Source organism: Musa acuminata, chromosome BXJ3-8 (genome assembly GCF_036884655.1).
Source record: "Musa acuminata AAA Group cultivar baxijiao chromosome BXJ3-8, Cavendish_Baxijiao_AAA, whole genome shotgun sequence".
NCBI classification, from domain to species: Eukaryota; Viridiplantae; Streptophyta; class Magnoliopsida; order Zingiberales; family Musaceae; genus Musa; species Musa acuminata.
The window spans coordinates 6,604,601-6,726,933 of NC_088356.1; the positions used below are offsets into that span (position 1 = coordinate 6,604,601).

At 37.8% G+C, this 122,333-nt stretch overlaps 16 protein-coding genes across 23 annotated transcripts; 8 read left to right on the forward strand and 8 right to left on the reverse strand.

The window, feature by feature from the left end:
* The first annotated feature begins 3,216 nt into the window (after positions 1-3,216).
* On the forward strand, positions 3,217-5,398 carry LOC135645346 (polyphenol oxidase, chloroplastic-like). The gene is made up of 2 exons (XM_065163644.1): positions 3,217-4,505; positions 4,591-5,398. Exons 1-2 carry the CDS (start codon positions 3,315-3,317, stop codon positions 5,176-5,178), a joined length of 1,779 nt encoding a protein of 592 aa, XP_065019716.1. The 5' UTR covers positions 3,217-3,314; the 3' UTR covers positions 5,179-5,398.
* Positions 5,399-6,581: 1,183 nt separating this feature from the next.
* Positions 6,582-8,756, forward strand: LOC135646114 (polyphenol oxidase, chloroplastic-like). Its single transcript, XM_065165287.1, has 2 exons — positions 6,582-7,845; positions 7,948-8,756. The coding sequence occupies exons 1-2, from the start codon at positions 6,667-6,669 to the stop codon at positions 8,533-8,535; spliced, it is 1,767 nt and encodes a 588-aa protein (XP_065021359.1). The 5' UTR covers positions 6,582-6,666; the 3' UTR covers positions 8,536-8,756.
* Positions 8,757-10,897: 2,141 nt separating this feature from the next.
* On the reverse strand, positions 10,898-16,509 carry LOC135646115 (protein HEAT STRESS TOLERANT DWD 1-like). The gene is made up of 13 exons (XM_065165288.1): positions 16,357-16,509; positions 16,231-16,278; positions 15,977-16,083; positions 15,796-15,874; positions 14,211-14,387; positions 14,035-14,133; positions 13,308-13,476; positions 13,114-13,217; positions 12,871-13,010; positions 12,716-12,788; positions 11,775-11,887; positions 11,496-11,613; positions 10,898-11,236 (listed from the first exon to the last, which is right to left on the reverse strand). Exons 1-13 carry the CDS (start codon positions 16,402-16,404, stop codon positions 11,105-11,107), a joined length of 1,407 nt encoding a protein of 468 aa, XP_065021360.1. The 5' UTR covers positions 16,405-16,509; the 3' UTR covers positions 10,898-11,104.
* Positions 16,510-17,781: 1,272 nt separating this feature from the next.
* On the forward strand, positions 17,782-21,493 carry LOC103993428 (uncharacterized). 3 transcript variants are annotated; one of them, XM_009413497.3, is made up of 5 exons: positions 17,782-18,033; positions 19,184-19,316; positions 19,630-19,871; positions 20,439-20,610; positions 21,137-21,493. In XM_009413497.3, the coding sequence occupies exons 1-5, from the start codon at positions 17,918-17,920 to the stop codon at positions 21,254-21,256; spliced, it is 783 nt and encodes a 260-aa protein (XP_009411772.2). In that variant the 5' UTR covers positions 17,782-17,917; the 3' UTR covers positions 21,257-21,493. The 3 variants fall into 3 exon arrangements, with proteins under 3 accessions (XP_009411772.2, XP_009411773.3, XP_065019032.1); XM_009413498.3 differs by having other exon boundaries at positions 17,795-18,033; positions 19,180-19,316; XM_065162960.1 differs by adding an exon at positions 19,442-19,485 and having other exon boundaries at positions 17,886-19,316.
* A 569-nt stretch (positions 21,494-22,062) lies between these two features.
* On the reverse strand, positions 22,063-25,542 carry LOC103993427 (probable auxin efflux carrier component 1b). Its single transcript, XM_009413495.3, has 6 exons — positions 24,002-25,542; positions 23,270-23,552; positions 23,093-23,178; positions 22,819-22,976; positions 22,448-22,524; positions 22,063-22,345 (listed from the first exon to the last, which is right to left on the reverse strand). Exons 1-6 carry the CDS (start codon positions 25,119-25,121, stop codon positions 22,279-22,281), a joined length of 1,791 nt encoding a protein of 596 aa, XP_009411770.2. The 5' UTR covers positions 25,122-25,542; the 3' UTR covers positions 22,063-22,278.
* Positions 25,543-32,354: 6,812 nt separating this feature from the next.
* Positions 32,355-33,916, forward strand: LOC103993426 (probable sugar phosphate/phosphate translocator At5g25400). Its single transcript, XM_009413494.3, has one exon. The coding sequence runs from the start codon at positions 32,742-32,744 to the stop codon at positions 33,807-33,809; it is 1,068 nt and encodes a 355-aa protein (XP_009411769.2). The 5' UTR covers positions 32,355-32,741; the 3' UTR covers positions 33,810-33,916.
* Positions 33,917-34,281: 365 nt separating this feature from the next.
* LOC135644571 (protein MAIN-LIKE 2-like) lies at positions 34,282-46,611 on the reverse strand. Of its 3 annotated transcripts, none has more exons than XR_010498513.1 (3): positions 44,297-46,611; positions 36,711-39,154; positions 34,282-34,705 (listed from the first exon to the last, which is right to left on the reverse strand). XR_010498513.1 is itself a non-coding variant. In XM_065162260.1 (2 exons), exons 1-2 carry the CDS (start codon positions 46,325-46,327, stop codon positions 39,149-39,151), a joined length of 2,037 nt encoding a protein of 678 aa, XP_065018332.1. In that variant the 5' UTR covers positions 46,328-46,611; the 3' UTR covers positions 36,640-39,148. The 3 variants fall into 3 exon arrangements, 1 of the variants encoding a protein (XP_065018332.1); XR_010498512.1 differs by having other exon boundaries at positions 34,282-34,708; XM_065162260.1 differs by lacking the exon at positions 34,282-34,705 and having other exon boundaries at positions 36,640-39,154.
* A 1,232-nt stretch (positions 46,612-47,843) lies between these two features.
* On the reverse strand, positions 47,844-48,212 carry LOC103993424 (uncharacterized). The gene has a single exon (XM_018829997.2). The coding sequence runs from the start codon at positions 48,210-48,212 to the stop codon at positions 47,844-47,846; it is 369 nt and encodes a 122-aa protein (XP_018685542.2).
* Positions 48,213-48,575: 363 nt separating this feature from the next.
* On the reverse strand, positions 48,576-61,458 carry LOC135645798 (2-isopropylmalate synthase A-like). Its single transcript, XM_065164546.1, has 12 exons — positions 60,684-61,458; positions 60,393-60,606; positions 60,225-60,305; positions 58,811-58,900; positions 58,631-58,717; positions 56,380-56,480; positions 54,369-54,402; positions 54,209-54,283; positions 52,972-53,055; positions 52,767-52,901; positions 49,256-49,401; positions 48,576-49,118 (listed from the first exon to the last, which is right to left on the reverse strand). The coding sequence occupies exons 1-12, from the start codon at positions 61,388-61,390 to the stop codon at positions 48,983-48,985; spliced, it is 1,890 nt and encodes a 629-aa protein (XP_065020618.1). The 5' UTR covers positions 61,391-61,458; the 3' UTR covers positions 48,576-48,982.
* A 1,153-nt stretch (positions 61,459-62,611) lies between these two features.
* LOC103994275 (uncharacterized) lies at positions 62,612-64,663 on the reverse strand. The gene is made up of 2 exons (XM_009414603.3): positions 64,282-64,663; positions 62,612-63,526 (listed from the first exon to the last, which is right to left on the reverse strand). The coding sequence occupies exons 1-2, from the start codon at positions 64,571-64,573 to the stop codon at positions 62,748-62,750; spliced, it is 1,071 nt and encodes a 356-aa protein (XP_009412878.3). The 5' UTR covers positions 64,574-64,663; the 3' UTR covers positions 62,612-62,747.
* Positions 64,664-72,793: 8,130 nt separating this feature from the next.
* Positions 72,794-79,572, forward strand: LOC103993422 (uncharacterized). 3 transcript variants are annotated; one of them, XM_009413488.3, is made up of 7 exons: positions 72,794-72,969; positions 73,256-73,326; positions 74,808-74,916; positions 75,884-75,966; positions 77,632-77,790; positions 78,697-78,795; positions 79,147-79,572. In XM_009413488.3, exons 1-7 carry the CDS (start codon positions 72,915-72,917, stop codon positions 79,396-79,398), a joined length of 828 nt encoding a protein of 275 aa, XP_009411763.2. In that variant the 5' UTR covers positions 72,794-72,914; the 3' UTR covers positions 79,399-79,572. The 3 variants fall into 3 exon arrangements, with proteins under 3 accessions (XP_009411763.2, XP_009411765.2, XP_065018703.1); XM_009413490.3 differs by having other exon boundaries at positions 72,797-72,969; positions 79,246-79,572; XM_065162631.1 differs by lacking the exon at positions 72,794-72,969 and adding an exon at positions 73,040-73,183.
* A 4,093-nt stretch (positions 79,573-83,665) lies between these two features.
* Positions 83,666-85,247, forward strand: LOC135644014 (probable aspartic proteinase GIP2). The gene has a single exon (XM_065161366.1). It carries the CDS (start codon positions 83,681-83,683, stop codon positions 85,157-85,159), a length of 1,479 nt encoding a protein of 492 aa, XP_065017438.1. The 5' UTR covers positions 83,666-83,680; the 3' UTR covers positions 85,160-85,247.
* Positions 85,248-86,877: 1,630 nt separating this feature from the next.
* LOC135644015 (peroxiredoxin-2F, mitochondrial-like) lies at positions 86,878-92,715 on the forward strand. The gene is made up of 5 exons (XM_065161367.1): positions 86,878-87,158; positions 87,288-87,317; positions 89,134-89,292; positions 90,471-90,565; positions 92,485-92,715. Exons 1-5 carry the CDS (start codon positions 86,955-86,957, stop codon positions 92,588-92,590), a joined length of 594 nt encoding a protein of 197 aa, XP_065017439.1. The 5' UTR covers positions 86,878-86,954; the 3' UTR covers positions 92,591-92,715.
* A 1,065-nt stretch (positions 92,716-93,780) lies between these two features.
* Positions 93,781-96,687, forward strand: LOC135644013 (uncharacterized). The gene is made up of 5 exons (XM_065161365.1): positions 93,781-94,080; positions 94,215-94,487; positions 94,581-95,492; positions 95,587-95,820; positions 95,901-96,687. Exons 1-5 carry the CDS (start codon positions 94,063-94,065, stop codon positions 96,078-96,080), a joined length of 1,617 nt encoding a protein of 538 aa, XP_065017437.1. The 5' UTR covers positions 93,781-94,062; the 3' UTR covers positions 96,081-96,687.
* Positions 96,688-99,881: 3,194 nt separating this feature from the next.
* On the reverse strand, positions 99,882-104,471 carry LOC135646140 (large ribosomal subunit protein uL1c-like). Its single transcript, XM_065165344.1, has 7 exons — positions 104,066-104,471; positions 103,791-103,970; positions 103,659-103,713; positions 102,338-102,465; positions 101,188-101,271; positions 100,533-100,658; positions 99,882-100,411 (listed from the first exon to the last, which is right to left on the reverse strand). The coding sequence occupies exons 1-7, from the start codon at positions 104,408-104,410 to the stop codon at positions 100,277-100,279; spliced, it is 1,053 nt and encodes a 350-aa protein (XP_065021416.1). The 5' UTR covers positions 104,411-104,471; the 3' UTR covers positions 99,882-100,276.
* A 2,029-nt stretch (positions 104,472-106,500) lies between these two features.
* LOC103993417 (thioredoxin reductase NTRC-like) lies at positions 106,501-117,859 on the reverse strand. Of its 2 annotated transcripts, none has more exons than XM_009413482.3 (10): positions 117,552-117,859; positions 116,236-116,449; positions 115,960-116,065; positions 112,813-113,078; positions 111,837-112,116; positions 109,083-109,190; positions 108,583-108,669; positions 108,391-108,495; positions 107,703-107,833; positions 106,501-106,775 (listed from the first exon to the last, which is right to left on the reverse strand). In XM_009413482.3, the coding sequence occupies exons 1-10, from the start codon at positions 117,772-117,774 to the stop codon at positions 106,715-106,717; spliced, it is 1,581 nt and encodes a 526-aa protein (XP_009411757.2). In that variant the 5' UTR covers positions 117,775-117,859; the 3' UTR covers positions 106,501-106,714. The 2 variants fall into 2 exon arrangements, with proteins under 2 accessions (XP_009411757.2, XP_009411755.2); XM_009413480.3 differs by having other exon boundaries at positions 107,703-107,836.
* Between the last annotated feature and the right edge of the window lie 4,474 nt (positions 117,860-122,333).

Below are 122,333 nucleotides of genomic sequence, written 5' to 3' on the forward strand. Positions count from 1 at the left end.
TATTAGATATCTAATAAGACAGGGGCTCCGATAGATATTTCATATCCGAACCTCTACTCATCGCAACGCCTACCATATGTGTATGACCTTTTAGGCCTAATATCGAGCTGGTCATTTGTCATACCTATCATAACTCCTTCTAGCTCAGTGAATCTTCATAATAATTTACTCGACTCATCGATTGCGAACGTACTATGCCACTACGCCGTAGTCTCCAAACGATACAGGGGAATCCAATCCATTGGACATATATATCTTTAGTTATTGTATACCTATAGTCCTTCACCCATCTAATATTCCAGAGACCGTATAGCGGGTATGGTACTGTCAGACCCATACGGTTTCTACTTGAGTCTCGCTCTAATCGGATTCTCTTGGAGAACTCTTTCTCTCTCAATTCGAATGACCATAGGCAGGGATTTATCTGAGCAATGAGCACCTACACTATATCCCTAGTGTCCCCACATGAGCAGCTATGAGACCAGTTGCATCCATCATATGGACGGGTATACAGTACACTAGTCTGTCTAGTTATCTCAATGTCTCTCTCGAGTAACATATGATCGAAATTATTTAGGATTCGTGTTTAAAGATGAATCGGTCTCATTATCATTATCTCATCACGATCCGATTCTCATTGCATAGATCCATGTATATCATAATATATTCTAACAATAGATAATATAAAGTGATAAAATATCAAATAATAATAATAAGCAAAAAGATTACGTGTCAAGTCACGCGTGTATCACTTACGTGTGATTGGCTTGTAAGGCACATATAACTAGCAAAAGTTTTATGACTCATTATTTTAATTCTTTTATAATTTGAATAATTTTGCATGTAATCCTTATTTTTTAAAATTGATACCGAAAAACTCTTTCCCCAAAAACTTTTTAGACCTTAATAGAGATACTATCAAAGTCTCATTATTTTTATCTTCTTGAAGCATCTTTTAGTTCATTAGCTTTAATTTTATGAACAAATATATGATTATTAAATTTATCACTATTATTTATCATTCTAGTAGAATATTCATTAAATAATTTATAAAAAATATTTTTTATCTTTTAATCTCATTATCATTAATAATAATTTTTTGATTTTTGCCTTTAATGTATATAATATTATCTAAATCCTTATAATTTCTTTTCCTAGCTTTAGCAATTCAATATATATTTTTTATCATATTTTGTACTTAATTATTAAAAAAATCATAAGGTTTATATCTTACCATACTAATCTTTTTTAGTATTTTCTTATTTTTTATATTTTTTAAACTATTTTCCTATTAAAAAAATATTTATTAATTTTTAACATATGATTTTTTTTTTAATTTTCTAGCACCACCACTCTCTATCTTAAAGTTACACTTCTACGTTGAGTTTCACTAAAAAACTTCTTTGTTAAACTTATAATATTATTAGCGTCATCTCTCTTTGCCAAATAATATTAATATTATCTTTATCTAAATTTTAAATCATCTCTCTTTCCATTTTATTTTTAAAAATATTTATATTACAATCTTTAAAATTTTACCATTTAGCCTTTGTAAATTTACTATCTTTTTTATATAGTAAATGTTTGATACCATCAACTTATATTGATTTATCAAACTTTTTTCATGTAAAACTTTACCGTAGTTATAAATAACTTTATCAATTTTTTTAGTAAAAAAATATGTTTCACTGCAGTTGTGACCACTCTTATAAGTAATCATATATTCATCCCTTTATGGAAAGTGAGTATTTATAATTATAAAATCATACAAATTTATAAAATCTATGATCATATTATCATCTTCATTTTTCCCTCTATAACTAAAGCCTCTATGCATCATTTTATATTGATAATATGGTGTACTTACATGATTATTTAAATTTTCTTAAATTATAAAAAATTTTCAATTATAAACATTCCCTAAATGATATCATCTAATCTTTCCCAAAATTATTTTTTTGATTTGATAATCTAATCTAATTTGAGGGACATAAGCACTAATAATATTCAAAATATCTTAGCATTTTAATTGACAATGATGTCTATGAGAACATTAATATCCGAAACTATGTATTTAATTGTTCTTAGCTACTTTAATTTCTATAATCTATTACGCACAAGCCTCTAAAAGCAGGAACTTTTCCTTTTATAGGTTTGGTGTCTGCTCATCTTCATTTCTATACAGTACAAAGCATAATTAAGCTAAAATATAGTAATCTACGTCGAGGAATACGTGGATTGCATCTTGATTGGGAGCAAAGCCTGAAAAAAATTATGGCACAATCCAAGCAAATGATTTGGGAGACCGATCAAAAGTTGATCTCTGTATGTTGGGTTAAGAATTTAAGATAAGATTGAAGGCCTAATTTGTGTGATCATATAACTCTGAGAAAAATAGTCATTTTACTGTACAGAATTAATATGATTCAAAATTTTCTCTTCCTTTAAAATTTGTGGTACATAATAATTTGGGTGAAGATTTTTGTTGAATATTATAGCACGGTCTTTGAAAATGTAAAAAAAAAATCAAAAATATTATTAGAAAACTATTATAGATATTTGATATATATATATATATATATTGTTAGCATCATGACCTTGTTATTAATAGTCAGGACCTCTATCGTTTAGAATAGCTAGTATCATCATATATAATTATATCTTTTATATCTCGATCAATTTTAGTTATTTTTTTTTGGATTATAATATGTGATTTCATAATTCAATCTCCACTCCATAGTTTTCCGATATTATCATTTTTCGAAGACAGAATTATTTTACTCTTGTTTTTCATGTTGGTATAGCGGGAGATATTTTTGCCTTCGCTATAGTAGCTGAACGATGGCATTCCACGTTTATCTCGCGGCCCGGTATCTCGTGGACTAGTAGATATACGGACACTCTTAAGAGGACTACTATGAGAGGACACGTCCAGCATGCGTCGACAGTAACGATTCAACACTAGCTTACACGCTAACGTGTCACGATATGGTTGGCGGTATTTAAATATTCGTGTGTGGGCCCGATGTAGGAGAAGATCTCCTGCGGTGCCGAGAAACAGCTACGGTGGTCCTTTCGTTGTGAAGACTAGTCAACAACGGGAGTGAAACGAGGAGCTACGCCCTCCATGATGCTTATCCAGACGCCATCGCGACGAGCTCAGTGTTCTATTTAAGGAGTACCAGTGAAGGGTTGCTCATCACCCGCCATGGCCGGTACTCGCTACATTTGCTGGCCCCTCCTTTCTCTTTAGACTCTCTCTCTCTCTCTCTCTCTCTCTCTCTCTCTCTGTGGCCTACTGAACACTAGTAGATATGTCTCTCCTGTTGAACTCTAGCCTCACCGGAGCTTCCTCTGCATGCCTCCTCCATCGAGAAAAGTGCCGCCGCCGCGGCCGCGGTCACGTCCACGGCGTGACATGCCGCCAGGGAGGTAATGATGACCGCAGAGAGGCCGCCCGGCAGCAGCGGTCCCGGTTGCTGCTGGATCGGCGCGACATGCTGTTGGGGGGGTTAGGAGGGCTTTACGGCGTGACCGCAGGGCCCAAAGTTCTGGCGGAGCCGATAATGCCGCCTGATCTGTCGAAGTGCCACGATGCCAACGCACCTGCCCTCGACAACCACTGCTGCCCGCCTTACAGCGGCAGCGAGACGATCTTGGAGTACGACTTCCCCGCTACGCCCCTCCGGGTGCGGCGACCGGCCCACCTCGTGAAGGATGATCAGGAGTATATGGACAAGTACAAGGAGGCCGTGAGGAGGATGAAGAACCTGCCGGCAGACCACCCTTGGAACTACTACCAGCAGGCGAACATCCACTGCCAGTATTGCAACGACGCCTACTACCAGCAAAATACCGACGACGTGCCCGTCCAGGTCCACTTCAGCTGGATCTTCCTCCCCTGGCACCGCTACTACCTCCACTTCTACGAGCGGATCCTCGGCAAGCTCATCGACGACGACACCTTCACCATCCCCTTCTGGAACTGGGACACCAAGGACGGCATGACGTTCCCCGCCATCTTCCAGGATGCGGCATCCCCGCTGTACGACCCGAAACGCGACCAACGTCACGTCAAGGACGGCGCGATCCTCGACCTCAAGTACGCCTACACCGAAAACACTGCATCCGACAGCGAGATCATACGGGAGAACCTCTGCTTCATACAAAAGACGTTCAAGCACAGCCTGTCGCTGGCGGAGCTGTTCATGGGGGATCCCGTGCGCGCGGGGGAGAAGGAGATCCAGGAGGCAAACGGGCAGCTGGAAGTCATCCACAATGCGGCGCACATGTGGGTCGGAGAGCCTGACGGATACAAGGAAAACATGGGCGACTTCTCCACCGCCGCCCGCGATTCTGTTTTCTTCTGCCACCATTCCAATGTCGACCGCATGTGGGACATCTACCGCAACCTCCGCGGCAACAGCGTCGAATTCAAAGACAAAGACTGGTTGGACAGCACCTTCCTCTTCCATGACGAGAACGAGCAGCTCGTCAAAGTCAAGGCAAGTCAGATGCTGTCTCGAATATATACCCATCCCTGCAAATGCAATAGAAACGTTGTACACATAACTGTTGTATACTGTGCAGATCCAGGACTGCCTTAACCCGACCAAGCTTCGGTACACGTTCGAGCAAGTTCCCCTCCCATGGCTGGGCAATATAAATTGCCAGAAGACGGCAGAGACGAAGTCCAAGTCCACGGCAGAGCTGTCGCTGAAGCGGGTGGGCGAATTCGGGACGACACCCAAAGCGCTCGACGCGAGCAACCCGCTGCGGGTGATCGTGGCAAGGCCGAAGAAGAACCGCAAGAAGAAGGAGAAGCAAGAGAAGGTGGAGGTGCTCCAGATCAAGGATATTAAGGTGACCACCAACGAGACAGCTCGCTTCGACGTCTACGTCGCCGTTCCTTACGGTGACCTCGCCGGACCCGACTACGGCGAGTTCGTGGGCAGCTTCGTGAGGCTGGCGCATAGGAAGAAGGGAAGCGACGGGACCGAAGAGCAGGGCCCCAAGAAGAAGGGAAAGCTCAAACTAGGTATTACTGCGCTGCTTGAAGACATCGATGCTGAGGACGCCGACAAGTTGGTGGTCACCCTGGTTCTCCGCACCGGGAGCGTCACTGTGGGTGGAGTTTCCATCAAACTCCTGCAGACAGATACTCCCGCCGTCATCTAAATGATGCCCTCAGATCACAGCTTCTCCCCTCTTAAGTTGGAGTGATCGTGTACTGGTGCTTCTTCCTTCGTCCATGTCGTTGTTGCGTTCCTTCGACAAGTTGGGTATGACAGTAGCAGTCGCCCGTTCCCATATGTACGTGTTGCTATCAACAGCTGTACATGTGACAACGTACAAGGCATCTTCGACTATGTCGAATTGTTAGTATAATACTACATCCATCGATATTTTTAACTGTTCAATAACGACATAAACTAACCTCTTCTCTATTCTATATACAACTTTAAGATATGATGCGTCCTGATGTATGTTGTGGAACAATTGACTTAAGGTTAAAACAATAATTTAAAGACAGAATATTCTTGGGATAGATTGGGGGGACATTTCTTGAAAGAAGCTTCATTTTCTTGCAGCTTATATTCTTTATTATAGATATAATGTATAAAACCATTCGTATATATTTTGTATGAAGCATCATTATGCAATGATTAAGGAAACACAAGTAACAATCTTGGTTCATTTGTGAGAAGATCTTGCTATCTATACTCGTAGTGTGGATAATTCCTTCGTGTTCATATCTGCCGTGTGTGACTATAATTACCTCAAAAAGAAGCTGAGCTACATGATTAGTATAGTGGGTTCGTAGTAATGGATAAATCCTTTGACAATCATAAAATCTTAAGTTCTAATTATTTGAGATCGATTTTATAATTTTTTTGTTATCATTAAGATTCATAAAATGTTATATATTTAAACAAGTTTAGAATATTTATATTTATATTTATAATTTCTATTAAGTACTTTTAAATTTTTATTTATCTCTTCTCTAATTATTAAAATTAATCATTTTATATCTTCTAATTATCACATTTCAAGCTCTTTTAAACATGTATCATATTAAAATTAATCATTTCATCTATTTGAATTATCATATTATCTTAAATAATTTTTTTTATCTTCTACTGAAGATAAAATAAAATAGAAGCATATTTTTTATTTTGATAAAAACAGGGATTTTATTGCCTTCTTAAGTAGGTTGAACAATTGTCAAATTAATGAGATTCCTCGTTTATCTCGTGGCAAGGCATCACATGGAATAGTAGATACACGGACACTTTTAAGGAGGACTATCGGGAGAGAACACGTCGACAATGTATCATCAGAAACATTCGTCGGCAGCAGACACGGATTAATATGGTTGGCCGAATTTAAATATTCGTGTATGCGCATGATGTAGGAGATCTCCAGCCCTGCCGATTGGAATAGCGGTGTTGGTCCTTTCGTCATGAAGGCTATTCAAAAACGGGGAGGTGCGCTCTGCATGTTGATTATTCACTCGCCTCTGTCCACGAGCTCACTGTTCTATTTAAGGAGGACCAGTGAAGGGCTGCTCATCACCCGCCTTGGCCAGTGTTCGATCCATTTGCTCGCGCCTTCTCTCTCTCTCTCTCTCTCTCTCTCTTTGTGGCCTACTGAACGCTAGTAGACATGGCTCTCCAGTTGAACTCTAGCTTCACCGGAGCTTCCTCTGCATGCCTCCTCCATCGGGAAAGGTCCCGCCGCCTCAACGTCCCTGTCGTGACATGCCGCCAGGGGAATAATGATGATCGCAGCGATGCCGCTCGCCAGCAGAAATCCCCGTCACTACTGGATCGGCGCGACATGCTGCTGGGGTTAGGAGGGCTTTATGGCTTGACCGCAGGACCCAAAGTTCTGGCGAAGCCGATAATGCCGCCTGATCTGTCCAAGTGCCACGATGCCAAGGCACCTGCCCTCGACAACCACTGCTGCCCGCCTTACAACCCCAGCGAGACGATCTCGGAGTACGGCTTCCCCGCTACGCCCCTCCGGGTGCGGCGGCCGGCCCACCTCGTGAAGGACGATCAGGAGTATTTGGACAAGTACAAGGAGGCCGTGAGGAGGATGAAGAATCTGCCGGCAGACCACCCTTGGAACTACTACCAGCAGGCGAACGTCCACTGCCAGTACTGCAACTACGCCTACTACCAGCAAAATACCGACGACGTGCCCGTCCAGGTCCACTTCAGCTGGATCTTCCTCCCCTGGCACCGCTACTACCTCCACTTCTACGAGCGGATCCTCGGCAAGCTCATCGACGACGACACCTTCACCATCCCCTTCTGGAACTGGGACACCAAGGACGGCATGACGTTCCCCGCCATCTTCCACGAAGAGTCATCCCCGCTGTCTGACACGAAACGCGACCAACGCCACGTCAAGGACGGCAAGATCGTCGACCTCAAGTACGCCTACACCGAAAACCCTGCCTCCAACAGCGAGATCATTCGAGAGAACCTCTGCTTCATACAGAAGACGTTCAAGCACAGCCTGTCGCTGGCGGAGCTGTTCATGGGGGATCCCGTGCGCGCGGGGGAGAAGGAGATCCAGCAGGCTAACGGGCAGCTGGAAGCCATCCACAATGCGGTGCACATGTGGGTCGGAGAGCCGTGCGGATACAAGGAAAACATGGGCGACTTCTCTACCGCCGCCCGCGATTCTGTTTTCTTCAGCCACCACTCCAATGTCGACCGCTTGTGGGAAATCTACCGGAACCTCCGCGGTAACCGCATTGAGTTCGAAGACAACGACTGGTTGGACAGCACCTTCCTCTTCTACGACGAGAACGAGAAGCTCGTCAAAGTCAAGGCAAGTCATATGCTGCCCCGACAATATACCCATCCCTGCAAATGTAACAGAACCGTACATATATGTATATATATATATACGTAACTGTTGTATACTGTGCAGATGGGGGACTGCCTCAACCCGACCAAGCTTCGGTACACGTTCGAGCAAGTTCCTCTCCCATGGCTGGGCAAAATTAATTGCCAGAAGACGACAGAGACGAAGTCCAAGTCCACGACAGAGATGTCGCTGACGCGCGTGGGAGAATTCGGGACGACGCCCAAGGCGCTCGACGCGAGCAACCCGCTGCGGGTGATCGTGGCAAGGCCGAAAAAGAACCGCAAGAAGAAGGAGAAGCAAGAGAAGGTGGAGGTGCTTCAGATCAATGATATTAAGGTGACCACCAACGAGACAGCTCGCTTCGACGTCTACGTCACGGTTCCTTACGGTGACCTCGCCGGCCCGGACTACGGCGAGTTCGTGGGCAGCTACGTGAGGCTGGCGCATAGGATGAAGGGAAGCGAGGGGACCGAAGTGCAGGGCCCCAAGAAGAAGGGAAAGCTCAAGCTAGGTATTACGCCACTGCTCGAGGACATCGATGCTGAGGACGCCGACAAGTTGGTGGTCACCCTGGTTCTCCGCACCGGGAGCGTCACCGTGGGCGGAGTTTCCATCAATCTCCTGCAGACAGATTCTACCGCCGCCATCTAAATGATGGCCTCGGATCACAGCTTCTCCCCGCTTAAGTTGGAGTGATCGATTACTGGTGCTGCTTCCTTCCTCCCTGTCGTTGTTGCTATCTTCTTGATCTGGAACGATCCTTCAATAATTAGGGCATGACAGTAGTCGTCGCCCGATCCCATATGTACGTGTTGCTCTCAACAGCTGTACATGTGACGTTATGGTGTGACTATATATTTTTATTGCGGTCATCGTTGTTTCTTTCTTATTTATGGCTTCCTACATCAAATTGTTTTCATTTGAATTATCCTAAGAATATCTTATATATAATAACATATATAAAATCAAACTATTTCTCAATTCAATAGAAGTCCTAAATCATCAAAAACTACAGTAAAATGAAAAGATACACATCTCAACCCCAATTTGGCATGTTCTCATGCGTAAAAGTTCCGACCCGAGCGAAGGAGCGGTTAAACAAATGAAACGCCCCCAAACAAGAGAATAAATAATTTTGAATTTTCATCTTTCAATAAGCTCTTAATTTATTATTTTTTAATTATAAAATGTATTGTTGTTTAAGGAATTTTCTATCACCGAGCTACATAGCTCGTGAGAGTCCCACGTTGCACTCCAAATGCATGACCGAGTTGGTAAGGAATACTACAATAGCGAGTAACGTGGAACGGTGAATATAATAAATACTACATCATCCGAACTTGTACAAGTGATAACTTGGAGTAAGGCATCTTTGACTAGTCAAACTCAAGTTAATGAATCAACTGTCCTTTCCAAACAATACTGATCAATATCCATCGATATTTTAAACTGTTCAACTGTCCTTTCCAAACTCGTGGTGTCCGTATTGCCAACGTGGAAAGGCGGCAATGCGTGACTGAAGCGTTCTGCTTTGGTCACATCTGCTGTCTTTGACTCTAATTGCCTAAATAAGGAGCTGAGATACATAATTAATAATGAAGTGGGTTCCATGCAACTGTCAAACCCTTCAACAATAATAAAATGAAAAGTTTAAATTATTTCGGAATGGCTACATGATTTTTTATTATCATTAAAATATATAATATATATAATTAAATTTAAAAATATTTATTTTTTTATTTATTATTTCTATTAAAAAATTTATGTCTTCATGTTATCTCTTTTTATATCATTAATATTAATCATTTGATTTTGTTGACTATTACATCCTGACGTCTATTAAAATCTGTTATCGTTATCTTAAATGATCTTTTTTTATCTTATCCTCTATCGAAGTCATATCTTGTTCATTAATAATTTTTTTTTCTTATCTATCTTTCCTATTAATTTTTTTTTCCTATCATCTCGACAACATAAAAAAAATTTATATATTTTTTTCTTGACTGTTCAATACGTAAATTCATAAAGCATTACCGGTCTCACAACTATCTTATAATTTTTTTCTTTTAATCTCAAAAGTATCATTTCAGGATCACATAGGACTCGTAACTCGCCTTATAATTTTTTTCTTTTAATCTCAAAAGTATCATTTCAGGATCACATAGGACTCGTAACTCGCCTCATAATCTTAACAATACTATTTTTATTATATAAATAATAGTTTCATCGATCTCTCCATCTTATTGAATAATTGATCCAAGATACCTAAAGCTTTTGTTTAAAATGACTTCTTGTTCATCCAATTTAATTATATTCTCTTATCTATTTTTAGAATCACTAAATTTTTTTTATATATATTCAATTGGAGTGAGATCTTTATTTTCTAAGGCTTACCACTATAACTTAAGTTTATAATTAATTTTACTTAAGACTCTCATTGTTAATAAAAAATTTACTAAACACTTTGTATAATTATACTACTAGTAGTTATATTATCATATATATATTTAATAACATCAATATAATTAATGGATATATCATTCTTTTCTAAAATCAACCATAGTATATCTTTAAGAACCATATCATACATTTTTTCTAAGTCAATAAAAAGCATATATGAATATTTTTTTTTTCTCTCTATACATTTTCATTAATTATCTTAATAAATAAATTATTTTTATAATTATCTTATATGATAAGTTACTCCCGGACAACCTTCTAACCCACTATTGATTAATATTTATATTTATAAGATTGACATACAATGTTGATTAATATTTATATTTATAAGATTGACATACAATGTTGATTAATATTTATATTTATAAGATTGACATACAATTGATAAATATTTCTAACCCTTAAGTTTTAGCCAAAAGATGAGATACAATGTTGGCTAACCAAACATACAAAATGTTTTCAACCTTCGTTGTGTCTTCGTTAGGAAAAAGGAAAACGTTATGCTCTTCCGTCAACACATCTTGACAGTTTTTTCTTCTTCCTTTTTTTGCAGTTCTTAGAATGTTTGGGCGATCGATAACTGATTCACGGTAGAAATAGTACAGGCACACCTGCTTAAAGAAATTCTGTTACACTTAGATAAGAACAAAAGTTGATTAAAGCATAGATCAAAACTGGTGCCAGCTAGAGAACTGGATCTTGCGGCATTTTGACTGCAGTTGCTGATGCATTGTCCAGATATGCTCTTCGCCTAAATAGATTAGGCATCAGTCGAAGGAAGAGTAGTGTCAATATTTGCAGGCATCAAAATGTTGAAGCCATCAGCTGCTGTCGATGTGACCATTCCGGGAATCTGTGTGTGCCAATGCAATTCCTTCAAATCCTTTTGACCCTGTTCATCCCAAAACAAAACTCTCCAAGTCAACTAACAAGTGTTTTAATCCATAATGTAATGGTTTCACGATGACTAATTATTTATATAACTAGCTCAGTACAAACTAGTCATATAAATGAACAAGAATTAGTTATAGATTCAGCCTAGACCTACCGAACATAAATCAGAATCACCAACTATACAACATGTAGACTGACATCCATTAATTTAGCAAACCAACAACTCGAGCACAAAATAGCTGGAAGATAATAAATACCTGATGAACAAAAAGCAGTTGTGGTGGTAAGTCTTGGGCCACATTCACTTGCTCTTTCATCTTAGCTTTAAATTCTGCCTCCTCCTCTTCATCCTTTTCTAATGAAAGGTCCCATATCCTGAATATGAAAAAGAGACAAAACATATCAAATGACTTCCAGAAATATAAACACACATGTAAACCACCAAAAGTGAAAACTTAGGAGAAATAAAAAGCGAGGAGGAAGAGAGAGGAAGGGGGTTGTTCTTCAGACTGGGCCTTTGTAAATAGAATACTCACGTCAACTGATTATCTGCAGATGCAACAGCTAAAGTAGATGCTTCATGTGGGCTCCACTCAATGGATGTGATGGGTTGTTTGTGATACTCAAAGTGAGCCACTAATGAGTCACCCTGTATGGTGAAAAGTTTAATGAATCATACAACTAATTTCAGCTCCAACCACCATAGAGCTAAGAGAACAAAATGAACAAGAAGAATAAAATGCCCAAATTCCAATCACAGTTTTCCACAACATGACTAGCTTTATTGGTGCACTGGAACAACACTGTAGAGTAAAGAAACTAGCATTTGTTTTCTTTCTTATTTGACAGATAGATCAAACTGAACAAATGATAAAAGATCCAAGTGAGTGCAAAAAGATATCTTGATTAAAAGAGATTTGAAAAAAATACTTAAAAATAATTCCCTAGACTGCTATAAAAATGATTTTGCTGTCATTTTGACAACGCAAAATATGAAATCAACTCACAAATGTAACTGACATCATGAGTAATATGAAAAATTATAAACAAAAGAGGGACAAAAGTTCCTATCCAAGGAAGAAAAACAAATCCATAGCATGTATAATGTGGATCTCTACAACATACATAAACACACTAACAATGAAATATCACTTGTAAAATTAAAGTATCATTAAAAAAAATCCTGGGCAACAGTTTTTCCCTGCAGGTATCATCATTTCTAAGTCCACCATAGGCTAAAAGTTATGGTGCAGGAAATTGTTCTATTTTAAGTAGCACATGACACAAGTATCACAAACTCCTGGACAATGCATCTTCATTAATACAATAGGAAACGACACTTGATAAATCAGATTACTTTTCATTTGAAACAAAGCTCAATGGTGAATCAGAGGTAAAAGTGCATCGGCCAATTGTCTGAATCCATTCCATATCTTATTGAAGCAAGATTACAACAGAAAAAAGATATAAGAATTACCTTAATCAGTCTAAGATCACGAATAGAAAAGGTACCATCATCGCTTCCGGAAGCAATCATACAGCTTGCTAGTCTAATCAAAAAATAAAAGCAAGGAAATCTGAATTAAAAGATGAATCACAAGCAGATGTTCAAACAAAAATAAAATTCCATACCGATTCCATGAGATAACATTGACATCAGTGTTGTGTGCCTTTACAGAAAGTGCTGGCGACTTTCCCAGTCTGGTATCCCATATTGCTATAGTTCCATCCACCGAACATGAAGCAAAAACATCAGCTTCTGTTGGACTCCACTGCAAGAATAGCAAAATGGTAATCAGGATCAATTAAGATTTTATAAATCAGAATATTTTGAATGTTGACAATAAAAAATATCAAGGATAGTAAGAAACCTACTTGTAAATCTTCCACGCTAGCAGCATGTCCAACAAAGGGACTTGAATCCACATTCCATGTTTCAGCAGAAGGTTCCCACAAGTGAATAGAACTATTGCAATCACCTTGAGCAACAATAGTAGATGAAAAACACACATTAAAAGGAAATCCTAAGATGAAGTAACCACACAAATTTTGGCATGCATTAGAGGTACCAGAGACAAGCCTTCCAGGAACAATAGGACTCCAATCAATAGCATAGCCTTCATCTTTGTGACCACCAAACTTTACAATGGGAGAGAGTCGATGTATGCTATTTCCTCCAACGGTTGTGTCTGAAACAGATTCTGCTAAAGCATTCAAAAGTGTGCTTATGTCCCAAACCTGCATAAAAATGGAGCAAGACAATTTGGTCATAAACAGCTAAAAAACCATAAAGTCAGTAGTATGTATATAATATCACTTTAAGAAAAACTATATAGGTTTGCAAGTTCTAAGAAAAATAGTCATCTAAAACTGATGTGCTGAGTTGATCATTTTGCACCTATATTTTGCATAGGGAAAAATTTACTCCCAATACATCTTGCATATATATAGTATGTAAAAATGGAAGTTTATGTCCAATTTAATTGATCTCTTGTGCTTGTATGCATGCCTGACATTTTATCACGAGTTTATCAGGGCAGTGTAATCCTTTATGGTGATAATTTATCTAAATTAGTTGCAAACATGCAACTTATTCAAAGTTACCCAGTTGTATGCAATGAAGCAAGATGCATGTGACAGACTTAGAGAACTACTTCAAAGTACAAGAACCAAAACAATTGACAGATCAAGATTCAATTTGGTGCCTGTGGACAATATTTACAACGATGGTACATTACATGTAAAATAACCTGTAGCCATTTATTCAAGAGGCAAATTGCTGAAGGAGTGACTAACCTGGACATGACCAGTATCAGCCCATGTAGCACATATATGAGGTCTTTGAATCATGGAGCGTATGCGATTTACACATCCTTGATGAGCCACTTTATGCAACTGTTATTACATTTTATTAGTGAGCAAAACTTGTAATCTCCAAGTAGAGCATCAGAGACATGAAACAGATTACTCACATGTAGAACAGGTTGTGAAGATTTATCATCTTCATCATCATCGTCTTCATCGCTGCTGCTCTCACTATCCATGTCAACATCATTGTCAGCGGTCGAAACAGGGACTAGTTCACGCTTCTTCCCAGATATATTTGAGAGCTTAAAAATTCCAAGATAATTCCAGGATGCTTGTTCGGCCTGCCAAGAACAAATAGAATCACATCTTTAAGACAAACTATCCAATATGATCAGTAGCTTATTTTTATCTAGCTGCAAGTTCATATCTCTAGTCTACTCCAATACAAATATAGCTCTTTGAAGAACATTAAGTTGATTATTAAAGTGGCTCAAATTATTGACAATAAACAACAACTAAGCAAAAATAATAAAATTAAGTTTCTTATCAAAGTGGCCAATACCAAAGATGCAATGAGCTTTATCAAACAGCAGATCTACACACAAGTCACAAGGATCAAGACATTTTTAAGTTTTAGGGAGGACCAATATATATAATCTTACATCTACATGCAAAGATGCTAACCATGACTCAGGCTCCTGAGACCCAAGTTGCAATGAAGCATTATTACTGAGGTAAGGAGCTTTAAACTAATTATTTGAGGAGGTGCAACATGATTCATCTTGTTGATGGAATCTTGTCCAAATGACCTTCCATTTAGTCTCACGTAAGTATTTGTAGCTAGTATTGACCAATTTAGCTACTTGTACACTATTGAAAAGGTAGTTGAAAAAAAAACATTTTGATAGTTACTACTCCAAGCTCTTGTCAGTTGTCATCACAACTATAGTAATTCATTTTCTCCTTTTTCTTATATTCCAATTTTTTGCTTTGACCACTCATGGGTTTGATTATCAAGTTTTATTTTAGCAACAACCATCTAGAACTTCTAGATCTCCAGAAGACATATTGATTTGCTATTATAAACAAGAACACAAACATTGGTATGATTTCTCTAGCTAAAACCAATCTTGTAGGCTAAATCCAACAAGATGTTTTAAACTCTCAGGGGCATTTGGTCAAAGGTCCATGTTAATAGGATGTGACAAAGAGAATGCTAAATGTAAAATTATACAAAGGAGAAAACAGAAGAAAGAAATGTAAAATTTAGCATCTGAAAGCTGACAACTCCAGAAACGATATCCGACTTTCCCTATCCAAAAAGAACTCGTAACCTTTTCAATCTGAATACAATAAAAATCAGAAAGGTATATCCAGTTACTAACAGAAGTTGCTGATGAGGCATAGTTCACCCTTGACTTTCCTATCTTGACTAAAATTGTGAGAAAGAGTTTCTTACTCTGATTCCAACTAGGATTTAATTGTCCACCCACTTTATGAACTGGATTAACCATTTTCAAACATAGTTGATTATTATATATCTCTCGATACATCAAGTTGCTGCAAATAAAACATAAACGTCCTTAACACCACAATTAGTGAAGAGGAACCTGATTACTATATGAACTCCTGCCCATTTAGCATCCACAACATAAGAATTTGACAGCAAACAGTCACTTGATGGATTTCTTCATCAATATTTCTGTAAATATATACAAACTTTAAGACTAAAAGTAGCAGGAAAAGTACCTGGGTTCCGGCAACACCATAAAATGTGTGTGGAAACTCTGACCGAACCAATCCCAAAGAATCATGCACTATGTCAAAACTGCAACAACAGAGCAAAATGTAAAAACAAAAGATAATAATAATACAAGAAACTGCTCTACAACAAAAAAAAAATTCAAATTATTTTTTTTTTCAATTCCACCTCAAACAGGGCCATCCAATACTAAATGCACGTAGGTAATTGTATGTCGAAGGATCAAACTGCAGCTCTTCACCCTCTTCTAACTGATCTACACCGGGTTGCCATACCTAAGCAAAGACAAAACAAAAAAAGAAAGACACCCTAAACATCAGAAACTCGACCAATATATTCAAATCGTCAGTGCTTCCACAATTAAATTCAACCTTCAAAAGAACTTAATTCATAAGAACTCAACCATCACTTTTTCGTCTCACCTTAGCCGGTGCGGAGGGCACCGAGGAAGACTCGCTCTTCTTCGATCCCTACAAGAGAAGAAAGGAACAACTTTAATTGGATAGATGGTGGAGGAAAAAAGAGAAGCTGCAGGAGTTGGGAAACACCTTATTCTTTCTTTTAGCCTTCTTGGGATTCTTGAGACTCCTCACCATCGTCTCGGACGTGAAATCCCAACTCGAATGAATCCCCGATGGAGGCGTAGCGAGGAGCAAGCGTCGGAGGTGAGATCGCAAAACCCTAGAACGGTGTGTGACTCGACTGGCAACGCGAGGAGGTCGACACTTAAAAACCTTGGACGGATGCGGTCGATACGAACCGGACCAGGTCGGACCTAACCAGCTCGGTACATTCCGTAATTGATGTGGGCTCCTAATTTTGAGGCCTATGTGATTTTATTCTATATTAAACTTAGTTTGTAGAGATAAATCTCAGATAATACAGTTTAGATCACGTAAGACTAACACTAATCATGTGAGATGTAGTTTTAGTATCACTACGAGTAGATGGAGGATGTAATTGGGATGAATGGATAAAAACTAATTTAAATAAAACGTTTAGATATCAAATATCTTGTATAAAAAAAACATTTTATCTCGAAAAAAAACCATTTTACCCAATGATATTTCCCTAATTGATTTTTATCTTAAGACTTTTTTTATTAATTTGATAAAAATATCTTTCATCCTCCATCAATCGTCTTCATCATTATCGTCCTTCCCCTCCCTCACCTGTGCCACTTCCACAATTCACATCTTTATCATCTGTCTTCCTTACCTAACTTGATCGACAACGTTGCAAAGAGGTGAGAGGAAAAAAGGGAAGGGAGAAGGCGACAAATAGTGCTACTCATGGTGAGCACAGGGAGCAATGACAAAGGTGATTTGGGCAATTGGTGAAGGGTATAAGATATTTTTCATCAAATTATTAAAAAAGATTATCCGTAGGTAAAAATAAGTTAGGTGAGTGTCATTTAATAAAAACTCAATAAAAAAATTTTAGGTAAAATGCTAAAAAGACAATATATTTTATGAGATTATTTTTTATAATATATGTTTACTATTTATATTATATTTTTAAATTTTTAATATTTGTAAACTATTATTTATAAATAAACGTAAATACTATCTTTTTTCTCCTCTAAGAACGTCGAGAGGACGACCAACGATATCAACGATAACAATGAGCGACTAACGATATTGACGATAACAGTGAGCTACGTTGATGATGGCGTCAACAATGAGAGTCATTTGCCACATACATCAAGGAAGCAATAAGTTATGGAAATAAAAAATAAAATCGATAATATTATAATAGTAAATAATAAAATAATATTTTTATTATTTTTTTAAAGAGTTGAGATTGTGAATAGCAAATAGGAGATGTGAATAGTAAGCTCTAGGCGACCTTTTTGAGGACCGAACTCGAGCTACGTAGTTCCCGAGGAAATAATGGCCCAGCGGCCAGGGTTTCGAAAGAACAAATAGTCCAAAACCTTAATATCTCGATCCAAGTCCGGCCCAAGGAAATAATGGCCGGCGCTGTTGCGACACGATACTTCGCGAAATGGTAGAAACCATCAAGAGTTGATGATGGGGATTCTCTTCTCGCGTATCTTTATCACCCCCCTCGACTTTGTGGGGGTCGTTACCGGTTCGGGGTCTTGAAATGGAAAATGGGGTGAGAAGATGGTTGGTCAACGTCTCGCAGTGGAATCCTTCGGAGGCTCAGTTTGCATCCGTTATTTCTCTCTTTCCGGTGGATGAGCAGACAGCCATCACCAGGTCACTTTTGATTTATTCTTATGATATTATTACTGCCCTTTCGCAGGTCTTGTTGTTCGTCAGAATAGATTAAGAGAGCTTTTTTTCGATTAAGATGATAGCTTTCGAGTAAAAGTTGGGTTTTGAACTGTCTGCGATGATCGTCTGGAAAATTGTTCGAAATTATCTTTTTTTTTATAGGATTGAGCCTGCAATAAATAAGCACATGAACATTGGGAGTCATTCCAATGTTCCCGAAGCAAAAGATAAGCACTTTTGTTCCCGAAGCAAAAGGGTTGTTTTACCTTGGGAGTCATTCCAATCTGATATGCATTCGCTTCTCTTAAGCATTGACACCTGGAAATTATTGTGAATATGAAGTTGAAGGACAGTTTTCACATAGACGTGTATGATGTGCATGCTCAAATCTAATTTACCTCCTTTTCATTTATGGATTTCGATCTCGAATATCTTGAACATTTAACAAGGGGAAGCAAAAAGAGGAGCTTCAAATGTTTTTTGCTTAACTTTTGCCCTCTTTTCATGCCTTTTCTGTGTGCACTTGTTGCCCATAACCTGCTGCCTAATTCCTGACTGCATTATCCTTCCAGTTTTGGTGGACTTTGTGCATTTAAGGATGTCACTGCTGCTACAGAATGTCATCCTATTCCACACCTTAAACAAAAACATGCCCAAAATAATAATTTATCATCTCTTATGAGATGTAAAGGGTAAACTTTAGAAGGACTTGGTCATTGTGCCACATAGTTCCCATTTTGATTTAAAGTAGGTTTTGCCATATCATTATCTTAGCTTGTTTGACGGTTCAGTCCAACATATCATTCATAAAGGGTTAATGTGGTTCATCAAGGTGTGGCTGCTGGATACTACCTACATGGATGGATAAAAGGAAGTACTTGTTTCTGCAATGTGTTTGGTTTTTTGCTTTTCAGTTTCAATGACTTAGTCACTTGCTTATGTTATTTATCCTCTTTGAGTTTTTTCCGTAAACATCCACTAGTGTCTATCTATCTATTTGTGTTCCTACTAGATATATCTGTATGTATGATGACAAGCTGATCAAGTTTTGAGTTGTGTATATTAATCAGCATGCACCGTTCCACAAAGTTGGACCGGTCGATCTTCTTATATCAAACTTGCATATAGATAGGTACATAAAGTTCGAGGACAAGAAACGGGCACTTGTCAGTCGATTACTTCAGTACTCACTTGTGCATGAAGTTTTGGGTATACCTTTTGACAAGATTATCATTCACCGCACAGCTGAGGGAAAACCATATCTGGTATGATTGTTGTTCTGTTTAGTCATCATTTTCATTGGTCCAGATCTGCTTTCTATGTATCTGTAGATTTAAATCAATCGTCTCCTATATATGAAATATTGGCTCCTAATTTGGATCAAGAGTAGGAAATGTGCAGCATATGGTTGCAAAGTTGAAAGCTTGTTGCGAGGTATTTCAATAGACTGATATAGATAAATTAAAAATCATTGCATTACGAACAATGTTTTAAAAATCACATATGGATAATGCTTTATTTAGTTTCTTGTTTACATTTCTTGTTGTCTAATTTTGTGTTTGTATACAATCTTTGCAGAAAAATAGTATAGATTTTCCATTTTCAAATTTCAACTTCAATGTATCACATCATGGAGATTATGTGGGCATAGCATCTGAGCCGCTGTGCCTTGTTGGTTTGGATATTGTTTCCATTACAACCCCCAAGCAAGAAACAGAACTTGAGTTCATCAATAATTTTTCGCCATATTTAACTGTTTTAGAGTGGAAGAACATTGCGCATGCTGGTAGTTCAGAAGAAATGTTGGCTGAATTCTACAGGTATATGAATTTTGAATCTGATCATCATTATGATTCTAGAAAAAATCTCAAAAAACGAGTATCTTGCATTCACATGCTACTTTTTTTGCAGGTATCTTTATCTCATTCATGTCTCAGGGTTGTAGTTGCATAGTATATGAAATTATTTTAATTTAAAATGAAATTTAAGATCAAAACTATTATTGAAGTACCCCCTAGTACCAGCTATTAACTTGGTCTATTATTGAAGTACATTTAGAGCCCAAGTGGTGATAATTTCGTTGACGTACTTAGTCATTGCCAGTTTTGGTATCATGACTATGACTTGAGTAGTTATTATACGCTGTTTTGCATACATGACCATTTCCTCCAGCCTAATATGTCCTTTTGTTTTTTAAATGCAATAAGAACAAGCGTATGCATTGTAAATTAGTTAACTTCTAGTATAAAGTTTAGACCCTTCGTCATGGATATTATGCATTAATAATCTCTCCACTTGCGAAAGTTTAGTACGATTTCTTATTAGAATAAATTGTGTTGGAAGCAATCACATACATTTTTTTTAAACTGCTTTGTGTTGGATTGTAGATACTGGTGTCTGAAGGAGGCATTTGTGAAAGCTATTGGTGCTGGGTTGGGCTATGGCTTGTGCAGATTAGAATTTCACCATACAAACTGGACTGGCATATCTGTTTATATTGATGGAGTTGAATCAAAGAAATGGAGGTTTTCACTTTCCAAGCTTGACGAAAAACATTGGGTCTGTTCTTCTGTCAGTTGTTTTTCTTAAGATTAAAATGTGTCCTCTGAACTTAAGAAATATAGTATTTTGTGCTTTCTGCATCCGTTAAAGATGTGCAACTGGTATTGTCTAGGTTATCTTGGTTGTAAAATGAAAAAAGTTCATTACAGAAACATGTAAAGGATAGAACATGGAACAGAACATTTCGACAAAATACAACTTTGACATCTTTGTGCGTTTGATGTATGCAAAATTTTCAACTCACTGGATCATGCATGATTCTAATTTTAAAATTAGAACTTCTCATGATTTTGATTGAGATGCGAATAAATATTACATGCAAGTCTCGAATGTACCATTTCATGATTTTGATGGAAGCATCAGTTTGAAAATGCTGAATTTCATTTGGAAAAAGAAAATGACATTTAGGCACTTTTAATGAAGATATGTGCTTAGTGTTTGATAGGCTTGGTGATTCCATTACTCCCATTTGCACAACCTGCTTTCTTTACATGTTTCTGAACTTGTGAGTTTGGTTTTGCAGGTGTCTATAGCAAGCGGACTTCCAAATAAAGTTGATGAACTGTGTTGCAGCAATTTGTCGCTTCCAGAGCTTGGATTCACCTTCCGCACCGTGGAAGAACTCATTTCAAATGTTCATTGAGGGAGCCTGATATTTACATGAGGGTTTAGTCAATTAGTAGTTCTTTAGCGGTCTGATTGAGATTCCATTCAGTTGTCACAAGCAAGATTTGTAGAACTAATCTGAATCTTTACTCTTTATGTATGATAGCACCATTGTTAGGCCTTTGCCCCTACTTTCATGGCAGATGACAATTTATGTATGGATATTGTTATAATCTCACATATCACTTAATATTCAAAGTTTTCTTTCATTCAATATATGTATAAGTTTTTGCAGTTTGTAATATGAAAAAAAAAAAGTCGAATTCTTAGGATAAGATATGCAATTGTTTTTTGTATCCGTAAATATTCATATTTATTATACGTGATGTGTGATATGAAACCAAAATAAGAATATTAAGTGATGTGTGATATGAAACAAGTAATATGAATATGTCTATATATTTTCATACCGGTAATACTATTTTTTTTTTCTCAATATTGTCATATTAGTTTCATAAAATATGAATTATATTTAAAAAATATTCATATTTTTTAAAAAATATAATTCATATTTTATGAAACTAATCTGACAATATTGAGAAAAAAATAATATTACCATACCAAATATATAGACAAATAATCACAATGTTCTAAGTATAACTGTGATTTATGATATACCTAAGAAAATTTCTCAGGCTCACAATCTCCGAGGCTTATGGTTTCGGTGGAGTAATAGCTATAAGAAATGATTAATAATTTCGATCTGCAAACACGTATCAAATGTACGCTTTCTTAGATGCATTTCTAATATTGCACAGAGAGAACATACCAACATCAAATGCACAGGAAATTTCGATAGATATTTCTTCAGATGCAAAGTCTTTCATCCAATACAGAAAAAACACTGCGTGTTTAGTATCTTAATACTAATTCTAGATAGCAATATAATCTATTCGTCGTGATATAGCTTTCCAGACTAAACTATTTCAGTCAGACTAACAAGAAATCGTAGTTATCCTATCTGCATCTGTGAATGATCCTCACTGAAACTCTTCAGCTTCAAAGTCCCAGTAATATGTAGTATACTAAAGTGATGGGGAGAGCAATTAACATCCCAAAGATAACCCTGCAAGAACAAAAGCTCATATCAGATATCAGTATCACAATGGGGGTTTCTTCACAATGTACTCGACAGCTAAATGTCGCCTTTGAAATAAAACTTGGTTACCCTGTGCTTAGGATATCAGGATGAACATTGTATTCTTTAGCAAACACGAATGGAACGATACCTTGCGGAAGAGCTGCCTGCAATAGTAATAACATGGAAAAAAAACCATATAAATATCCATTGTATATCCACCACTAGCTAAGTAGGTAGCAACTAATGAATACGAAACTTCTCATAAACCAAAGTGTTTCTCCTAATATAGTTTTGGGTCTTTGATTGTGCTTCTCCGTTACTGACTAGTGACCATGCAAATAAAGTTTCTATCTACTTGTAGTAATTATATTTCTGTGTCAATTACCAACATTTATTTGATGTGCCCTATTTGTTCTGTATTGTTGATCATGCAACAGTCAGACGCTAATTCACTAAACCTGTACGATCGCAATATGTAGAAGCACCCCGCGTAGGCCGACTGTGATAGAAGCTGCAGCCATTACAGCAGGGCCAGTGACAAATCTGACAGCCATTGCGAACGCAGCAACAGAATTGCCACAAGCTATAATTCTCGTCTGTAACGCCATAAACAACCCTGTAAATCGGAACAGAACTCTTAACAAAAGTTTGATCATATGACAAATGCTCGAAAACACTAACAGGCATTGCTTTAAGAATGAACAGTTGGGCACGACAGTGAAATTTACTCACCAAGACTAAACATAGCCATCCCAAGTCCTGCATCAGACAGTAACGAGATCGAACGAGCGACGATTGCAGGCATTTCGATTTCCCACCTAAAGAAAGAGCAGTGTGTGTGTGACATAAAGATGATCAAATTTGTACCCATCAGCAAACGAGAGATGATCTAAACGGAATTCATGGTACCTGAACGAGACGAGAGACCAGATGAGACCGAGTAGGCTGGAATAGGTGTTCGGATTTCGGATTAGCTTCCGCCATACCATAATCAATATAAGCCTGGTCATCACGCCTGCAGGAGGCATGGAAGGCTTTCCAACTCCATCTGCCTCAGCTTTCGAGTGGAGTTCGGTGGAGTTTGAACCGAGCTTAGAGAGGCTCAGCCCGTCCCTCTGCAGAGGGTCAGTAGGCTTGTTCCTGAAGCTGAAATCATCCTGGCGGTACCCGTCGTAAGCATCACCAAGGTGAGCTTCAAACATGAGAAAATTGCATGATATCAGTAAGCTATATTTTTCCTTTTGTGAAGTAATAACCAAAGAACAACTATCAAACACACTGCAGATATGGCATCTTCAAAGAACTACTACCAACTACACATGTTTCTGCTGTAACACGAGAAATGTGTACACTAGAGGACTTGACATGGATGCATGACTATCTCCATAACCCAAAGAAAGATCAGCAAAGAAGATGGAAGAAAACCAACTTGGTTTCCACACCAGTTTTAAGAGACAACACTTCATGTTAGCTGAATCCAGGCACAAAAACGACAGTGACGATAAGGTAGACAGCCTCGGACAGCATAGGGTCAAAAAAAGGAGTAAAACATGAACAGTGAACTAACTATCCATCCACATAAGAAACAAAAGGCATGTATGCGAAACAGCAAGTAGGATGAAAGCAACATTTATATCTCACATTTGTGATGGTGATCGTCAAGTGGAGCAACTCCATGCTCGGTCACGAATTCCGCCCCGGCAAACACATGCATCCCACCTTCCGACACCGGGGAAGCGCTCGAACTCCACACAAACATGTGCAGGTCCTTCCCTCCCTCGATCCCGTTCATTGCCTTCTTCTTCGCCCCCACAGGCGAGAATAATCCAGCCACAGGAGGGGTTGGATATGCGCCTGCCACCAAGCCGTTCGCCCTCGGGCCGCCCTCTACGTCGAGCCCCATGCTCCCAAAGTTGGAGTGCCTCGGGCTCACGCACGTAGTGCCGTTGCCACTCCTCGGCATGGAACAGAAATCCGCGTGGTTGAAGCTCGAGCCCCTCGGCGTCGGGTTCCTCGATGACCGCAACGAGTAAATCTCCGCGTTGGACAAGTTGGACGGCCGCGGCGTTATGGAGATGCCACCGGAGTTCAGCCCGTGAGACCTCCGGGAGTAGATATCGGAGCGGGAGCTCGTCGACTTTCGTACCGTGACGTGGAGCTTCCCGTCGTCGCCGACCTCGGCCTCGGTCTGTAGCGGCTCCTTGCCATCCAGAGAGATGATGTCGGAGTCGACCCTGAAGGAGATTATGGAGCCGGCGGAGTCGGGGAACTGCTCCATGATGAGGAGCCTGGCTCCCCTGTACTCGAACAGGAAGAGCATGAGCGTGTACCAGATGATGCATTGGAGCACGACGATCTGGACCATGAGGCTACCGGACTCGGAGCCGTACATGCCCTTCAGCAGAGGAATGCCCATGACGAGGGTGTTGGGGAGGGTGGAAAGCGAGAAGAGGGTGATGGCCCACTCAAGGCAGCCACGGCGGCTGGCCTTGGTCCAAACGGAGAGCACGGTGAGCACGATGAGCTTCTGAAGCGTGTCGGCGGCTATGAAGCGGTAGTTCATGGCATATGGATTGTTGGTGGAGATAAAGTGGAAGGAAAGGAGGGGGACGGCGAAAAGGGCCACGAAGCGGTTGATGCCGGAGCACTGGTCCGGGCTAAAGATGCGCCACCACTTCACGGAGCCGTAGGCCAGGATCATGGCCACGTATAACGGCACCACGGCCGTGAGAACATGGTACAGGTCCGCAGCGGTGATCATTCTCCTCCTCTTCCTCCTCTGCTGCCGGCTGAAGAGTCTCTGTTGTTTTAGAAGAACAGCTCTGAACTGAAGAGGAGTGGGAAAATGAGACTGCTCTTGAAACAGAGGAGCTAAAAGGACCGCTTCTCCTTGCAGAAGGTAGCACAATAAGTACAGCTAACAGATGGAAAGAAGCTAGGCTTTTGACGACGCTGCGAAAGTGTTCGATGAGAAATGATGACAAACAGTGAGATCTGGCGTACTGAGGCGATATGAGCCACGACGGAGAGAACAAGCTGCGGCGCAGAACCTCAGCTTAACAGGAGCAGAATTCAACCCTCCGCACAAGAGATGGGCTCGAAGGGAAAGCTAAAGAACCGAGCCGAGCAGCAGCAGAAGAGAAAAAGTCGGAGACGGATGAAAGAAAGGAGTGAGCTCTCTATGGCGTAGGCGCAGCAGTCGCTAAAGGGAGGCGGTACTTGATGCCGGTCTGCAACTTCGTATAATATTTATGATGGCGTTTAATGGCAGACAAGAAAGACAAGATGTGTTGGCGAACAGTGTTGACGGAGGGCGAGAGAGCATCGGAAGTCGAGTTCATGAGCACCGGCAAGCGCTGCTATTCTTTCCATCAGAAAGAGCTTTTGTCCCTCTCGAGGGGATGATGGAGGAAGGCAGTAGCCAATGCGACCGAGAGAACAACGCAGTTTCCCATAATCCCATAAGAACTCAGTCTTAGTCCTCCTGGATTCGCTCTTTCAGCTCGACGACGTCAGAGATTTGTTCTGTTCACCTTATGGATTTGCGTTTGCAACGAGAGAACTGAGGTGAAACATGGTGGAAACGGCTATACTTATCAAACTTTTAGATGGACCTTAGGGACCCGTCTTATATCCAATGAGACCGCAGGTAATTCCAAGGGTTACGTGTAAATGAGTATGTGAAATATCGTTATGATGATACGGGTATCAAAAAATAAAGGCAAAATCATAAAAAATATTTTTTCTTTTTAAAGAAATGAAATCATCTTTTGGGCAAATTCTTTTAAAAGAAAACCTAGATTTTTTTTCTTTCTATTTTAAAGATATTATCCTTGAGTTTTCTTTAGTTACCTCGTTTCTTATGTCATAGTCGCCTCCGCTTCACAATCATACCTTTGAGAGAAAAGAAAAGATAAGAGAAAGAGGTAATAGAAGATAAAATTTTTCTAACTGCATAATAAAATTTAGTTGATATGTTAAGAAAAATCTTCTCCTCTAAACTTTATAAATAGAGATCATGTTAATAAATTTTTAATTAGCTTTGTGATCACACTTTATTTCATCAGAGGGGATAGAGATGACTATAGAGACGATAGGGTCTCGTGGCAGGACAAAAATAGTAATAATGGTGAAACCACTACGAGTGGGATAGATATGATAACAACGGACAACATAAGATCGAGGACGATGTGACAGACAAGATAAAAGAGGTAATGATGACGATAAGAGACCTCACGGGTCCGTGAGGATGGCAATAAGATAACTACGAATGATGTTGGGTCATTCACGAATGACTCGAAGGTGACAAGACCCTATGACAAACAAAGAAGATGATCGATGGGATCGAGCTAAGGTAATCTCATATTTAAAAAAAAATAAAAGACACTCCATAGAATAAAAACGAAAGAAAAACATTCTATGAGAAAAAAAAATTAAAAAATTAGAATTTTTTTTAAAACAATTGTGCTTCATCTTTAATAAGATATTCTAATTCAGGCTTTATCAATGTAAGAAGTTGATTCAGTCCAACCAATGAGCTAAATATGTGTGAATCAACAATAGAAGCGCAAGAAATACATCTCGCTCGTGTTTGGGGATGACCATCTCGCTTACGGCTAGTTGGATCGTTGATGTAAATTATTTGGTTGCCTTTAGCTTTGCTCGTGGAGTTTGTGAATGCCAAAAGAAATCTTTTGATTTTGCTCTTAATTGTGGTTCAATAAACCAAAGACGCTTATTAAATTTTAGGATTTTGATTAAAATATTAAAACTATAAGTGACAATTGACAAGACTTTTATATACTTTGTATTTTAGACTAACAAAATATGACGACTATATTGGTCAAAATAACAAATAATATTTTAAGATTGAAGATATTTTAAAAATAAATAATATTTTGTTGGAAAATTAAAAAAAATTGATAATTTTATATAAAAGCAAGAAGACTTTGCTGGGAAAAGAATTAGAAAATTTTTAATAAGAAGTATATCTGTTGCTCACACAAGTAAGTTATGTTGATCATAGACGAAAATCTATCAATTTCATGTGTTTCTTTCTAGTCAATCATTTAAAAACAATCTTTAATCTTAATTATCCATAAAAATTAATAAATTAATTTTTATTATTTACTCATGATATTGTCACCTCATCACCAACATTATACCAAACTAAATGCATTGGTAACTCTAATAGAATATCTCACTAGATTGATTCCATCGATACTATGCTAATCATAATAACTCGATGATTATGCATAAAAAAGATCGAATCGAACATCCACTTGTTATAAAAATGAATCATGTATACTACTCGACATACTTGATCTTTGTCAAGCATCCTCTAATATATTAGTTCGCGATAAATTTTGATATTGAACTCAGATTAACTTTAAATCTCAATATATCTCCAAAGGAATAGGGTTGCGAAGGTAATACCACGATGATGAAGGTGATTGACGATGATAAAAGAGACTTATAATATTAAAAATAGGTATCAAATAAAAAAATTAAAAACTTAAGTATTTTAAAAAATAACTATATATATATTAATTATTTAAAAAATCATCCTATAATATGTGCCTTATAGGATGTGGCAGTGCTTTGGATCAACATGATATAACATGAGTGACGTAGTAAAAGATGTTGGACTAAAAATGAATATATAGTTAGTCAAATGCTTAGATAATGCGATATAACATGTGTCAAACCTTTGAGAAAAGGCTGCACGCATGCATTGCTTGTCATGCTTGTCGCCGTTTGAACCCTCCCTGCCGAGGAACTCGTCGAATGCCGAACGAAGCTCTTAGCAACGAAGAACGATGATGATGACGATGGCTTGTGAGCATCGTACGAGGCAGTTGACAAACAGGACTCGAAGAATCACTTTGGGCTATCCATCATGCCACGCATGCCGCTGCACTTCTCATCATCATATTTCGCTGCTCCTCGTTGTCAGGAGAGAGAAAGCATCCGCTTTTAACCTTCTTCGTCGCTTTAATTATTTCGGGATGCAGGCGGTGCCGCTCGCAGAAAGGAAACGTACAGATGTGAGGGAGAGTCGGTAGACGCCATTATTCTTCCTTCTCCAAAAGCTGTTCGAGGAAAGAAAGTGGTGATGAGATTGCATCATTTGCTGCCAAAGTAGAGGGCCCTTTTACATAAGCAAGTGTCATAAATTCTGTTTCTCTTCTCTCAAATCTCACAAGACATCCATCTTCACTATTATTTTAATCCTTATACTTTAAAAAAATATATTGATATATCTATAGTTATAAAAATAAAACAGGTAGATAAATATTTTATTAATAAAAAAATAAAAAAAATAAAAAAATAATTTTAATATTATAGTTGATAGTAGTGGATGACATCGGTGGTGACAGATAACTACACTAGTGGGAATCGCGGATAATTGTTATAGATGAGAAGAGCAACGACGAGAGGTAAGGGTCGCTTTGTATCTGCATCGACGTTGATGTTGTTTCCAAGCAACCCTTTCGCCGGTCTGTATCTACATTGGCGTATATACAATTGTTGAGTAATGAAAGGGTCGTTGTTGTAGATACCGAGTGGTGTCGATTTGCATATGTGTCTGTGTTGATATAGTTGTCGAGCAACATTGCTCAACATATGCATCATTAGTCCTTTCACTACTCGACATCTACATTAGCAATGACGTAAATGTAGAGCGACATCACTCGGTAACTGCGTCGGTATCGACATAGTTATATTTTCTCTACATCTGCATTGGCGTCGATGCAGATGCATAATAGCCCAGCGATGTCACTCTGCATTTGTGTTGACGCTGATGCAGATGCATAACAGTCCTCACCTCTCATTATCGCTTTCCTCATCCGCAATATCTACTCTTAGCTTTCAACGATACCGTCATCCGTCATCACTAACTAAAATATTAAAATTAATTTTTTATTCTTTATTTTTATATTTTCGTTAGTCAAACTGACGATATTATGATAAATGAGCATACATGTTTCACTTTCGTAACTATAAGAAAATCAATATAATTTTTTAAAATATAGAGATTGAAATACTAAATGTAGTTAACTACTTTACGTAATATGTGTGTGCACGCACACACATCAATATAATCTTTTAAAATATAAGGATATCAACGAGTACATTTAGTGGAACATGAAAATAAGTAGAAATTTTACTATAAGTTTTATAGACTTCTACCTAAGCTAAGATTGATCGAGTCAATGAAAGATGCTTCCAAGGGTTGTAGTGCGATTCAACAATATAGAGTGATGGAGAATTTTAGCACGGAACGACTTTACTTAGCTTATTTCATATATATCACTTCTATTTACGTATATAAAGGATGCCGAATTATAAGCTTTGTTCGGAGCACCTAACCTGATTAAGATGTTAGAGACAATGACCGCCACTAAGAAAGCTTTGGACTTCCATTGGCAAAGGCTGAGTTACACTTAAAGTGATCGTAATAACTTAAATTTAAAGATCATGTCGATTCTTAGAACTTAAATTTGAACATCATGTCGATTCTTAGAAGTTCAATAAGCATGAGTTAAAGTGATTAGGATTAATATATATTAATTTAAACACTAATTCAACCTATAGGTTAACTTTGGACTAAATCCGATATCCAATTATTTTAATTTATGATTAATATATACTAATTCAGATACCAATTCGACATATGTTTGAATACAAATTTAGTGCCTAAAAAAAATAAATATAGTCTTACGATAATTATCACAAGTGCTTCTAATATTTGACTTGGAGACAACCAAATAGTCCATATATGATTTATACATGAAATAATTCTGTTTCAAAAACACTAGCGAAGTAATAAATGACTCGATTGATTCATACATTGGTGCTCATTCATTTGTGTGTGACTGCTAAGTATATACAGTAGGCAACATATTAAAATGTCCTATACACTACATGGGCAGTTTCACATCCCAAATGTGATCAAGCTGGGGTAGAGTTGCATTAATTGTCTCTCCTTTATAACAGCTGCATTTCCTTGTTCCAAAAGGACATCTGACAACATTTTACAGTGTTATAAAAGGACTCATTGAGGTCATTGTACTAACAAAAAAAATTGCAACAAAACATTAGATCTGTTTAGTGAGAGAAAGCATATTAAGTTGAAAATTAGGGACACTAATATATACTCATTCATATTAATCACTTAATTTTTTCTCTGTGTTAATCTATTTTTTCTTTTTTTTGTTGATAACTCAATAACTCATGATCAACACTTTGACTTCTAAAACAGATAGATATCAATTTTTAATGGATGGAACCTAAAATGAGCCCATAAATTTTGGATTTAGTACACTTGTCACTTACAACTAGATGAGCCATAAATTTATAATTATATCTTTGATTTTTTTCATATATAATTTAATCCCTATGATTCTCTATTATATTATAAAAAGGTCACTTCTTTTTACTTAAGTTTTGGAAGGACTTTGTGAGACATGCACACCACATAATTTTATAGGTCTTAGGTGAGTAAATTTGATGCTATAGTCGGTTCTACCATCGATATTCTTAAGAGAGAAATAGATTCTAGTTATCCACAGGTCAAATAATCAAAAATTGCTTTAACAAATAAAGAGTCTGATTGTAATTAAAATAAAGATACCTGATTTAACCAACTTTTATATCATCTTCTTATCTAATAGCAAAATTAAATTTAATATTTCTATAAATAAGCCTATATCAAAAGTGATTATTAGATGGACAAATTCTCAAAAAAATCCTCTAAATTTGAGAAATTCTCACAAAGCACGTCAACTTTGAAAAAATTTTACAAGTACCCATAGCCACATGAAAAGATCGTTTTACCCTTATCCTTGTCGGATCCATCATCGCCTCCTCCTCTTTGTGTTGCCTCTATCATTGCCCTTGCACCCTTGTCGGACCCAAGAGCATCATGGGTGTAGGCATGAGTGCCCACACTAGCTTTAACTGCTCTCATCGGACCATGGGGGTGTCGTGCACACGGAGTGGAACGAATGACAGGACCAGCCCACATGCAGAGGTGTAGGTGAGATTAGCCTACGCATAAAGGGGGGTGACCAATGGGCTAGTTCGTGCATCGAGGCATGGGTTACTAGCGGAATCATCCATTGCGTAAAGGCACAGCTGACAAGGGGACGAGAGGGGGTGATCGATAGGGTTAGTTCGAGTATAAAGACATAGATAGTCAAGAGAGGATGATCGATAGGACGGAGAGGGATGATTGACGCGATGAAGAACAAAGGTCGAAAAGGGTAGGATAGTTATTTTTTAAAAAGATATTTTAAGATGTTCTCTCAGAAATTTTTAAATTTTAAGTTTTTTTTTAATTCATCCTTATGTGATGATAAATGATCTCAATTCTGCAACATAATAACGGGGTTGTAAAAGTCATGTCCAGTGTTCTCGCAAAAAAATAATTGTCCAACAGTGGATGTGTATTACAACGGAAACAGGATATTGCAAGTAACATTAATCATAATAATCACCGTACGCCGTCGCACCTGCAAATAACTACGAAGTGCCGTCCACCCTGTCGTTCGTAGACGGATGTCACCGAGGGGCATTTGATTCGTGTCACTCGGCGTAGTAATGGTCGGTGCTCGGCGTCCACAGAGCACCTCCCGCTTCACGTGAGGCTCTCCCGGAATCGAGACCATCTCAAGGCCTCAACCATTACTACGTTTTGTGCCCTCTTGGATGCCTCTCAGATGCTTTCCCTGTTATATGGGATTAAATGTAATATATCAAAGAATTGACTAACAACATGGATGCCAATTGGATCCGTGTCTAGCTGTTAGGTACCCGTCACACTCTCCACACTGCGTCTCACGGACGATGCCACGACTAACATAGGAAGTGGTCCACCATCCCAAGCATTGACCTCTGAAGCCACTGGCTTCCGAAGATATGGGTCCCACCTGCTACGGAAATTTAGGTGGGAAGAAGGGAAGACACCACAATCACGTGCGTCGGCTACGCTTAGGGGTATCCGCTCCGCCACCGAGATCTCGAGGTTTCTGGGATCGATCCGGCGAATTATATACGCCTCATATTATCTAATCTGCAGAGTCCCAGTCGTGTTTCCCGTCTCCTACGACTCGGAATAGTGTGGTCTTCCTCTTCTCTCAACTGCGCTCTCTCAGATCCACCAATCTCCACCCCCCCCTCTCCCCCCAGCCCCCAACCCCTCTTTTCCCATCTTTCTTCTAAACCCACGCCCAATCTCCTACATTCTCAGGCGAATCCCTCCATTTCACCTCTTCCTACTGATCTGATCCCCATCTCCTACCAGAGAAGGAAGGAGGAAGAATAGTAATCAGATATATAGTTGTAGATCGGACATAGAGGAGGAGGAGGAGGAGAGATGGGACGAGAAGGGAGCGGCGGCGGAGTAGAGGGGGGAGGAGGAGACGGCGGGGTGGTGCGGAAGGTGCTGCTTTCGTACGCATATGTGGCGATCTGGATCTTCCTCAGCTTCACGGTGATCGTGTACAACAAGTACATCCTCGACCCCAAGATGTACAACTGGCCCTTCCCAATCAGCCTCACCATGGTTCACATGGCCTTCTGCTCCTCCCTCGCCGTCCTCCTCGTCCGCGTGCTCCGCCTGGTCGACCCGCCGTCCTCGCCGCCCATGACTCGCGACCTCTATGTCGCCTCCGTCGTCCCCATCGGCGCGCTCTACTCCCTCTCCCTCTGGTTCTCCAACTCCGCCTACATCTACCTCTCCGTCTCCTTCATCCAGATGCTCAAGGCTCTCATGCCCGTCGCCGTCTACTCCATCGGTGTCCTCCTCAAAAAGGAGTCGTTTAAGACCTCCTCCATGCTCAACATGCTCTCCATCTCCTTGGGCGTCGCCGTCGCCGCTTACGGCGAGGCCCGCTTCGTCGCCTGGGGGGTCGCCCTCCAACTCGGCGCCGTCGCCTTCGAGGCCACCCGCCTCGTCCTCATCCAGATCCTCCTCACCTCCAAGGGCATCTCCCTCAACCCCATCACCTCCCTTTACTACGTCGCCCCCTGCTGCTTTGCCTTCCTCCTCGTCCCCTGGTTCGTCGTCGAGCTGCCCCTCCTCCGTAACAGGTCCTCCTTCCGCCCGGACCTCCTCGTCTTCATCACCAACTCCTTCTGCGCCTTCGCTCTCAACCTCGCCGTCTTCCTCCTCGTCGGAAAGACCTCCGCCCTCACCATGAACGTCGCCGGCGTCGTCAAGGACTGGCTCCTCATCGCCTTCTCCTGGTCCGTCATCCGCGACACCGTCACCCCCATCAACCTCTTCGGCTACGGGATCGCCTTCCTCGGCGTCGCCTACTACAATCATGTCAAGCTGCAGGCTCTCAAGGCCAAGGAGGCGGAGAAAAAGGCTCAGCAAGCTGATGAGGAGGCCGGGAAACTTCTACAGGAGATGAAAGGTGATCGGCAGAACGACTCTTGACGCGTGATCTGTATCCATCAGACCCGATCTACTTACCTATTTTATCATGCAATCAGGTTGATTTCACAGATATTAGGGCAAAAATATAATAAGAAGTGTTTTTTTCCTGCCTGGTTATTGACATTTCATCAACGGAAATGGACGCAGAGGATCGATTTATGATGTGGAGAAGGTTATTCTTATGAGATTGTCTTTATATTTATTTGGAAGTAACCAAAGAAAAAATAGCAGATCAAAAGAGAGCACAGAGAGAACGAACCCCTAAGAATCCTCGTTATGCTTACAGTAACAACATTTAGGAACAAAAAATTAATCCTGCATCCTTAAACATCTCATTAATACATGTCTTTGATATGACATGATGATTATGATCTAATAACTTCAATCAAGCCTTAGCGCATACAAATACTAGGAAACATGTGTTCTTGGCATGAACTTAAGAAGGATAAATCAAACATACAGCCAAGTGAACATACAACTCAAGTATATATTGCTTCTTTATGCAAATCATCCATATCCAAGATCTCAATCAAAACTCAAAGATGCAATATATAGTTGAACATCCAAAGAAAAGTGTTTTGTGTTCTGGACCTGCCACATTTTGATATAATACCAAGAAGGAAGCAGAACTTGCAGAGGACAATTCCAATCACATCCCTAAAACTGAAAGATATTGTGAAAGGTCAGATGCTAAATTTTATCCGCACTCTGATACGATGCAGAAACCCACATGAACAATGAGACAAACTCAAGTTTCATGGAAGAAACACAATTGGTTGTAGTTGTACCATTGTTAGGGTCATACACTTCACCAAGATACTGATGCATGTTTGGGCGGATCCATCATCAGAGAGTAAAACACAAAAGATCCTGCCACCAGTAGCATTGCCAGAAAGCTGCTGCAAATCAAATCTACCATGAATTACATCAAGATTTTCTGAATTGTTATCAGATATTACAGAATTTGGTCGAGAACATGCAATGTTACCAGGTATTACAGAATTTGGTGGAGAACATGAGGAAAGATGTCAACATACCGATTTTGGATGGAAAATATGAATAAAAAATAAGGTTTTTTTTTAAAATCTGAAATGTTATCAGATATTACAGAATTTGACGGAGAACATGAGAAAAGATGGCAACATATCTATTTCAGATGAAAAATATGAAGCTTTCAAATCCATTTTTCGGTAAACAACGTTAACGATAAAAAATCGCCTACAAGCAATCGAATCATGCAACCAAGTTTAAATTGGTAAAATTTTATGAAAACAAGAGGCTATCTACAAAATCATGAGAAAAGTGATCCCATCAGAATGTAGTTTGCTTATAACTGGACATGCATGCAAAGAAAATATTTAATCAAAAGCTGCAACTCACAATCATAGGTGCAGTATTTTAGATATTTTAGATCTATTGCATGGATTTAATCAAAAAATATTATAATAAGATACAAAAAGAACATGATATAATCAAAGGCAATTGAAAACACATAATCTAACCCCAACTGGCACCTGAGATAGAAAATATTAAGACTGAAAAATATTATATTATCAAATTAAAGCACATTAAGAAGCAAGAGGGCATTTTGATGTTAATGTGCAGCAAAGCAAATCAACAATCAATTAAAACATGAATCTAATTATAATAGGAGAGATCGACTACTATATAAAAAACAAATTATTTATATAAAACTCATCAGGTTGAATTTTTTTGGGTCACCTTAGCTTTGAAGGGGATGAAGATACAAATGATGCAACCAAAAATTTATATTATAGTAAATTTGATGTAATATTCATAAATTATCAATATAAAATAATTCTTGAGCAATTGGATAATATTTTTGGGTCACGAGACTAAATATAGGTAAAAGAAAACATTATACCCGGCATGATCTTTCCGAGCATCATAAAATCAACAGAATGTGTTGATTGAACATGGGCAATTGGTGTGACACTTGAGCCTGCTCGTAGACTCACCCAAGTGATATAAAGCCTAACAAGGTTTGGGGCTAGCCAAACTCCTATACTTGTAGGCAGTCAATTACCAGGGGATGATGTCTTTAGGCTGCTAAAGGGATCTTCTCATGTCCATAGATGAAGATAAAAAATTTGTGTCCTTTTAAGGTGATAGGAAAGATCTAAATGCATCAATCAAAAAGGTTCTGTTAGGTCTAGCATAAATCTAATAACCATATTTGACAGCAAGATTAATCTATGCGAGACAAATTATATATTGATTGTAACATACTTAAATTCAGGTACTCTCCATCTTGTTCAAATTCAAGGAAGTTGAGGCAAAGTAAGTCCAAACTGGTGTGACCCTGTTCTTCTAGGCTATAGATGGGGATAGTAATTCTACTCCTAATTAAACAGAATTAGCAAAGAATCTACAAATTCAACAACTAACAAGCAAACATCAGCTTGCTTTACAATCATGTTAAAGTTTAACAATCACAAATCTACCTCAGTAGTCAGAAACTTCATTATGCTGGATCTACAAAATAACTAAGGTACCAAAGAAGCAACACCATGTGTTTTTCTATCAATATTGGTATCTTTGAAAAAAAAAATTTACTGATATGAAAATGAACAAGTCAGAACAACCAAAGAAGAAAAATCTGCAGTTCATAGAGAAGACTGATGTCAAGCAAATTAGCTTGTGGAAGTCATTGAAGACATTACTGAAAAGACACTAAGAAAAAGAGCATGATACTGTTTTCCTACAAGAGTAAATGAAATTCTTGTCATTAAAGAACATAATCTTGTACTTAAATGAGGTATTTGGCATGCGGATGCACATTCAGAAATCTCAATGAACCATATGTAAGTAAGCAACAGATGACTGCAGTGATTCTGTTGATTTAACATCTTCCAAAATTCCTTGGCACTATCGACTTACATGTGTAGCTAACATCAAGTATCCATAATGTCAGCGACAAAAGACTTCCTCTTGCGATAAGCTGATCGTTCACTCGAATAATTTTTCTTCCTTGCCAAATACCCCAAGTACAGTCATGTCTCCTATGCAACTTATCCTCGTGATCACAAGGAAGAATACCATTCCCCAATTCTTCTGACTGTTCTTTCTGGTGCGTGATAACCGCACATCAAGATATGTAAATTTCAGATGAAACATCTTAAAATGCCTCCATGCTGCCCTTTGGCATTTTTCTAATGCACCCTACCATTGTATACATCCATTAACTCAGGAGCCACCTCACGGTACCTTCGCACATACTTCTCCAAGAACGTTCGGACACTGCATGTGAACATCCCAATCACCAAGCTAGTCCTCTTTCTCTCACTACCATCCGTGACCAGTCCTTTGGCTTCCATCATGCGGAACACACTGAACCTTGGCAAGAGCCTATTCTCCAGGCTGTACATCAGCAACCTTGGCTCTCGGCTCAAGTTGGACCCCTTCAACTTGACCTCCTCCATCAAGAATTGCACCATCTTCCGCATCTTTGGTTCCGACACCAGCACAAACAGCGGGGCCCCTCTGGAAGGCAATCCGGAACTCATCTTCTGACCACCCGAGCCTCCGAAAGACCTTTAGCTTGACCTCCCATGTCGACCGCCACATACCATTCATGACACTGATGGCGTAGACAAACATGGACGTATCAGGGCGAAGGCCTAGAGCTTCAACCATGCAGACAGTTTCGGCAAAGCGAGCAGCCGGCAGGGCAATGGAACGCGGATGGGCGCAGAGGAGCTTGGCGATGCTGCCGGAGGGGACGCCACGGGAAAGGAGGAAGCTGATATTGGGGGTGGCGGTATCAGCGAGTCTGCAGGTGACGAGACCGGGGGCGGCTAGGAGAAGGGCGTCGGGTGAGTCGAGGAAGCAGCGTATGAAGGAAAGAGGGGCTCGATCTGGCGCGTAAGGTTGCGGAAGAGGAGGCTAGGGCTGCTGGCGACGAGATCAGGGAGGTGAGTGGGCGGGAGGAAGGAGGAGAGGAAGCGGAGCTTGGGAACGAGGGTGCGATTTGGCCGGGAGAGTAGAATAGCGGGGTAATAGGCGACGACGCGGCCAATTTGAGAGGAGGAGAGGCCGTAGGATCAGAAGAGAGGGAGGACGGTCAGGTGCAACTCGGTGGAAGGCTCGGTGATGAGCAGGGAACGAGCGGCAGCGACAGCGACGGACAGGGGGAGGTTGCAGTGGTCGATGAGGAAGTTCACAGCGAAGGGGTCAGGAGAAGAAGAGGAAATGGCCGCGGTGGAGTAGCAGGAGGGCGGCCGTCGTTGTTTGGTGAACGGGGAGGGAAGCAGGCCGAAGAGGTAGATGCGCCCCTTGAGCAACGAAGCCGACGCCATTTGGGTTCCGAGATCGAGGGTGGTTGGAGCAGCGTAGTAGGGGGAATGGGAACAACACTTCGTTGTCAAGTGAAACGACAGACTCGGTTTGGGACTGAACGCGTCCGAACCCGCACGTCTTCAATCTTGACCGGTCTAACCGGACTCGAGTTCAGATTTTTCCTAGCCCAGTCAAAATTACGGTGAATTACGTCATTGACATTTAAACAACTTGGACGTAACCATAACCAAACCTTTTCTTCCAAGGCAGAAGGGAAAATGGGCAACGAGAAGCATTACTGATAACCTGCAGCAGCCTAGATCAACTGAAAACAAATATCGAAGGGTATGAAGCTTGATAGAGAACATGCTAGTATTAGCGTCGACTTGCCGCTTGGCCTGCCAACTCACTACCGCTTGAACGCTGACGTGGGCAGAGAAACATCTTTATCCTCTTTCACAGAGGCAAAAGGCAGGGTAGCAATCTTCTGCCCCTTCCTCGACCGACTGGCACAGTCGACCGTCAACGCTGTCAAGCGACACCTCTGTAATTCTCCTTCGCTGACGACACATCACAGTGAATCATACAATTTGACTGTCTGCATGAATGAGCCCCATGAGAGTGTACGAGCCCATACAATTTGACTGTCTGCATGAATGAGCCCCATGAGAGTGTACGAGCCCATCCCTGTCAGCCATTGATTACCTTTCACCGATTGCCCAAGTATAAAAGCTGATCCCCAAGATCTAAAGAGGAGACCAAACTCAAAACTTCTACTATTCACACTCCCACTCATACTAACTTTACAATTAGAGGAGTCGGTCCGAAACTCTCCCTTGATGCTGACCACTTGTGCAGGATCCCCGACGAAGCTAAAGCACATCTCGACTCATCTCCAGAATCCCAAAGAGGCCAGGACCACCTCAGCTCGACTCTGAACTCACCTCGGGAGTCCAACCAGCACCTCGGGATCGTCTTAGCCTGACTTTTCCGAGTTCCGATCATCTCACACTATCATCACATCAGCCATCAAAACATGCTTACGCCTTCGGAACAGAATCAAGCCGTCACGATTGATGGCACCAAGGAAACAACAAAGCTTAAGAAAACAACAAAGGTTGTGAAGAATATCAAGAAAGAAATTAATATATGAGACTAGATCAACATTGGCTGTAAAGGATATTAGCACAGAATATTATAACTCATCTATGCTGCAACATATTTACATGAATGGAAGAATCAATGATCTGATGCATTATCATAAAAAAGAGCTACTTGTCAGCTTAGAATAATCTGATGCTAACAATTCCAACAGTAGCTTTGAGAAGGAGCAGCTTAATATAAGAGATGTCAGTGAAACACTGGAAAGAGGAGTTGAACCATTAATGAACACTTCAAATCATCTATAGAAAAGCAAGCTTGAATGACCTCAAAAGCAATTCAGAATTGAGCACAAAGATGATGCATAAACTTATTTGGATGATGCTTTATCCTCACTGTAATATACTATTTCAGAGAAGATCAATCTACAATTATTTCTAGAAGACTTTAGAGACCCTTTGCTATCTCCCGTTACAATCCTCCCAACTCCAGGAAGCATTCAACTGCAAGATGAATCTGCTAAGTAAAAATTTCTTGATAAAAAAAAACAAAATCAGGCATTGAATCATCTCAGTTTTATGACCATCATATTATAACTCTTTTGGTTTTATCATTAATGAATTTAAACTACAATTTTAAGAAATACTGTCAACTTTCAACCAAACATATCACCTGCCTTTCTTAAATCAGTAACTAATATTCATATCATTCAGGTGGGGATATCTAAAACCTCATGGATATGTCAAAATTTCTGCTAGTCTCCTTATACTCTGCCTCAATGATATATAATAAACTACTTGCTGATTATGGCACCAAATACACCCTTGAAAACCTCTTTTCTAGTGTTCTTGGTTTTTAGTTGTTCCCAAACATCCAGCATTTAGTCAGCCACTTCTCATAAATTGAGCTATCAAGAAACAAACGTTTTATTTGATCAGTTGAACATTCTCCTAAGTCCCATATGCTACGACACTGATCAGAACCTATGTAACTCGGGATAAAAGAGGACACTAAAATATGTTATCAGATGCATATCCATTTATTATATTAATTGTAAATGAAACATGGCGATTCAAACAGTAAGACTAATAATACCCATGTGGTCTTAAGTTGCAAGTCTCTAATAATTGATATATCAACCAGCTATGTCATATGACTATGCATATCCCATAGTGTAATAAATATTCAAGCACCAAAGCAGTTGCTAACAAGTACTCTCCATACCACTCATCATCGGAAAGCCATCTAACTGTTCAACATGTTAGTTGGTTCATTTTAGCTGTTTCTAAACATCCAACAGCTATGAAAAGCCTATCATTCTTATAATGAATAAGAAAATAGAAGGCTTTATCAACATAACATGAATCAGGACCTACATAGTCAACAGTAAACAGAAACACAGTTAACGACAGCAATTTACAAGCAATAAGGTGCTTTATTGAAAATTGAAGCATAGTCCTAATCAGGCATATATTAATTTTATTAACATTAAGCAAAACAGAGACTGTACCATTGATCAGTATACAGCACCATACAAACAACATGAGAACTTGGATTATACAAAGACAATTAGTCCTATATTGCAACTATTACTACCCATGTCTTAGGTTTGCTAGTTTTTAAAGGTTGAGATATCAAACAATCAGAATTGGAAGCAAGCTTCTCCTATCTGTAATAATTGTACAGGATGAAAGATTTATAGATCACCAACTTTCATTTCATTAGTTAAATCTTAAGAAGCATAATACAGTCTTAAAGCAAGAACCATGAAACTCTATTTCAGTTAATTACCGCTTGGTTTTTGCATCTCTAACAGTGATCTATTTATCAAGTGATTATCAATTTTCACTGATATAATTATAATCCATGTCCATAGAATCATGGGAAATAAGAAAGAACATCAACATAAAGCATTCTCTCTTTCTCCCCCGAGCTCTATTTTCTTGTTGGAAAACTCACTTTCTTGTTTACTCCAAGAAACAGGTATAAAAAAGGTAAACCCATCGACCATCACATTGCTACTCTCTTGTTTTGTACGTTGGCCTCTGGCTAATGTGGTCAGATATCAATGTCTCCTTGGTGCTTTTACTTGGCTTTTACATAATCCGACATATCCTTCACTATCAACAAGGTTAGTTGATTAATATCCTACAGGAAAACACTGGTTATCAGTACGCCAAATTGAACCCATGCTCCCTATTTTCATCTCTCCTCCATTTCCTAAATTTCATATATATTACAGACTGCACCAGATATTTGCATGCTTGTCATTCCACCTACTGCTATTATATGGATCTTGGACAATCTCTCATTTCTTAGTGTTTGAAAATGCAACACATCGATGATCATCAATTGAGCCTGACAAAAGCTGTCTGAAATGTATGTCAAAGAGTGCATGTACCATACAGACTCGTGCCTGACAAAAGTTTTCATTTGTTTCTTCATCCTCCGGTATATTCTATCCAGATTTTTCAATGCTTAAAAAGCATTGAGGTTAGTTTATATTGTATGATCTAGGTTAACTGCATACATCATTTAGTCACCAAATCATCCAATAAAATACAAAGTTCTAGTTGAAATTTATGTAAATGATAATACAAGACAAACCATAATGCCATTTGGTTTATGCTATTGAAAAAAATGATGTAAAACCAAACCGAACCACTGAGGACACTGTAAGAAACAATCATCTTAAGATTAGACATACAAAGAAAAAGGAATAATAGAACTGCCTGCATGCTGTCACATCAGTTGGTACATAATGTATAAATGGCTGTTATGGTTTTCTCACTCATAATAGAACTCTTATCTAGGAGTCCGTAAATAACAAATTTTAAACAGGCTGCCTGTGACTCCCACAGATTTAGTCACAAACTTGAATCATGCAATTAGCCAAATGCTTGCTCAATACTAAGAGTTGACACGATGGGGTTCATTCTCCTTATTTTTTGTTAATGTAAGAATCAAATTACAAAAGCTTTAATAATAAATTGAACCTGTTACTTTTACTGTCTAGAGATATTTTCAATATTATATTATGTGGAATATAAATCTGTTACGATTTGACCTTAAAGATTAAATTGCAAAAAAAAATGCTTGTGTGATGCAGACATGAATTGTCATGCTCAAGAATCAGAATGAATGAGACTCAGAAGTGATTTGATTGAAGAATATCTAAAACAAACCAATTCACAAACTGTGAATGACATTTTCTTTTAAATTAAGAAAAAAGTTGTACTTTAAGGGGGTGTATAAACTAAGGTAATTTACTAGTTGATATAATAAACCATGCTGCTGCACTCAATGTCAAGGCATGTCAGTCTCAAAATGTGTTCAAAGCTTATCGACCAACATGTTATAATACACTACTGAAATCAGTTCAAAAGAAGCATAAATCTGTCACTAAATTCCTGTAGCAATTACTAAAATATAGGATAGCCATCTCGTATCGAGCATATTATACTTTGAGTGAAAAAGATATCCAACAAAAAAGATCAGAGAACAGAGAGAGGAAAGAGAGAGAGATCAGTGTGCCAGTTGCCTATCATGATGTGGCAACTAGGATGGAAGGGAACCATATTGCTATCCTTGGGTTAGATGCATTATGGGGCTAATAAGCCTATCCTTGCCGGTTATGGGGTTCAGAAGACTAGTCAAAGGCAAAATCTTCATATGCAAAGTCATCACCTCGTCGGCCATAACTTTGGCCCATGATATCTTCAATCATGAAGTAGATATTCTTTAACTTGTTTTGATATTAAATTCATAGGATAGACACCTTCACTGGACTCTTTTTCTTAAAAATATATATATTCAAAGGGAAATTAAAGAGGAAAGCAAAAAAAGAGAGAAGAAAGAGATTAGGGAATGAAAAAGATTATTCTCTGAAATATTCCTGATTTTAGAAATATTTATTGGCCACCAACGCCCAGACTATAAATAGGAGTCTTTCCAAGTATAGTTCTTAAATTAAAAACACTGGGCAAATTTCATCTCAGACATCTTACTATCTTTGGCATTCAATATCTCTTAAGCCCAGAACTTCAGAAAGCTACAACGGTTGAATTTTTGCAGATAATTTCAAGAGCCAAGACTTCGCTATGGAAAGTAGTCTTTCATAGTTCAAGATCACTCTTATACATGATAGTCTCCACACCCTCTGATGTGTATGTCTGAAGAGTCATAAAGTTTACCACAGAAGACCCACATTTTCTGATGTATGTTAAAGAAAATTATTGAAATTCCCAATTCTTTTCACATTAAAGTATAGTTTCCTCTGCATGTTTAGTTCTGTTCATCATCGCTTATTTAAAATAAAATTTTGTATTTCAAGAAGACTTGAGAAGTAATGTCTACTCTAACTCATGTATTTGTTCACTTTTACAAATAGAAGAAAGCAGTCCACTTGATTACTATGACCTAATCAAAACATAAAGAATTATTTTAAAAGCAATGAAGCATAAGATATGGTCAGCATACTGATGCTAACTAGGGTTCCTTACAATCTGATAACTAACAGTTCCACTTTTAAGATTTTCTTTTGCAAAGATAAAAAATTGCCATCCAGTAATCATATGATTCTTCTCTTTCTATGGTTCTTTAAATTTTTATTATGAAGAAACACACATATAAGAGTAGGCAAACCATGTCTATGTGTCCTAAGTCACAAACCACAGCAATTCGGTGGGTGTTCATCAGCAATAGTGTGTGGGCTACTAACCCAAGACAGAACATTTCTAGTGCACATCATCACATGTCGGCAAGATTCTTCTATACATATATGTACATTTAGACTATTAAATTTTCTCATGTATGTTACAGCTTGTTATGATAAATAGATCACCTTAAGGTGGATGCAGGATTGCCTTATATGCACACATTAGAATAAAAAAAATTCTCAATGCAAGCAAACTTTCAAGCTTTACGTATTTGGATATGCTCAGTGATGAAATGGGCTGCAAGTCAAGTAGTGTTAGCAGAACTAACCAATATTAAGTTTAAAATATTGCACCGGTAAGATTGGTATATACAAACATGATACAATGTGAACAAAATTTAGTAGAGCATGCATTTGGTTATGATTGCACCTCAGCAACAGATTCTAAGTCCATTACTCTGGCCTCAATCGCAGTAATTTCTTCCTTTAGAACTTTAATCTGCATTTCAAGTTCTGATTCCTCTGCTTTCATCATAATGCGTTTCTCCAATGCTTGTTCCAATTTCAGTTTTGCCTCTTGTGAAGTAATATTCATTCCAGGTTGCCTAAGGACTACATAGTCATAAGCAGATCCCCAACCATTTCTTTGATCAAAATCTTCCATCATTACCTTGTACTCATTCTCCAATGAAGTACTTATAGTAGCTTCACATATTTCTGATTTGATAGATTGAGAAGCCACCGGATCGTGTGTTTCTTTCCCTACACAATTGTTAGAAGGTTTCAGGCCCATATGTTCCTTTTGCTTCATGGAACAAATATGCTGCTTTTCTGTCTCAGCAGCACTCAGTTGAAAGTTCTGTGATTCTACACTGTCATCATCACCAGAAACAGAATTGTTTCCAGAAAGAAGATGATCAGAAATCATGGCATCATAGAACTCTTGCAATTTTCTCTTCTTTATGCTTGTCAAAGTTTGGATTCTCTTCATGTTTTTTTCTGCCACTACCTTGCTCTGCCACTTGATATTTTCCAAGGAACCTTGTGTTTGTGTATCATTTTCCACTAACTTACTATAATAAGGCATGCATTGTTTCCACCAAATCGAGTACTGCTGTGTGATATCAGACTTAAAAGGTGGTGCCGGGACGTAAAATGCAATATTTTTCGAAGTAATATCATAAGTCTCCCATGCAGCTTCCCACATTGCATTCGAACGAGGAACATGGCAGGGCAAGTCCTGATCAAATCCAAACTGCATTGCCACACGGTGAGGCAAATACTGTTCGATACAGTCTACTCCTACAAGCTCAGCAGCCCTCAAGCACTGTGCAAATGATCGCAACTCTTCATCCTTGGATGCATCACCACAAATCCACACACCAATATCCTTATAGAAAGAGGGCCTGCTCCAATTCTCCAACCTAGCCATATACGGGTGCCACTGAAATTCAGATGACTCCAAAGCCGAACCAACAAAGGAGAGGTCCAATTTTCTACCCACATCATGCCACCGTGCCGCTCTTGGCTCACCATTAGCAATCAAATTTTGCTTCTCTGGCCTCAAAGTCAAGAAATGCTCCCACACCCAAAGCTGTAGCAAATTGAAAGGTGCCCATACAACCAAAGGTTCAGTTTTTTTACTATCATCAGCAACAAGGTAATCCTTGATGGCCGACATGTCACGGTACAAGCTAGCCAGGACCGCAGATGCAAGGGCAATCCTCATTCCTCGTCCCAAACGAACAGCAATAGGAAGCAAGTGCTGCTTCACGGTCTTAACAGGGGGGCCAGGAAAAACGAACCGCGACAACCACAAAGCCAAGAATGCAATGTGCTCCAATTCATCGCCCTCACGCTCCATGTAATGTTTCATCCACGCACTTTGATCTGCTTTCTTGCTGGTGCTTCGGTTAAACGTCCGATGCTCCTTCACCATCTTCTGTTCGATCTCCACAAGCTCCCCGGTCAAAGAACCCCTGACAGGCTCACCGAGCACCGGAAATCCACCTAGAACCATCGTGTCTTCTAATGTAACAGTGGCCTCCCCCCAAGGGAAGAGAAACGTGTTGGTCTCTCCGCACCAAACCCCAGCCAGCCCCAAAACGGACGCGTAGTCTTTCTTGATCTTGTAAGTAGACACGCCAATGGCATCCAAGATGCCGGACTTGTTCCAAAGATCCCCATAGATGGGCCGAAGCTTATCGACCCACTCCCCCCACTTGCGCAAAGGGCTGCCCCATCCTCTGAACAGCACCTTGGACTCCCGGGGATGAACGGGGGAGGCATTTACATGCATCATCGGAGCGAAGGGATACCGGGGGAGCTCTTCGACGGGGACGGGATTGGCATCAAGAAACCAAGCGACTCTCTTGATCGGAATCAGGGGATCGGACGAGGAGACCATCTCCGCCTCTCTTTCTACCACCAAGAAGATCTCTTCCTCCTGCTGTTCATCCATCGAACGACAACAAGCGGATCTGAAGGGAAGAAGAAGAGATCTAAAGGGATTGCGAAGTGGGGGGTGGAGAGGGTTTTAGGGAGATGAGGGGGTGGGTTTTAGTGGAGCCGAAGAGTTCTGCTGGTGACCAACTTTGGTCGTTGGGAGGGTTGCGGAGATCGCCACTTGCCGTGCGGAGGCGTTTCGATCTTCGCTGTCACGGTTGTCGTGATAAGGAGATACATAATCTTTGCACCTCACTGTGCTTTGCGCCTTTCGAGATCTCCACAACAAATCTACTTTATAAGGACGATAAGGCGTCAATGATTCTTTTGAGATCATTTACTGCAATCCGTCGTCAGTGGGATCGTCGAAGAGGGCCGCAGCAAAGCCTCTCCGGCCTCGGCCTCGGCCCAGTCACAGGCCCATTATAATGACGACGATCGTCACCATTTGGAATTTGCATTCGCTATTCTCCTCCTTTTTAAAGCAGAATTTGGATAAGCTCTAAAAAGGAAGAAGAAAAAGCCAATAATAAAAACAAAATCAAACCTATCGGAAAGATGATCGTTAACTGGTCCGATTCAATTATCGGATATGATGTGTTGAAAAAGGGGAATAAACCAATCCGATTATATAAAATGAATTATGTTTTGTAATACGAGAAAGATTACTTAAATGTCTAAATTTAAATATTTTTTTATTATTTGTTTAAGAGGTCAATCATGAAACTATGATAGATATGATTAAAACTAAGTTTAGTGTAATTACCACCAATTTTATGTTTATAGTGTTGGTTGATATATATTATGTTTAAATTAGTTTTAATGTTTTTATATACTTGCTATATATAATTTTAAATTATTTAGCATATTTTAAATATACTATTGATCCAAGGCTTAATAGGGATCTTTCATGATTTGATACTTGTTAGGAAAAAATATCATGGACATATTGATCAATCAAGATTCTTTCTAGGTGAAAACATGGAGCTCCTTATGTGTCAAATGTACAAAAAATCGAGATTAAAAGTAATTTTCTAACTCGATCCTTCCGACACTTATGTTAGTAACCCGAGGTGTATGAATACGGACATGAGCAATCCAAAAAAGTTCTCTCCTTTTTCTCTGTGTTAAAAGTGATATTTTATACTAGATGTATCCCCTATCAATACAGATAATATGATAGTAATGTATCAAATAATTAGCGGACGATGTATTCCCTATGAATACATACAAGTATGATGGAAAGCAGGTTTATATCTTATAATTTAACGTGCAACCAGAAGGACACCAAACTATAACGTGCATAAGTCATGATATGTTATTGAATTAATGGCTCCACCATAGTCCATAACAGTGTTCGACAACCCCTTCAGGATGACATCTTTACGAATGACCTGATAACGTTTATTCTTGAAGTCCTTCGTTTCCCCCAGACTCCTCTAAGCTGCAGAAGTCGGCGGAATCGTAAAACCTGAGGAGGAGGAAAGGGAGGAAATGAGAATTCACATGGCACCCGCTCACACTGTCGTAGGTCAGTAGAAAATGATCGACTTACTTCCACAGTGAGTACCATGGCGAAGCCGTTTCCCGCAGTAGCTGGCCACGAGCACAAGCTTCTTCACGTTGATCCTCTTGTGGCGAGAAGCAGTAATGTTCTTGCAGGCACATGAAAAGTCGGCTTTCTTTACCACCTTGCAGCAGTGTTTTGTGGGAATATCCACCGGTTTGCCGACCGCTACGTAGCGCGAGCATTGCGAAACCAGATCGTGCCAACCCTTGCACTTGGGACCTTTGTGATCTTTGGGACCTTTGTGGTCTTTGGGCATGGCGAGGCTACCTGACATCAAATGCCCAGTGACGAGGAGTGCCAACAGCAAGCAAACCGTAGACAGCTTCGCCATCGTCGCACTTCTGCCGTTGTTAGTCGTTGTCTTGTTGATGATGGTTGACGATCTTATAGACAGTGAGAGGAATGAAGCTTTTCAATTGCCTTCAGAATTCTCGTTGCGAAGGCAAACAAATGCACCGGAAGCATGATCATGTCAGTTACACAAGCAATGGAAGATGAAGTCCGGTGTTTGAAGCAATCACGAGAATGTCGTTCATGGAATTGTGATGATCTTCTGCAAAGCTTAGATAACTACAAACTAAATTTCTTTCATATAGGGGTGTCCACCATGCCGATAACACGAACCTACACTGTTTGTTACAAGCATTAATATCACAGGCTGCAGCAAACGAACTACCGACATCCCTGCAAAACATGCAAATCAAATGGAGCTTATGTAGCTGCCATCTTTATTAAATAACACAGTTGTACTATCTAAAGGCATCGTCTTAAGGTCTATAGTTTCATCCCAAGTTTACATGAGAAAAGAGGACAGGGCGGGAATCACCAAGTAGCCACACATGTAACTATCAATGGTAATTCGAGGTAGCGAAAGGATAAGTGCACCACCACCTTAAGGTCCTAATGGAAATGAATTTGGTGAACAAGAGTCCATATTTAGATAAATATGCAAAACAACTAGCAAGGCCTTTTACCAACAATCGCAAAGCCCTAGTAGTTACTAGAGGTCTTGCTTCGGATCATGGAAGATTAAACAATACCCAGCCTGCTATGTACATCAAGGAACACGCATTCTGGTCTCTGGAAGGCAACATATATAACTCAGTGGGAGATGTTCTGCTTTTCAGTGTTTTCCTTTGAAGCTCTCATGGCAGACACGAAACCGAGCATCTTGTTTAGTGCACTTATGTAGGCCCGAACACTCGAAACAACAACATCCATCGAAGCTCCACTTCCACTGAGGAAAATGATAAGGGGTGCTCATTCAACATGAAGAGGATCATTGATCGTAAGAAAGAAATCAATAGCATGCCTTCATAGTGCACCTAGAGATGAAAATGAGAACATGGAAAAAATAATTAAAACAAACAAAACCTGAAAGTCCGGCGCATAGTTTCTCCGGTTAACGCATGCATTGATGTATAGCTATCATCCCCACTTATGACTACTCTGGTGGTTGCAATTGCATCAATGCCTTCAGTTACGGCATTCATAGCATACTCCTTTAGAACTGCATGTACCTGCAGATGTAAAACACCGTTATGGTGTTATATAGATACATAACAAACAAGGCAGTGAGGTAGACTCTAATGGAGAAATCCGCAAGTCCACCATCCATGAAAGTAATCACCGTTATGATATTGTGTCTGACACTACTGGTACTCAATAATTCGGCGGTTTGGGAGCTGGATTTAAAAATTATGGGATCAAATTATTGGCCCTTGATTTATGATATGCACCCTTGAACCCATGAAGTTCGCCCTTGTGTATTTGACTGTTCAACATCCCCCTTTGTAGTGACCACTTGTTCAAATTTAAAACAATTGAAATAATCATCAAAATTAATTCTTGCAACATCAGTCTTTTAGCTTCCATTTCAAAACATACTAAGGCCAAAGACTTGGGAATTATGCAAAATATATTGCAATGACAAAATAACATTGAATAAATAGCTCTACGAAGCTTTCTCAATCAATCTATCCAACAATGCCCGAGTTCCAAGATGATAATTTCAATGTACATATGGACAGGTTGAGTCTTATTTTGTCTTCATATCCTTGTTATTTGTCAGCAGAAACAGATCACATGGAAAACATTATCTAAACCACTCCCTGCTTATCAGCTACCTACCAGCCTCCTCTTTTCTCTCTCTGTACATATCCAGCAACTTTTTTCCCTGCACATACTCGATCACTGTTGGAATGGCGAAGGACATCAGGGAGGAACCCTGAGCTGTACTTTCGATCCAGCCAATCCACAAATTTCAGGAAAGAATCATACTAGTTACCGGGTATTTTGTTGACACTGACCCCCCTTTTTGGGGGTTCACACGATCTTGGAGGGAATTGGACTCCTGCTAGACCAGTAGGATTAACTCCAGGTACTAGGGATGCTTGGACCACAACCCTAGCTATTGAAAGAAAGGACTGCCACACAGTGTGTGCAAAGCAATGGTACTAAATTGACTAGATACAACTACGATCTGTCAAATTAAATAAATGGATTCAGAATCGACAAAAAAATAACTTAAAATAAAAATATAAGAAGTATGATAGCAGAATCTTAGAACTTTATAAAACTGAAATTTGAAAAGAAAATAACATTTATATGCTAAAAGGACATGAAATCAAAATGTAAGATAAACACCAATATGAACTATAACAATAGCAATAATAAAGAACAATTATTGTACATTTATTTAAAAATAAACATTAGCCATATCATGAAAAAATATTTGCATAGTAATTATCATGGATTAAAATTATGGTCAAGCATAGATCATGATCTTTGGTTGGATCCTCATGGACCTAGGGTGGATACGCAAGAATGAAACCTATATCTATGTGGATCTGGCTTTGATCTACGCAAATATTTCCTAAATCTACACAAATCTAGGGCAAATAAGTATGGATCTTTTGATCAGATACATTTGAATCTAGCCTAGATCTATGCAAGTCTCGATCATATACAAACAAATCTCGACCATACCTGAGTTGATCCAACAAAGAATAAGGTAGATCTTCCAACTTTGCATTATTCTGGGTCCATTTCAACCCAGAAGTAAAAGAGGAAATGACTTGATTTAGAACTCAAGCTTTTATGAAAACAATTAAATCATGTTCCTAAGAAAGAACATAGAACAAAGCTTAAATCTTCAATAACTAACAACTAATTCTGAATTTAAGCTTCAGATTTATCTTTAAAGAAATACAATGAAGTTCAAGATTTAGAGGTTCGAAAGAGAAATTGTGGGAGATTGAGAAGTTTGAGAGAGATTGAGTGAAAGAAAGGAAAGAGCTAAATCTTTCAGGTGGAAGAAAAATGAGGGACAAAATCGAGTAAGCATATGCTTAGTGCCTGATAAGCTTGTGTTTACTGGTCAGCTATAACTCGATATCATAATTTGGAAAGCATACTGGGTGGTACAGGATAAAATGGATCAAGCCAAGCAAAATCGCCTATTCTTCTTCTTGATATCCTATAAAACTGTTTAATAATGGATGGTTTTGTTGAATCTCGAATTTTGATGATGAAACTAATTGATAGTGTTTGTGATCTAATGAGCGTTTTGAGTAACGAAGGGCTAACGTCGGTCAAAAAAGACAAATTGATTAAAGTAGGAGGAATCGGACGTTGGACCGGAACAAACATGTCAGAAGATTGAATGTTGGGCCGGACGAACGGTCGACGTATCGGCAGAAGGCTTCGGGCCGTGAATTCGCAGAAAAAAAATGCTGCTGTAATCTTGTGTGAACTCCTCTCAAACTCTAAGTGTTAGTGAAGTTTAAGAGAGGAGGTTGTGGGGGTTGTAAAGGTTCTCTCCTAAACCTATCAAAAGAAGAATCAAGTTGTAAGGATAGTTGATCTTCGCCCATTGAAGGAAGATCGTTAGTGGATGCCGATGGCCTCGACGGAAGGGGAATCGGTAGAGTGGATATAGGTCACGACAACTGAACCACTATAATTCGATTTGCATTTCTGTTTTGCTATTTACCTTAACTGTAAACTGCTTTACTTGCTATACATCCACTACACTCTTCCGTATGCTTTCAAGTTAACATCTTCCAAAACGGGTTTAATCGCAACGAGATTTTAAACCGACAGATATGAGGCAAGCTTACCATGGACTAAATATGATGATATTTAATCCATGGTAACTACTACTGTGTTAAGAACTTATCTTTAAAGAAAGTTAAGCAACCAATTGTAGGTCCGAATCTTCTGTAATTTTGTGTAGATGAAATGAGGCAATTCAAAGACAACTAATAAAAAATTTTACCCAAAGATACCCCTCATGTATTTGAGAGTAGTTGTTTTTTGCTATATTGTCTCCCTTGTCTATTATGACATCTATTTTCTTTAAAGGTAAAAGTCTATTCCTTTTCTTCTTTAATATTATTTTCCATGTTTTATCAGTGGTGGGACATGAAAGTTGCAAAAATGGCAAACCACAAACTTAACAGCTGTAACATATAGAATACACAAAGATATCAACATCCATATTCACAGCCATAGTCATAGCCTCATACGTTTCTTTTTTGTCGTTCTCCCATTTCAACATCTCCATCTTTTACATTTTTGCAACTAACACATCGCCTAAACTTGTTCAAAATTGGTCAACTATGATTAATTTGATAGGTTATAGTTGATAACGACCAAATTTTGGCTATAAGGCCAAGAATTAAGACAATAACAGATTGGAATTTGATGATATCAACAATCAAAGCAGTCGAGAGAAGATAATAGCGGAGTAGGTAGCAAAGGATATAAAGGGAGATTATGCTGTCATCATAAACAGGAGTCTATGACTATCATAGACTCCTGTTTATAATAGAAAAATATTCAATGATAGAAAATTCAAGAGTTCAGAATTCTCAATCCTCACCTGGACTATGCTGTCAATGGCTTTATATGCTGCATCAACAGGACCAGTACCAATTGAGCATGCAATTTTCTCCTCTCCGTCAGAAGATACCAATTTTACAGTTGCGGTAGATAGGCCAAGTGTTCCACATGTAGCCTTTCCAATGAAAAAGTTAGTAATTTACATCGGGCAAGTTAAAAAGTGTAAAATGTCAGTACAAGATCACCTGTAACTCGCTGAGAGACCAAATGACAGGAGGTTGAAATATTTCATCAGATATTAGTGCTTCTAGGTCTTCATCGGATATGCGCTGTCATCATAAACAGGAGTCTCTTAGCAATAAGCATGCTTGTGAAAATTATTTAAGGCACAATTTCAAGTCAATGGTGCTTTGGACTAGCTATGTCTCTCCTTCTGAAATAATGGAAGACAAGTTCCTAATCGACCATAACCTCATAATGCTACTTCGCAAAGGCCATACCGCACACTATTGCATTTACCATTGTATGTACTCCACAAATGAATTACTAGCCAGCATGGAGGTGGCTGTTGTATCATGCCAACCGCACACTATTGCATTTATCATGTGCCTCAAATCATGTCAATGCATGGAGGTGGCTGTTGTATCATGCCAATGCATTAACAGAACAGCACACATCAAATTTGCTCCATGCACCTCCAGGCATACAACCTTGCAAGTGCTAGTATGAGCAATGGACAGCACAATATAGAGATATCACCCATGATTTTGACAGGCTTACAAAACAGACATTAAATTGCTGCTTAGACCTTTGAGCAACGCAAGCACAGATAGCCCATGTAAGTTGCACTAAAGGCAAGTCATGTAAGAAAGAAATGGTTTTATGGGAAATTGTAAAGAGAAACAACTTCTTTGACTTATTCATGAACTGAGTACTAAATTAGAAATATCATAACAACTTATAATCAAATAAGTCAAAAAGAAGAAACCTTAAATAAGATTAACGAAAAATGATATAACAAAATCCAAATTATTTCTTTTACAACGATCTTGAATTTATCAACTTGGAAAACAACCAAACAGACAATCAAATATGCATAATTAGTAGCATGCATGCCCCTGGTTGTGATCCACAAACTTCACTGTAGTAAAGTACTGTTTCAAAAGTGAATTCATTTTACCTCAATAATGTGCACCCACAGCAGTGAATGCTTTGTGGTAGTTTCTATGCAATTAGTACCAATATGATACAATACATTTTACAAGGTGAAGAAACTAGGAAAAAAGTGGATTTAATGATATGCTTTTAAGAATGCTAAGTTTACTTCACCAATAAGCATCTACTCATCTTCTATTACAAGAAAGTACAGCAATATATAAAAGCTATGTTTCTTTTCGAATATGAAATAATTTATGCACAACAGAAAACAACCAAACAAATAAATTTCAACTGCCAGAATATTATTCAGTCTGTCCTTCTCACCTTTTTCTTCTCAGCAACTTCTTTGAAGCGTTTGAAGACATCATCAAGTTCCTTTCCACTGATGTCATACCCAAACTAAAAACACAAGTTACAAATACATCATGATGTATCTAAGACTGCCATGGGAGAAATTATAAAAAACAAAGACAATCAGATGTACCTCCAATAGTCTTGATCTCAAAGCATGACGTCCACTGTAAAGAGAGAATATTTAAGGTATTATTCTATCAGGAAAAGAAAATTCTTACACCATCACCAAAAACATTCTGTTAATAGAATATTGATATAGAACAAAGATATAGACCGAAGCAGATTTTTCAATATCCAGTTAGATCATAAACACTCAATAGCAGAAACAGCAAAAGAAATATGAGCACTACAACAGATGATATTTTTCACAAACCTATTAGAAGATGGCAATGTATCACAAAATATCTTAGATATATGGCACAAAAATATTAGTCCTCGTTTGAACACTAGAGATAGCCCATTCAATCTCAACCTTCTTGTGAAATTCATAATTATGCATCTAAACTCACTTCAAATGAATACAAAGATAAATAAAACAGATACTAGAAGCACAAATATTTGGAATTATGGTAAGATTGCTTCATTATGAACTGAATGATGAAGGGTTCATGCACTAAAACAACCTTACAAGGGGATCCTGCATTTGGCAGGATCTGGTGCAGTAGGTCTCCCTTCCAAAGAAGCAAGGGCATGTTTGTTATCTAGAAACTACCATCACGAAATATCTTCTACTCAAAAGTAATGTTTTAAGCGCATAGTTTCACTTCTATAAAATCTAAGTTTGGCTCAAGACTACTATGACATTTTTGGATGTCTAAAATAAATTACACTTGAGAAAAAAGTAAATAATATGAAAAGAACTTGCTCTTGCTAGGAACATGCACTACATGTGTCTTGGTGCAATTGTTTCTCAGCATCCAAAAGACAGATGCCTATGAAATTTCATCAAAATAAACATATAAGAAGAAGTTCTAAGTAAATATGATAATATCATTTTGTCTAGGCATTTGTAAGAGAGAGGGAGTTGTAGTACTATGTAAAGAAATTCATTAACCAGGTCATGTCAGAATCTTTTAACAACATTTATTTCCAAAAACAATAAAATGCCAACAAAATTTGCATCTAAACTTTCAAAAGGGAGATTGTTATCTATTATTTAGCATATCTACAGTTAGAAACCCATATAAATTGTTCTATGTTCGTACCGTACCATATCGAGCAAAACTAAAAACGCCGATACGGTACAAAATTACGAACCTTGGACAAGATTATAATGTGTTGGTTAGATCTACAAATCAAAAGGTGGCAGAGGAAGATCTCAGAAAACTTTATCAAAAGACACGATGACTTTATTTTTATAGCACAGTACACTGTTAATATAATATTCACAGATAAACTTTTGTTTGAATCTCGTAACTTATCCTGTAATCACAAATACCATGACAATAAGTTTTCTTAACATTTTAATATCTACCACATGTGCACCTGAATACTGCATGTGGGCCCTGTGGTATTTTGACTGCATGTATACTACAACCACTTCTTAGAACATTAACCATCAACAAACATACTTTAGGCCAAATTGTCAACGAGATGTCCTATGTGAAAGAAGACATGCTTGTATTTTGTAAACAAAGTTAAGAAATTAAGGACAAAATGACTAACACAACAATAATAATAACAACAACATCAACAAAGTCATAATAACCCAACTATTTAGGATCGGCTATATGGATCTTTCGCCATCTGCTCTGTAGCAGTAGTGATAAGAAAATTATTTAGGGTTAGCTATATCGATCTTTCTCCATCAGCTCTCTACAGTAGGGAAATTAAGGACAAGATGACTAACAACAACAAAACTTTGCAATGACATTCTAAAACTAAAAAGTTGATAGTCAATCATCCAAAACAATAAAAATAATAATTATCTAGATGCAAGAATAGTAATCTCACATACAAAGATTAGGGTAGTTCTCATTATAATAGAAGTGCTAAGTATCTATTTAGTAAAATCCTGTATAAAAAAGAACAACAAAGTCATAAAGTCCCAACTAATTAGGATCAGTTATATGTATCTTTTGCTACCATCGAGATACCCTGTAAGAAAAAAAGAAGCAATAATCAAAAGTCATAATCCATACCTAAGCTTTCCAAGAACAATGCCAGACTCATTGGAACGAGATAATCCAATATCTTCTGGAGATATGATCTCATATGTACCCTTGTGTTTAAGCATCCCATCCTGCAAAACACTAGGTGAGAATTTTTTATGTGTAAAGGAAAAAAAAAAGAATAGCACAAACCATGATAATTCAATTTGCCAAGAGTTATAACCACATAGAACTTCTCTATTGCTAAGAGCACCTTTCACTTATAATATAAATGACAAGCTTCTGAAAACATAACGGAAAGACAAAGTTCCAACACTTCAACATAAGGTGAAAAAACCATAAACAAGAATTAGTATGTACTGAAAAAACCATATAAAAAAATTAGTCAGTGCGTTGAAAAACAACTTTGAGGTCAAATCAAATAACTACCTTAGATAGGATTTGAAAGTTCACAAATAACCTAAGCCTCAATATAGTTTGCACGGTTACTCAACACCTAGGCAGACACATTGGTAGTGGTTGTGGTTGTACTGGTTGAAACAAACCAGAACTCATCGGTTTGACTATCGACTGGTCAGCAGATCGATCAATTTTGTTTAGTCCAATCCGAAAATAAGTTTATTGTTCATTGAGCTCACCATACTAGGCTTACAAGAAGTAAGCCTACAACCAATGCCGGTGTTGGGTCCTTTTTTTTAGTTTTTAAATGCCTAACAACAATTAAGTCATTTTTCTCCTTTTTTTCTCTTCCTCTCTCCTCTATCACCTCCTCCACTTTCTTCTTTTCCATCTTCTTCCTATATTGCCACCCCTCGTCCGTGTTGCTAGTTCCACATTGCATCCTCCCTTATCTGTAGCTCTCTCTCTCTCTCTCTCTCTCTCTCTGTAGTGATTCGCGTGGGACCAATAGATATCATCTTATCTAGATACTAAGTACATTGTACCATATTGTGTACCATGACGGTCCAACCGTCATCAGTAATGGTAAGAGACATAATCCTTGGAATAAACAATAAAAATTATCCCATTTATTACTCATTCAGTTGTTCACTTTTTATCCCCTTCTCCTGGTAAAAAGACAACGCAAGCTGCCTTGCAATCTAGGCTTATTTTCTTCTTCATTTTCTTTGAATATGTTTGACTAACAAATAATTTGATTTATAAATTAAATATGAAGCCTATTCAGTGTTTTAATGTCTAACACCAAGAAGATGGGTAATGACACCCTAAAAATGTCTACCACCCTTTTTTTGTTTTACCTCTAGAACTTATCACTTCTAAATAAAATGTATATGCTTTACAAGTGCAGTCAGGCCCCTAGCTTGACCAGCCATGACCCTTTGGCTAGCTCTAAGATGGCTAATGTTGAGTCGCAATATGATCAACATGATTATCTGACAATTGAGAATGACTATATCATAATCCTTTTCAATCACTAAAATATTGCTTCCTAGCAATACCACCATCTCAGTCTCATCTTAAAGTAAATCATCTTAATCATCAATCAAAAGCTTGAGATTTTGTGGTCCACTAGGATCTTTGTTTCTGCAAAATTTGATGGAGGGCTCCCTTGAGGCCAAATGAAATTATCTCCCAAGAATTTTAAAGGTTTGGACAGGAGACACTATAAGTCAAAGAGCTCTCCTCGATTAATCGTGACCACTATCTTCAAACAATTTTTTTCTCTAGTTGTGTTTATATTATCTAATACTTCACACATTTAATAATTAGAGAAACATCAAGACTACAGTGGGGTCTATCAATATGTTCAAATCTACATGTGCATTGATTTTATCCTTTTGTATGACATATATCTAAAAGTTATCTATTACATAAACAATTTATAATCTTTTTATGAATTTATCTCTGTGTCTTATATAATTTTAATGTTTAACACCTTAATTACATTTGCGATTTCAAAAGGTACTCTAAGAATATAAGTTAAAAGAATTTTCAGCAGCCACTATTTTATTTAAAAATTTCAGATATTTTCCTGTTATTTGCAGTTTTCACATTTCATTGTTATATTATTTTCTTGATCAATTTAGATCCAGATGGGAGAAGGAGAAGGCCTGGATGTTCTTTCATCTGCTTTATGACATTGCATACACATGATTAGGACAAAAAAGATTTAGATACATCAAACAGATAAAGTATGACACTAGACCTAAATGTTGATGTAGTCACAGTAGAACTAAGCCATTATATAGAGCATTAAGCAACACAATAATTTAAAACAGAAGTAACATCTATATCTTAATGACCATGAATTATCGTGAACCTGGTGGATGCCACTTTCATGAGCAAAAGCATTAGCACCAACAATAGCTTTATGTGGCTGTACATGCAGTCCGGTATGCTCTGCCACCTGCAACATCAAAACTAAATGTTGAGAAAATTGCACAAGTAACTCATTCTCTAGAAAATATAAAAACTTCAGAAACAAAACAGCTACAATTACCATCTTGCTTGCCATGAAAATATGTTTTGTATTAATTCCAGTATATAACCCTCCCAAGAGTTCCTGACGGCACTTCATGGCTACAACAACCTACAATGTTGCAAAATGAAGGATGATGAAAGATTTATAAGAGGTAAAAAGACGTAAAAGAAAGCAAATTAGCAATTGTAACTTTAGAACTGCAGAGAATTTGCTTCCTGACAAAAAAAATCATCTTAATTAAGTTGTACATCTTCCATAATCATCATAATTTACATTTGCCAGTTTAAAATATCCTGGCACAGTGGCAAAATTGAACCATGAAATGGACTTTTGCAGAATGGAGACAGAATGTAAAGCGGACCTAATTTCTAGTGCACCACGATAGAGCAAGAACTGTGAACAAGCAAAGATGAGCTACATTGGAATTTCAAAGGAACCAATTTAATTCGATCAACTTTTAGCATAAAGACACTTGCCATGAAAATATTAGCATCACCATATTATGTTGCATGTGACCATAAAACTGATTATCTGTTTAAAAATGAAGTATTAAATTAACAATGCAAATTCTTTCATTCACTGTACTAAAGATAAATGAGTTCTGGAAGAACAATTGGCTCCAAATTATAATTCATTTTGAAGATCTAATGGAAAATGGCATGCGGTCAAAACATGATTGAATTCTCTCCAATGAAATGAAATATGTTTTAGAGTTAATAAGCTAGTTGCTTATTCTAAGATAGTTGCTTTGGATTAGTAATCTATTCAACTCCAGATATATAGTTCGTTTTAGTTTTTTGAACCGCTTCACAATAATTTATCTTAATTAGGTTCACATATTTTGTATATGCATCTATAGTGTGTATATATGCATCCCATATGCATATGCTTAAAGTCGCTGCTCCATGTATTGTCTAAATGCTTCATCTTTGTAACAAAGAAAACAACCAGTGTCTGTCTTCACCAACTATGCATGAGACTGTCAGTCTTATATTGTTGGCGCTTCAAAAATGATTCATCTTCAAAACAGACAGGGAATACCTAAATTTTCTTTTGTATCTTTTGGTAAACAAGAAAAAAAATCAAATATTCAGTTGAGCAATAGCATAGCTTCATTTCTGACAGAATCAATAAAGTTTGAGTAGACAAATCAAATATAACATTCTTCCAATGGTTATTGAGGTTCAAAGTCATAGAGATGTCCTCCTTCATTCAGAAAAAGGTGTTTAACAAAAGGCACTAATCCTATCAAAATAATAATTTTTGGCAAATGATAGATCCAAAGAAATAATAAGAATTTGTGACAAAGCCAAACAGAAAATGTCTTCAATATTTTCATTATACAACGTATCTGTGGTCTAAAAGCATCATCAGCTTACAGTACTATTTTTAGAACATAAACTAATGGCCCTTGAGTAATGAAATTAAATACCTCCTCCAAAGAAGCATTTCCAGCTCTTTCGCCAATACCATTGACAGTGACCTCGAGTTGTCTTGCCCCTGCATAAGCGCCCTGAGATTAGATTGCCCAATAAGTGAGTGCAAAGATGCTGGTAAAAATTATACATGACAACAGTATGCTAGGAAGCAAGATACATACTGCTAATGTGTTTGCAGTTGCTAGTCCAAGATCATTCTGGCAGTGAGTTGATATGATGGCATTTTCAATGCCAGGGGTGTTTGCCTTTATGTCGGCAATTAACTTTCCGAATTCGGATGGAAGAGTATACCCAACAGTGTCTGGGATGTTCAGCGTTGTTGCCCCAGCTTTAATTACTTCCTCCAGAACATGATATAGAAATTCTCTATCAGACCTGAAAGATCATAACCACTACAATCAGAATGTAAACTTCTTAAATAGACAAATTCGAGTACTAAGAGAGCACAAGACCTTCCAGCATCCTCAGGGCTAAACTCGATGTCCTGACATCCAAGACTCCTGGCATAAGCCACCATCTCACGCGCAATGTTCACCACCTCCTCCCTCGTCTTCCTCAGCTTATGCTGCAAATGGATCTCGCTCGTGGCTATAAACGTGTGCACTCTCGGCTTCTTCGCATGGCGAACCGCCTCCCATGCCGCATCAATGTCCTTCTTATTGCACCTCGCGAGCCCACAAATCACCGGCACATGGCCGTCCTCGCCCACGGGTTGGTTCCCGACCTCGATAGCTATTGAGCGGACGGCGTCGAGGTCATCCGGGCTGGAAGCCGGGAAACCGGCCTCGATGATGTCGACACCGAGGCGGGAGAGGTGACGGGCGACGACGAGCTTCTCGTTGCTCGTCATGGTGGCGCCGGGGGATTGCTCGCCGTCACGGAGGGTGGTATCGAAGATGCGGACATAGTTGGGGTCGGGGATGTGATTGGGGATGTACTCGGGCCGCGAGGGGAGGGAGCATTTCAGTGCACCTCCGGAGCGGCTCCATGGTTTAGGAAGGGGCGAGGGGCTGGGAATCGAAAAGAAGCGCGAGGAGGGAGGGGAGAGCCATGTGTTGGTGAGAACAGAGGAGCGGGGAATGCTAACGTGGTGGCGATGGACGCAGCTGGGGAAGGAGAAGGACTTACTAGGGTTTGAGAAGACGAGGGAGAACGCCATGAGCGGCGGCGGGCGTCGAGCGTCGGGACAAAATAGGTGGAAAGGGGGGCTGAAACGAGCAATCAGGATAGGGTTCAATGGGTTTATCGCGTTACTTTTGGCACGTACGTTTGGAAAGCGACGGGACGTAATTCGATGAAAGCAAATTCGACGCATGTGCAGTACCGATAACTCCCAAAGAAACCGTCCATCTCATTTCCCCGGACCATCTTAACCGTCCATCTCATTCGAATAAAATATTTGATATTGACCGAATCCGACGGATGGTTGAGATGCGAGCAAGGGATGGAATGGACGGTTCAGCGAAATTCTTTATTACTAAAACTTAATATAGAAACTTACATATTTTATTATTAATATCAACTGAAATTCTTTAACATATTGAGATTCATAATATTGAATGTAATGAACATAAAATAAAATAAAATTTATTAGGTGCTTAATATGACTTTCGAATTATGAAAAATCATTCACAGACATCTCACTTTAGAATTTTTCTAGTTGTTATTATCAGAAAGTTTTTTAAATAGTTATTAGTCCAGTTAAGAGGATCTAAAATTAATTTTGGTTGTTTGATGATATAACATCTTTATTTTCACTTTTGATAATCACTTGGGAATAATTTGCAATTACCAACTATAATTAGAAACGATTGTATATATTAGTTTCACCAGTCTTTGAGGTGTCATCATCATGATATTTTAATGATGTTCTTGACATTTTGTGCATGCATCAAATCTCATCACTATAATACCTCATCATAACATTGATATTTTGATATGATGTATTAGTGTCGGGAAGACCAGCCAACACAATCAGTAACAGTATTAAGTTTAACTCTTACGACTACATCATCTTATGCAAAAGAGGACCAAAGAACACTGCAACGGGTGCACTCTTAAAGGATTCCTAGGAAAGATGAGCTACAAACTTTATTTCTATCTTTGTTTCATAAAATTCAGAGTTATCAGTTCCAGCAGGCTATCTAAACTTGAAAATCTTGATACACCATCTCAATCACTAAAGATCAACCACATTTTATGCACAAACTTTACGCAGCAAATACTAACACACTTGAGAAAACATTAGTCCACTGTTCCAGTGTCTCAAGATTCTCTGGGTCATATTGACACAACAATTTATACGGTCAAACACCATCACCACAGGTACTATAATATATATATATATATATATATATATATATGATTACATATTGACACAACAATTTATAAGGTCAAACAACATCACCACAGGTACTATACATTATACAAATATTTTTTATATATACATATATATAATATTTGTATAATGTATAAACTATAACATGATGAAGGAAGCTTGAAATGAAACAAAAATTTTATGAAGTCAAAAACTGTCCAGCATAAACTCCTTTCTCATAGTGATAATTTGTCTGATTTCTTCGTCTACAGTTTCTCGAACTATCTTTTGCTTGATAAGAACCTGTTTGATAGCTTGGTCTTGTAAATGTCAGTCCCTGGTGACCTCCTGAATCTCTTTTCCTTCTGTTTCTTTCAACCCACTTAGAATTTCTGTTCTCCCAGGTTCCATATGAAATATTCCTACCATTATCCACACAATTATTGCCTCCATTACTCCATGGATCATTCTGAGCAGCTGCTTCATCCCAATGCCCACCACTGTAATTCCATGTGTTGCTAACTCCATCTTTTCTATCCTGATTTCTAGGTTCAGGTTCCACTTCATCATCCCATCCGGTGGGCTGAATATCTTGTACACGGCACATATCCCAATATTCACTTAAACCAGGAGCCGAGTTGAGGCCACTACCTGCCACACCGTGCACATCTGTTGGCACCGATGGCTGTTTCTCCAAATCTGCAACTAGTTCTGGATCAATCGGAGAATCATGGTCAACCTGGACGATGTACATATCTGGATCAGGCAAAGGGATGTCGCAAGGGAGATCATGGTACTGCGCAAAGAACCTGGCCTTGGCATTTTGAAAAGCCTCTAGTGCTGCCGAATCATCCCACTCAAGAACATTCTTGTACATGCCCGTATATCTCTGGTTTTCACACAGAGTCTTCAATTTTATTCCGCATACATCATTATAGAATTTCTTCACCCATGAAGGAACTAAAATACGACCAGGTCCTGCAATTTCCAACACAAAATTATTAGAACCAATACCGAAAGCCGAAAAGCTGCAATTTACACATGTACATGGCCTAAAACTTCAAAACCTAGGCTGGTGATCGCAATTAACTTAAGGTTGTCTAAACATAATCATTAGCATACAACAGCACTAGGTGACGTGATTAGTGTCAACACACTATATACATCACAAGCAGTTCGTTAATCATTCCCTTCTTAAAAATGTTCTCATCACAAGCGTGAACTGAAAATAATTGGAAACGATGTACCACCTTTTATCACACAACCATCGGTAATTATTCCAAGTTCATATAATGCAAAACCTATGTAGTCTTAAGATAAAGGTAAACTAACAAATTCATTGCAGTATCTGTGGCAAGCCGGACAATTGTTGTTTCTTTCATAAGAAGACTAAACATCGCCATAATCAAGAAATCCCTAACGTTCCGAAACCAAACAGAGTGGATCAACCTGAACACAAGATTGCCCCATCTACGAGAATTCGCATAGAGAAGAAAGGACAGAATAAAAAGAGGAAAGCTCCTTCGTATTACTGATCTTTTGTTTACAAATGAGAAAAAAGATTCACCATTCAATCTCCTACTAAGTTGAATCGCTACAGAAGAAACTATTTCACGGTTGCATCCCGACCTCGTACATCAAAACAAGCATTCAGTAAGCGAATGAAATCAACCCAAAAAATTATTGCATCCGCCATCATCCCCTAACACGTTAGAAGGGAAAAGAAAACATACCAGGGGGGTGAGGCGGCTTCCTGGAGTTGCGCCCGCGAGCTTCTCCATCTCGGTAACGCGAGTCGGCCCCACGCGATCCCCACCGATCACCCATCTCCAAGGGTTCAGAGGGTTCTGACCGACGGCAAAGAACTCCCACAACCAAAAGAGGAGAACAACAGGAGACGGAGGAAGGGATCGAAATATATAGAGGGGGCGGTTTGATGATTGATACGGTAACGCGAATCATGTGCTCGTGGACAAAGGAGCCGGAGACGATAAAGGAAGTAGAGGCGGTTTCGCTTTTATACATGGACGACACCTGTTACTTGGGGGTTTCCTATTCTGAAACAAACAAATAAGCATTGGTTGACCGGATGGGGGTTTCGGGATTGGATTCGGCTTCGCAGGCATCGCTCCACCGAACCGGACGGGCGTTCGGAGAAGATGACGTCGGTGTTCGATTCCTACTTTGTCCCGTCGGGGGCGCCTCTCTCTCTCTGTCTCTCTCATCCGGTAGTTTTCTCCGAGTCGGTCCGTGTGCGCACTCGGGATTGCTAGTTTACTTTGTGGGGAACGGTGCTCACCTATGGAGGCTAAGGCAGGATCCACGCTTTTCACGCGCTTCCGTTACGTAACATGTGTGGGACCCACAGCCGTTGCACGTTTTGTTGTCTTCGGCTTCTCAGTTTAATTCAGGCAAACGGTGCTCGCGTACGTGACTTAATACAGGATCCACGCTTTTGAAGAACTTCCGCCATTTAGCGATGTGTGGGACCCACCGCCGATTCGCCACACGAGTCTTTCAGTAATCCCCGTCAGACTTTAAATGAACTAATCTCGAGATGTTGAAGACTGAATAAGTATGAACATGGAAGGAAAATTTTATCTTATATGAAAATTTTATCCTACAGGAAAATATTTATTTTTGGTATTAAAACAACTTAAAAGACCTTTGTTTACTTTATAAAAACTTAATTACTATATTATAAACTTAACTTTTTTACTTCTTCGTAAAACTTTGTTGTGGTTATTGTAAAATCATTTCTTTTTTGCTTGACAACAATGATTCATTTGTAGCAAAGGTCAACGTAGTGAGAAAATATAATCATGCATGATTTGAAATAAATTATTGCTAGTCAAACAATTGATCACATAAGCAAATTCAACTCCATGTAACATAAAATATAAACGATTTATTATAATAGATTACCCAAGGTTTTGTAAACAATTTTAATTTCACCATATGTTTGACAATGGTAAGTCCTACTTATATATTAAGTTAGCATCGAATTTCTAGTTTTAGGAACCCCTGATATTTAATTATCATCGTCAAAAGTAATACGACAAATTTCCTCATGTATCATATCCTGTTATGGACTTTTTCATATACGACAATCCTTGAAAGCTCAAAAGTAAATTATATTATTTTTTTTATTACGTGAGATTGATGATCGAAATTAATCATATCAGAATAACCCATCATTTAAAAAAAATCCAACATCAGTGATAAAGATAAAAATGTATCTCATTTTTATGTTGAATCGTTAAAAGTCTGATATTCAACATATATTATTGACATGATAAAACTATTTTTTTTAACCATCAAGTATATACATTGGTTTTAGTATCAAAACTATCTCACAAATGTTATACTAGTTAAAAAAATATAACAAAAATAAAAATTATATATTGATTATATCAATCCTAATAAATCTTGTTACCTCAAATGGGCCACTAGTTTATCCCTTTCTAATATAAACTTTTGACCTTTATATTATCATATAAAAATAACATCAAATTTGATATGATTAATGTTGAACATCAAGTTGATGTAACATAATAAATTTGACATTATTTCTTTTTAATATTCTCATGTTTGATAGAAGTTCCTATCTGATGTGATGTGAGAGTCAATTAAATAAGACATAACTTCTCTTAAGAGGCAAAATGTTGTATCTCATATATTTTAAGAGAGCGTGGAGGGGGCACGGCATCTTTAATTATTAAGTGTAAAAACGCTCGTAAGAAGTTTTATATTTGTTTAGTGAGTTCAAGATGACGGCATAGTCGGAGAAGTTGCTTTATGTAGTATCAATTTTCATTAGATGTCATAACGATATAGTATATGTAAGATGTACTTTTAAAATGAAAAAAAGCATAAAGTACCTACTTTCATACGATATATTCGTTTATATAAAATGAATATTTTGATATATTTGATATGATATGTTTCGATATCACTCACGTGGCAACAGTCAACAATTATGTTAGCGCCAACCAGGAGGCTCCTATTGAATTTTAGATTTTGATAATGAATAAATTGATAAAATTATGATTTAATCAGTGTTCGAGTGACTTAGGAAAATCAGATTTTGAGTCGGAAAGCATCATACGTGCCGATAGAAGAACTTCGTGCCTATTGAAAAAAAGATCGGTAATGAAAACAATGGCCTTGAGTGGACATATGTTGGGACGACCGAATTACTATAAATCGGTTTATATTTTTGTTTATATTTTTCATTTATATTACAATGCTTACTACTCTTACGAACGTTTTTAAGTTAAACACATTCCCGATACGGGTTTAATTGAACGAGTTTTCAAATCGATGTAATTTTATGAAAGTACTAATAAATGTTATGTACGTACAAAGGAAGGAATCTGAGTAACACTCAATAAAATTCAACTATATTTGTTAAAGAACCCACATTGCATATTACCCCGAAAATTAAATATAATTTTTTTATGATAAATAAGGTCATTATGCTTATGAATGCTTATCTAAAAAGTATAGCTCTTATAAATTAGTTTGGATTCCTAAATGAACCATAAATGACTGTATGCCAAAAGATAAGATAGATAGATTTAACCGACCCAAAGTTAACTATGTACCTAAAACAAACATACTTTTCTTGTAGACATCTCTACAATTGAAAGCTAGGAGCAAAAGATAAAAATCTTAATAGTGGATGCTCAAGGTATATGATCGGATATCTAACACACTTCATAAAGCTCACTAACCGAAATAATAATAATAAAAGAAAGATCATTTGAATTAGAATTATTAGTAATAAATCTTTTGATTGAAGATGTTTTGTTGTTTAGTGTGTTATACTATTGATCTCGGTGATTTTTGTGATAAAATTTATTTTTTAATTTTAAATGATGATGCATGGATTTGATATAAAAGACAAAGAGTATGAAATCAATCACATGAATAGAAACTAAAAAAAGGGAATGCATTTGACATAAAAGACAAAAGACATATTTTTTAATAAGAGATTGATAAATCTATTTATATTTTTTTATGAATATCTTGAACTAAGAAAGTGATTTTGATGATTTGATAAATTAAATTTGAATATGTTTTATCCAAATCTTTCACTTGATATCTGAAATTTATTATTTTTTTCTCCTATGTTTCTTTTTGCTATTTATTATAGGGTAGTTTCATCCAAATCATATTCTTGTTTTCTCAATATTTATAACTTGAGATTTATTCTATATGAATTAAAATCTTTTATTCATCAATGATTTTTTTTGCTATTTACTAAAGAGAATATTTATCCAAATGAATAATGATTTTTTTTTTGATTTCTTAGAATTCATGACTTAAAGATTTGTTTTGAAGATCTTTTACTATTTGATCTCCTATGATTTCTTTTTGTTATTTAAGAGGAGACTTGGTCAAAATGAATCATGATCTTTTAATATTTACAACTTGATCTTTCATGATCTTTGATATTAATATCTTTCATGTCATGATTTATTTATTTCATATGACTCCCTTGTATTCATGAATTGTATATCTCATCATTAAATTGATTTTTCTTGATATCTTTTATGTGATGATTTGAACATTGATAAAATGGGAAAAAATTACACTATTATATTATTCTCTTCTTTTTGACAAAAACAAAGGAGGAGAAAGAATTACTAGCTTGCACACTTTAAATAGAAGCAAAACTTGCTAGCTTGTACATCTCAAAAGATAAGCAAAATTTGCTAGCTTGCACATTTCAATAAGAAGTAAAAATTGCTAAACTTGCACAAGAGAAGCAACAATTACTACCTTACACATCTCAAAAAATTTCTAACTTGCATGTATAAAAAAAAAAAAAAATTGCTAGCTACATTTTTCTCCTTTTTGTTGATGACAAAGGGAGAGAAGTAATGATGATTTGAAGTTATGCCCAAAGTTATGATAATTTAAAATTTTAATATTTTGGTATCATGTAATTTATGCCTGATTTGAAATTTGAATCATGCATGGTGCGATGTACTTTGATGTTTTGAAATTATGATGATTATGCATGCAATACTCATGATTTTATGTGCATGATGTGAAAGTCATGGTTTCAAAGGTTATTGTTCTTTATGAATTCGAGTTTGCTTTATTTCGATATGACATATGGATAAGGAGAGTTTAGTTAAAATTCTGTCATCAATTGGTTGTCATTAGCAAAAAGGGGAGATTGTTGAATCTTGAATTTTGATGATAAAATCAGTGTTTGAGTGACGTAGGACTAACTTCGATCATGGAAAGATAAATCGATTGAAGCAGGAGAATTAAACGTTAGGCCAGAGAGTATCATGTCAAGAGATTGGATGTCAGGCTGAAGGACTGGTCGATGTGTCGGTATAAATACTTCGTGCCGTGAGTTTAAGCATCGAGCTAGAAGGATTATACATTACACCAAAGAAGTTGGATGTTGCGGGAGGTCAACATGTCGATGGATCGGACAATACACTGAAGGAGAGGACGATATATTGAAGGTTCGGATGAAACACCAAATGAACTAATGACATACCAGATAAAATAGGATTCATGTTTGTAATCGGTCGTGTCTTGATCAAAGTAGTTTAGATTGTAATTGAGTTGGTTTTGAGTGTAACCATGCCAACTCAATTAGGAGCTCATTCACTTGAGTCAAAACTGATTTGGGCCCATTGGGAGGCCCATTCAGTGACCCAAAGTTAGGTCAGGCAGTGGCACCATCAGAACAGGCGGTGGAACCGCCTATGAGCTGGAACGCACGAAGTGTACGTTTTTCGAAAGACCTAATGATGGTTCCGCCAATGTTAGGTGGTGGTACTGCCCAGACTAGCGGTAGTACCGCCAATACACGGTCTCCCATATGTTAGGCAGTGGTACCTCCCAAATTGGGTGGTGGTATCGCCAATTAGCAATGTTGTAGGTAGTGGTACTGCTCAGCACTGACAATGGTACCGCTAGGTCCCCGGAAATTGGGGATGAGATATTTTTTTTCTTTATTTTTGAAGTCATTTGAGGTATATAAATACCCTAGTTATTCCTGCTTGGGAAGCAAGAAAAAGAGTAGAAAGGGAAAAAAATACTTAGAAAAAGAGAGTTATAATCTCTCTTGAGTTAGTGAGTCTCTTCCTCCTAGACTATTGTAAAAGAAATGTGTAAAGGTTCTCTCATGAGATTATGAAAAAGAGAAAGAGTTGTAAAGAGGATGATTAATCTTTGCCCATTGAAAAGAAGATCGATAGTGAAAGTCGATGGCCTCGAGTGAAAGCTGATGGCCTCAAGTGAAGAGGAATCAGGAGTGGATGTAGGTCGGGACGATTGAACCACTATAAATCGGTGCATTTCTTTTTATGCTTTTCATTCATATTACAAACTTATTTACTTGCACACTACTCTTACGAACATTTTTAAGTTAAACACATTTTTGATACGGGTTTGATCGAATGAGTTTTTAAATTAACGTAATTTTAGGAAAGCACTAATTCACCACCGCCCCACCCCCCCCGGCTCTTAGTACCGTTTTTGGTCCTAACATCTCGAGGCTAACGCGACACACTACGTCGACGTGACATCTCAAGCTCAAACGAGATAACCGCCTGCTCCCACGTTATCTGGCATCGTACAAGATGACGCCACATGGTGTCACGCGGTGCAGATCCGTGTAGCTTGATCGGTGCTCGCACGAGAAGTACAAGTCGGTCGCTCGAGGAGTCGGTTGTGTACAACCGACCATTATTCGCAGATATAAAAGCCAACCCCATGACTGACACTAGAGAGGACCTTGAACACTTCAACTCCACTTAACCTCACTCAACACTAACTTGACCTTATGAGCGACCAAGTCGAAAAACTCCCTCCTAGCTATGGCCTTTGTGCAAGGACTCAGTAGAGAAGAAGTAGCAACCCATCAAGGGAGAGATCACACTTGAGTGACAAAGCTTCAACCCAATATCGACCTATTATATTCAAGCCTCCTTGTTAATGATTGTGTGTACTTGGGATTAGACCTAGTCGTGTTGACACCCACGAGACTCACAACATAAGATTTCCTAATAGGATTCATTCAAAACCATATATATTACTCAATGAAATTCAAAACATTGATTTGACTCTCTTTTATGCATGATATATTCACTTGGGATAAAAAAAAATCTAAAGTATTCAACATAACATAAGAATTTTTTTTTCATAGGTACATTCATCCAAAATAAAAAAATATACTTAAAATATTTTTTATAAAATATATTTTTTTGTACATCATGCGCTCATCCAAGATATAAAAATATCTAAAATATTTATTTTACATGTGATGTGCTCGTACAAACAAAATGTGGAGGTATTATGATTCACTTTGATTAGGTTTTGCATTATATTGCCCGTGCCCCACTAGTATATCTATAGAGAAAGATTGGAAATTATTAGAATAGTGATCAATGCAACCTCATGTTAGATTGGACTCTTTCTTATGCCCAATATATCTACTCAATACATAAAAAAATTAAAATATTTAACACAACATAAAAATATGTTTTTATATATGATGCATAAATTCAAAATAAAAAAATAAATTATCTCACGTAATCTAAAATATTTGTTTTTTACATTTAAGACATAAAAACATCTATAATATCTTTTTTACACGTGATGTGCTCGTCTAGACAAAATGTTAAAGTATTATGATCCATTCATATGATTTTGTATTATATTATTCGTATATCAACTTAGAAAGGTTGAAAATAATTAGAATACCACAACCATCCAAAAAATAATATGAAATTACTCACAATACCTTCGTCAGAGTATATTCCCGAGATCGACACATGATCAAACACAAGCATATGATAGATAGATACGAAAGATGAGAAAAATGACATTTTTCGGATTGCAACGTAGTGCCGTTGCATGACGCATTGCAATGTGAGAAGAGAGTATAATTAATTAGACATAAATAAAGAAATTAAGTTAGTACCTCGGAGAGAGGGGATGAACAATGTCAAGAGAGGGCTAATTACATATGTGATTAGACTTATTTAGCCATCCGATTTTTAGATTTAAAAAATTTATATTAAGATCCCTGTAAAAGTGAAATATTTAATCTCATTTATTATAATATCATCGGTAAAAAATATTACTGATAAAAAATATAATATATGACAACACGTGTATGAATGACATAAAAACGATAAGCAAACATATAATTTTAACGATGGTAACGGACGTTAGACGTCGTAAGTGGCTATTGTGGCAATGGTTGACGACAACGACACAGTGATTGGTTTTGTCAATATCGATTCGAACATCAATGATGAGGAGATACAACGGTGAGGTATCTACGTCGATGTTGTGTTTCTCTCCCTCTTCTTCCTCTTCTTGCGTTGCTCTATCTTTTCTTCCTTCTCCGGAGTTGGTGCTAGAGGAGGAAGATGAGGCAAAGTGGCATCGAGAAGGCAGAGCCATGTGACACCTATGCATATGCCTTATCTCCCTCCTTTTCCTCCTCCGATGCTACACTGCTTTGCCTCCTCTCTCATCGTTGTTGGCGATGTAGATGCCTTGCCTGCCTCCTCTAGCACTAACGTAAATGCAAAGTAATGTCGAAGGAGGAAGAGGAGGCAGAGCAGTGCGGTATTGACTCAGATGCCTCACCTACCTTTTCTTCCTCCTCTAGTTCCGACGTAGATGTAGAGCATCATCGAAGGAGGAAGAGGAGACAAAGCGGTGCAACACCGACGTAGATGCCTGATCGCTTTGTCTCCTCTTCCTCATTATTGTTAATGTTCTGATCGATATCAACAAGGCCAACCACCGCGTCGTTGTCACGTGTTATATCTTTCGTCGATAAAGCCGATGATGTTAGGGTAAACGAGGTTAAATATTTCACTTTTATAACTATAAGGATTTTAATGTAAATTTTTTAAATCAAATAATAGAGAGATATACCTACAGAGGGTTAATTAGCTCTTATAAGAGGTGAGGATAGATAATTAGGCCTTTTAAAATACTTTGACTATTATAGTATTTAATAGCTTGTTCAGATCAACTAATAATCAAATTAAAATAGATCAAATCAAAGTTGGATAGATCGAATCCCAATTGAGCTCCGTTGATGTTTTTGGGGTACCTGTCGCAATCATACCCGCTATGTCTCGAGGCCCAGCCCGGCTGATGAACGAGTGGACCGCAGCCCGGTCCAGGTGATAAACCGGATATGGAATCTAGATCGGTTAGATTCCTCCTTTCGCTTGGTATTAAGCTCATCAACGTGCCACTTCAGCCATCCTGGTGGTCCGCAATCCCTATTCATCTTCCTCGCAGAAGAAACGGTGGTGAGGTATCACCGAAGGATTTCTCCGTACACATTCGAATCAGTCTAATCATGGCAGACTTGGACGAGGGCGTTCTGCGCAGTTCGATCTTTGATTCGCGAAAAGGTTCGGTTTCTTCCCTCTCCTTAACCCAGTTCTTTCCCTTCTTTTTCAAGTCTTTCATTCTTGATTGAGGTGGTTGACTTTGGTATTCTTGGTTTGTTTTTATGGTTTTGCCCATCGTTCCTTACCGTGGAATTGAATCGCCCGTAAATTCTGAGTTGGACTGTCCCTCTTCCTCAATTTGTGCTTGTAAATCCGAGTGTTTGTATGGCTGCAGGTTATAATCATATCCTAATTGACACGATCGTTTGCTCTTTCTTGTTTTCATCTTTTATTTTTTTTATTTAAGGCGAGACCGCGAAGTCAAGAGGCCAGTTGATCGAACGGAAGATCGATATTATCGAAAGCTTGGCTGGCAAGGTAGATCTTTTAATGTGCTGTTGGATTTTCATAAGTATTTTATAATGATTTTTGTACTTTCGCTTGCATGCTTTAGTGGTCTTTTTCTTACGCAGAATACATCATCATCATCATCATCATTTATTACTGAGTACTTTTCCCACTGATTAAGAGGTTTGCAACAGAGAAAAATGGAAACACCATTGAACTTGCCGACCACTCCTTGAACATTTTTTTTGCTTCATCATCAATTCGTATCTGGAGCATAGTATGTAGCAAATCTGGCGGAGCAAACACCTATAAATTTCAGCATAGTGTCAATGGGATTCTGGATTTTCTTGAACTTCCTCATGCCAAATACCAGCTTTCTCTTGAATACATACAGTAGAGATATTTTTATTATTGAGAACAATACCAAGTTACGCCTTGAGAAGTTATATGAACCTATATTTATGGCCGATAAATTATTCTAAGTACAAAAATGGGTTTTTGTACAAAAATAATAATTATTCTGACCAATATGGCTATGCTGAGTGCAAAAATACTAATTATTCTGAAGAAGTTATAAATTATCCTTTTATGGCAATACTAAGTACAAAAATAATAATTATTTTGCCCAATATCATACCCATATTAGGGTTTTTGGACTCTAATAATAACCTAGAGTGGACTCTAGAGATCCTCCGGAAAAGCCTTAAAGTCAACGATAAAAATAAATTAATATTTGATAAAGTAGTTTTCTATCTTGACTTGTACTTGGTCTGCAATTTATCCTCCCCTTTCTCCTTGTCTTGTTTGCCTTTCATATCAATCTTGAGCCCTTCTGGTGATGATCTGAGAGAGACAATGCTGCTCTAAGGTGATAGGATAAAGATAAATATACCTGCAACAGAGTAATTAACTGTAAAATGAATATATCTGTGGAGTACACTTTTTAGAAGGATATATTCACAATGCAATGATAACATCTCTTTAGCTCCTCTAAGTAAAAACATAATTACTATACATAAAACTACCTTTAAGCTGAGATTACCCTTTACCTAATTAAATTCCATATATACACTAATTAGATAATTGGTCTTCCTCTGCATCTTATATGTTGTCACTCTCCACAATATCCAGTGTTTAATTACATCTATAAGTCTATTGCAGAAAGGGCTCCAGATATTAGCTAAATTTAACAAGCTCTTAATAGTTTGTCAAAAGCATTTCATGTTGAATTTTTAAAATCATATAGGAACCATATGATAGTACGGCAATGCTATTCTAGTTAGTTTTCATTTACAAATTAAAAGACCCACCTCCATATTTTGCTCATTAATTGCACACACATGTTGTAGTTCTTTCTAGGATAGGTATGATGATGTTTGCTAGACATTGTTTTGCTAATGTACAAAGAAGTTCTTCATCAAGATGAAAAAAGTGAGTCAGTTTCTCCAATTTCTTGCGTTATTTCTACAAATTTGTCTTACCCATATCTTGCCTAAATGTTGACATTGTAGGTGAGTAATCGGCGGTCTCGCAGATGGCTAAATGATTGTCTATTGATTGAACTTGTTCCTCGATTAAATGTCGAGGAAATTAGAGGCCTTTTTGCTCCCCCTCCATGGGGTAAGGATATTCTTTTGCTAAACTTATTTTATTTTATTACTCCTTTGTCCACAATTGTTGGGTTCTTTATAATCTATATAAACTCATATAAATACCAATGTCATTTTCTTTGGTAACTCAACTGGATGAAATATGTTGCAAGGATTTAAATATCTTCTTGCATGTAAATGCAATAACTCAACAGTATAACGTCATCCACCATTCTTGTGATTCTTTTTCATAAAAACATGATTCCATGGATTTAGACATAAATTTTAGGTTTCTTTCTCAAGTTTATAGATGATTTTTTTAGAGAGTTAGAAAGTCAAATGATTTGGCTTAGTATAACATCAAAATGGTGAAAAGAAGAATTCTTAGGAATGAAATGACATGGGAAGGGTAGAGAGCGAAGAAAATCACAAAGAAAAGGCTTTGTGTAGCTTTAATCTTATGATAGTTTTCACCATCATCTTGCTGCTTGTGCATTGGCAGTTGGCACTGTACACTTGCCTCCCAATGGAATCCTTGACAGAGGCTATAACAACCAATTTGAATCATAAGTAATGGCATGATAATGACGAAAGAGAGGTCTATGAAAGAAGGACGTAAACTTGTGCAGGTAGCAGAGTTTTTGGGTCATGTTGTAAATGCTCTAGGTGAAGCTACTGATAAGCACTTGTAATGTCTTACTTTTTTAACACAACTTATTTTTTGGAAAGAGAAAGCTATGGCCTTTGAGTAGAAGTATGCCATTATGTGCATTTTGATAAATTAGTTAGAGAAATTTTCACCACTGTTAAAATTCTCAAGCCAACCATCACGCATCACAGGTCTTGGAAATACTTGACCATTAGAGAAGTAGATTTTATAAATGTCTGGATCATTTCTTTCTGCACAGCCCACAGTTTTTTTGAGAGACTCTAATTTTATTCTATTAATGATTTCTTTTCATTATTTAACTTATGACTTCTGTCCTTTCTTTTTACAGGTGACAACAAACCATTATCAGCATTTTGCATGACCAATGTCAAAGAGTGGGACGTTTTCCGAAATGTGGACATGGATGTAGAGGTCTGTTGCTTCCAATGTTTTCTGCTAGAGATTTGTGGTTATCTTTTTTTGTTTTTGTCGAGGCAAAATATATATTGCTATCTTTTTCTGTTATATATATGTAAGTATAAAAATATCGCAACCTTCAACTTGTAGGCTATGAATTTATTTTATAGAAGTGATGTAACATGTCGAGTGATAGTTCTTTTGCTTAGTCCTAATCTATTTCTAGTGTCTTGTGTGTAATGCCTGGTAATCACATGGTGGATAAGGAAACTTAACCGGTTGTTGGACTATTTATTTGAAGAAGTGTGTAGTGCAACTTTTACACACAACATAATCCTTTTAGGACCCTGAGAGGTCATCTTTAACTCAGTGAAAATTGAAGAACCTTAATCAAATCTTAAAATATCTCAATAGGATCATGATCTATTTGTCTATAATTTATGCCAAACACTAATAGGCTCTTTGACTGACTTCCTTCATCCTTGGTTCTGATGATGTCCATGACTTCCTTCATCCTTGGTTCTGATGATGTTCATATGCATGCAAACTTGAACTCCACTTATTTTGGCTGTTACTTAATCAATGATGAACTTCTTTGACAAATATTCAAAGACATTTAAAGGGTGACATTTTTTTTTTCTATTCAACATAATTGATCTTATCAATTTCTTACAATTGTTTATATCAGGATGAAGATGATTATAATTGACTGATCATTGAAAAACATTATCAAGAAAAATCATCCTAAAAAGCTAAAATAATCTTTTCCATGATCCTTGAACTAAAAATAAGGTTGCTTATGTGAATTGCTTCCTAATTATTTTTTGAATATCTGTTAAGCATTTGCTATCATAAATAACAAAGCATCTTCTTTTCTTGTAAATCTAATTTTCTTTTATAAGTATTACATTGGACTACATACAAACCCTACACAGACTTCAACTTGAGACCTATCATCTGCACAAGAGGGTGCTAATCACTAGGATGTCTCAACAAGACATCACAAGTCATCATTGATCAATATTAAACACCACATCCCTATGAACCACACCAAGACAAAATTGTATCGCTAATATGAACTGTGTTTCAACTTGCTTTTTTTTCCTTCCTTTTTGCCCTTTGTTTTTCAGGTTACCAAGTAAAGGTTTTTTTGGGAAGATTCAATTAATGTATAGTAGAAAATGACTGTCCATTGTCTTTGTAGGTGATTTTGACCATATTTCTTGACTTATTGATTATTGCTATTTCTTCATTTGGGGAAAAATAACAATGTTCTTTATATCAATAATGGCATATTTATTAGTTGAACTTTGTGCACATCAGGTCATGATCTAATGTTTTAGCTACATACCATGTTTGTTGACTTTTTAATTTGCTCTACAAGTAATTGATGTCTGAAGTCTGAACAACATTCAGACTGCTTGGAAAATCAATTGGCTTGGCCTCCTGGTATAGCTATTTGGCAATATATTTTAGTTTCATGGTGCCTCTTATATCAGCTGAATGTGAGCAGACCTAATTTATGAAACAACAATTATAGTGGTCAAACATGATCTTGTTTACTATCAATGTATGACTAATTTCTCAAGGAGTTTTCAGCATTTTTGATTTCCCTGGATCTATTATAGTACCTCACATAATCTATTCAGGTCAAGACTTATTATACTCGTTTATGTTTAGGCTAGCATAACAAAAGCCCTGAGGGCGACTTCAGCAGAAAGAAAGGTTTATATGAATACCGATAAGGCAGTTGCACTGAATGCATGGCGACGAGTAGATCGTAGAACAAGGGAGGCTATGCGTCGTAATTTCCTTCCACAACTTATTGAGGGTTATGAGGTAACCTCCAAGTCATGTACTTTTCATGATTATGTCAATTTAGACTTCTAGCATTTACTTGTTTTTATGTTGTGTACTATTTGTTCAGTATGCAATCTCAATTTCTTGTTTGAAACACCTATAGCAAGAGCAAGCTCAATTTTAATAGATGTAGCCTTCCGAGAGAAAGCAAGAGTGAAGAAGAGAAGCTAGTTAATCCATGCTAAACTATTATTAAAAAATGGCAACTAAATAATAATCCGAACATATCTTTAAGTTAAAGCTATTATTAAAGTTAATTATGTTAGATTCACAAAAATCTAACCTAGATCGACAAGGATCAAGCCTTGATCCTCATGGATCTAGCTTAGATCTGCAAGATTCAAGGCTTGATCTTTGTGGATTAAGCCTTAAATTAAGTAGGAAAAGGTTCTAAATGGAAAACAATTTATAAATCCTAACCTAATTGCAACCGAATTAAAGAAATTAGGTTTGGATAAACCTAATTTTGCAGATGGAGTCTCTTGGTGTCTTAGTTGTGGGCGGTGAGCTCACAGCCCAGTCCAGGCCCTGCAAAGTTTGGGCGGTAAGCCTGGTTCATAAACCATGAGTTATCGCATTGTAGCTGCTTCTTAATAAGCCTTGTTTCAGATACTTCCCGACTCTCGATGCTGACATGTCACTACAGCAGAAATCATATCAGAAGAAATTTTTATGTTGTCTCATCTATTGTCTATGTGGAGCTTCAAATTATATCATGCAGTTGAAAATGTCGACAAACTATGGCACCTAGCTGAAATGTTAAGATGATTTTTGCAAGTCATATTTCTTTTAATAGAACTTTGGCCTTCAGTAACCTGCTTTTCTTGCTCCTGCCCGTTAAAAATAACTTTACTGCTTGTTTTTCACTGTTTTATGCTGTCTTAGGAGCGCATAAGAGCATTCATTAATGATGGCGTTGAAGATGTGCTCGTGCTACATGTTCAGGATTCTTTTCACAGATTATTGCTTCATGGTGTATGTGAGGTAAAATTTCCTTGAGGTGCCTTTCAATTTAAGTGTGTTGTTTCTAACCTGAGCTTGGTCAACAAATTGCTCATGTGGTTCTGCTATTACTGGGAAAAGAAAGTGGATGTATTGGCATTATTGGCACTTTGTTGGAAAAGAAAATAAAAGACTATAAAGACACTATAAAGCACGAGAGCTCAAAATAGAAGAAATCTCAGTTGAAAATAAATTTGGTGCAAGAACAAAAAAAGGTGAAGTAGTGTAGTTCATTCGGCACCAAATTTGAGCATATTAACATCATTGCTTCATGAATCATAATTTGAATTTTAAAAAGGATGTCTCAGATAGAGTATTTTTGTTTCCCCACAGGGGACAGTTATTATGCAGCTGCAGCTTGCTTACCAAAGATACTTACGGCAACTACCAATATCTAGTCTGAAAAGTTTCAACTTCTCTTTTCTGATACAGTTCTACAATTTAATCTCCATCACTGAATCAATAGTGAGGGATGCAAAACTGTGGAAGATGACAAGGATAAAGAAGAAAACGGGTTGCAATGAGATCCCCCCAAACATCACCCTTGCTCAGTTTCTGCGTCTGTCCAAGGATGGAGCTTTGTAGCCCATGTGTGTTTACAAAATGTGGTAGTCATGTATTCTTATTGAATCTAAAATAGAATTCCTGTAAATTATCCAGAAATTATGGGACGATGTTAATTACTTCGGTGCATCTTATTCAAGGAGGAAACCTCAGAAGTTTAAGAGGTTTTCCAATAAAATGCTAGCTTTTATATAATAGCCTTGGACTTGATTTATAGTCAATTTCAAGGATCCAATGGTTACGTGTATGCCTCTTCCCTTGACATGCTATTTTATTATTACCAATGTGAAATTTAGTTTGTTAGCAGATTCGTCGTTATCAATCAAAGATCTTGAACGTTTTAGTGGTCGTATTTATATTGGTGGAGAAGCCAGTGGAAGTATGGCAGAAGAACATCAGCAAGATGCTACCTACGTGAGGAGTTGCTATGAAATGAAAGATCCAGATCTTAGTGCACCACACAAACTGGCTCAACCTCTCAACTAATGGATTAATTCCGAACAAGTTGGATTAAGAAGAACAAAGTCAGCCATTTTGGGATGTCCCTGGCAAAAAAAAAAAAAAAGTGAAAATTCATAATCTTATCTTATCATGGCGAAGCACTATAGTGAATCATGTAAGACGGGGCAAGCTACCATTGCCCCCAAACTTGCAGGTGGGTTGCAAATGTAAACTCGTTCTTAGGTTGTTGTAGCCACTCATGAGGAGTGTGGCAGCAAAAATGATGAATGATTGGTTATTCTCCACAAGCGGAGGAAGTACAGTCCGACGTGCTAATCGGAAAAAGAAATCATAAAGAGAGTCTTACAACTACGGAAACCTACCTTGATATTCTTGAAGCGAGTCTAAAGGAACTCTCCCAAGGCCAACGAAGACTTCTTGGAGTAGAGAATTCGTAAGAGGAGGTAGAATCTTAGATCGGTAAGGCTGAGTCTCGAGTAAATTGATTGATGAAAGACACCAAAGATTCTATGCAACACCTACACAGTCGTGGTAGAACTCATGTCCATGATTATATTGCTCACAAAGGTTCTTAATGTGAGAGGGAGCAAAACTCACATTGATTCACCAAAGTAGAGGGCACTCGAGTCGCATTGTTATAGGGGTGCCGGAGATGCAAAAGAGCTAGAGAATTTCCTATTTGACATTAAACAATACTTTCGATCTATAAGGTCTGATTTAAAAAAAACTAAAATTTTAATAGTAATCATGTATCTAAATGGGGATGTAAAACTTTGGTGGCAAGTATGTTGGGAAGAAATCCAACAAAATTAATGTCGAGTGGACATATGGAATGACTTAAAGTAGGAGTGGAGAACCCAATTTCTACTCGAAAATATGGAGTTTGTCTTAAGAAGAAATATGAGACAACTCCACTAAAGTACTTTCATTCGGGACTACATAAAGTAATTTTTTACATTAATATTGGACATATAAGATATGTCAGAGAAAGATAACATGTTTAGATTCCTCGATGGTCTAAAAATGTAGGCACAACGGGAGTTGCATCGAAGAAATGTCATCGATATATTCAGAGTAATCGTAGTTGCAAAAAGACTAACTAACTTTATTTCTTTGAAAAATTACTCATCTTAGTATTTCCAAAGGAAGAAATATTAAAGTGAGCAAAAGAAAAAAAAGTTTCCACAAAGGAGGATCGAAAAGACAATGCTTCAAAACCAAACAGATAGGCAAAGGACTACACATGATGATAAAAAATGTCTACAAAAATAAGTATTCAATGGATTGACAGTAACAATCCATCCTCGGCTCAAGAATAAAGGAGAAGAGTGGCATTACCGACGGATTGATGGTGAGATTATGCAAAAGAAATGAAATCTGTTAATAATTGGTTCAAAAATGAATCAGAAGGGAGATGGATCCATTTAGAAGTACAGGGCTTACCTTATGGCTAAAGATTAGAAGTTCAAGTTGTTCACGAGGGAACTCTCTCTCGTTGTAGAAGCCTTCTTCGATTGTATTCTCACAAATAATGCATAAATGCAAGCTCAAAAAGTCCTAAATCATGGCTCGAAATAAGCTGTCAGGCGATGGGATCTCAACTTTAATGATCCTATCTTATGAGATGGGAGTAGAATCATTTTATGCAAACGAGAAAATTCAAAAGTAGTGTCGTGATGATCTCTTTGTATGTGCACGAGATAATAAAACCACTAATAGACATTGTTGAAGCTGGAAGTGTGCTTAGGATCAAGCTTCTAAGAGAAAGATCCATTGGAGCTTTATTATTTAACTCAAGATTACATGTATTGTCCTTGAAGACCATGGAGACAAGACTACATGCATAGCATGTTCCATTGCAGCAGCACAAGATGCTGTTTGGTTAAGAGGGTATATACAACAAATAGATGTTGCTACTTAAAACATCAATTAAGATACCATTTCATCAATTAAGGTATAGTTGCAAACGAAGTATATGTTTCTCACTACATGTTAGATGGACATGTCAACTTCCGAGGACTGCCTACAATATGATTATTTTTGTTTTGTATACGATCAACCAGATCTCAATTGTTCAAGTTAGCTGATTTGTTGTTTCATGTGATTAACGCTATTATTCAGATGAAAAGCCTCATTTCATTTATTCATTATATATATGTTGCATGACTTATATATTATAACTGGCATAACTAAGTTTAGTAGGCTGATAGTGTGATATCAACTCACACAAGAAATCACCTTTAGCACTGAGAGACACATCCCCATGGTAACACCAATATGATTTAATAATTGATTCACCAACATACATTGATTCACCAACTACTATCATAATTTTAGATTTTTGAATTATACGTGGTACTACTATCATTATAGTGGTACCATCGTCGGAAAGCCTAATAAACATAATGTTTATCGGTTGACAAACACCACATATGCCTATTTTAGGCCATCAGTTTAATCTTCTAACAGGCCCAATTTAATATAATTTCAAACCCAATAGATATTTGATAAGTTGATATTGTTTGGTCTCAATACCAACTCAAATTGATCTAAAATGACTTCAATAAGATCTTGATAAAATCAACCATATATCGGGTATATTTATAAAGTTTTCTACTTGTATACTCTTTCTGTATGTTATTGGAGCTTTTGATAAAACCAAAACCTTCGATATATCGTTATTTTTTTTTCATGTCAATTTTTTCATGATATCTAATTTTTTGGGTGCAATATCCAATCTTTCTGACACAATGCCTGAATACAAAGTTCAATTTCTGGTACGTCGATTAATCCTTCAGTTTGATATCTAATTTTTGACATGATAATTTTTTAACGTAACGTACAACTCTTTTACTCGATAGTTGATCCTTCGGTGGCCTAAGTTCATGATCCAAGTAATTTTTATGTCACTTATCTCAAATACATGTTAGTTCAATAAATTCGTCAATTGATTTCATCATCAAAATCTAAAATTAAATTAACAGAATTAAATCGATAGTTGATTGGTTTCAAATTAATTTCGATTTTAATCGGACAGTTGCAGATTTAAATTAGTTAAATATATTTAACAATAAACATAAATCGCGTGTGATGTTTATAGTACGGTGGTTAGTTTGTTAAGTTTAATTCATAAAAAACTAGATTCGAAACTTAAGATATATTTTTAGTTGGATTAAAAATATTGTAATTTTATTTTTTTTATTTAGTTGGATTAAAAAATTTATATATTTATTTCTTTATGTCAGCTTTGCCCATTATATTATAGTTATACATCTATTTTTTAAATTTTAGAAATAAAATTATACTTTTCTTTTATTTTCATATTTTAAATTATTTTTTATTTTTTTTTTAAATAACGATTTGAACCAAAACCGAAATCGCTTGAATCAGAACCACAATCAACGATTTCGGTTCGATCCTTAAACCAAAACCAATCCGATTTGATTTTGATTCCTAATTAAGAAAAATCACAATCGACGGTTTCCAAACCATCAAACCATGGTGCCGTCTCACCGTACCTCCACATTGTTTTTTGCATTAAGAAATTAGACTTGTTTTATCTTTCCAGCTGTACACGTCGTGAATTGATTCTGTGTGTCACATTAAATCCACCTTGAATTGTTGATGTAGACATCTTATTGGAATTGTCACATTCGCCTCATCCAAATCCTCTCTTCTCATCTCAATTATTCATTTATTTTTACTATATATATATATATTTATATATATAATTGGGCAAAACTCGGTGCACGCTCGCAGATCCATCACACGCTGCGCAGTAGAATGGCCGACGCTGATTCACGTCGTCTATTTCCGGCAACTATCGTAGGACCATTTGAGTATGACGTACGGCTCGTGTGGTCAAATTAGCACGCTAGCTAATGGACAAGAAGCCAGCTTCGTCTCTGCTCACCAGCTCGGGAGATACGCCATACTTCCAGGTAGAATTGGCACTATTTACAGGATGCAGCAGAGCCTGCTCCTTCAGCACTCGGTGCCCATCTCTCCTTGCTTCATGGCTTCGTCGACACTGCTTCTCATTCTCTCCTCTCTCCTGCTCTTCTGCTCATCTTTCTGCTCTGCGGCGAGCCCGCACGCCCTCGTCCTTCCGGTCAAGAAAGATGCTGCCACTCTGCAGTACGTGACCCGCGTCTACCAGGGGACCCCTCCCGTGCTCCTCGAGCTCGTCGTCGACCTCGGAGGCCGCTATCTGTGGGTCGACTGCGATGCCGGCTACGTTTCATCCACCTACCGCCCCGCCCGCTGCCGCTCGGCTCAGTGCTCGTTAGCGAACTCCTTCAGCTGCGGTGACTGCTCCGCCGCCCCCCGGCCCGGTTGCAACAACAACACCTGCGGGCTTGCTCCGGAGAACCCCTTCATCCGCACCAGCACGTTTGGTGAGCTGGCCGGGGATGTCCTTTCGCTGGCGTCGACCGATGGATCCAACCCGGGCGCGCTCGCGACTGATCCACGCTTCCTCTTCTCCTGCGCGCCTACCTTCCTTTTGAAAGGCCTCGCCAAGGGCGCCAAAGGCATGGCGGGCCTCGGTCGGAACAAGGTCGGGGTGCCATCACAACTCGCGGCCGCTTTCAGCTTCCACCGGAAGTTCGCGCTTTGTCTCTCATCCTCGACGTCATCGGACGGCGTCATGTTCTTCGGTGACGGGCCGTACAGGTTCCTGGGCACCCTCAACTTGGACGCGTCCCAATCGCTTTCCTACACGCCGCTCCTCATCAACCCGGTGAGCACCGCCGGCACCTACGTGCAAGGAGAGAAATCCGTAGAGTACTTTATCGAGGTCAAATCGATCCGGATCAACGGCAACTCCGTGCCGCTCAACAAGACGCTACTCTCCATCGACAAGGACGGCGTTGGCGGGACCAAGATCAGCACAGTCACCCCCTACACGACACTCCAGACATCCATCTACAGGGCGGTCACGAACGCCTTCGCAGCAGCATTAGCTGGTGTCCGCAGGGTTCCTCCCGTCGCCCCGTTCGGATTGTGCTTCGATCCGTCGAGCATCGGGAGCACGAGAGTTGGGCCTGCGGTGCCGCAGATCGACCTGGTCCTGCCGAGCCAGAACGTGTACTGGAGGATCTTTGGGGCGAACTCCATGGTTCAGGTGAGAGACAAGGCACTGTGTCTGGGCTTCGTCGACGGAGGCGCTGAACCGAGGACGTCCATAGTGATCGGTGGATATCAGCTGGAGGACAACTTGCTGCAGTTCGATCTGGCGACGTCTAGGTTGGGATTCAGCTCATCGCTTCTGTTCAGGCAGACAACCTGTGCCAACTTCAACTTTACGTCCAGCTCTTAGTTGCCCCCCTTCTCTGCTTTCCTGCCATGGACGCGGCTTTACGTTTCTTTTGCTTTAGTCCTCGAATAAACGTTTGTACGTCTTCGGATTAGAACTACTAATGCAACCGACAAATGTGCTGGTCAACATAAGAGGTGATGTCGAGTCCGCCGGGAAGCTGAAATCGATGTGGAAAGTAGAGCTCTTAGTTCGTTGACCCAAAATTGACCAAATCATATGAGATCAGCTGATATAAACTGATCAACGACAAAAAATCATAATTTAGGTTCCTATTACATTTACAAAATAATTCAACCCAGTTTAAATCAGACAGTAAATTAAAATCCGATAAGATAGCAAGTTAGATTGACTCTGTATGATAGAACAATTTATCAAATTGATCTAACGAAGCAAGCTGATATGAATCATGTAAGATTCAAACAATTATGATTATGGTTTTGATAAGTGTTAGTGTAAACAACCTTCAGCCGTGGTCTTGGGACCGAGGAGGCTTGGTCCGAGTCCGAATGATAGGGATCTTCCCGAGACGACCTTTGAGTCCGTCGAGGCGATCGTCTGCGGTGGTTGGGACGGTGTCGTTGTCTCCTCCGAGCAAGAATTCGCCTTCGCGTTTCGCAGGGACCTTCGACTTCGCTCCTGCACGAAGGTCAGGTCGAGGTGCTCGGCCCGACCCCTCCGACGATCAAGTTAGTCGATGAAAGGGGGAAGTCAGATGAAGAGGTCCCCCCCCCCCCCCCCCCCCCTTCCTGTTCGGAATGCGAGGGTATTTATAGGGAAACTTACTGTTTCCTGACGTGCCCGCTTACAGGGGGCAGGGTGGTGACGTCTGATACTGGTGTTGGCGTGGCGTGAAGAATCAAGCCTGAGCAGGCGTAAATGCGCCTCAGCCGACGTTCTGGTCCGTTTGACCGGGTGCTGTCGCCTCGATCGAGGCGTGAGACGTCATCTGACGTCAATCGAGTCTCATCATAATTACTATCCTCATCAATAAGATTTAGCAAATACAATTGCTTAAAGATCTTAATATTACTGGTAAAACATATGAAATCTTAATCTCAAGGTTTGAATCCATTTGGTAAGTAGTAAATATGTGATTTGATCCCATAATGTACGAACAATTAACTCACATCTTCGAGAAATTAAAAGATGTAGGAAAATTGTATGAAGATTTGATGGATTGTTCCTCATAGGTTTATCTGAAATCTCATAAATTTCATGAGGGTAGAAAATTCTAAGAATAATTTGAGTGGTGGGATGGTTTAGTTTAGATAAGCGGTTAAATATGAGGTCAATTATAAATTATCTCATGTAATTAGTTATCTGATCAAATTATATTAGAATCTTTATATTTATAAAAATAAAAAATTAAAATCTCTATACGAAATTAAAAAAAAAATTTATAAAATTAAAAATAAAAAAGAAAAATATTTTGTTGGAACAATGGATTAAATATTTTATTTCTGTAATTATACGAATCTAAATATAATTTTTAAGAGTATAAGGATCAAGATGCTAAAAGAAACTAATTAAAGAAATAATATATAATTAGTCTATAAATATACCTGATAAAAGATTATATAAATTCATATATAATTATAAAATTCAGATGTGCAAATAAGGAAGGGTTTAGGTATTAATATGCAAAAAGTCATCTAAAAAATGGAAGAAATAAAAAGATTCCCTTTTTCTTGGTAGCAAAATATATCTTTGAAGCCGAACGTGTCCGTGGCGTATAGAGAAGCCCTAGCGACACTCTAAACCGCATTGGACGAGCGACTGAAGTAAGCGGGGGCAAATGGCGTCGGCTTTGGCGAGGGCAAAGAGGACCTGCCGTCTGTCGGCGGCGGCGACGATGGCTATCCGCAGGGCGTTTGCGTCTGTCTCTGTGGGGTTCGACATCGTCTCTGCTGCGCCCAATGTTGCGCTCCAGAAGGCTCGTACTTGGGACGAAGGTGTCTCCTCCAATTTCTCCACCACGCCTGTTAAAGAGATCTTCCAGGTTTCAAGATTATCCGTTTTCTTTCACTTTATAATTAGACGATCTTTTATTTGTTTTTTCAGCTATTTTATAAATAGTGATCTGCTGCTATGTATGCCATCAGTTAATTTCGAATTGTTGTGATTTCAGGGGAAAAAAGTGGTCATCTTTGGCTTACCTGTAAGTTTGTCTATTATCTTTAATTTTGAATTAAATTAGTGATTTGTTTTTTCTTTATTGTATTTCGTTATGTTTCTACTAAAAAAACCCGCTATTTATTGAGGGTGTTTGGACACAAGGTGAAAGGCCAAGGAAAGAGTATATATAGGGGCTGCATATCTTTAACATTTTGAAAAGGAAGTCATTCCACCTTTGTAAGTATGCCCTGCAGCATTTTATGAAAAAAGAGAAAGGAAAAGCGCAGAGTCCTACCTACTTTGTGAAATAGTTGATTTAACATTGATCTGGCTGTGGTATGACATTTCTGGGCAGTTATAATGAGCAGCTACTGGTTTATACAGTAACATAATAAAGGTTTGGATTGCCAAAGAGTCATGTTGTTGAATATAATCCCCGAATAATTCAATTTTGCATGCTTCATTTGAAATTGTTTAAGTTTAATATGATCTCTTCCAGTAAAGATAAAAATTCAATAACTACTCTGGATCTATTTCTATTTAAATGGCCTACAGATGAATCAGAGAATGTAAGTTCTGTGTGTGATTATTGGCTTGGATCAATATATTTTGACCTTAGGCTGCTAATCACTTCAGTCATTTCTTGCCTCTATTCTTGTATTATAATCTTCTGTTGCCTCTATTTATGAAAGTTTGTTAGTAGCCAAGGGCTGGATAACCTTTGGCAGTTATATTGTTAGCTGTTTGTCATGGGATTGAGAAAATCATGACTCCATGTTCTTCTGCCCTAACCATATTATGATGTCAAAGCCTCACCCATGTCTAATTCCCTTATCCCCGTCATAGTGGATTATTAGTTTCCGATATGATTGCTCAATCCAAGGTTTCCATAGTTTTTCCTAAGGTTGAGTGGACACTTGATCCAAGTGGTTCTCATCATTTAAAATATTTCTCTCTTTTATGTGTTTATAGATATTTTCTTTCAATCTACTGTCATTTGATCTTAGATTTGACTTCCCAATGGCCGATAGGTTCCTTTTACTCCATAATCCTATTTATGCATAATTTTCTCTCTCAATGTTATACATTCTCCAAACCTTTCCATAAATGGTTTTCTTCTAAACAACTTGTTGATCATGATTTATAGATTTCCGAGAGGCTAATTGGGACACATCATTCACACAATGTTTACATCATATATTTTTGATCATCTGAACTTTTTTTGGTTTGTTTATATTCTACCTTCTGTATTCTAAAGATCTTCTTCCCACATGAAAATCACTGCAGTCTTTTGTTACGATAGGCTAGGATATCTTCTTCCCACATGAGTTGTATTTCCCATAAATCTGTAACAGCATGTGTTGGATACAAATTGGCATTTTGGGTTGCTCTTTCTTTCTTTGCTGATCTTCTTTATGCATTCCTAAGGGACGAAAACTCTAAAGAAAAAAACTAGATAATGGAAATATATTGATTTTTCTGATTTAGCAAATAAATCAAAAAATATATTGATTTTTTGTGAGAGCTAGAGTGATGATTAAATTACAAGAAACTTGTTTTCTATGTTTAAACTCAATTCTATAAGCAGTAAACTGCCAGAAATTGGCAAGATTTAGCAAATAAAGTTTACAGAAAATATAAATAGAAAGAAATGGGACAATCAGAATAAAGTTGAAGATGGTGGAGAGTGGAGTGGGTGAAGGAGAGAGATCAATAGAGATCTGTGAAAATCAAAAGCCTTCAACTTTAGCTTTGAAAGTAAATAAGATTTTTCTAACTTGACATTCTGTAGGCTTACTTTCTATTATTCTTTTAAGTTTTAATGCCTTCCTATTAATTCTACACAATGACCATTCCAGGGTGCATACACTGGTGTTTGTTCTGCACAACATGTGCCTAGCTACAAGAACAACATCGAAAAGTTCAAAGCTAAAGGAATTGATTCTGTGATCTGTGTGTCTGTCAATGATCCATATGTTCTAAATGGATGGGCTGAAAAACTGCAGGCAAAGGAAGCAGTAAGTAATTTGTTTATTTTTTTTTCTTTATGCTAGTTTATGTGGAGTATGATAAATGAAAGAAATGTTGCAAGCATGACTTGGTCACTGTCGACTTCACAAAATTAGTAGCAGTTTCCAGACTGTATTTGATTATAAAATCTAGCTATTTGATACGAATCTTAATCAACCAAAGGTTTGTCATAAAGTTAGCTTTTTGGCTCTTACATTAACCCTTTATCTTTATATATTATATAACCATAAAATTTGTACTTGGTTGATCTTTGTACTTGATTTCAGAAAGAACTTCACTATGCATCCACTCATTCTCAAGGGTATTGGATCCACGCCAGTCTGGCCAGACCAGTATGGATCAGCTCCATGCTGGTGTGTTGAGTGATGGCACTCTGGCATGCACGACACTATCATTTATATGGTTTGGGGGGTGGGGAAGAGGAAGAAGGCAAAAGGAAGAAAGGATGAGGAGGAGGTGGAGAAGAGTCGCAAGATGACAAATGAGAACACAGAAATGTTGGCTTGTTACAAGTAAGTCTAAAACATTAACATAGGAGAGAACCAGAAATGATGCCAGAAAAGATAAAAATAAATAATTAACTTATTTGTTAGAACTTAGGGGTAGCATCAATTGGGATTACAGTAGGCAAAATATTTTAAGGTGGGTTGTCCAAAGAAAAACTCACTTCATGGAGATACAGTTTCTACAAATTTTTGTCTTCTCTAATAATGAACTTCTATCTTAAAGATAACGATTTGATTATGTACTCTGTATATAATAAAGTCTAATTGCATTTCAAGCATTTGAGACTCTAAACAATGCAATAGTCACCATAATGATTTTGCCAACCTTGCAAATCTAATATTATTGTCATTAAATTATTGTAAAACAACAAAACAATTCAACATTTAGCCTTGGCAATGGCAAATGATATGCCATCAATGCAACCCCCAGTTTTCTCCTCTAGTTTATTCTAAGTTCAAGTAACATATTTGAAAATGTGAAAACAATGCCCCTCTTTGGATATCTGATACATGTTCTACTTTTCTGCTTACAATTGATTCTTGTTACCTCCATATATATAAGGTTTGATGCAAAAGATTTCAATTGGCCTTCCAAGCAAGTGTAATCAGGAGCATTTATGATAGATGTAGCTTACTCTGATGTTTGACATACCTTTTAGATTGAGTTTTATGGTGACTTTGATGGGAGTTTTCACAAAAGATTGGAGTTAGATTTGGATCTCTCTGCTGCTTTGCTTGGGCATCGATCTCAAAGGTAAATACCTTTATGTTGAATCATGTATTCACCTATTGGATATTGCTTTTGTCTTTCATGTACTTGTCATGTTTGCTTTTGTCTCTCATGTACTTGCCATGTTTCTTCAAAATTCAGTTGATGGCATGATATTTTCAAAGCACGGAAAATGTCAATTGAACAATATAACAATCTACTTGTGTCATCTTCTGATGCATGATCTGTCATCCTTCACATTTTCTGAATTTTTTAAATTGTTCTTTAGAATGCATGTGTACTGATATTATTTATCAGTTGTAGATTAACCAACACATAGCAAAGGTCCATATACTCTTTTTCTACATCTAGTTTCTGTATTTAAATTGGATTTTTATGCACAAAATATATGATGTATATCTGATGGGTAAAACCACCAATGCCTTGACCTCATTTAATTCTGATTAAATGAGAGCAACATTTTGAGGGAATGCAAATTCCATCATATCATTTTCTATTATCTTTAATTAGTTTTAAGATATAGCAGCTCTGGATTACTAATAAATTTGGCAATATCTGCTAAATGGCTTGTATCAACACAAGTACTTTCAGTCTAATTCTGGACCAAGTTGCCTTGGACTTTGAGATGGTCCTGTAATTTGAGCTAGATCACCTTTATTTTTAATTTAAAACTTGACATTTGAAATGATACCAATTATATGCTTTAAGGTGATTCTTCAATGTCATGAGATGACCAGAACCAGCCGAGTAAAATTCAGTTAAACAGAACAACTTTGTCTTAACAGATGCTCAAAAATTGCCAGATAGACTCAAAGATGGCACAGTGGTAGTGCATAAGTGGGTCCTATGTAGGCACATGCCCCCTTGGAACTTGGAATATCAGTATGAATATTTTCCTCTACTAGATATCTTAGTATGAGTAATCATAATTTAGTTATTATTAGCTTACAACATGTGTTCTCAGATTATGACATGTAAATGAATAAACAAATCATAGTAGAAAATTTATTATATGTGTTAGCTACTAATGATATACAAAAATAGTGCATAGATTACTCATTTAAATTAGTTTCTAGTTAAAACATTTTATGATATAGAATGTAGAGACATTTATAAATGATATCAAGTTGTGAAATTTAAATAGCAATATTGTCAATAGCAAACAATATCAAATAAGGAATCTCCACAAGGACTAATAAAAGGATATCAAGTTGTGAAATCTAATTTCCGGACTAAGAATTGGTGATTAAAGAAAGTTGAATCTACCTATTTTAATATATTATAGGAGATACTAGTGTTGACCTTGGGTAACAATTAAAGAAAATATAATCCAAATGCTTATGATGAGTTACAAGATTGGTCTTATTTGAAGAATCATGTCAATAACAAACAATATTGAATCGTGAGCTTCCTACAAGGACTAATAAAGCACCCTTTTAGATATATAACTACTGAACTCATAAGTAGCATAAGAAGTCTCTCTTTTTCCCCGGTGTGCTGTTCTTAGCTGACCATCCTAATCAGTGGTTTATGGGGATGATGCCATCACCGGGAGTAGGTCTGGCTGGTGCTGTTGGCTATAGGCAATATCTTGACTCCTCTTCCTTCTTGTCATGACAAGGAAAAGCCCTTTATTTGTGTATTGCTGTTTTCTTCTGATGGCTCTGGAGTTGCTTTAGGCCTCGAATGTGACCTGCTTGACCTTCCAGTTATATCCTGTTACTGGTCTAAATGTGAGCCAACAGAATCATAGAAGAAACATGAAATCCCTCATCCATCAATCAGCTCTACTTCAAGTTAGGTGATATGATTTTGATCTAATTGATAGTATTTTTTTTTTCTTATTTATTCTACATAAACATGGGAAGCTTTTGATAAACTGTTCAAAGTATTATGTCCTAATAAAGCACCTGATTTGTTAGCTCTTGATACCTGTATTGCAGGTGGTCGGCTTATGTTGATGATGGTAAAATAAAAGCATTTAATGTTGAGAAAGTTCCCTCAGAATTCAAGGTCTCTGGTGGTGAGGTGATCTTGGGCCAGATATAACCCACTTGAAATATTACGCATATTTGACTTTTTTGTTAAAACTGATGACTGTAATTTCACGTGGACGTCTTCTTAAATAAGTGAATGTTTGAAAACAAAGTCTTTAATATGCATCCCTTTCTGTACGAAGTCGAGAAGTGAATATTAAGGGTTATTCTTTTTCTTAAAATTAATCGCTTCTTTCTACATTAGGAGGTCTAGGGTCATCTACTGTAGGACAAAATAACCTATATGTTCAGCCTACTTAGATCATCTAGCTCATTTTATTTTGGATTCTGATTTATCCAACTAAATCTTCCTTGTGCATCATGAAATTGCAATATTATTCATATCACTATATGTGGCAGATAAAGATATCGATATAGCTTGTAGTTGTAAAAGAAATAATCCAAAAAGTTTGCTGTTTTATTTCTCTGTATACAAGCCTGTGCGAAAAGGTGGTGGCAGATGTTTTGCAGAAATAGGATCCTTTATCATTGTGAACAGTAGGGAAGTTAATCCTTTGTTGGTTCCACTGGGAGATTAAAATCTTCTCAACGATATGGTGTTAAAATCTCCATCGGCCCATTTCTTTTGAATGATTTGGTGTTGAAATCTGTGATAGAAGTGGTGAATGATCCAAGTATTGTAGGCATAAATCAGAATCTAATTCTAACTTCGAAGATTAACTTCAAGTTTTCCCTGTATTTGAGTTGGGTTTATGAATAGATAAGTGCTGCTTCACGTGTTGGGATTTCACGGAATCTAAGCCATGAATGATCGATCATAGGTGACAATCTGTTGCAGTGATTCGGTAGATGTCCATCAAAAGAAGCATTGTATATCCGGCTCAGGGAATTTGACCTCCTTTAATAAGAGACGAGATGGATGTGTTTTAATATGGTTTTCTTTCTTAAAGAAACTTAAAATCGATAAACAAACAGTTCAATTTCACCTAAATAAGTAGCTGCAAAGACCACTACAAAGAATACTCAAATGGCATGGCAGATGGGAAAGGCGTGCGAGCATATTTGCTCACGGTGGAAGAGCGTGCTGCAGCCTATGGAAGCTCAAGCATGGTTGCTTCCGGGTGGAACCTTCCGTCCGTCGACGGTTTAACCTGGTTCAAAAAGCGGGTGCAGTTCGCCAGAGGAACGACCACTAATTATTTGGCGCACCGGAGGAGACTCCGCGTTCCGAGATAAGGCGGCCTGCGAAAAAGGTTCGCCGTCCTCGCAGTGCCCCTTGCGGGACCCGCTTGCCTTCCAGCCCATCCTGACCGTCCGTTTCCTGTGCTCGTTTTGGGAGGATTCAAGCGTGGAAAATATGATGGATCGACAACTCTGACAGCGCTGACGAGGACAGAGAGCGAAGAACAGAAAACCCGAGGCCACCAACGGCCTCGCCTTCTCCCTCGTGATAGATTGATAGATAGACTCTTCCCAGAGCTCCGCTGCCGCCGTCGCCGTCGCATCGTCTCCGTGGAACCGGAAATGGGCGCTCCTGTCACGGTATCATACCAGCTCACATAGCTTGCACCCCATCGATTCCTTGAGCTCTCGGTGCACGCAAAAGGTTTATCTTTTCGGTCATGAGATCTGTGATCCTTCTTATGTCCATGCTCGTCTCTGTGCTTTCTTTGTAGGTGGTGATGGAGAGAGAGGCAGGAGAAAAGGAGGAGAAGGTCCACGTAGGAGACGCGGAAGCTAAACCAGATGGGGATCAGAAGAAAGAAGTCGACGGAGGAGGAAAAGGAGCAGGGGCGGTCGTGGTGGCGGTCGATGCAGCTCAGAGCGAGACGAGAGCCTCCAGGTTGCAGACCCAGCATCCGGTAGCCTCCATCCAGGTCGTGCCCCGTGGCGCCGCCACTCCGGCCACCCCCGCCGACGCCTACCAACCCACACTGACCCCGTCGCAGGTTAATACCCGTCTTAGATTAGGAAGAGCAAGTGGGATTGGTGCTGATTGAATATGAGCTGATATCTTCTGATGTTTTGATTGGTGGAAGTAGGTGGGTTTGGCGTCGCTGAATTCCAGAGCGTACACCAATAGGATATCCCTCCTCCTCTTCGTCCTCCACCTGCTGGTGGCCGCCGCCGCCGTATGCTTCTTCTGCTTCAAGGGCGTCGAAGGAGTCCTCGATTTCAACTCGGAAAAGGCTCGGAAGGAGCGCCACGTGCTCAAGTTCTGGCTCCCGCCCATCGAAGGCGCCTCCGTCCTCAGCATCATCCTCGCCTTCGCGTGGCAGAAGGCCATCCGGTCATGGCCCTCCGTGATGGTCTCCTTCATCCTCTGGGCCTGCTTCTTCTCTACCATGGCTGCCGGCATCCTGCTCCTCTGCTTCTCCCTCCCGGCGACGGACGGTCTCGGCGTCGCCCTCATCGCCTTCTCGATTGGCGCCGGTCTGTACGCGTGCTGGGTCACCCGCCGCATCCCCTTCGCTGGAAAGGTCTTCGCCCTCGCCCTCCGGCCGGCGACCAAGTTCCCAGATCTCAATGGTCCGGCCTATCTCATGATGGGCGTAGGCTTCCTTTGGATCTCGGCTTGGTGCTTTGCAGTGATCGGAGCGCTCAACTTCTACTATCCACCGCTGACCATCCTCCTTTTGGTGCTGAGCCTTGCTTGGACAGCGGAGGTGATGCGCAATGTAGCCAATTTGACAGTGAGTCGGGTTATTGCCCTGTACTACCTCAGGGGGATGCAGTCCAATACTCAGTTCAGCTTCCAGCGAGCCACCACCATTAATCTCGGCAGCGCTTGCCTCGGGTCGCTCTTCGTGCCCTCCATCGAGGCGCTACGCATCATTGCCCGCGGCCTCAACTTGCTGGAGGGAGAGGATGAGTTCATGTTCTCGTGTGCGCACTGCTGTCTTCGGGTCATGGAGTCCATCTTCCGCTACGGCAACAGCTGGGCGTTCGTCCATGTAATCAACTACACTCCTCTTCAATCTCTTGACTGTGCCCCCTTTTCCCGACATTTGCTTCTTCTATGCTGATTGGGACGGGGAACGTTTGCAGATAGCGGCGTACGGGAGGGGGTTCGTGGCGGCGTCGCAGAGCACATGGGGGCTGTTCGAGAGGCACAAGATGGAGGAGCTGGTGGACTCGGACATCACCAGTGCCGTGTGCTTCTTGACGGGGGTCACCAGCGGCGCCCTCTCCCTCATCTTCGCTGCTTCCTGGACCTTCTCCTCCCACAAGCACTACACGGCCACCGTCTCCCTCCTCGCCTTCTTCGTGGGCTATCTCATGGTCAGTTTTTTCTTCCCTGTTTCCTTTCCTTCCTCGTTCACCCCACATGATAACGACCCGCACTTCCTTCTTCCCAACAGACGAGGATCGGCATGGCGTTGCCGCATGCGTGCGTCGCGTGCTACTTCGTTTGCTACGCCGAGAACCCGAGCCCGAGGCTGTTCGACGACACCATCCCTGCCCGGCTCAACCAGATCCGGTCCGACAGTGAGGGGTTCGTGCCGACGCCACGGTTCCCCCGGCGTCACCCTACAACCTAAACGGCGGAGGCGGCTCTGCCTTCAATCGCACTCCACCGCCGCCGGCTCCTCTGCGGTTAGTCGCAGTAAGACTTCAACCGTGGTGGGTGGGCGGGCGGGCTATCGAGGGGGAGGCGTGGATTGTCCATCACGCGAAGGATGGATGGTTTGACCCGGCGACGTCGCTAATAAGCACCACCCGAGGCCACGACGTGCCGAGGTGGAACGAAGGCGACAGCCACATCGCGCACGCAAATGATCACAGCGCGGACATTTGCCAACCACATTGCTTATTGGAGGTCCCATCCACTTACCGATATCTTTTGCTATCACGAGTTGTCCTGTGGAGATTGACGTGTGGCCCAATTCACATACGTGATAGAGATATATCGAAGACAAAAAGCCATGTAATTGTACCGAGAGCAGCAGCGGAATGTGAAGTCGATGTCGACATGTAGGTAGGAATAATTACGGTGTAAAGGGGTGAGAGACACACATAAATAATATGATTATAAATGTATAACGAAGGGGACAAGGATGGTGGGGATTGATTGGCGTGGCTGCTACAAGACAAATCTGCCTGTCGCGTGTGAGTTGAGATGTATTTTGCTGTGAACAGTTTGTTGTATGTCCACTTCATTTGGATGGAATATTCTGGGTGGAAGACGTGCGCAATGCTGCATGCAGCATCGCTGGTCAATGGTGGGAAGACTATAAACTATCCGCCAATGCAACGGGCCCCATTAATGAAGGGGGGGGGGGGGGGGCCCACGTTAGGGTCTTGATGTCACAGTTTGCAACAATCGATTAATGTACGCCATTACAAATGGGTTGTGATAGAAAAGTATCAATAATTACAGTCCAACGGTTGTTGCTTTTCTAAATGCCACTCCTTTCTATTTTTATATTTAAAAAATATACGGATGATTTTTCTAAAAAAAATTCCCTTTGGAGTTTTTCTAAGAAAAGATATTTTTATTTTTCTTGCATGATACTCTTTATTTCTTATAATACTTGGAATGTCATTTGTCGTTCTCCGTCAACTCTATGCTCATACTCTTTTAGTCGTTAACATCGTCACTAAGAACTTTGTTCATTCACGATGAAAAAATTCTTATATACTACGTAATCTCCTAATTTTAATTCCGTCATTGCTCACTAGAATAAAAAATTAAATTAATAAAAAATTATAAATTTATTTAATTGAAGATTTCATCTCATAAGAAAATTTCATCATTGATGGAAGCTATTTATCAGATATATTATTAAAAAAAAGTTATTTACTAAGATAATTTGGAAACTTATGCCGTTCGAGAAAAGGAAAAATTAAAAGATTGTTTATCTTATTTTTTTTTCTAATTCTAGCCAATAAAAAGGGGAAAAGATTGCATTGGAGCTTCAAGGGCGAATGAGGAATCTCCACATCTAAGTATCACGAGTCAAACTAAGACGAGAGATTAATACCTCTCACCCTATCAAAAATTGGTTAATGTTTAAATTTGTGTTACTTGTTCTTTCTTATTTTGAATTAAGATTTCCATGAGTTCGAGCATCTTTCTCGAACCTTGTCCTTTGTTTTATCTTAATTGATTCTTATTTTAGGTTGGCCTGCATCAATCACCATCTTCAATATATATATCGGACTTGCTTGTCTTCACACATATCATCGCTTCGACAGACCACGTGAGCAAAACTATTATCTTATAGTGCTCTGATGAGACTAAACAAAGATGAAAGCGCTCAATGTGAAAGCAAGATATAATACTTCAAGAAAAGAGAATTATCTATTATTAATTTACCATATGGTGCAAAATCATATAAATGAGAACAAAGTTAAAGTGTCACTATAGAATTATAAATGGACAAATTCCTCTAACAAAGTCTAAGTTTGGTATTTTTCCCGTATAATGTCCCTTTTTCGTTTTATTCCACTAGAGCCTCTTTGTCACTTTTATTCTATCGTAATTACCTTCGCTTCATTATAGTCACTTTCGTCCCTCGTCATGGTATGTTGTCTCGTCCTATCATGTGTTCTCATCTTTGTTGTTGTCTTTGTTTGTGCACTCTCATTGTTATTATTGCTTGCGTATGCTCACTCTCATTGCCATCCTTGGTTATGTACTATTGTCATCATCCTCGCTCGTGCACTCTCGCCCTCATTATTGTTTTCATTGCTTCCGCCTTACCACCAGGTTATGCTGCCTTCACCCTACCTTCTTATGTTCTCTTCTCGAGGTTGCGAGCATGAAGTTAGCATTTAGAGCAGGAGGCCAAAGATGAGGTGGGGTTGTTCGAGGGGGTACTCTACGATGACAATGTAGAGTGGTAGGCCTCGTGACGAGAAAGCGATAAGGATGGGTGGCAAGAGTAACGACAACGAGGACAGTGACAAGGGCCTCATGGTAACGAAGGTAGCTCGCAATGCAACATAACTAGAAAGAGATAACGAAATATAAGAATAAGTTCATCTTATAGAATATAAGAGGCACTCTATATGAATTAAAGAAAAAAAGAGATACTATTAGGAAAAATCTTAAAAAAATAAGATTTGTTTGAGAAAATTATCCATTATAAATTTAATTGTAACCATTTTAAGTTACTCTACAGACTTGATTAAGTCCAAAAAATGGGGGAAAAAAAAGAAAGAATAAAGTAGGGCTGGTCAATAGACTTGTTCTCCAAACATCTTTAAAAAAAAGCCGTTTAGGAATTTCAAGAGTAGAAGCATTTAAACCACAAATCATCTATTTTTCCATAGATATTTCCCCATATAAATTAAAAACTTTCAAAATTTTAATTTTGGGTAAAAACAAAAGTTGATGCGATCATATCACGTGAAACACAGCACCTAAGCATATGGAACACCAACCAAATGGCAAACCCTATCGCCATGGATGGAGGAAAACGAAGAGGGCTGGCTTCTTTGGGATAAAAGGGTTCATTGCCCTTTGGTCTGTGCCTTTGACCTCCTAAATTGCAGCAGCATCAGTGTTCGTGTTTGTAATGGCCTTCACAGGGATGTGTTTGTAATGGCCTTCACAGATTGATTTGTACTCACGCTACTGCTTGAAGAGTCCTCGTTAAAAACCGAAGGCTCTGCTCTTTAGGTCTCTCGAAGGCTAAGCACCCACTCCGATCATGCCACAATAGCATTGCGACGACCTCCAACGCATGTTTAGCTTAAGAGACTATTGACGACCTACAATAACGATTATAAATTCTTAAAATCATGATGCAAGCGACTTTGGGATCCAACGTGGTTTGAATTAGATCCTAATATGTATTGATACATGTGATGTCATTCGATCGCATCCAAATATATTTTTTTCTTACTTGAGCCTCTCACCGTCATACCAAATACTATCTATAAAATAACTAACTATTTAGATCTCAATCATTGACTTAAAAATATATAAATATAAAAATAATAATAACACATTGAACACATGTTCAACCTCATTCAGAGTTGACCATACGCAAAACAGTATCGACGGTCTATGGATCATCAGAAAATGGAAATAGAGCACCCCTTTCTTGATAGCCAAGGATATATATATATGGAGACACACAAGGATTTCTGAAAAGATAACACAGACGAAGACTTCGACAATGACGACTAATAAAGCCATAGCATTGAACATTTGTGTTCTTTGTCATGATCAAAGTAACACAAACAAGAACCACTGCTCAAAATTTTTTTATGCTCCAGAGGATGAAGAATAAGAGGAGCACAATTGGAGGGTTTTGAGATGACTATATCGAGGTGGGAACCAAACAAAGGTTCATGATAACTGTTTCTTGATGATAGAATGTGGAACCTGATTGATGGTATAAATTAGTGCTAGAACTTCTCTGAGATGAGCAAAAAGCATGAATGGTTTCAAAGATACATGCTTGCAAGATATGCATAATGGAACAGAGCTCTACTGAACCCAATGGTTCAGCAGCCTGCACCACGACGATGACCACAAAGTAAAAGATGCATGCTATACTTTTGTGCCAACTAAATAATCAGCACTCGAGGAGTATAAATACAAGAATCACTTCTTCATGAGGTTAACAATATGGACCATGATGTTGAAGAGAGAATCCAATGCGTGAGGCTCCCCCTATTGTTACTGATCCTTTTCCGTTGTGCTTTTCAGTGTTTCTTTGCGTAGTAGCTCAATGTCATCAGCAGACTACTCCAGAAAATTACTTCAGATTCTTTGAAGCTGCTATACCTCAGGGGGTTTGTAGTCAAGCATTTCTCTGATGTTTAACCGAACTGAAGGTCCCATTGATGAACAGATATGTGCACTTTTCCAGTATACTCCTTTGGCACCAGAAGGCTTGTTTGTTTCTACTGATCTCTGCATATATAAAAGAACAGAAAACAAGGTTGAATTTTGTACAGAAAACCATATCATTCTTGATAGACCTAATTTATTTCTCAAAAAATATTCAAGCTCTTTAAATAAAGAAAATACATACAACTGCAGCCATCAGATTGATGATCAGGTCTTCATCAGTAAAATTGACCTGCCCAAAAGCCAAGTGCACAATCCCAGTCTTATCCACTCGGTATTCAACTTTACCTTTTTTAAACTCTTGAATAGCCTGAAACAAGGAATTCATTAGTACTGTCCTGTCAGCTTCATGCCACACCGGTCAACTATTTAACTCTCACACTTCAGTAGACAAAACCATTAATGTCAAATTAGCCATCAATTTAGTGAACAAAGATGCAAGTAGAACCGGAAATTGATTATTAACATGAATTTTTCAGTGATTAACCAATTTTGTAATTAAATAGCTACTTTAGCAATTTCACATGACCAAGTGCTTGCTTCAGCATTAAATATTTCTTTGTATGCTGCTTAATCAGTCAGTGGCTTGAACATTTTTTAGACAGTATGCAACATAAATCTTTCAAAGCCCTTTATTTTTGTTGTTACATGGACAGAGAAAAAAATTCCACAAATGATGTGAATGGGATCACCAATAACTATAGACTAATTTATAAATGAGAAAATATAACAAGAACATGTCAGTTTTTCTCACAATAACAGAACTACTAGGAGAAGAGTGCACTGAACATCATAAAGTTAAAAGGAACCAGCTTGCAGAAGCAACTTTGCAGCCATACCTGAGATATATCTGTGGTAACTGTACCAGCTTTTGGGTTAGGCATAAGTCCACGTGGTCCTAAAAGTTTCCCCAAACTAGCAACCTGGTAAGATACATTAACAAATTTAACTAAAGGCTTCTATTTTGACCATCAAAATGAACAAGGGATTTCATGAAGAGCATAAACACTCAAGAAAATGTGGATCAAACATATGACTTGTACATTGTGAAGTAAAAAAGTGAAATTGGCATTACACCAACTATTTTGCATCCATCCCCACACAAGGTCAAAAATTCATCTGCATGTCAAAGTCACAGCCGTGCCATATATTTGGAAATCCTCATGACATTATTATCCAATAATTTCCTCCAACATGAGAAGCCACAGTTGACCAATGAAACTAATCAACATTCATGGTGGTTGTTAGGACCCCACCAATTTACGTGTAATATAAAGCTTCAGGAGTTCATATTATTGGACTAAACAACCATTCGGTAAATGATGTTGAAAGGACACTACATTAAAGCCCTCACAGAAATTAAAATTACATACAGCTCACCACTTCCATTAAGAACAGTGTATGGAACAATAACCTAGATGGTCTATAATATTTACCATAGAAAATAAGTTAATTTTAGCCTATTTAGTAAGTTATGCCAATAACAGACATCCTCGGTAATGTTAAAATAAAATAAAATAAAAGATAAATAAATGACTGCTTCTTGATCTCCATTAACTCCTAGAGTTACAGATGCCAGCAAAAAGCAAACAGTCTTCCCTAATACTGCAGTAGAAACTAAAGAATTTTAGTGCACGTGTATTGTAATATTTTTTCATCGATGTTTGAGTAGCTTTCTTTTCAATAAGAATTCAATAAATTGTAGTAAAAGCAAATATCGGAAAACTAATCATTTTGTTTACTAACTTAAGTAGGCATTTTGTGTTAATAAAGCCTTTTCAACTAGCAGTTCATATCCAGTTTAAAATTTCAATAATTGTGACTAGTTAAACAACTTCTCATTGCCACAAACAGTTGGTATCAAAATATATCCATTTACTGGAGGTTTCTTAAATTATTTTATACAAGATATAATTTGTTTACATTTATGAGACAATTTACACAAAATAGTCGCAAGGCAAGAAGTCATTTTCTGTACAAGATTCAGACCTTGGGCATCATATCTGGAGAAGCAATTAACTTATCAAAATCCATAAATCCGCCTTTTATTTGTTCTATTAGTTCTTCCCCACCAACTATATCAGCTCCTGCATTTTTTGCTTCATCGATTCTTTCACCTACAAAATTTAGAGTTTACACTGTAAAACTCAAAGCCAACAAGCTTGCACCTAGCCTTACAACTAATCAACAGAAAAATAAAGAAAACACAGCTTGGAAAATTTAGCCCCTAAGTGTGCTTTTAGTAACAAGAAACAAGAAATCTATATATCATACTGTAATTGACAAATAGGGGCGGGACGGGAGCAGGATGAGCAACCAAAAAAGAAGGTGGCTGAGAGTTATAAGCAAGTTTTAAGATGATAAGAGATTGTTTTCTGTATTAAGAACTTCAAATCTTTGAAATGGCTAACATGCTTGAAGTGAATGTCAAAGATGAGAACTCTTAAATACAAAGATCTCCAGCCTATGAAAAAGAAAGCCCAGAAGCTTTCAGACCAATTAATGAAAAGGAACTAACAGATCAGTTATCACTCAGATACAAATGCAAGAAGCAGCAAATAACAGAGTTAACTCAATCCATTCTGTAAAGAAAATAATCATATCACACTGGTCCATGCATTTAAAATATACAATAGAAATTTAATAAATGCCATGAAAAGATAATACATCTTGCCCGGGGTAATTATCCAGTTAGTACTTGTCGACTAGCAATTGCTAATTGCATAATAATATTTCTCTATGACATGGAAAAGGTGATATAGTACTTCAAAAGTCTACTTTATCATCCATCTGATATTAAAGAAAAGATTCTTACATGAAAAGATATCTAGAAGCATGGACATGAGTACCAGGCAAAACAAAAAAAAAACATCAATCAGGTGTTAGTTTCAGATGCTTTCATAAGTTCACAATATGCAAGCAACATGATACTTAATAAACAATATCAACATTTTTGCCCAAAGAGCCATCCAAAAAATAGATGATGTTCCGATAGAAATGGTCCCAACAAAGGTATGTCCATTTCAATTATGGTGAGATTTAGAAGGCAGAGTAGCTACATATCCTAATGCCACATTCAACCTTTGATTGCTCATGAGTCACCAGTTTCTTAGAGAATTAATTTCAAGAGATCATGATCCAAGTAGTAAAAAGAACGAAACTAAGACTCATATGGAAAGAGGATCTACCAATTCCTCAGAAAAGGCAGCGAAACATTTCAGACTTTTTAGTAAGACAAGCAGTGCGCTCCCTTTTACACTGTGATTATAGCAATCAACAGCGGATTGTTAAGAACTAAAGGAAAAAAAACCTTGAGATAGCACAGCCACTTTAATAGTCTGCCCAGTACCCTTTGGCAAATTCACCTACATGATAAAAACATGGAATGAGCAACACATAACATCCAACATGACCAAGCAAGAGTGTAGGCAGGAATCAACACCGTGGCCCTCAGCTGCTGGTCGTTGTACTTGGGATCGATGTTGAGGCGGAAATGGGCCTCCGCCGACTCCACGAATTTCGTGTTTGCCGTTCCTTTAAGAAGCGAGATCGCCGTAGGCACATCATACTCCTTTTTGTTCTCCCTCAGTTTCTGTATCTCCAAGAACCGCTTCGACCTCGTCTACCCATAGAAAGAAGCCCGACAAAATTGGCACGATTCATACAAACCAAACATACAAACATAAACAAAGAGAGAGACCAAAGTAGAGGATTTACCCTGTCCCTCTTGAGTGGCAACGCGGCCTTCCCCGTTTTGATCTTGGGTTGCGGAGATGCCGTGGCGACGGCCGAGTCGCTGGCGGCTTCATCTGCGGCGAGATAAGCCTCCGCGGCAGCTACGTCTGACGCCTCAGGGCGGATGATGGGAGCATCGAGTTTTCTGGGGATGATAGGGAGGCAGGGTTTTGCAAGGGGATGAAGATGAAGATTGAGGAGAGCCAAAGAAGGGTAAGCGGAGGAGGAGAAGGGGCGGAGAGAAGGGAGGCAGCGAGAAGCGGTGGGCTTTTGGGAGGAGAGAACGGTGGGTGGGGAGAGGATGGATGGGTTAGCGACGCCGGCCATCGCGACGGAGGGGAGCGAGTGGCGGGGAGCAGCGGAGGGGCAGGAAAGAGATTAGTGGCTGTGGCACTTCGGATGCTTAAAAATGCTTGGGGATCACACAGTGAGGGAGGGCCCCACGCATGCCTCTATTAGGGTGTGTTGGATATACAAAATGAATTAGGAGCAGCGGACGGGGCAGGAAAGAGATTAGAGGCTGTGACACTTCGGATGCTTAAAAATGCTTGGGGATCACACAGTGAGGGAGGGCCCCACGCATGCCCTCTATTAGGGTGTGTTGGATATACAAAATGAATTAGACAGATCATATATATGTATATGTATACATATATTTATACATACATATATATATATATATATTATGTATATGTATACATACATATGTATATATATACATATATATGATCGATTGATCATTAATGTGGCCCGTAGGCTCGGGCTCGTGAGGAATTATCTGGGCGTACACACACGATTTTATTCTTTTCAAAATATATAAATTGCAAAAGTTATTTTTGAGAGTACAAAAGATCCAACGGACTTATAAGCTCTTTGTTTCCATACGCCTCAAGAGACTAAATAACTTTATTAGTACTCCCTCCAATATGAGAGTTAAGGGCTCATAGCCAATGTGCACGGCTCTGGAACGAATATGCTCGATCGAAGTGCAGGCCTCGAGCTCTCCTTTTAGTATCAATCTGATAAGGAACCATTTGGTCGGTCGATTATTTGGTGCAGCTCGTAAGTTTGCGAGGGATTATCCGTTTTGAGAGTACTCGTACGCTTTTGTCCATGTGAGTTCCAAAAGATGCCTTTGAGGTTACGGGAGACCCAACGGACTTATGAGCCCTTGGTTCCTGTACTTTTTAACTAATGTAGATCTCCTGTACACTCAAAAGCGCCTTTTAGAGCTCACGAGTTTTGAAAGGGTAAAACCGTGTGGGTACGGCCACCATCCAAAATGGACAATTCCTCATGAGCCTACGGGCCGCACCAATGGTCGACCGATCAAATGGTCCCTTATCAGATTGGCGCTAGAAAAAGGGCCTGAGGCCTGTGCCTCGATCGAGTAAGCTCGCTCTCGAGCCATGTACCTCGATTATGAGCCCTTAGCTCCCCTACGAGAGGGAGCACTGATAAAGTCATTAATCCCATATTTGTTGATGAGTATGAAAACCAAAGACTCTAAGTCCGCTAGATCTCTTGGATAATTCCTCACAAGTTGATCGACCAAGATCCTTTATGTATACACTGTACAACCATCCCACATTTATATTTAGCATATATAAAATAAATATCATATACACTGCAGACCTACGCATATGCTATTATAGTTAATCCTAACTAATTGATACATTTAAATTTCTGATGCAATTCTTTGAGCTCCAAGTCTCCTCCAATTATTCTTTAAAAAAAATTATTTTTTTTTCCTTCAAGATAAAAACATGACGCAGTGAAGAAAAAATGGGAAGACACCGTGAAATGATTGATTTCATCAAACGAGAAAAGTGAATAACAAGGCATGAATTAATTTAGATTAACAACTCAAGCTAACACTATCTTCAATCTAGTGATTATTATTAATTCTGCTATCGAGATGGACATATTATCTTGGCATGTTTCTACCTTTCTCTAAAGTTCTAGGCAATTCATATAATATAAGAAATAGTTCCAAGTCAAAATTGTTCATGCAATTCAGTTCGATATATGATCAATTCATTAAGGCAATTTAAGAGACGTCTTCGATGCTTCTTTTTTGGGAAAAGAAAGCAACATGATATGACAAATTCTGAGGCTATTGATAGTCGACAAGACTACCTTTTCCTGAGGTAAGTAGCTATCCATAGAGTCATGTAGCAAATAAAGCAAGACCAGATTCATCATTCGATCCAAGAAGCAGAAAACAAGGCAGTTAACAAACTCATAATAAAAAGTACTAGAAGATCTTAACGGATATCGTTTGAATAGAGATTATGATGAAGTTTTTCTTGGAAGATATGAGTGAAAGTTTGCTTGGTGACCAAGCATACTTCCACAGCTTCTGAGTTGGAAGTCAAGGAACCAGGAAATAAACCTTCTGTGGAAAAGATGGCAGATCCATGTAAATATGATGCTCGAACTGGATTGGCAGTAGACTTGCCTGTGAGAAATGGGATATCCAAGTTTTACACTAACCATTTCCTGGTGATCACTAAACATATATATTTTAAGGTTCCAGAGACATTGAAAAAAATGGGCTTTTGGATTGGTATATTACATAGCAGAACAGAAGTTAAACAATAAAAGCTAAAACTTCAAATTTTCTATTTTTCATTTGTTTGCCTCGATAATTTCTCTGTATTCTTTCTTCATCTTCACGCCAGATAATGTCCTGCAGGTACAACCAAACAAGAGAATTAATAACTGGCAATGAACAAGAGAATTGCATGAAACACAATATGCTGAAGAGAACTATTGGGATGCCTATAGTTGTCTCTAGATCAGGTAAATACTAGTTGTTTCTTGATGTAAAACAAGGAAAGAACCACATAAAACTGAGCTGCGATGGAATAATTGTCCAGGCATAATTGAGTTTTGCTATCAGTCTAAAGCATCCATCTCAGTTTGCATCAGTTTCATTTCTTGCTTGGCATACCACACATATCCCAATTAAATGCCCAGTTCAAAACCAAAACCTTAATGAGTTAATTTTGTAACTTAAAGAGCATATGAGTTAATAAAGCTGTGTCATTGTTTCCTCGGAGCACAGACTATGAAAGAGAAGGATCATACACATGATAATATAATGAGTACTCCCAAGAACCTTACCAGTAAAGCAAAAGAGTAAAACAAAATAATAATAATAATATTAGGTCAGACTGTAGAAATTTTCTTTTATCTCTTACACTATAATATCCTAGATCAGAATTCTTCAGCTGGGGAATCACCCATCTGCAAAGGCTGTGGATCACTAAATGCTCTCGTTTACACTATCCTAGGAACCTACTAAGACAATTCACAGTCATCATTGGAGAAGAGTTTAATTTGAACAAAGTATGGATATCACTTTCCAGGAAGTTCAAGAAACCACTGAGATGACAATATTGTCATCATTTAGGGAAGTATGAGGAAATTCAAATGACCAAATTTTGCAGTGATTAGGTGAGCCCAATTCACAAAATAAAATCCTATTCTATACTCTAAGCACCAAAAAATGGTGAAGCTTATCCAAACAATACGGAATCATGCAAGAATTACAAGTACACACAATACACATCTACATAAGCAGAGAAAGAATACTAAATAGAATCGACCTAACCTGAGCATTTCCTTATTTTTGAAAAATTGAACACAAGGTGTTCCCATAATTCCTGCTGCTTCTGCAATTTCAGGGTCTTCTTCAATATCAATTTCAACAAAGTGCACATTTTGGTTGAAATCATCTATCACCTGCTACAAAAGAAAGTTCAATTGTGTGATTAAACAAGTGGTGATGCTTGTGTTACCTAACTTCACAAAATCAATAATGAATGAAAAACTGCAAACATATCAGGTAGGATTAAATAATGTGATGGTTCTAATGGTTCTTGTGCCTTATTTTAAGCTTCAGTAGGATTAAATAATGAAGCTTATAATTAGGCTTAAAATCAACCGGCAGCAAGAATGGTCATCACAGAGCAGAACAAGTAGATTAAGGACAATAGATCCTTTATTTTACTTGTTCATCATATCCTGAACAAATGACAAATTAATGTCATTGCCGAAGAAAAACAAGTTATAAAGACTGCAAGTGCCACTGGCACCTTCCACGCATGTTATATAGATGCTTGCCAAATGTCCTCTCCTTGTGTGAAACAGGAGAAATGCATCATGGCCTGCATAGTAACTCGTTTTCGAGTTAGGCTCAATTAAGGAATTACTGATCCAAAACCATAAACCCAAAATTAAACATCTAAATATTTTAATACATGAAGATTTATTTTCAAAAGGAAGTTTTGCAGTGGTACCTTGCTTAAAATCGGTTTCAGTGTCCTACATGGACCACATGTTGGTGCAGTATATAGAATGCATAACAATCTTGGACTTTCGTGATACAACTTCCGAAGTGCATACTGCAAAAGCCAAACCCAAGTTTAAGTCATGTAATAACAAGCTCTCATGTTCACGGCCAGCTATCAGATAAAGTGAACATCCGCTACCTGCCCTTTGTGCTTTGTCAGTGTTATGTCGAAACCCATTTGTACATCCTTGTCAGTAACTTCCTTCTTGACCACCTCAGTTACAGGCTGTTAAATTCAAGCAAAAATGATTGAAGAGTTATATGCAAAAGGTCATACAATTCTAGTTACAACATAATAACATACTGATATAAATGTATTCAATTATGTTCACAATGGCAGGTGCTAATGAGTTAGACCAGTCATCATCTCAATGTGTGTACATCATGATTAAAAAATTAATTAATTAATTTCTTCCACAGACAAGAAATGGCTTGAAATCAATATCAAAACATTGGATTTTTTTTTTTTAAATCAGCATAGTGAATCAATATGATGCAAAAGGCAACTTTTGATAATACCATCCTATCACAATAAATGGAAAACTTAACGAACTTAAGTTTGTACTACCCAAAATAAACTATGAATCATGTAGCAATAAAGCCAGCAATACCCAACTGAATTATACTGAAGCGTATTACCTGATGGAACTCCACAAGCAGATTGTTCGCAACTAGATATCTTTCAACAGATAAAGCAGCAACACATCCAGAACCAGCAGCAGTTATTGCTTGCCTCCACTCATGATCCTACAATCATCAACAAGAAAGTGAGGATACTGGAAGTGATTGTTCCCGAAATACATATATTGTTGTGTTTCTTCCAGATTTTTTTTGTTGACCTGAATTTATAAATCCAATATCGCATTCAAAGAATTTAACTTGTATAAGGTTTACTTAAACCAGGGTCTGCCGTACCGAGCCGTACCGCCCGGTACTGGCGGTACGTACCGGTCCGATAGGTTGTCGGTACGCGAACCGACTGTTACCGGTCCGAGTATACTGTAGCACTGTAGCAGTGTACTGTAGGTACACCTGGGTGTACCGTACTGGTACCGAGCCCAAGTCAAAATACCGGTACGGTACGATATTACGAACCTTGACTTAAACTATGTTTAATTTGGAATTTAAAGAGGGGAAAGTTGGTGTCGATTGTTTAGTTCTCCTTCTCCAAATGCTCTTCAGCTAAGAGGGTTTAAACTAACCCAGACAAATGGGCATAATCTATATAATCCAGGAATCCAGGATGATGGATTAAGACAACATCTCTCTCATTTTTTTTGCTAATCCAGATAATCCACCTTTCAGAAATTAAAAAACGCTAAAACTAGTTAGCTAGATTAGGATAATTTAACATGGTTAATTTAACAGTGAACCAAATACAGTCTTAATGTGTTTATGCAACAGATGTATTTGAAATGATAATTGGAATAACAACATATTTGAATTATTTCAAGCTACTTTGCAATCTGAAAATGTTTTTCATCACGCAAAGAGGTTGGCTAAATTAGAATGAGACTATCATCTAATTAAACCCTGATGCAACTATCTCTTGCCCTTATTTACTTTTTTTATTTCAAGGGGATTAGGGAACAAATTCTATGTACTTCATATAAGTAAATATCACTAGCATGGTTTGATGTTTTGGCTACTAGAACTGTGCCAGTCCCTGACCAGACCCATATGGGTTTAGTACGTGCCAGGTGTACTATCACATGGTCGACCAGCACAAGTCAGGTACCTATTCTTAAGGGCTTTTGCCATCGGAACCCTAAACAAACCCCAAACCCAAGGTTGGATCCATGTGGTTCTCACTTATTTGAAGCAAAATGAAATATAAACCGGTGAAAATCTAGTTCCAGACATGTGAATATAGTCTAGATCAGGAAACCCACTTGGTTTGGTGCTTGATCTTTGTCGATCAACCCCTAAATTAATTGTAGATCAAGCATGAATCCAAGATTGAGCATACTTCAGAAAATGGGACCTGAAAAGATTAGAGTCTCGAGATACTTGTTTTGTCACCCAACTTAATGATAGCAGTTGGTCACTATCAGGGGATTCTGGAGATGAGTTTTGGCTCCAAAAAGAAGTCTTAACCAAGAAAGGAATAGAGGCCTGGAATCTAAGAAGGAAAGCCAACCTGATACAAGAGGAGATGGGTGACCTTTCCCAACTGAACTGTGCACACACCTTATGGATGTGCACAGGTAACCCTCCAAAACATTTTAGGATGATTCCTGAAGGACAACATTCATCTTATATAATTTTTTTTACGTGATATATACAAAAACTAATCTGGTACTATACTATTTAATATTCTTATCTTAATTATTGCAGTCTTTCTTTAACTTGTAGAAGTTCCGTTCTAATACTTTAGAAGTAAATCACTTGCCACAACAATCACAAACAAGCCTTTTCTCATCCATGACTAATCATAGTTACCCATTATTTTACACCATCCATTACTCAGAGACGAAATTTACAAGGTTATAACTCTTGCTCGCACATCCAAAGGCAACAGGCATCTTTTTTTCTCTCAACTTATCCTAGCAATATGATGGTAGAATGAGAATTGGAATAAGATCACATTGACTTGTCCATTCAAAACTGCAAGTTCCAAATTGATAAAAGATCCAAGAGAACAGAGCAAGTCATTTAGGGTCAAGATTAGTCTTGGATAAGGGATCAAGATCAAAGTGGATCAGGTTAGCGATTCATGATCAACCAAAATAAGTAATTCTTAGAAATAAAAAATAAGAAATGAAGATTAGAAAGGGTTACTTCTAAAAGATACAGTATAAGGTTAGAAGATATACAATTCTTGTATATTATCAGATAAAACAGATCGATCTTTAAAGTCATATTAGAATAACTTGAAGCTACTAATGGAGTAGGTCAAAAGCCTCTTTGTAATATGTGACATACTCCATATGAGCATGACAGTGCAGCAATGTCAGCTCTCTCATCCCACTGAATCCTCTAGTTTTGTCCTTTCATAGTTAGTCAGGTGGCAGCCATTAGTGTTGGTGGCAGCAACTGTGGGCAGCCACAGCTGAAAGAAACAATTGATATTGTGTTCGTCAAGGCCCATCCCAACCCAAATCGGTTGAATCTGATCCACATAGCCCAATCCAAAGCATCATGGTCTTTAACAAAACAATCATATTAAGTATCATCTGACTGATACAATGAGTTAACTTTGCTTTAAGCATATGTAAAAAGTCCAGTTCATCTTTCTCCCATCTTGCAAGGTGTAAAACAGTGACAATAATCATCAACAACTTTGGTGTATCTCAATCAGCGGTAAACATAAATATGATTTTTCCTGATCTATATTTATAAGATTAAGAGTATAATTTGATTATGGATAATACAGCAAGTTTAAAGTATTACCTGTACATCACCAGCAGCAAAGACACCTTCAACTGAAGTTTTTGATGTGCCTTCTTTGACTATGATATATCCAGAACTATCAAGTTCAATTTGACCTTCCAACAAGTGGCTGTTTGGAGTATGCCCTATACCGTAAAATAGACCTTTTAACTCAAGAACTGATTCTTCACCTGTATCAACTCTTTTTACTAGAACTCCTGACATCTGGTCCCTGCTATTGCTAACAGCATCCACAGCTTCTGTATTGAAGTGCACTGTGATATTCGGATTGTTGAGTACTCTGTGAAACATTCGCCATAATCAACCTGTTAAAAGAACATTCAGGAAGTTGAATGTTTACCATCATCAATACTCATAACTTGTTTGCATTAGCACAGAAGAGCCATGAAGCTATTAAGAGACAAAGCAATAGTGGCAATTGATAAATTATTAGATTTTATATCCTACAAAAAACCAGAGAAAATTATCTGAAGTACAAATGAAATAATGATTATTATGCAGAAAGCTACAATTTGCTAAGCAGTGTTCCCTGAGTTTTATACAACGAGAGATACTGAATTGGCATTATGTATCACAAAGTATGGCTTGATTGTCATGTGCTATGTCATTAGTGGATGGCTAAACATGGAATATGAGGATATGGTGATTGTAAGCCATCAAAAAGTCAATCATGCATGTAGTCATCATACCCTTATGAAAAGAAGAAAATTATATGCTCGATATGCCAATACTTACAAATAGAATTCTACTTAATGGGTTCTTGAACTATCCCATTTGTAACATATATTTTCAATAATAGAATTTTATTATTAAAAATCTGCTCTCATTTGTAACTATATTATGCACATATTTGATCATGATAAGGAGATCTTTGTTATCAGGAAACAAAAAGATTTCTCTTTTACTATAGAATTTTAAATCATAAAGATGCAATGACTTAGGCTGAAAAATAAACAGTTTCATTAATCTAACTAACCTGTCTTGCATTGCTTTAGATGCCCGTAGTTGGTTTCTTCGAACAAGCAAGTGTACATGTCGTGCATATTTGGTCAAGTATAATGCTTCTTCAGTAGCTGTGTCACCACCTCCAACAACAGCCAAAACTTGCCCCTTGAAAAGTGGTGATGCTCCATCACATATTGCGCAGGCGCTGATTCCTCTACTCCAAAATTCATCTTCACGAGGCAACCTAAGCCTTTTAGCAGTGGCTCCTGTTGCGATAATAAGACTATGACATTTTACCTATACACATGAACCAAAAAAGAAATGAAAAAAAATGGATTAGCATCACAAGATAGAAGCCTATTGAAAAGAATTACAGCACTGGCTTCAAATAAACTAGCTTGTTACTTCCAACTTTTGCCTTCAACAGGACAGTTAAGTTATATCACAAACAGCCATATCTTTTTCTTAATATTGAAGGTTTGAAAATTTAGGAGATTCACATCTTCTATTTGGTTGAATAATCTTTTCTAAGATTCTCATCATTCTTCACATAATAGGCAAGAAATAAACCTTTATTTATCAATACTCATATAGCAGTAAGTGGATATCTTCTAGATGCCATATAGACACGCCATTTAATGCTTCTTTTTCTAATGATTTATTTATATAACATGTTTCACCTATTCTAAAAAGGGAATTAACTGACTTCACAAACCATATCATCATCTAATGGAGGTTAAATATTAAACTTCTTTTGTTCTGCTGAGGTAGCTACAGAATTTTATGCATCTATGCTTGTCAGAGGAAATTAGAAACATACTTCAAGAAACAACTATATAGTAACTATAAGATTCTCAAGCCAGAAACACTCTTCCTCTCAGAATTTCTACATGTGATTTCACCTTAATCATGTTGTTCATATCATGAAATTGTACTATTTGAATTTCAAATATCTTAATCCAATTCAAATGTCTGATATGATATAGAAGGTTTACAATACCGCCCGGTATGGTTTGATATGGGCTACTGGCAGTTGGATGAAGGTAAATCAGGCAATTCAAGCCTGGTATGAGCCATACCACCTGGTATAGGCCTTGTACCATGTGTATCGCCTGGTATAAGACTTGTAAAAAGTAGTGACTTCTTTTTTTTAACTTTGAGCCCTTTTTAAGTTTTTTTCTTTCAAAAGTCAATAAATACCAATGTACCAACACCACAATAGGCCAGCATGGCTCCGTTCCCATACTGATTCAGACTGGGACAGATATGGTTCCGGTACCGAAATTAAAATTCTTCACCGAGTTCAAATTTTCTTTCAGAAAAGGAAAATTAAAAGAAGTGATTTGAATCTTAACGAATTCAATTAAATAGGATATTTAACAACCTTCTAGAAAAAGCCATGTGTTATGTAATGCTTATTGCAGATTCACATAGCCTCATGGAAGAAATTTTTGTTGCCATTGTCAAAGATGGAAAGATGAGTACCATGAGATCACATTTTCTACAATCTCAAGCTATCAAGAAAGCAGTGTGGACAAAAAAACATAGACATAACATGATATGGACATGCCGGCATGGCAAATTTAAGAAAAAAGAGGAGACATCAAGACATGGATATAGCAAGTTATATAAATATACTTTCATACTTTGATATTTCTGCATATGAAGATATATGTGTTTTACAACTTAGAAAATCTATGATAATCATATTTGTAACCAAGTAAGAAGCATGTAGATAACACCTATTCAAGAAAGTACTTCAAATAGATACACAAAACATTAAGTGGACCGTGTACATTTAAATAAATTGTAGATGATACAATGTTTCCTAATATGTTATAGAATGTTAGAAAGTACTCAATTGTACTAACGTCTGAAACCGGCGTGACTTAAATTTAAAAGCACCTTGTAGTCTTTGTGCTTCATAGTTCTCAAGAAAGTTTGCACAACCAAAACTTATGATTAGAGAATCATTTTGTTTATGGTGTAGCACAACCTTTGGCACCACAACTTGGATCACCAAGGTTCAAGTCACAAAATAGTCTCTACTTGTCCGGGTAAGACTGCATAAGTCGATCTTTCTCAGATCCCATATTAGCAGGAGCCCAGTGTTTTTACCTGAAGCCAGAGTTTCATTTGACCTCACTTTTATCCTCTAATCAGATGGATTTTAGGACAATTACCGAGACATATGACTAAGGATTAAAATCTCAATATGATATATGATGCTAGTAGGCGACTAGTCTAGTATGGGGCTCTGGTACCTCTAATGTAGTAATGTACCATGTTGGTATGACTATGTACTTGCTAATATCAGCCTAAACATTACACACAGAGAAGAGAGAGAGAGAGAGAGAGAGAGAGAGAGAGAGAGGGGTAGGGATGAAAGCAGAGATCATCAAGACAGAGGAGTAGGGCATTAGTGGTGGCAAGGAGGCGATGCTGCCGGAAGTAGCATTCACAATTTCCCCTTCCAGGGCTCCTCATCACTGTGGTCACCATTCAAGGGTAGGCGAGGGCCTCACCAATTGAGTTGGAGGCTCACAAGCGGAGGCAGCGATAGGAAAGAGAAAGAAAAGTTCAAGACTTGCCCAAGGGTTAGCTTAAACTAGATTGGATTTAAAGCTAAAAGCATAAAATGTAAGATGCATGATAAGTTAAGTAGCCTTACCACCCAGGACACTTGATATGATAAAGTCTACTGGCAATAAGCTCGGTATTTGACAGGACCAGGTAAGCATATCAGGCAGTAAGCTTGATGTTGGATCAAACCAGGCAAAATTGTTTAGTCTACATAATAGTCAGCCATCAAACCAATAAATACTAATCTGTACTGACAAGTATGGTCAGATTTTTATTCCTTGGATATGACACTAAAGCCATTTACCCAGTCTAATATAACATATTTATTGTTAAGCTTACTTTGCTTCTTCTAGAAATCAAGGGTTGGGATAGTTCATCAAATTAACAATTAATTGATGTTGCAAATCACCATATAGATGACAAAAGAGTTTGCAAGGATCCCTGAGATTTAGATTTCTGATGCAAGAATATAGATGCGAAAAAAGTTTGCATTTGGCCATTATGAATTTTCCATCTTAAATGATATTACAAGAGCATCATATATGAACTTCACTAAACAGATCAGAATACATTTGATAGAAAAAGTAAATGTTACCTTGCGCTCACTACTGTGAACAATAAAAGGGTTATGCTGAACATCAATAAATTCAACATCTTCTTGAAAAAGTTCAGCACCCCAGCGTTCAGCTTGCCGTCGTATCCTACACAATGTCATCATTGTAAGACATAAAAACAAGTGCTGATTTGAAATGATTAGCTTAATAAATACATAAACAACTCTGTGAACAAATATAAGAAACAAAGGGAAAAAAAAGAATAATGTTACAAAGGAAAAGAAAAAGCATTTAAGGATGTAGCACGACCCATATACCTATCCATCAAATCAGGGCCAGTTATTCCATCAGGAAACCCAGGAAAATTTTCAACTTCTGTAGTAGTCATTAGCTGCCCTCCTGGAACACCACCAACTTGATAACCTTCAAACACAACAGGCTTTAAATTTGCACGAGCAGCATAGATTGCTGCAGTATATCCAGCTGGACCAGAACCAATGATCACCAAATTCTCGATTCCACCAGAAGAATCTGCAACAAATATCTCAAATAAATTTTTAAAAACCACCTTAACTGTTTCTAACAGCTAACAGAAGGTGACTATCATACATTTGATTGTACTTAATTAAGATGAATCGAAAAACATGGCCAACAAATGCCATGATTTTCAAACGTCTACAAGTTAACTCTTTCATTTAACTCTTTTACCATGTTTCTTCCCTCAGTTTCATGCCAAGCATTCCATATGTCAGTAATATATTGGTAAGGCATATGATAACATAGCAGGATATTCCTCTTTCATCTTCTTATGCGATATCTTGACCATGGATTCAAGTTTCATATTTTACTAGAAGTAATAGGTCTTATAGGTCTGGAGATTTCCAAGTATAAGGATCAGGTCATAACAAGAACACTTAGACATGGCTGCAGGTGTGGCACATCGAAGTCTCAGTTGATACCGATACCGATCTACACTTTATAAATCTCATTTAAATTTGTGCAAAAAATTATCAGAAGGCCATATAACTTGCTTGACTGCAAACTTCTACTTCCAAATGCTTGACAAGTCAACCTTATGGCACTTAATTTTGTTAAAAGATTGGAGAAGAAACCAAATGTTGTAGCATTACTACATAACCTACTACCCATAGCCTCATGACCAAAAATGGCACAACGCAAGATAACTAACAATTTACATGTTTCGTTAAAGATCAGTTATATAAGATGATTATAGATATAATTATGCATTTTCGCTCTTCCCTCTACATATAGAACCAATGCTTCTTCAGATAAACCAGCATTTATCAGATGACGACCCTAATTTCACAGTTGAAGTGATTGCACAATTTTATAGAAGACAATGGAGGTTATAGAAAAGGCATATCCGACGTGATGAGAGATTCCTTGAATCTTCTCCGAAATCTTTTAAATTGTAATTGCATTTCAACTAATTCCACCTTCTCGAACGTTGTTTGATCAGGTTAGCAAGATAATAACTCGTCCTCTACAACGATCTAACAGGAAAGAATAATGATAACAGCAAGTAATAATTCGATGACAACATTACCAAGCAAGTTTCACGAGTTTCGGAAGAAGCGGAACTAAGAGAGGCGAAAGGACGCCCGAGGTATACCTCCAGGAGGGGAGACCGTGGCGGCCTCGTCTGTGGAGGCCGCTGCCAGGGATGCGGAGACGGGAAGACTGGCGCGACGGCCGACCGGCTTCTGAGTGCGGCGGGAGGGGCAGCGAGGTGAAACGGTGCGGAATAGGAACGGCCGGCGGCTGGGGAGGGAGGAAGTCGACGGGGCCGCCGCCACCGAGACGACGGCCGTCATACCTATCCGACAGACGGCCATTCGCTTCGGAGATTGGAGAGAGGGAAAGAGGAGGTGGGGAGCGAGGGAAAATGTATCGGCGAGGGAGAGAGCGAGCAGCAGCGAGAAAGATAGTAAGGTAGAGTGTCGAGGTTAAGATTGGTTGGTGGAGAACGGCCCGGCTGTCATCCGTTGTCAGCTGACGGCATCGTCGGTCCTCCTTCCATCACTTGTCTTTTTCTCTGCGTATTTTAATCTTTTATTTTATAATCATTATCAGGATTAATTATATATTTTTTAATAATTAATTATTTTTAATATTTTAATATTATTTTTATAATTAATTATATCTAGTATTTTAATTTTTATATTTTAAAATTTATATTATGATCTTTATACTTACAAAAGTCAAACATTAAGATGTATATATAGGATTAAATTAAAGATTTTGTTGGAACAAGAATATGAAATGTTTTACCTTCATAAATATAAGAATCTCAATATAATTTTAAAAATATAAAGATTAAAATACTAAAAATAACTAATTATAATATAATTAGCCCCAGAGTTAATGAATTTACATATACCATCTGACAATGAAAGGATAAAAATTATTATTTTCCAATCAATTTATCTATTATGGATGGATGGATGGTTGTTAAATCCTTTCAACAAAAATATTATCTTTTATAATTTTAATATAATATATCAAAATTGCATAAACTCATTGTGAATATTTTTTAATTGTAATATTAACACACATTAAATTGATGTTTGTATATTATCTATTTTAGCAAATTGATCCTTAACCCATGTTTTCCATATATTTTTAGCAAGACTCTTAGTTGACTCTTAGACCTTTTTGTGTTGACTTGGACTTAGATCACTAATATGTTTGTGGACTCCTTAAATTTACATCACTGATGAGATGTGATGACCAAAGTGGTGTTTATTTTTTTTATCAAGATGCAAGGAGTTGTGTACTACATGATAATGTTTTCTTTGAAGTAATTGACAAAAAAATTGATCTTTTTTTCTCCATGACATTGGGGAGTGAATTGAAAAGGTAGAGCTCCATAGTAAATAACGAAATATATGATTTTATTTGCAAACAAGGTCATTTGGATCTTTCTTGATAGTTATATGTTAGTGTCTTTGCATGATTCTAAAATATATGAATGTATAGAGTCATTGTATTCACTCAATATGATAGAATAAAAAGAATAATCTTGGAAGGTGATAAGGATTTCAATAGATCGAATTAACGTGGGCTCGAATCCTATGGAAAAAAAAAAATCTAACTATATTTTTGTCTATTAGGTTCGTTCTTCTTTAAATAAATGTATGTATCATAATCTTAATATTTTTGTTTCATGCAAACAATGACTAATTACATATTATCCCCTATAGTTAGCTATGTTAGTATTTGATTCATACACTTTCAAAATTTATATTGAGATTTCTAAACTTACGAAAGTGAAATATTTAACCTTATTTTTTCTCATGTCATCGATTTTGCTGACGAAAATACCGCATGTGTTCAATGGTAAATCGAAATAAGATAGAGTCAGCATATGCTCAACGGTAAATACTATGATATTTTCATCAATAGAGTTGATAACATAATAAGAAATAAGATTAAATATTTTACTTTCATAAATATAGACATCTCAATATAATTTTTAAAAATATAATGATCAAGATACTAAAGATAATTAATTACAAAAATAATCTATAATTAATCCTAGATTGGATAGTGCATCCCAAGTTTAGCTTTGATAAAGTATTGTCTTTCCAATTATTACATATATGTGGATTAGTCCGAATTATTCCAATGAAACAATGATCTTTTAGATTGATAGTTAGTGTGCTTATACACTGTGTTATGTTGGTCATCAAAGTAGAAACACAATGCGCATGTAAGAAGATATGTCCTTTCGACTAATGAAGATTAGGTCAGTCCCACTTCAATTTAGAATGTTAAAATATTCACATACAAAATCCCACTTCACTTTGGAATGATAACATATTGTTATTCATTTTGGAAGGCTTACATGATTAATGGTCGAACACTCAATTATGAAGCTTATTAAGGCTTGAGACTTCAACAAATATTAGAGACGAACCGATAAAATTCACCTACATTGATCGATCATCTTGAGAGCCTTTGGAATGTAAGATGATTTTGAAAGACTTATCTCAAGATTGATTAATGAGCAAGAACCCAACTTTCAAGTTGATATGAAGAGTACAACATATGAGATGATACATCGTCACAGGCTTATCGATACATTAGTTGATTCTACGTTCCACAAGATTGGTAACGTGGCATTCATGGGGATATTGACTTTATATGAATAAGATATTGTATTTGGCTAAAACAATAGTTGATAGTTATGACATCAACCCCAATGGTTTGGTGCATATAGTATTTTTAATAATAACCATCAACTCAATAACAACCAAGCAATCCACATAAGTATTTTTAATAATAACCATCATCTCAATTCAACGTTGATAATGTCATATAGTCATACATTAGTTAAGAAATATGGGAACCAAGAGCTCATAAGTTCGTCAAGTCTCTCTTACCCTCAAAAATTTTTTTTTGAGCTCACATATTCCGAAAGGACAAAACCATCGATTCCTCACGACTCTATGAGCCATACTAATGTCCGACCGACCAAATAATTCCTTATCAAACGTTATATTAACACATTATAAAAATCCCTTAGAAAGACTCTCCTAATTATGGTTATTATATTTCTAAATCCTCTACTAATTTAAGCATACAATTTTATCCCTCCACCTTTGCTTGCAATGAACATGGAATTGGACCCGATTAGATTTGAATCCTCTTCACATATTGGACAATCGGAATAAGCATTAACAAAATCGATAATACTAATAAACCAATTTTTTTGATAAATAGTGAGAGGAGCTCAATTTTGATTAAGTTGTGTATGACCTAATAAATTGGTTTACATATAATACCGTCTTACTAAACCAATAGTGAATTATTCAGTCTATAAGAATTGTCTTACTTTTGGGTCACACTTATTTTGGATCAACAGTATACTTTTGGGTCACACTTACTAAACCAATAGTTTTGATATGGAAGCTGAGAAATTCGTAAAATAGTGCCAATGGCAAACTTACCATCTTCAACTTAATATAATTATATAATAATACTCCTACATGTATTAAGGTTTGAATCGTTAGTTATAGCATCCACGAGTTTGATCAATATGTCACCCATATATACTTCAATATTTCGACCTATTAATATATTTAGCCTCAAACAAGTTTTATTGATATTTTCTTCTTTCTTTTTAATATTCTCTCTCGAAAGACACATTCCTCAAGAAATAAGATGGTTGATAGAAGGTGATCATCCCATTATAAACTTCTTCACTCATAAATTATATCAATTAGCAATGACAATTATGAATATTCTAGAGGTGTCATAGTTTAGTACACGTGGAGCATAGTTTGTATGTAAATTAGCAATGACAATTATGAATATTCTATGGGATACTCTTTGTGCTGTCGCAACATGCCTTACATTAATTAATTTTGTTAAATCACTAGTATAAATTATTTAAGTTAATAATAATAATAATATATCAAATTAATTATATATTACTATATATAGTTAGTTACCTTTAGTATCTCGATCTCTATAATTTAAAACGTTACATTGACATACCTATAATTATAAAAGTGAATCATTTAAGTCTATTTATCCTAGCGCCATCAGTTTTACCAATGATAACATTAAAATAAAAGATAAAAATATAATTTTAAAATTTTAATTAATGATAACGTACGATATTAGTGGTGACATCTGCATTGATGGCCCTTTTGTTACTTGACAATTGCATCGATGCTGACACAAATACAAAATGGTATCGTTCGATAATTACGTCAGTGCTAATACATATGTCGAGCGATGAAAGAGCCGCTCGGCAACTGCATCAACGTTAACACAAACGTAGAGCAACCCTTATCTCTCGTCATCACTTTCCTCATACACAACAGTCACTTACGGTCTCCAGTAACATCGTCGTCCACCACCACCATCACTGTTCTCCACCACAAACTAAAATATTAAAATTATCTTTTTATTTTTTTATATTATTATTAATAAAATCGATAATACTAGGATAAATGGATTTACATGTTACCAAAACTTTCGTAACATATGATTGTCAATATAATTTTTTAAAATATTAAGACCAAAATCCTAAAGATAGCTCACTTTGTAATTAGCTTCAATATTTCCATCATCAGTCTCTTATAAATGGAAGTTCTCATTTCCTATGTCGCACTAAATCATAGTATTAATTTAACCCAATCCCATTGGGACTTGGATCGATAACTTCATCCTGGTTATCGAATCTAACATGTGCATCATGAAGAGATGCTGACGAGATCTGTACCAAATAGCAGCAGCGTTCATAATCTGTGTGCTTCACAACCTGGGTGTTACGGTGAGAAGGCCAGACATGGATGATTTCTTGATAAAGCAGGTTGATTGATGAAGCAGTACTGCTTCAAAGAATTCATGAACTAAGACAGCAAACAGGGACGAAGTGCCC

Excerpts from the sequence above, each read along its gene's own strand:
- LOC103993426 (XM_009413494.3), top strand. The coding sequence starts at position 32,742 with ATGGGACGAGAAGGGAGCGGCGGCGGAGTAGAGGGGGGAGGAGGAGAC.
- LOC135644014 (XM_065161366.1), top strand. The coding sequence starts at position 83,681 with ATGACGTACGGCTCGTGTGGTCAAATTAGCACGCTAGCTAATGGACAA.
- LOC135646115 (XM_065165288.1), bottom strand. The coding sequence starts at position 16,404 with ATGGTGAGGAGTCTCAAGAATCCCAAGAAGGCTAAAAGAAAGAATAAG. Across the intron at positions 13,477-14,034 it reads CTGATACTGGTCATGTCCAG|GTTTGGGACATAAGCACACT; the intron begins GTTAGTCACTCC and ends ATTTTTATGCAG. Across the intron at positions 11,237-11,495 it reads AACTGCTTTTTGTTCATCAG|GGTCAAAAGGATTTGAAGGA; the intron begins GTATTTATTATC and ends TGGGATGAACAG.
- LOC135644571 (XM_065162260.1), bottom strand. The coding sequence starts at position 46,327 with ATGGATGAACAGCAGGAGGAAGAGATCTTCTTGGTGGTAGAAAGAGAG.
- LOC103993424 (XM_018829997.2), bottom strand. The coding sequence starts at position 48,212 with ATGGCGAAGCTGTCTACGGTTTGCTTGCTGTTGGCACTCCTCGTCACT.
- LOC103993417 (XM_009413480.3), bottom strand. The coding sequence starts at position 117,774 with ATGGCCGTCTGTCGGATAGGTATGACGGCCGTCGTCTCGGTGGCGGCG. Across the intron at positions 116,066-116,235 it reads GGCCCTGATTTGATGGATAG|GATACGACGGCAAGCTGAAC; the intron begins GTATATGGGTCG and ends GACATTGTGTAG. Across the intron at positions 112,117-112,812 it reads TCTAAAGCAATGCAAGACAG|AGTACTCAACAATCCGAATA; the intron begins GTTAGTTAGATT and ends AATGTTTCACAG.
- LOC135645346 (XM_065163644.1), top strand. The coding sequence starts at position 3,315 with ATGTCTCTCCTGTTGAACTCTAGCCTCACCGGAGCTTCCTCTGCATGC. Across the intron at positions 4,506-4,590 it reads AGCAGCTCGTCAAAGTCAAG|ATCCAGGACTGCCTTAACCC; the intron begins GCAAGTCAGATG and ends TATACTGTGCAG.
- LOC135644015 (XM_065161367.1), top strand. The coding sequence starts at position 86,955 with ATGGCGTCGGCTTTGGCGAGGGCAAAGAGGACCTGCCGTCTGTCGGCG. Across the intron at positions 87,159-87,287 it reads CTGTTAAAGAGATCTTCCAG|GGGAAAAAAGTGGTCATCTT; the intron begins GTTTCAAGATTA and ends TTGTGATTTCAG. Across the intron at positions 90,566-92,484 it reads CTTGGGCATCGATCTCAAAG|GTGGTCGGCTTATGTTGATG; the intron begins GTAAATACCTTT and ends CCTGTATTGCAG.
- LOC135646140 (XM_065165344.1), bottom strand. The coding sequence starts at position 104,410 with ATGGCCGGCGTCGCTAACCCATCCATCCTCTCCCCACCCACCGTTCTC. Across the intron at positions 101,272-102,337 it reads CTCCAGATATGATGCCCAAG|GTTGCTAGTTTGGGGAAACT; the intron begins GTCTGAATCTTG and ends GTATCTTACCAG. Across the intron at positions 100,412-100,532 it reads TCAATCTGATGGCTGCAGTT|AGATCAGTAGAAACAAACAA; the intron begins GTATGTATTTTC and ends TTATATATGCAG.
- LOC135644013 (XM_065161365.1), top strand. Across the intron at positions 94,488-94,580 it reads CCACACTGACCCCGTCGCAG|GTGGGTTTGGCGTCGCTGAA; the intron begins GTTAATACCCGT and ends TGGTGGAAGTAG. Across the intron at positions 95,821-95,900 it reads TCTTCGTGGGCTATCTCATG|ACGAGGATCGGCATGGCGTT; the intron begins GTCAGTTTTTTC and ends TCTTCCCAACAG.
- LOC103993428 (XM_009413497.3), top strand. The coding sequence starts at position 17,918 with ATGGAAAATGGGGTGAGAAGATGGTTGGTCAACGTCTCGCAGTGGAAT. Across the intron at positions 19,872-20,438 it reads ATGTTGGCTGAATTCTACAG|ATACTGGTGTCTGAAGGAGG; the intron begins GTATATGAATTT and ends GTTGGATTGTAG. Across the intron at positions 20,611-21,136 it reads AGCTTGACGAAAAACATTGG|GTGTCTATAGCAAGCGGACT; the intron begins GTCTGTTCTTCT and ends TTGGTTTTGCAG.
- LOC135646114 (XM_065165287.1), top strand. The coding sequence starts at position 6,667 with ATGGCTCTCCAGTTGAACTCTAGCTTCACCGGAGCTTCCTCTGCATGC. Across the intron at positions 7,846-7,947 it reads AGAAGCTCGTCAAAGTCAAG|ATGGGGGACTGCCTCAACCC; the intron begins GCAAGTCATATG and ends TATACTGTGCAG.
- LOC103994275 (XM_009414603.3), bottom strand. The coding sequence starts at position 64,573 with ATGTATAAAAGCGAAACCGCCTCTACTTCCTTTATCGTCTCCGGCTCC. Across the intron at positions 63,527-64,281 it reads GAAGCCGCCTCACCCCCCTG|GACCTGGTCGTATTTTAGTT; the intron begins GTATGTTTTCTT and ends TGGAAATTGCAG.
- LOC103993427 (XM_009413495.3), bottom strand. The coding sequence starts at position 25,121 with ATGATCACCGCTGCGGACCTGTACCATGTTCTCACGGCCGTGGTGCCG. Across the intron at positions 22,525-22,818 it reads TACATATTGCGATCGTACAG|GCAGCTCTTCCGCAAGGTAT; the intron begins GTTTAGTGAATT and ends TTACTATTGCAG. Across the intron at positions 22,346-22,447 it reads CCTGATATCCTAAGCACAGG|GGTTATCTTTGGGATGTTAA; the intron begins GTAACCAAGTTT and ends TTGTTCTTGCAG.
- LOC103993422 (XM_009413488.3), top strand. The coding sequence starts at position 72,915 with ATGGCAGACTTGGACGAGGGCGTTCTGCGCAGTTCGATCTTTGATTCG. Across the intron at positions 77,791-78,696 it reads AACTTATTGAGGGTTATGAG|GAGCGCATAAGAGCATTCAT; the intron begins GTAACCTCCAAG and ends ATGCTGTCTTAG. Across the intron at positions 78,796-79,146 it reads TGCTTCATGGTGTATGTGAG|GGGACAGTTATTATGCAGCT; the intron begins GTAAAATTTCCT and ends GTTTCCCCACAG.
- LOC135645798 (XM_065164546.1), bottom strand. The coding sequence starts at position 61,390 with ATGGCGTTCTCCCTCGTCTTCTCAAACCCTAGTAAGTCCTTCTCCTTC. Across the intron at positions 60,607-60,683 it reads AGCCCTGAGGATGCTGGAAG|GTCTGATAGAGAATTTCTAT; the intron begins GTCTTGTGCTCT and ends ATGATCTTTCAG. Across the intron at positions 54,284-54,368 it reads TGAGATCAAGACTATTGGAG|TTTGGGTATGACATCAGTGG; the intron begins GTACATCTGATT and ends TTGTGTTTTTAG.